Source organism: Dipodomys merriami, unplaced genomic scaffold, assembly GCF_024711535.1.
Source record: "Dipodomys merriami isolate MVZ:Mamm:240054 unplaced genomic scaffold, mDipMer1.0.p SCAF_3, whole genome shotgun sequence".
Lineage (NCBI taxonomy): Eukaryota > Metazoa > Chordata > Mammalia > Rodentia > Heteromyidae > Dipodomys > Dipodomys merriami.
Genome location: NW_027204492.1, coordinates 106,380,542 through 106,524,720, shown reverse-complemented (window position 1 = coordinate 106,524,720; position 144,179 = coordinate 106,380,542). Strand labels below are relative to the sequence as shown.

Sequence of the window (144,179 nt, the reverse complement as noted above, 5' to 3'; positions counted from 1 at the left end):
TGTAGAATGCTAGTCTTGAGCAAAATACCTCAGGGACAGCACCTAGGACATGAGTACAAACCCTAGGACGGACACACACACACACACACACACACACACACACACACACACACACACACACACTCACTCACACACACTCACACACACAATCACACACACAATCAGAGGATAATCACAGTGATCCTTGAACAGAGTGAGGGGTTTATGGATCAATAAAATGAAAATCACACACTTCCTATAGGAAATAAAATGCTTGTCCAGCCCAAGGAAAGAAAAACATATTTTATTCAACCTGGATAAGATCAAATTTCTGTGTAGCTCACTGTGTTAAAGTAAAGGTCCTTAGGGATGCTATAACAAATTATCACAAACTTGGTACATTAAAACAACCAAAACTAATCTAGAGAAATATTCGTTCTTTTTTCTTAGCTTCTACTGTCTCCTGATAATCCTTGGAGAAGCTTAAATGGTATCTGCATCATTCAAATCTCTGCCTTCACTGGATTTAGAATCCACCCTAATATAGTATTAATTAATCTGACAAAAAATAACCTAGCTGTAATTAGGGCCACATTGTGAGGTTCTCAATAGATGTGGGGTTTTGTGGGGAAAGATACTATTCCACCTACTCTAATGGCTATTCTTTATTTTTTTTATTGTAAAAATACCGTACAGAGGGGTTACAATTACATGGGCAAGGTAATGAGTACATTTCTTATCAAGCATTGTTGCCTCCTCCTTTGTTTCCCCTTCCCATCCCTTCCCATCTCCCCCCTTCTTCCCTGGCCAAAGTTGTAAAGTTCGTTTTTTGACAGAACGACTTGTACATCTCATTGTTGCAATGGGTCCACTTGTATCCCTATTTAAACGGTTTGTTTTTGCCCTTCCTCTAATGGGTATTCTTCATTTACCTTTGTGCCAAAGTGCCATAGCTCTTACCAGATTAAAATCCTATCAGGTGAGGGTAGGAAATGGCAGATTGTCTTCCCCTAAGAATCTAATGTAATTGGAGAGTCTATGAGCAATTCCCAATATAAAACTGTATAAAATATGGAATTTTTACCTTCTTTTATATGCCAAGACATTTTAAGAGCTCCAGACAAAAGTTAAAATTGACATAGGAAGCAGCAAAAAAAATGTTTTGGCCAAACATTAATTCACACATGCCAAAGAGGAAGGTGAGTTGAATGTTCACCCAAATTAATAACTTCAGAGTAGTGGTTTTCTGAGTAAAATCCCCTAAGCAACAGCATCAATGTCATCTGGGAACTCTTTGAAATGCTAAATCTCAGGGCATCAGGATCTTCATTCTCACTTTAGTCTCCAGATGATTCATATGGTCTGTTCTAAAAAATTTTATGCCAAAAGTAACAGAGAAGTTTAACCTTCCCATAAATTCCATATTTTCTGGCAGGAATGGGTATTTGTTTTGCTGAGGGTTGATAGGGAATGTTAAACACATCCACACTCACACATACTGGTCCATTGCCTTCCCACAGAGTGGCAGCAGCTTTCCAAATGAACAAGCTGTTTCCATGACACCAAACCCTTAATTTGAAGCAGATATACCAACCACCCAGAAGCGTGCTAGCACAATGCAGAAAATTTCATATTTATTTTATTTGGGTTCTTGGTCTGAAAGATGAAATCCTTGAGGGGGAAAACCCCTAATATTCAAAGCAACATTTTAATTGGTGAATGAGTCTATATTTTTTCTCCTCTAAACAGAGTACTCTGATTCTATGATAAATCTCTTGTCATGGTTAATCAATCTGGGATAATAGTATGAATGACTAGTAAATTAATTAGACCACTGTATGTATATGACCTATCCATCTAGTACATATTTTTTCTCTACTACAGTCCTAATCCATTTTATGCTTAATATATAATATATTGTCAAATATATTGATGTCTTCTTTGCTCTGAACATACATTTTTCTCTCCTTTTGCAGCAACAGTCAGACTCAGGAATGAGACTATAAGAAATTCATTTGCATAACAGCAGCCTGGAAAGACAGTGAATGAAGTTCTAACCTCTCCCTAAAAATCTTCAAATGTTTATCTCCATAGCTTTTCTAAATTAATTTACCCAGCCAACAAGGTTAAAAGCAAACAACAGAATGTTTAATGACAACCAGTTAAAAATAGTAAAATCTGTTCAGCAGGGAACAGATCAAATTCAAAAGTACAAAAAGGAACCCTGCATCACGAGGGTAATTAAATAAGCACATACTTCATACAGCTCACAGCCACAAAGCTATAGCCTCAGATGCAAATCAGCTTCAGTGTCAGAAGGTTTATAAAAGAACTGTTAGGAATTCTTGCCGGCATTTTCTAGCCCATGACACCAACCAGGCTCTCGCCCACCTGTTCACAAACCAAGTAAGAGTGACTTGAATGCATAATTTCCAAATGCTTAAGGCAACTTGAGGTTTGAATTTGAGGGGTTTAACTCATTCCTTGCTCCTGTGCTCCTAAGGTTCAACCCTAGATTCCAGAACTGCAAGGTATGAATCATTGCTGTAAATCACCTTGGATTTCTAAATATAAAAGGAGAGTTGGAGGGTGGGGGAGAAACAAGGTGACATTCTCTCCACAACCTTCAAGAGTTGGATGTGTGAGGAGAGCTAGTGCCAGGGCAACCCAGCCATTGGAGAAAAAGAAAAGAGGCAACTCAAAAAATCCCTTCCAGACAGATGGAGGGGTAACAGCAAACAAAATAAAGGAGTCAGGTGGGAAGCAGGAACTGACAAAACAGCTCAGCTTAGAGCTCAACCAGCTGCCTCTCTATCGTGTATATTTCTCGTGGAGGCACACGGGCTGCATTTGCTACACAAGTGTTACCACCACCCTCCATCTCACCTGTCCACGAAGATAGGATCTATGCTTGTACTTCCAGCATTGAAAACATTGATGGGTATGTAGTAGGGGCTCAATGTATATCTGTTAGTAGGATGAACTAATCAATCCATGTTTCTGAGGAAGCACCAAGAGTCCCAAGGGGGGGATGAAAGATGTGACATTGATCAAGATGCATTGTACTCATAAATTGACATGTTGAATTGAAACCCTTTGTATAACTACTTAAAGATGTAATTTTAAAAGAATCCCAGTGAAGTTAATAAAATACTGAATTAGGATAATTAGCATTATAATTAACATTATAAGATGATATTTGTGTTCTGAGAAGACACAGTTAAGGACCTTCTTCCATAGACAAAAAAAAATCACATTTTAAAACGGAAGATGAATTTTAAAGGAAATGATTGTGATTCCCTAACAAAATATTATGTGTAATATCTGTTCAAACACATATATATAAGCCAGGATTTTTTAACTTGTATCAATAATTTATCCTGCATTAATAGCATAGTTGAACAGAAAAGCCTCTGTGCTCCACAATAGCCTTCAACTTTCTCTGGTTCCTCAGGTTCTATGGAAGTTGATGGGCAGGGGGTGGTTAATGACTGAATTTCCCTAGGTAGATGGACCAAATAGGTTTATAAACCAACATGCAGCACCAATTAACAAGTATATGAAGGAAATACTAACCATAATATTTTAAAGAAGCTAAGAAAGAGGCATTTTTGTGCCTGTAGTAGGGCTTGAACTCTGGGCCTAGGCCCTATTTCTGAGCATTTTTTGCTCAGGACTAGAGCTCTACCATTTGAGATACAGTTCTACGTCTAGTTTTTGTGGTTATTTGGAAATAGGAGTCTGTAGTATTTTTCCTACCCATGTTGGCTTGAAACTGTGATCCTCACATCTCAGCCACCTGAGTAGCTAGGATTACAGGTGTGAGCCACAGCACCTAGTGTAACAGGCACTTTTCTTTAAAGCACAATAGAAATTTAAGAAGGAGTGAGTCTTGGCAATGGAAAAGGGTTGACTATTTCGCAGATGCTTTACTATATAAAAGCTCTTAATGGATCTTACACCACCCTAAAACTCTCAGCCCCATTCAAAGTCCATTAACAAAATAAATGAACCTAAAGAACTCACAGCAGATGGAGAAGCAGCAGCAGGACACTTGTATTCGTTCATTTTCTGTTGCCACATACACACAAAATAATCTAAGGTTGGTTACCCATAGGAAAGATGTTTTTTTAGCTCACAAATTTGGAGGCTTACATTCCAAGATCAGGCAGTCCCAGTGACTCAACTTTTGGCGAGGGCCCCTGGCTACATTACATCATGGTGGATGGCATAATGGTTCAAATATGTGAGGATGCAGGAAGCCGTAGAGCTATTTAGGAATCAAGATTGCATGGAAACAAAATAAATTCAGTCAGAGGGGAGCACCCTAACAAACCTAATTACTTCCTATTAGGCCCAGTTTTTAAAGATCCTCTCCTCTTAATCTCAACACTGGAGATTAAGCTTCAAACACATGCACCCTTGGGGGGAACACAATGAAACCAATCTAAGCCACAGCAACCCTGTACGAGGAAGGCTGATGTCTGACAGTATTTTCAGCTCTAAAATTCTTTTGGTCCTTAGACTGATCAGGCTACAATAGCTATTGGACAGAAAAAAAGTAGAGTAGAATAACATATTGTAGCTCTCTAATGCCTTCCCAAAGTTGAGATGTTTTTAGAAGATACCCTGCTTGGACTCAGTGCTTATCTTCTCGCTATTTTTCTATTACAGTCTCTGGAGAGCTCAGTCATGACTGACAGTAGAGGTCAGGTATTAGACCCTGCTGCCCACTGCAAATCAGACAAATGGATCATCTCCTCCCCTTGTCTGCATAGAGATAACTGTCAGAGATGCTGTCCAGATCTTACCAAATGTAATAGAATCCAGTACCTGTCTCCTATGGCCAGCACCTACAACTTTCCACCTGAAGGCTTCCTTTCAGTCCACATGTAGGGCAAGTGAGAAATGAGAGGCAGTTACTCTAGGATCTGTTCTCAGCCGGTAATAATGGCATTGAAAGATAAAAACCCCAGCTCCCTTGGCCCTTGGGTGGGATAACTTTTAGGCACGCTGCATATTTTCTCTCAGATACCCTTAGCCTCATTGAACTTCAGTTATCCATGTAGTCATATACCCAGATGATGTACTGATCTTTGTGTTTTGTAACACAGGCCTTACTTCCAACTAAGGAAGCACCCAATTTCTTTTGTTTCTATTAAGACAAGTACTGTGACATTGCAAAGTCCTATGAAGGGAGAAGTATGGCAAATATCTCAGATCACTGTTGTCTTATAAAAGCTGCAAGTAGCCAGGTACCAGTGGCTCATGCCTGTAATCCTAACTACTCGAAAGGCTGAGATCTGAGAATCACAGTTCAAAGCCAGGCTGGACAGGGAAGTCTATGAGACATTTATCTCTAATTAACCACCAAAAATCTGGTAGTAGAGCTGTGGTTCCAATGGTAGAGTGTTAGCCTTCAGCAAAAAAAGCTTAGGGACAGCACCCAGACCTTGAGTTCAAGCCACAGGCTTACAAAGAAAAAGCTGCAAGTAACAGTTGGTACATACTTAGAAAACATTACATCATGGCACCCATGCATTCTTTTCTTTCAAAGTGTAGTTTGATAAAATTGTCATAATATATTTTATTATTAAAAATAAGAGGTTCATTGTATATAATTCAAAAATGCTGAAAAATGGAAGAGAAAATAAAGGTCTCATCACTAGAAAAATACACCATTCAATTTTGATGCTTTTTTACCCCCATGTGTGCATATGCATGCATACAAAGAAAACTAGAATTATAATAACATTTTAAAATCTAAATTATAGTAACATTTTCAAATATAAACTATAATCAAATTTTAAAATAACTGAAGTGATAACTGTCAATTTGCTCAATGACCATTAGGATTTGAGGATGAATCCTATCAAATCAACAACTAATATCCCAAAAAGCATTTTCATTTTCTCTTTTCACTCCATCACTCTTTTTCTCTTTGAGGAAGCCATTTCACGTGAACTGATTTTTTTTAACCCAAGTATGCTGATTAAAATGTAACAACCTTTTCTTTCTCTGCCTTTCTTTCTAAAAACTGTTAATAAACAGAGAACTGGTCAATCAGCAGATGAGAGCAAAGAAAAGGGACAGGGGTAAAGTTGATGGAGATGATAACTAGCTGCAGATAATCAAGCTGCTTATGCATTCACTTTCCAGTGAACATCTAACGCTGTGAGGGGCAATTACCAACTGCATTAAGAGAAGCGGCTCTGTGTTGCTTCTTTTGTCAACTCTGATCTGTTGTGCTGTTAGAAGCCTCTTTCTGTAGTCACATACAGGGAAAAACACTCTCAACAGATGTGCTCTTGAATTTGGAGAAAGGTTGGACAATATCCCATCTGAAATAACAGTTTAATAAGAGCTAGCCTATAAAATAAAATGGAAAGGGCTAGAACATAAAAGAGTGGATGCCTCCCCAAGAGATAGCTCATCTAAAAGATACTTCTAAAGATATTGATTGCTGATAAAATAGAATACTTTTCTAAAGCTCACAAAGGAGCTTAAGTCCTTTCCTAAGTATTAGGTGCTTCCCAGACAAGCATAAGGTCCTGAATTCAAATAATGTAAAATAATAAGCTCAGTAATATAGAAAACTGACATTCTGGTACAAAGTTTAGAAATTTTTTAAAGCTATAAAATCTGAATACAGACTGGAAAGTTAGTTATGTTACGGAATAAGTCTTAAGTTCTATGCATGATGAGGATATTGTGAATACTTAGGAAACTATCTTTATTATAGATGTGATATGTCATGACAACTATTTTCAAATTATTCCCTAAAAAAGGAAAAAAATCAAAATATTAACCCCAATCACATCTAAATTATGGGTAAAGGTATTTATATTTTTCTCTTTTTTGCGGAGCAATTGAACTTCATAATACAAAGTGTTCCCACCCAAAGTGATGAAACCTTTCTTCTGGATGTCACTATGTCTGCATATGACTACACTTAACAAGACTGCCATACTGGAACCACCAGGAGAGTAAATATGCAAAGAAAAGCTCTCATACTGAATACAGAATAGCAGAAACATGGAAATCAGGATCTCTGGTGATACCGCTTGAACCAACTCTGAATATTCACTTCTTGACTTTTTTTTTTTTTTTTGGTCCGGTTGTGGGGCCTGAACTCTGGGCCTGGGCGCTGTCCCTCAGCTCTTCAGCTCAAGGCTAGCGCTCTACCACTTGAGCCACAGCACCACTTCTGGCTTTTTTTCTTTTTGCTTATGTGGTGCTGAGGAATCGAACCCAGGGCCTCACGCATGCAAGGCAAGCGCTCTACCACTGAGCCACCTTCCCAGCCCACTTCTTGACGCCTTAAAATATGAGGGAATATGTTTTTCTTATAATGTTCTGTTACTAATAGTCAAAATATCCTAAGTAATACAGTCATTTGAGATTGCAATTCAAAGGCAGTCCAGGCAGGAAAGTCCATGAGGCTCTTATCACCAATTTAATCACCAATTTAAAGCCAGAAGTGGAACTGTAGCTCAAGTGGTAGAGCACTAAACATGAGCAAAAGCAGCTCAGGGACAGTACTCAAACCTGAGTTCAAGCACAGGATCAGTACACACACACACGCACACGCACGCACGCGCGCGCGCACCAAGTGCTCTATTCCTATATTTCTAATGTTCTTCCCACAGACACTTGCTTTTTCACTTCCCACAGGTCCTTGCTCCAGTGCCACTTCCACCAAGAACCTTGTCTAACTACTTCGTATCAAACAGTAGTATGCCTTTAACCAGGGTAAACTGGTAAAATTGAGCTCCTCAGCAAGATTCTAGACTATTTCTCTTCAAGACTAGTTCAGAATCTATGTTGACCCCCAACCTTGTGCAAACACCTTCAGCCATCCAGGGGGCAAAACACTTTCCTCATTTCAATGTCCATAATCCTTCACCCATTTCTTTCAATATTTATCCTATTTTATTACATAGCAAAGGTATTTATAGGCACACTTATCTCTTCTGCTGAATTCCACACAGCAATGTGCTGAAGTTAGTTTGTACAAGTTCTTGCGAACCAAGTGAGAATCCCTTCTTAACTCTTCACTTGATATCATGTTGGGAGTTGGAAATGGTGCATAGTAGTGGGCATGGTCATATTAGGCAATAGGCAAATAGTACAAATGTGGGCTTTTTTATATCCTGAAGAGTTAGTGGCTAAATATTTACCAGCACCATGTCTTAGTCATTCTATGTTCCACAGATGACATGGCACAATGCCTTTTGTTCATTAATTCAATAATTATTTATTAAGGATTAACCATATGCTGGACAAATCACCCCAGATATGGAAATGTAACTAAAACAAAAAAAGGAAAACCCCTTACTTTCATTATTTCTATTCTAGGATAAGAGACAGGCAAAAACAAATAAGCACACATACATATAACCTGTATCTAGGTTTATATGGAGAGACTAGCGATCAAAACATACTAATGCAAGTATTAAAAATCATTTTCTAACTGCTTTATTCCTCTGATGCAAGTGTAGATACAGATATCTGATGCAAAAAAAATCCTCCAAAAAAATCAAATGCAAGACAAGATAAAGAGTTGTAGTTAGGCAGAGGGAGATCAAGATTTTATATAGAGTAAGAAAGCCACTTGAGACAGGATATGGGTACATACGACAAATACACACAAAACAAGAGTGAGGTTCCATGATTCTCTTCCCTTCCCCTATTCTCTTTTTTTTTAACTGTATTTTTTTCGATTTGGTACTGGGGATCGAACCCAGGATGTTGTACTTGCTAGGTAAGCGCTTTGCCACTGAGCTACATCCCAGCCCCCTTCCCCTATTCTCAACTCAAGCTATGCCATGTGTTGTCTAAGCCACCCAGAGGAATTGGCTGCAATCCTTCACTCTCTTTACTTTCCAGCAAAAAAGGGAATGTGAAGAATCAAACTTATTCAGATTATATCATATACATGTATGGAATTATCAAAATGAAATCCCTTTGTATTACTAATGTATGCTAATTTAAAATTAAAATAATTTTTAAAAGAAAATATTCACTTACACAAGAGCTTTTATCTAAATGTCATAAAAGTTAAAAGGCTAGTAACTAACTCCTAGTACATAAAGAGTAGAGTGGTTCTGTGGATATTGCTAAGAAATGGTTAGCTTTGGAAGATGCAACTCATTTATGGGTTGGAAGGAAAAATGTTAACAGGAAAAGAATCCAAAGGTTAAGCTAAGGAACTATGTGAATATTGGTGCCCTTTACTGAAACTGGAAATATTATGTGTAGATTGGTTTTAGACAGGTAAATCCAATTTCTCTTTTTGATATATTAAGGTTAAGAATCTCATTATATCACCAAGAGACAATACTAATACTACATTGGCATTTAAATACATTATGTCTGGATTTCAGAGAGTATGTCATTATCTACAGACATTTTGGAAACAAACTATAATACAAAACCAAGCAGTTCAATAAAAGAGATGTCTAACACATACTAGTTGAGTGACTATAATGTGTGCCAAGCACAATTTTGGTAACTTCATTATTTATTATATAAGGAGGAGTTCCAAATAAATAGAAACAATTTGCCTATTTTCTAAGTACATATCACTGAATTGAAGAAACACAAACACACACAATTTTTAAAGCTATCGCATAATGTAAAACATGACTAACAACTGGACCATATTCAACTTTCAGTAGTCTGTCTTATAATTTCAGATTTCAAAATCTCTATATAGAATTACCTTCTAGTATTTCCGAGTCCCTTTAGTTTAGTAATTCTCTATCTTGGCTGTATATAAAGAATCCCCTGGGAAGCTTTGAAATCTACCTAAGTCCATCCCCAGAGATTCTGATTTAATTTGTCTGCCTGTGGTTTTAGCATCAGAGTTGTAAAGACTCAATAGGTGGTCCAGATACACAGTTAGGAATGAAAACCACTGTTTGAATACAAAATGCCTTCAGTGAAAAAGCTTCTTATAACATGAATCTTTGACGCATATGTGGAGCAGCAATACAAACATGTTTGGCCAGGTGTGTGACTAAGCCTTTCATCAAATAAAAAGGAGAATTAGCCCAGGTACTGGTAGCTAATTAGGAGGCAAGGATTGAGAAGATAGCAATTGAAGCCAGCCCAAGCAGAAAAGTTGCTTAACACTAACCCTAAGCTGAACTAGGAGACTAAAACTAAATTTAACCCTAATAACATTCAAATTATGCAAGGAACACAAATACACTAGCTTTCTTTCATTCTGCCAGGAATCAAGTGATTTTTGTTAAAATATGTTCCACTTTTACCCAATATATTACCCTTTTCCTAACCCTAACCCTGAGGTTTGTACTTCTAAAATTTACTTTCAGTTTGATGCTACATTTCCCATTTTCCTAACCCTAGCCCTAACACTGGCTGGAAACCTAACCTTAATCTGGATCTTCATGGTAGTCCACTCCTAAATTTCACAAAAACATTACTGAGTTTGGATTTATCCTAACTAATACTATACTCCTACTTCTTGAAATCAGTTGCAGTTTGCCTAAAGTCCTACAGATTTCCTGACCATAACTCTTTTTTTATTGTGAAAATACCATACAGAGGGGTTACAATTACATGGGCAAGGTAATGAGTACATTTCTTATCAAGCATTGTTGCCTCCTAACTCTTAAGCTAACTTATTCTCTAAAATGAACCATTCCATCCATTGACCTACAATCCTGATACTATGAAAAAGACTTTCATTGATAACTATTCCTGGACTTCTAAACCCTAAAATAAGGTTTATTAACATCTAACACATTTGCTAACCCTAATCCTACCCCTAAACCTCACCGAGAATGTAACCCTAACAGACCCTGAATAGTAAAAGTCAGGAAAATATTGTACGTGTAGTTTACTTATGTTAGAAGAAAACTTGGTTTTACCCTAAAGCTTCAACTTCCAGAGCCTAACCCTAACCCGAACTAGAAAACTAACCCTAACCATAACACTAATGATACTCGAATGTTAAAAATTAACCCTTTCAATCCACAGCCAGCACACAGTGTCTTATACTTGTTATCCCAAGCTACTTGGGAGGCCCATGCTGGAAAGTCTCAGACTCCATCTCCACCAAGAGGGATGAGGTGTTATGCATACCTGTCATCCTAGGAACTACAAGGAAACCCTAGTCAGATGCAGTCTGAGCATATGCCAGTATGTTTAATAACATCTTATTCCAAAACTAATCAGTGAAAAACTTTGCTGGCACTCCCATTGGGCACTCCCATTTTTCAATGGGAGTGCCAGTCTAGAAAGTGCAAAATCCTGAGTTGAAACCCCAATGCCATTTTAAAAAAAAAGAAAAAGAAAAATTCAAACTGTAAAAGATTAAAGCAAACATATCTATAATCTTGCAGTCAATCTTTAACATAAAAATAGACAAAGACTGATGGAAGGATTTGTCATCTCTAATGACTGAAGAGGCAGGGTGTGTGGCTCAGTAGTAGAATACCTGCTCAATATGTACAATGCCCTAGGTTCAATCCCCAGAAACACTTAAAATAAATCACTCAAATTCAACTTATAAAAGACTATTGTTTTGGTGACTCACACCTATAATCCTAAGTACTCAGGAGACTGAGATCTGAGTGCTGAATTCAAAACTAGCCCAGGCATGAAAGTCCATGAGACTTTTTTTTTACTGTGAAAATACCGTACAGAGGGGTTACAATTACATGGGCAAGGTAATGAGTACATTTCTTACCAAGCATTGTTGCCTCCTCCTTTGTTTCCCCTTCCCATCCCTTCCCATCTCTCACCCACCCCAGGAGACTCTTATCTACAATTAAAGTACTAAAAAGCAGAAGGAGAGCTGTGACTCAAGTGATAGAGCATTATTCTTGAGCAAAAAAGCTCAGGGACAGTGCCCAGGCCCTGAGTTCAGGCCCAGGACGAGTACAGACAAAAAGATTATTATTTCAACAGCTCTATAAAATAACTAATGAGTACAAAGAAAGTAAAGGTAGTGGGTTAGAGGCCATTAATTTCAAACAATACAATTGAAGTTAGGACACCCAGACACAAACTCTTGCCATGATGTGAAATAGCTATATACTTATACAAAATAAATAAATTACTCATGAAATGAAAATATAAACATAGAAAGCAAAACAATAAAATAACTAGAAAAGAACTATTACTCTACTAAATGAGTATCCTTTTAGTCTTGGTGAAGGGAACGACTTTCAAGCAAGATGCAAACCCCTGAAGTCATAAAGTAAAATACTGAGAAATACTGGTATTTATTGATAAATATTACTATTGATATATGCTGATGCTAGATAAATTTGCCAAAAATATAAACTTTGTGATGACTAATACTATAATGAAAGAAAGCAAAATATAATCAATAAGAAAGGGGGAATCTTTTTGTTTTGTGTGCCTGCCCTGGGACTTGAACTCAGGGCATGGGTACTGTTGTCCCTGAGCTTTTTTGCTCAAAGCTAGTGCTTTACCACTTGAGCCATAGCTTCCACTTCCAGCTATTTTTGGTAGTTAACTACAGATGAACAGCAATCCTCAGATCTCAGCCTGTTGGGCAGCTAGGATTACAGGCATGAGCCACTCCCAGCTAAAGGGAGAATATTAATTAAATGACAGAAAATGGCCTTCTTTCACACTGTAAAATAACACTAAAAACATAGAAAAATAGGCCAAGACTATAAACAGAAAATTAAACAAAAATGATTGCTAGCCAGTGTTATACTAAGAGATTATTTTTGAAACATAAAGTACATTGCAAGATATAAATAAAACATCAATGCAAACAAATTTCAGATCAAATTTATAAGGTTCATAAAATTCAATAATATTCTTCTGGTTCAAGGATAAGATAGAGCAGATGTATTTTCCTAATTCTTCCCACTGAGCACAGCTAAACTCACCGAATGTTACATACAAAACAACCTTAAGACTTTGAAATAAAATGAGAAACAGACAGGACAGGACAGGTATCTCAGGATCAAAGAAATAGCATGGCAGTAAACTACCTATGTCTTCCTTTTGCATACTATATCCTGCATTCTGTCTGGAGAAGCTGATAACTGAGGAAAAACAGCTGCAAGAAAAAAAACCGTCAGCCTCTAGTAAAAGGACCAGGAAAAGGGCAGCCTAACAAGACAGAAATTACTTAGCCAATAATCACCACAACTGGAGCTAAATTCCACCTACTCAAAACTCCTATAGCCCCAATCACCACCTCTATCAGCACAGGCTTAAGAGGGATTCTACACCTCAGTGCTTACCTGGCAGTAATAATAGGCACTCTTTTCCCTCATCAGGGAAAAATCTATGTAAGGCGCTAGGGTTTCCATCCCTGCAGGATAATAATGAATTCATCCCACAATCTGTAGTGTCAGTGGAGGCCCCTGTGGGAAGCAGTGATGAAGCACCCTGTTCCTTCTCAGCTGGGTGTCCACAGAGACCTACTAGGAAGCCTGAACTTCTACTGCCACCTAGAAGTAATTAGATTCCCCTTCCACCCAAGAGGCCAATTTCTACTCTCACCTGGCATAAGAAGGTGCCATTCAATGAGGCTTTTTTCAAAAGCTTTTTCCAGCAACTAGCATCCTGAAGTACCATGATGCCAAGGAGATTTGTCGAAAGGTCTCTGACAAGTGCTGGTTTCTGACAACATTTAAGATGGTATCATTAGACTGGGTGAAAGATTCCAGAACTCTAATGAAGAAAAGGATGAGTTTAAGAAAGTCCTAAGCAAGATCCAGCAGCCCAAGAATTAATTACATAAGACTAAATGAACTGATGGAAAATAATTAGGGAATTTATGGGCCTTTTTAAATTGAAATGTTGCTGATTCTAAAAGAACAAATTAACAGCATCAAAATGCTTTTGTTTCCCAGACTTAAACTTTTTTCCTAAGCTGTCACTTATAGCAATTTCATCAAGTATACCTCTGTGAATAATCCCTCCAGAATTTACAAACCATTCATGAGCATTATTATTTTTATGGCAATATAGTCATTTGTATAAGTTCAATCGGAATCTGCTGTCTTTACAAAATGATACAATTGGAACTGCTGGCTGTACCCCAGTGGTTTGGACTAGGATGTCATTATTTAGGAATGCCCATAAGCTGGGTGCGTGGCTCATGCCTGTCATCCTAGCTACTCGGGAGACGGAGATCTGAGGATCAAAGCCAGCCCAAGTAGAAAAGCCCATGAAAGTCATCTCCAATAAACTGCTAAAAACAAACAAACAAACAAACAGAAGTGGAGTTGTGTGGCTCAAGTGGTAGAGCACTATCCTTGCTCAAGGACATTGCCTGGGCTCTAAGTTCAAGCCCCGGGATTGGCAAAAAAGAAAGAAAGAAAAGAAAGAAAGAAAGAAAGAAAGAAAGAAAGAAAGAAAGAAAGAAAGAAAGAAAGAAAGAAAGAAAGAAAGAAAGAAAGAAAGAAAGAAAGAAAGAAAGAAAGAAAGAAAGAAAGAAAGAAAGAAAGAAAGAAAGAAAGAAAGAAAGAAAGAAAGAAAGAAAGAAAGAAAGAAAAGAATGTCCTTAATATCCTGGATTCAAGTGTTCTCAGTTTCTAAATGTCTCCTCCAAAGCAATAGATACTGCAGCTGAAGCCTGAAGTCTTAGTTCATCTTCCTAACCAAGATAATTATTCTTCCTGATCTTAAAGTTTTCAATATTTCATTGTTCAGTACAATATTCGCTGTGTGCTTCTTGAACACAGCATTCATTATATGGAGATAAATCCCTTCCATACTTAATATGCTGAGAGATTTTAACATGAAAGGATATGAATTTGGTCCATTTTTAAAGATCTAATGAGATCACATGATTTTATCATTTATTTTATTAATATTTAATAATAATCATGCTTCTTTTATGTTTCATCCTATTTATGTGGTATAAGACATTTGTTGATTTGCATACGGCAAACCATCCTTAAATCACAGGAATAAATCCTACCTGACCATACTAAATAATCCTTTTAAAATACTGTTGAATTCAATTTGCTAGCATTTTATTGAGGATTTTACATTTATGTTTATCAGGTATACTGGCTTATTCTTTGTATTTTCCTTGAAGACACATATTTAAAAATAAAGGTACAAATCTGCTAAAATAAAGGGACATAAAAAAGGTATGCCAGCTGGGTGTCCATGGCTCATGCCTGATTTCCTAGCTACTCGGGAGGCAGAGATATGAGGATCATGGTTCAAAGCCAGCCCTGCCAGGAAAGTCCATGAGATTCTTGTCTCCAATGAACCACCATAAAACCAGAAGTGGCGCTGTGACTCAAGTGGTAGAGAGCTAGCCTTGAGCTGAAGAGCTGTAGGACAGCGCCCAGGCCCAGAGTTCAAGCCCGACAACAAACCAAAACAAAAAAAAGGTATGTCATTTTAAAAAAAATCTACCTGTATTAAACTCAAGACAAAATAGCTTTGGAGGCAAGAAGTTTTACTAACAATAAAGATCACTATTTCACATAATAAAGAAGAAAGTCATCAAGAAGACACAACTGTAAATCTCTATGCACCTAATAACTGAAGAGAGAAATAGATAAGCCAACATTCATAGCTAGCTATATCTTAACATGTTCTCCTTACCTGTCTCTGTGTGGCTCTCTCTGTCTCACTGAAAATAACTGACAGAACTAAAAAGTAAGTAAAGACATAGAAGAGGTAAAAAATACTACTCATTATCTTGACCTAATTTATACTGTGGGGGCCTACTATTATGGCAAATACCTGCAATCCCACCTACTGGGGAGGCAGAGGTAGGAGGAGCACAGTTGGAAACCAGCCCTAGCTAACTTCCCTTGAGTCCCTACTGGAAAACCGAATAAGTAATAGAGTACTTGTTCAATAATGAAAGGCCTTGAGTTCAATCCAGAGTACTGCTCGCTCACACGCGCGCGCGCGCGCACACACACACACACACACAATTTAAATTTAATTTATAGAACACTGAATTCAACAAATGAAGTCTATTTTTCAAATTTCTTATTCTGTGCACATGCAACATTTATCAAGATATGTTGGGCCATACTGCAAGCCTCACTACATTTCAAAAGACAGAAATATTACCTGACTACAACAGAATTTAGTTATCAATTAAAAAAAGATGTTGGTTTAATTTGTGGAGGAGAAGGGCAAAAACAAATCATTTAAATAGAGATACAGGTGGACCCATTACAACAATGAGATGTACAAGACGTTATGTGGAAAAACTTTACAACTTTGGCCAAGATGGGGGGTGGGGGGTGGGGGGTGGGAGGGAGGGAGGAGATGGGAAGGGATGGGAAGGGGAAACAAAGGAGGAGGCAAAAATGCTTGATAAGAAATGTACTCATTATCTTGCCCATGTAATTGTAACCCCTCTGTATGGTATTTTCACAACAACAAAAAAAATTTAAAAAGGGCTGGGAAGGTGGCTCAGTGGTAGAGCGCTTGCCTTGCATGCCTGAGGCCCTGGGTTCGATTCCTCAGCACCACATCAGCAAAAAGAAAAAAAGCCGGAAGTGTCGCTGTGGCTCAGGTGGTAGAGCGCTAGCCTTGAGCTGAAGAGCTGAGGAACAGCACCCAGGCCCAGAGTTCAGGCCCCACGACCGGACCCAAAAAAAAAATAAAAAAACAGGTAACTGGAAATCTACAAATATTTGCAAATTATCCATATTTTCTACGTGTACTATGAATCAAAGAAGAAATCATAAATTAGAAAAGCTTTTGAATTCATGATAATAAAAACATGGTATATAAAAATGTACAGGAATTTTTTTTTTTTTGGTCCGGTTGTGGGGCCTGAACTCTGGGCCTGGACACTGTCCCTCAGCTCTTCAGCTCAAGGCTAGCGTTCTATCACTTGAGCCACAGCACCACTTCCGGCTTTTTCTGCTTATGTGGTGCTGAGGAATCGAACCCAGGGCCTCATGCATGCAAGGCAAGCTCTCTACCATGGAGCCACCTTCCCAGCCCCAGGGGAATTCTTAAAAACAGCACTTAAAGGGGAAATCTGCAGCTTTTTACTGTTTACATCAGGAAGATAAAATGGCTCACACCTTAAGAATCTAGAATTTAAGAAGCAAACAAAACCTAAAATAAGATGAAGATGAAGACTAAGAAAAATAAAAATGATATTCACTAAGATAGAAAACAAAATCTTATTTTATTTATTATTATCTTTACTTGTACAGGATTTCAATTTAACATTTCTATTTATGTGTAGAGTATATCTTGATCAGAGCTTACCCCTCCCATCTACTGCACTCCCAGTCATCTTATCAAGTTTCCTGATTATATATATATATATATATACACATATACATATACATATACATATATGGGGGGGGATTCTGACTATATTCATCCACCATTCAAAAGAAAAGTTAAAAGCTGACTTTCTAAACAATAAAACTGATGAGCTTCTAGCTGTGATAATAAAGAAAAACCAAAAAATAAAATAAAATTACCAACATGGGGAATAAAAGTGAATAAATCACTATAGATATTAAAAAGCTAGCCGGGCACCAGTGGCTCAAGCCTGTAATCTTAACTACTGAGGTAGCTGAGACCTGAGGATTGAGGCTCAAAGCCAGCCCAGGCAAAAAAGTCCGTGAGACTCTTGTCTCCAGTTAACCACCAGAAAACCAGAAGTGGCGCTGTGGTTCAAGTGGTAGAGCACTCACCTTGAGCTGAAGAGTGTAGGGACAGCACCCAGGCCCAGAGTTCAAGCCCCATGACCGACAAAAATAAAGATAAGGGAATATGCAATAACAATATCTATATTCACAAAATGAAAGAGGTAAAGTGGAGTAATACTTGAAAACACAAGTTATAATTTCTAAATCTAATAAATTCAAAACCTGAATAGCCTTCTACATGTCAGATTATCAACTTTCCTACCAAAAGAACTGAAGGAAAAGTTCACTTCACTTGTGAACCCTATCAAATGCTTACAACAAATTAAAACATCTTACACAAAAACTTTTAGAAAACTTGGTGTGGTGACTCACACCAGTATTCAAGAGGCAGCATTCAAGAGGCAGAGGCAGGAGGATGAAAAGTCTGAGGCCAGCCTGGACTACATAGCGAAACTCTGCCTCCAAACAGTTCAGAAAATGTAAACTATTATCAATTCAATTCATGAGGCCAAAATAACCCTGGCACCTACACCTACCTGTGCATATATTTATTTCAGACAAGTACATGCCTATAAATTTCAGACCAATGCAAAGTTCATGAATACAATATAATTCTTCCAGTTCCAGATATCTATGCATTAAAAGTAAATCATAATAAGGCTGTTAGGATATTTGACTTACCAGAAAACTAGCAGAGAGAGCAACAATGACACCACTTCCTATAATTTAGTCATTATATTTTCTTAGTTTACTAGGTATGTGTGCTTTTAATAGTTCATCACTTGTAATACTTGATAATCAAGAGGAAATTAATGTATAAAGTACCTAAACAGTTTGGTAAGCTTGTGGAGAAGCTGACCAAGATACGCAAATTAGGAGATACAAGTATCCATCAACATTTTCTGTATTTCATTTTCTCATATTTATTATGGTTGTTTAATATACAATTTTGCATTTGTCATTGGGGAAGTCCTTTATTATAAAGATAAATCTCTGACGACACACAGTAGCCAGCCTCATGTTATTCAACATGGACCCCTATGTTCAATCAGTTCCATTTCTTCTTGAGATAGGTTTCCTTCTGTATTCCTAAGGTCATGTTTTTAATAGTGCTGCTGTACATGGTAGACCCCGATACGCCAGATCTGGTGATTTACTTCCCTTAGCAGGCTGGGAGACCAAAGAGTGAGTCAACCTCAAAGCTCTCGATGCACTGAGTTTGTGGTTGTTCAGTTAGGGGACCTTATTATTGGAGTTATGTGGCTTGATTACCTGAACGACCCTGCTGGCAAATGCCATCATGAGCCCAAGAAGGGGCAGCTTCCTGGTAGTCATTAAATTTGAAAGAAAATAATTCATACCCAACAGAACTACTAGAAAGCCTTGCCCATCCTATAATCCCAGATCTATGCATTAAAATGTTTTTACTTTTATAGAAATTATACTTAAGCATTAAAAAAGACTGATCCCAAAGGACCATTACATGCAAATCAAGCCAAAAAGTCAGCTAGACTTCAGAAATAAGTTACATGCATTCCCTATGTGTGTCTGCTGAATTGTACAGAAGAAATTCCAACTGCAATAAACTCCCCTTCCAAATAAATGACAGTGCTCAGTCCTTAGCAATAACTCCAGCTAAATGTAGCTACTTCATAAATATCAGAAACACCTCCCAAGTGGACACCTACTGTAGTATGGCATCCAATCTGTATTTATTGACCGTATAAACAAAACAGATTTCACAAAGGCTTGCTCTCTATATTAACAAGAGAGCCATGTTAGAGGAGGAAACTTTACAAATCGCATTGTACTATGTATGGTTAACCGATGTTTTGGGAAATATTAATGAAATGTGATTTCCTTTCTTTTTCCTCACTGAAATTGGAAGGATTACCATGGAAAAGACTTGCAGGTATTTGTCAAAGAAGCCAAAAGGTGTTTACTTCAGCAATTGCCCCTTTTAGGTTCTGAAAATGTTTTAAACTCAAAGACAAAGAATGACATTGCTTACAATTCTAGCCTTGGGATAATAGGTTCTCTGGCATTTTGTTACCAAAATACTTTTACAATATATATTTCAAGATAGCTAGCAGGAGAAATTCAGCAGGGCCTCATCATAAAGAAATGATTGTTGCTTGAGGTATTAGATATGCTAATTTATCCAATTTGATCATTGGATGTAAACATGTATCAAAGTGCATGCTTATATTATATTGTACCCCTGATATAATGTGAATGTTCCTCTAAAGTCCCCCGTGTGAAAGGCTTGGTAGCCACGATAGTGCTCTTGGAAGGAGCTATGAACCTTTACTGGCTGGGTCTCATAGGAAGCCTCATACCTCATGCTCCCTAAAGAGTATTTTGGAAATGTTGGAGTTCCTGGTTCATGATACAATCAGTTTTCTGATCACTCACCAGCCTTGCCATCTGGCACTCTCACAAGTGGTCCAAAGCATTGGGGCTACCTGATCTTAAACTAGAACCTCTGAAACTATGAGCTAATTAAACCTTTCCTCTTTACAAAGTAACTGCCTTGGGCAGTTAATCGTAGTAATACAAACCTGAGTAATAAAACCCCATACATAAGTACAATTATTATGTGTGAATTAAAGACTTTACATTTTAAAGTGCGTTTATCAGAAGTGTCTTGTGAAAACTTAGGTTGAAAGTAATAGAATCAATCTCAAATTTCAACTATAGGAATTATTGCAAGAAACTTTTCGGAGACACCAACATTCAGATTTAAAATACTTGATAGGATATTATTTAAAACAGAAGTTCATTAACAATTGCTTACATGGGCTAGGTGTATATATGGGTGTACAGTAAATGCTTAGTCAGCATGAGGCCCTGAGTTCAAACCCCACTGGGCAATAAAATCATAGCCTATATGGCCAAAATTAGAAAATAACTTAGAGTTGAGTACTTGAATTAAAAATATGCAGCCTTTGGGAGGTATGCTTCAAAATAACACACACACACACACACACACACGCACGCACGCACGCACGCACGCACGCATGGTATCTCCCAAAGACATGTTGACTCAGAACCTGTGATTGTGGCCCTATATGGAAGTCCAATCTCTGCAGCTGTAATCAAGTTAACATTAGGGCCTATTCTAATCCAATATGACCTCATCTAGTGGCTAATATCCTCATATGAAGGAACTTAGACATAAATATACAGAGAAAAGATACAAGCAAAGATAAAAGCAGATACTGTAATAATGCGTATGAGCCAAGAAGTACCGAGAATTATACTGGAAGCTTGCAGAGAAGCATGGAACAGGCTCTCCCTTAGAGCCTCCATAAGGAATAAGCAATTCCCAGTTTCTAGAGCTGTGAGAAGATAAATTTCTGTTGCTCTAAGCCATCCAGTGAATGGTCATTTGTTAAGGTAGACCTAGAAAACAGCTATCATGTATACCTGTGTATGTATTGTGATATACAGCTTAAAAATATACTACAAAAATACATGCACAAATGATCACGTTGTTAAAATGAGAATGCACACATATATGAAGATTAAACATCAATTGAAGTAGGTGCCTGATGCTACTCTATCCACATTCTGATCTTCCCAGTTCCATCTACAAATAGGGTAGGAAGAGAAACCATGTTAACCTGTACTCACATCTTCTGGCCATATATGAACTAGAATTTCCAAATGAATGGGAAAAGCTAAGCCAATGAATGTCTTCCTTAGGATTTTGGATTAGTAATAGATAATCATACATTTCCTAGTAACTGAAGTTGTACAACTATAGAAATATTTGTAGCAGGATTCTTTAGATATAGTCTGGAGAAAAACAAAAGAGGTAAGAGTTGAAGCAAAGCCCTTGTTGTTTCTGGAAGTTGTTCTAGGTCCAGCTCTATCATATCCTTCCATCATTCCTTCTTTGAAATCTATCAGGTAACAAGTATTTTTTTCAGTGAGTTGCCATTTATGAAGCATGTTCAAATTGGCTTTCTGTCCCTTTTACCCAAAAGTAGTCTAATACTCATAGAAAAAAAATACCAAAACTCTATGAGATAATCATTATTTCGTTTACCTCAAAATTTTACCAATGCTTCAAGAATTACACCAAAGACAAAAATCCTATTGAAAACAAAATTACTTATCTGACCATGTCCTTGATATAAAATTACTATTCTTCAACTAAGTATGAGGAAGCCATACAGATATAAAAAGGAAGACCGTGAAAAGGGGGAGAAATGTGCCTTTTCAAGAGAGTATGATATTTCTAAGGAGAAACTAGTTTTCACCCCACCCTACAAAAGGCGAAACCTGACACATTCCTGTCCTTAAAGCAAAAGGGGAAGGAGGATTCGACAGAAATACACAGTGAGAATGCATTTCTTCTTTTCACGGAGGCACATTCTAAAAGAAGGGGCTCCAAAGTTTTCAGAGATGGTGTCATTATATGAGCAGGTAGAAGTCAGTCAAGGACTGCTACCTTGAAGTCCCCAGGTCTCCAGAAATGTATAAAAATTAGATTGTCCTGGTGTCACCAGAGAGACAGAACAGACATAGGGCTTACTTGTTTCTGTGACCCAGTGCAACATGGGGGGAGGGGGGGCAGGAAAAGAGAGCCAGAGAAAAGAAGCAAGAGGTCACTAGTCAGAGATGTAGCTAGAATGCCCAGGAGACCAGCAAGGCCTAAGATTGATTCTTAGGACTCTGCCCCACCCCAGCAGAACTGTTAAGGTTGTCATAGATCAGTTGATGCCATGGACCTAACGGAGTGGTACACACCAAGAACACCTATTCTGCCCAGCACCAAAAGTATTGCTGCTGATGTAGAGAAAAAAAATACTCATTGGGGTTAGGAGTATGGCACAGTGGGTAAAGCACCAGCCAATGAGCCTAAAGCATCAGGTACGGAGTTTGAGTTCCTGTCTCACAATAACAACAATAACAAATGAAAAAGCATTTGTAGCCACAATAAGGAAGACAGCCAAGATGTCATAGCAATAACATAAGAAAGCATCTGTCAGGTGCTGGAGGCTTATGACTGCAATCCTAGATACTCAGGAGGCTGAGATATGAGGGTCGCAGTTCAAAGCCAGCATGGGCAGGAAAGTCCATGAGACTCTTATCTCCAATAAACTATAGTACTTAGAAAAAAGCCAGAAGTGGGGTTGTGGCTCAAGTGGTAGAACACTTAGTCTTGAGCACAGAAACTGAGGGAAAGCACCCAGTCCCTGAGCTCAAGCCTTACAACTGACAAAAAGCAAAAAAGAAAGGATCAGTTTTCCTTTTCCTCCTCCCAAACCCAGCATCAGAAATAAAGGCAGAAACACATATCTCTGCATCCATTATATACTTAGAAACTATTCTCTAAATGTAGTCACTACCTTACTTATGTAACTGTAACCCCTCTGTACATTACCTTGACAATAAAATTAAAACAAAAAAAGAAAGTGAGGCCATATATCCAAATACTCATCATTCCTAACAGCTTTCCTATTCGCCTGCTCATTCTTCTAAACTTCAGAGTACTCATTAGGGTAAACCAAAGGAATTATCTCTTTATGGTTTATGATCATTATGATTAAAATACTTTAGAATCAGGAATTCCATACTATAAATAATAAATGATACAGAGCAGGATGCAGAGGATGAATAAATGTGTAAAGGTCATCTCAATACATACAAATTTGATCAAATTCAGTGCCTATTCATGGTTTAGAGAGAAAAAAATACTCAGCAAACGAGGACTAGAAGTAAATGTCCTCGATCTCATAAAGGGCATGTACAAAAAAGCCTACAGCTCACATCATACTTAATTGTGAATGGCAGGCGCTCAGCTGAGCTCGGGAGAGCTAAGCTGTCAGGAGTCTGAAGTAGCCGATTAAAGCCACAAGCCAAAAATGAAAGTAATAATAAAGCTTTTAACCACTTATAGCAATAGTAAAAGTAAAAAGCTAAAATGCTGACTCCTCTCCTATTTTTTCCACTTGTGGAAGGTCAAGTAGATCAGCACCAATATTTAGGGAGAATTGTTATACTAGTGAGAAAACCCCAGACAAGAGTCTCTTGGCGTTGTATGGACCTGGTCCAGAGGGAGGAAGGATGGGAGTGGGAAAGTATTGAGTATTGAGAACTGAGTCAGAGTAGAGAAAAATGTCTTTGAGATTCACCACCACCACCCGTCAACAGGGAAGGCCTACAGTAGAGTGAGTGAGGAAAGCCTGAGCACAAATAATGTCCATGCTAGAAAAGCAAATACATTGAAGTGCCTGACTGGATAGAGGTATCTGAGTCCTTCACTCCAACTTCCTTCTGAGAATGCAATGCACTGGTTGTGTGGCAAATCTAGTCAGGAGAAGCCACCCATGCTCTGTGCAACCTGCCAAGGAAAGCCTTTGTATGTATTTATGACAAGGCCTGCTAAATCACACATAGTTATTTTGACCCAGAGCCAGACTCCTCAGTCAAAGACAAAATGTTTTTGCTTTAAGATCAGGAATAAGGCAAGCCTGTCCATTCTATTTCCTTTTTAAAAAAACAAAAAACAAAAAAACAACTTTCCTTCAGCTTGAATTCAGGGCCTGGGTACTGTCCCTGAGCTTTTGTGGGGTTCTAGCACTTTGAGCCACAGGGCCATTTCCATCTTTTTGGTGGTCATATTGGAGATAAAGGGTTATCCTGTCCAGGCTGGCTTTGAACTGCCATTGTCAGATCTCAGCCTTCTGGGTAGTTAGGATTACAGACGGGAGCTACAGATGCCCAGCGCACTCTATTTCTGTTTAATGTCATACTGGTGGACTTCCTAGCTAATGCAATCAAACACAAAAAGATAAATAAGGGATTGGGGGCATGACTCAAGTGGTAGAATGCCTACCCCAGTACTGCAAAAAGAAAGAAAGAGGGCACATAGGTTAGCAGAAGATACGATTGTCTACGTGGGAGTTATCAAGGAATCTATAAACTTTTCGAATAAACTAGTGATATGAGTAAGGTTGCAATACACAAACTCAAAATGCAAAAATCAATTGTAGCCAGGTACCAGTGGCTCACATCTGTAATATTTGCTACTCAGGAGACCGAGATCTGAAGAATTTTGGTTCAAAGCCAGCCAAAGCAGAAAAGTCTGTGAGACTCCATCTCCAAAATGACCAGCAAAATGCAGGACTGGAAGCATGCTTCAAGTTGTACAGCACCAGCAGACATCTATACCATAAGACACAAAGCAGCCTTGCAACCTCCACAATCACTATCCTTAGCTGACAAACACACACAGCTGCGCCCTCAATAGTACCATTTATAACAGAATCAAGTTCTAAAAGTACTTCAGTATAATCTAACAAAATAAGCAAATATAATTATGATAAAAATATCAACACTACACAAATGTAAAAACAATGGAGATAGTTTTAGTGAATTACAAAAAAAAAAAATCCCTGATTTTTAAGATAACAGTTTTCTCCCAAATTCATCAATAGACTCAACATCTCAATAAAAATCCCCATCAAATTTTTATAGAAATCAACAAGCCAACTTTAAAGTGTTTGAAAAAGAAACCTGACTAGTCAAAAAAATTCTGAAAAAGAACAGCTAAGTGGCTTGTTAAAAGTAAAGTTGAGCCGGGCACCAGTGGCTCACGCCTATAATCCTAGCTACTCAGGACACTGAGAATTGAGGATCACGGTTCAAAGCCAGCCCAGATAGGAAAGTCCATGAGACTCTTATCTGCATAAACTACCAGAAAACTGGAAGTTGCACTGTGGCTCAATTGGCAGAGCCCTCACCTAGAGCTGAAGAGCTGAAGGACAGCGCCCAGGCCCAGAGTTCAAGTACCACAGTCAATGAAAAAAAAGGAAAGTCATCAAGACAGTGTGCTACTAGCAACGGGACAGGCAGTCCAAAATAGATTCACACACATGCGGTCAATTGAGTTTCAATGAAAAGTGCAAATGAAATTCAATGAAGAAAGTCTATTCAACAAATGGTGCTAGAATATGGAACATTTGGATGCTCATATGCAAAAAAGCGAGAGAAATTCTTAGCTTGTACTTTATACCATACCAAAAAACTTAGCTCACAATGGACATAAACCTAAATTTAAAACTCTAAATCTAGAAGATTAGGAGAAAAACTTTAGTTAGCTACAAAAAATTCTAAAACCAAGACTTAGTTTTGGAGGGTAAGGGGGACACAGAGAAATGGAGGAAGAAAGGGTAAACAAACTATGTTGAAAATGAACTATACAACTTGTGGGTGGGGACAGAAGGGAAAAACTGGGAGAGAGCAAGGGAAGGGCTGACATTGGCCAAAAAGAAATGTACTCATGGGCTGAGAAGGTGGCTCAGTGGTAGAGCGCTTGCCTTGCATGCTCAAGGCCCTGGGTTTGATTCCTCAGCACCACATAAGCAAAAAGAAAAAAACCGGAAGTGGCACTGTGGCTCAAGTGGTAGAGCACTAGCCTTGTGCTGAAGAGCTGAAGAGCTGAGGGACAGCACCCAGGCCCAGAGTTCAGGCCCCACGACCGGACCCAAAAAAAAAAAAAAAAAGAAAAGAAATGTACTCATTACCTGACTTATATAAGTACAACCCCTCTGTACATCACCTTTACAATAACAAAAGAATTTTAAAAACAAGATTAATTATACTTCATCAAAATTTAAAACTTTGGATCTTCAAAAGACATTAAGATCACAAATCAATGAACCAAAGAAGAGAAAATTTGTTGTTGTTGTTGTTGTTGTGTGTGTGTGTGTGCACATACAAGTCCTGGGCTTGAAATCAGGGTCTGGATGCTTTTCCTGAGTTCTTTTCCTCAAGGCCAGTATTCTACCACTTGAGCCACAGCTCCACTTTTTTTTTTTTCTTTTTAAATTTTTTATTTTTTTTTTTTATTTGAGAACATACTGTACAGAGGGGCTACAATTACATGGGCAGGATAATGCATACATTTCTTACCAAGCATTGCAGCCTCCTCTTTGTTTACCCTTCACCTCCCTTCCCAGCCTCCCCCCTCCCCCCACCCAATTATACCCCCCTCCCCCCCCCCACCGACATTGTAAAGCTGGTTTTGACATGACATTTTGTACTTCTCATTGTTGCAACAGGTCCACCTGAATCCTTAAACGACTTGTTTGCCCCCATCTCCTCCACATGTTATACTGACATCAAATATAGTGAAAGCGGGGGTTACACTGTGGGGGAGGGACATACAAAGCAACAAAGAAATAATCTTATAAATGCGTTAGAAACACATGCATGAAAGAAACGAAAACATTAAAATACATATTTAAGGGTTCATTTTCCTGACATCACACTATCTGACCTTTTCCGCTTGACTCATACCTATACTAGATATTGCAAATAAGGGAAACCATGGGACCTATGCTTCTTTGGGCCTGGCTTAATTCACTTAATATAATTTTTTCCAAACCTTTCCATTTCCTAACAAATGGGGAAATGTCATTCTTTCTGATGGAGGCATAGAATTCCATTGTGTATATATACCACATTTTCTTGATCCATTCATCTACTGAGGGGCATCTGGGTTGGTTCCATATCTTAGCTATGGTAAACAATGCTGCAATAAACATAGTTGTGCTAGTAGCTTTGGTGTGGTCTTGTTTGTAAACATTTGGGTAAATGCCCAAAAGTGGGATTGCTGGATCATAGGGGAGCTCTATGTGAAGTCTTTTGAGGAACCTCCATACTGCTTTCCAAAGTGGTTGAACAAGTTTACATTCCCACCAACAATGAAGTAAGGTTCCTTTCTGTCCACATCCCCTGCAGCATCTGTTGTTGTTAGAGTTCTTGATTTTTGCTGTTCTAACTGGAGTGAGGTGATATCTCAATGTTGTTTTGATTTGCATTTCTTTTATGGCTAGGGATGTTGAACATTTCTTCATGTGTCTATTGGCCATCCTTCTTTCTTCTTCAGAGAAGCTTCTCTTTAAGTCTTTCGCCCACTTATTTATTGGGCAGTTGTTTCTTTGAGGATTTGTTGTTGGGTGGTTTAATTTTTTGAGTTCCAAGTATATTTTAGATATGAGACCCTTGTCCGTTGTAGGGCTAGTAAAGATCTTCTCCCAATCGGTGGGCTTTCTATTGATCTTGCTAGCTATGTCATTTGCCCTGCAGAAGCTCTGCAACCTTATGCAATCCCATTTGTCCAACCTTTCTTTGATTTGTTGTGCTTCCGGGTCTCTATTCAGAAAATTTCGGCCTGAGCCAAGGAGACCTAGGGTTTCTCCTATTCCATCCTGTAATATTTTACTTTAAAATCTTGAAAAAGGAAATCAACACAGAACTTAAAAAATGGCAAAACCTCCCATGCTCCTGGATTGGCAAGATTAACATCGTGAAAATGGCAATACTTCCCAAGGCTATCTACAAATTCAACGCGATACCTATCAAAATTCCACCCTCATTCTTCAAGGAAATAGAGGAGGCAATCCAAAAATTCATATGGAACAATAAAAGACCCCGAATAGCAAAAACGCTCCTCAACGGAAAGAACACTGCTGGAGGAATATCAATACCAAATTTCAAACTCTACTATAAAGCCATAGTAATCAAAACAGCTTGGTATTGGCATAAGAACAGACCTCAGGACCAATGGAATAGAATTGAAAACCCAGAAATGAACCTACAGACCTATAGCCATCTAATCTTCGATAAGGAAGCTAAAACAATAGAATGGAAGAAAGACAGCCTCTTCAGTAAATGGTGCTGGCAAAATTGGTTAACTACATGTAGAAAACTAAAGCTAGATCCTTATATATCACCCTACACCAGAATCAACTCCAAATGGATCAAAGACCTTGAACACAGCTCCACTTTTGGCTTTTTGGTGGCTAATTGGAGTCCAACAGACTTTCCTGTCCAGGCTGATCCTTAGATTTCTTTTTTTTTTTTTGGGGGGGGGGGTCTGGTCGTGGGGCCTGAACTCTGGGCCTGGGTGCTGTCCCTCAGCTCTTCAGCTCAAGGCTAGCGCTCTACCACTTTAGCCACAGCACCACTTCCAGCTTTTTTCTTTTTGCTCATGTGGTGCTGAGGAATTGAATCCAGGGCCTGAGCCACCTTCCCAGCCCTGATCCTTAGATTTCTGCCTCCTAAGTAGCTAGGATTATAGACATGAGCCACAGGTAACTGGCAAGAAAACATTTTTAAAGCATATATCTATTATATAGCAAACCACATCAATAAAAAACAAACAACTCAAGAAAAAATGGGTAAATGATCTGAAATGCACTTTACTAAAGAAGATACAGGTCTAATGAGCAGATTCAAGCAAAGACATTCATTAGGAGAATGCAAACTAACCACTGCAGTGAAATAACATTGCAAAAGTAAGGATGAAAATAAATCTACCAAGTGTTGAAATAGGCAGGGAGTACCTAGAGCTAGCAGACATTGCTGGTGGGACTCCACCGTTTGGAGCCTTCCAAAGTTGCCTTCTCTGGCTTAGCATAATGTGTGTGATATTCATTTCTGTTGTGTGCATCAAGAGTTAGTTTCTTTTTTATTGCTGAAGAAGTATTCTAGGTTACAGATGTAAGAGTTTATTTATGTTTAGCAAGCAAGGGATTTGAGTTGTTGTCATTTGGGGGGTGACTATGAGTCATGCTGTTGTGAAAATTCATATACAGGTTTTTATGTGATCCTAAGTTTTGTTTTCTATAGGGTAAATACTTAGGAATGTGCTTGCTGACTCATACCGTAAGTGTATATTTCACTTGAGAAGAAACTGCCAAACTCTTTTCCATAGTGGTTGTTCCAAAACTGCAAAACTAAGGAACAGGAGAAGACCAATAGTTGCCAAAAGGAACTAATATAATCAGCCAAAAGAAAATTATCTGCATGATGAAACTATTCTATAGCTTGATTGTAAGAACTGTTACACCACTTTATGCATTGTCAAAACTCACAGAACTAGCTGGGCATCCGTGGCTTACACCACCTGTAATTCTAGCTTCTCAGGAGGCAGATATCTGCAGATTGTGGTTCAAAGCTAGCCCCAGCAGAACAGCCAGTGAGGCTGTTATCTCCAATTACCCAGAAGTAGAGTTGATAATTCAAGTAAGTGATAAAGTGACAACCTTAAGTGAACTAAGTCCAGTGAGAGCGGAGGACACTGAAATCAACCCGAGTTAGTGGGCCCATACATGCATGCATACACACACACACACACACACACACACACACACACACACACACACACACACACACACACACACACACACACACACACACACACACACACACACACACACACACACACACACACACACACACACACACACACACACACACACACACACACAACAAAACATTACAGAACTATAAAAGATTACATTTCAGCCAGGCACCAGTGGCTCACACCAATAAGCCTAGCTACTCAGGAGTGTGAGATAGGAGGATCAAGGTTCGAAGCCAGCCCAGGCAGGAAAGTCTGTGAGATTCTTATCTCCAATTAACCTCCAGAAAACTGGAAGTAGCACTGTGACTCAAAGTGATAGAGCACTAGCCTTGAGTCAAGGAGCTCAGGGACAGTGCCTAAGCCCTGATTTCAAGCCCCAGGAATAACAAAAAAAAAAAAGAATAAAATTTCATGTGTAAATTATATCAGAATAAACCTAACTAAAAACCATTCATGTGGACAAAAAGTATAGAAACCATAGGCTATCTATGCTACCTTTAAACCAAAAATCAGTCCAGCACTGATTACTCTTGCCTATGATCCTTGCTACTCAGGAGGCTGAGATCTGAGGACTGGGGTTTGAAGCCAGCCCAAGCATGAAAATCCATGGTATTCTTATCTCCAATTAACCACCAAAAATCCAGAGGTAGAGCTGTAGTAAAGTGCTAGTCTTAAACCCAAAAGCTCAGGGACAGAGCCTAAGCCCAGGAATGCACAAAAAATAAAATTAATTAAAATAAATTGAACAAAATATCTGACACCACAAATGTTGACTCTGCCTTCAGAATAAAAATCTTAACTTCCTTAATGGATGGCACGGCTTTTAACCATCTACACCATCATCTACTAAGAGGAGACACACATTAGTTTGAGATTAGAAACTAGTCTCAAGAGTGACCATCCATGCTTGAATATTTCTATTGATCTGGGGGATGTTATGAGTATTCCTCATCCATTTCCATTGATTTCTCAAGCCCTGATCAAATTGCTTTAAACCTAGGTCCTTATGAGCCTTCTCACCCATCCTAAGTATACAACCTAGCGGGAAAAGCCCTTTAGCACCACCTGAGAACCTTCCCGAGCAGCTAAGGAAAGAACCCTCACATTCTCAGCCCTAACTTCAGAGAAATAAAAGCACACATGAAAAATAAGTATGTGCGTATGAGCACAAATTCCTTTACAACTTACTTTAATATTTCTGTGAAGTTCTTCAGAAATGACCTAACTACTTTTATCCTCCCCGGTAATCCATGTAGCCTAGCTTGACATCTCTGTTGGGAGAGAATTCAGTAAGTCTTATTAACAGTAGCAAAACCAGAAACAGGAGGGAGCCTGCCTGCAGCACTCTCAGGATCTCGTGTAGCAGTTTTTGCAAATTGGATTCACCAAATACTCGTCAGTGTTGATAGAAGGAACTTTCCTACCATATCTGTTTGGACTCTGAGTGGAAATATCACTCTAAGTAGTTGGATTATATTATTCCACTTTTAGAAAAGTAAATTTTAAATGATTATTTTTACCAGAGGGGGGAAATTTTTCAGACTAAAAGAAAAAAAAGATTAGGAAAATTCTGAAGAAAATTACTCTTTTGAACATGTTCAAAATACTTCTTACAGGTATTAAAAATAGGAAAAGTTGCTCAAGATAAAATGAAAATAAACCTATCACAGACATAAGGTGGGGGTTTTTTGGCTTTTGGGTTTTTGGTTTTCTTGCCAGTCATGGGTCTCTAACTCTAGGCTTTGGCGCTGTCCCTAAGCTCCTCTTTTGCTCAAGGCTAGTGCCCTACCACTTGAGCCACAATGCCACTTCCAGTTTTTTCTGTGATTAATTGGAAGAGTCCCATGGACTTTCCTGCCCAGGCTGGCTTTGAACCACAATCCTCAGATCTCAGCCTCCTGAGTAGCTAGTATTACAGGAGTGAGCCAACAACACCCAGTAATATAATGTTTTAAAAAGCAATTCAAGGCAGGCCAAGGTGGCTCATACCTGTCATCCTAGCTACTCAGGAAGTTGATATTTGAGAATCAAAGTTCTAAGCCAGCCTTGCTAGTAAAGCCCATGAGACTCTTATCTCCATCTTGTCATCAAAAAAAAAAAAAACAAAAGCAGAAGTGTGGCTCAAGTAGTAGGGCACTAGCCTTGAGCACAGAAAGCTCAGGGACAGTTCCTAGGCTCTGAGTTCGAGCCCCATGAACGACAAATACAAACACAAACACACACACACACTAAAGTAAAACAAATAAAAATGAAAAGCGGTCATATTAACCACTTCAAATACTTGGGTTCTTAATTATTGCTAACTTCAGAGCCATCTAGATTCTGCATGAGAATTAGGTCTCTATGAATTAGGCCTATATGAGAATTAGGCCTGAATGAGAATGAGGCCAGGAGTTCATGCCTGTAATCCAAGCTACCTGGGAGGCTGAGATCAGAAGATTGTGGTTCAAAGTCTGGGCAGGAAAGACTGTGAGACTCCTATCTCCAATTAACCACCAAAAAGCCGTAAGTAGATCTGTGGCTGAAATGGTAGGGTACCAGTCTTGAGTAAAAAGCTAAGAACAGTGCCCTGAGTTCAAGCCACTGTACTGGCTTGAACACACACACACACACACACACACACACATACACACACACACACACACACACACACACACACACACACACACACACACACACACACACACACACACACACACACACACACACACACACACACACACACACACACACACTTACTACATATGTTTTTAAATCTAAAACATCTTGTGTCTTTTAACTAACTTTAATTATGTATACTTTACATATAAAATACAGATATCCAAGTCTGTGAACTTGGACATATGCATATACCCATGAAACAATCACAACTTCACAATAATAAAAATACTTTTTTTTTTTTTTATAAATTTGGTTTTATTGTAGTCATCAGGGAAATGCCAAAGCTTCTCAGGAAGGTCACTATGCAAACCTGAGGATAAAATCTATATTATACAAGGCAGAGTGGAAAAATGAAGAAAAAAATGGGTATTTGATGACACAGGTATATTTATTATTAAAGCCAGTTTGGATTGTTTATTTTTTCCTCTTATATGTAATGATTTTTAGCGGATTTGACAATCAAAGTATATAAGGATGCATGCAATGCAGTTTTTCCTGATAACACAAATGTGTTAAAGATTGGATTCCAAGGAGCCACTTCTAAGGATCTTTAACCTTTCTAAGCGTTTTCTTATCATTGTTCCCTAACATCTACTACTTATTGTTCAATTTTTGAATAACTTCTGAAATTACTGTATATTTATGCCTGATTAATTTTCACATGAGATCGATTATACTTTCTTTTTTTTTTTTAATTGTATTTTATTTTATTTGAGAACATACTGTACAGAGGGGCTACAATTACATGGGCAGGATAATGCATACATTTCTTACCAAGCATTGCAGCCTCCTCCTTTGTTTACCCTTCACTTCCCTTCCCCGCCTCCCCCCTCCCCCCACCCAATTTTACCCCCCTCCCCCCACCCAATTATACCCCCCTCCCCCCCACACACCGACATTGTAAAGCTGGTTTTGACATAAACGACTTGTTTGTCCCCATCTCCTCCACATGTTATACTGACATCAAATATAGTGAAAGCGGGGGTTACACTGTGGGGGAGGGACATACAAAGCAACAAAGAAATAATCTTATAAATGCGTTAGAAACACATGCATGAAAGAAACGAAAACATTAAAATACATATTTAAGGGTTCATTTTCCTAACATCACATTATCTGACCTTTTCCACTTGACTCATACCTATACTAGATATTGTAAATAAGGGAAACCATGGGACCTATGCTTCTTTGGGCCTGGCTTACTTCACTTAATATAATTTTTTCCAAACCTTTCCATTTCCTAACAAATGGGGAAATGTCATTCTTTCTGATGGAGGCATAGAATTCCATTGTGTATATATACCACATTTTCTTGATCCATTCATCTACTGAGGGGCATCTGGGTTGGTTCCATATCTTAGCTATGGTAAATAATGCTGCAATAAACATAGTTGTGCTGGTAGCTTTAGTGTGGTCTTGTTTGTAAACATTTGGGTAAATGCCCAAAAGTGGGATTGCTGGATCATAGGGGAGCTCTATGTGAAGTCTTTTGAGGAACCTCCATACTGCTTTCCAAAGTGGTTGAACAAGTTTACATTCCCACCAACAATGAAGTAAGGTTCCTTTCTGTCCACATCCCCTGCAGCATCTGTTGTTGTTAGAGTTCTTGATTTTTGCTGTTCTAACTGGAGTGAGGTGATATCTCAATGTTGTTTTGATTTGCATTTCTTTTATGGCTAGGGATGTTGAACATTTCTTCATGTGTCTATTGGCCATCCTTCTTTCTTCTTCAGAGAAGCTTCTCTTTAAGTCTTTCGCCCACTTATTTATTGGGCAGTTGTTTCTTTGAGGATTTGTTGTTGGGTGGTTTAATTTTTTGAGTTCCAAGTATATTTTAGATATGAGACCCTTGTCCGTTGTATGGCTAGTAAAGATCTTCTCCCAATCGGTGGGCTTTCTATTGATCTTGCCAGCTATGTCATTTGCCCTGCAGAAGCTCTGCAATCTTATGCAATCCCATTTGTCCAACCTTTCTTTGATTTGTTGTGCTTCCGGGTCTCTATTCAGAAAATTTCCACCTGAGCCTAGGAGACCTAGGGTTTCTCCTATTCCATCCTGTAATGTTTTCAGAGTGTCTGCTTTGAGTTCAAGGTCTTTGATCCATTTGGAGTTGATTCTGGTGCAGGGTGATATATAAGGATCTAGCTTTAGTTTTCTACATGTAGTTAACCAATTTTGCCAGCACCATTTACTGAAGAGGCTGTCTTTCTTCCATTCTATTGTTTTAGCTTCCTTATCGAAGATTAGATGGCTATAGGTCTGTAGGTTCATTTCTGGGTTTTCAATTCTATTCCATTGGTCCTGAGGTCTGTTCTTATGCCAATACCAAGCTGTTTTGATTACTATGGCTTTATAGTAGAGTTTGAAATTTGGTATTGATATTCCTCCAGCAGTGTTCTTTTCATTGAGGAGCGTTTTTGCTATTCGGGGTCTTTTATTGTTCCATATGAATTTTTGGATTGCCTCCTCTATTTCCTTGAAGAATGAGGGTGGAATTTTGATAGGTATCGCGTTGAATTTGTAGATAGCCTTGGGAAGTATTGCCATTTTCACGATGTTAATCTTGCCAATCCAGGAGCATGGGAGGTTTTGCCATTTTTTAAGTTCTGTGTTGATTTCCTTTTTCAAGATTTTAAAGTTTTCATCATAGAGGTCCTTCACTTCTTTGGTTAAGTTAATTCCTAGGTATTTTATTTTTTGTGGGGCTAAATAATAAAAATACTTATAGCTTCTAAAAGTTTTTGCCATGCTTCTCTGTAATATGGATTGGTTTTTGTTTGTTTTGTTTTGTTTTGTTTTTGTTTTGGGTTTGTTTGGTTTTTTGTCAGTCACAGGGCTTGAACTCTGGGGCCTGGGCACTGTCCCTCAGCTCTTCAGCTCAAGGCTAGCACTCTACCACTTGAGCCACAGCTCCACTTCCGGTTTTCTGGTGGTTTATTGGAGATAAGAGTCTCACAAACTTTCCTGCCCAGGATGGTTTTGAACTGTGATCCTCAGATCTCAGCCTCCTGAGTAACTAGGATTACAGGCGTGAGCACCTGACTTTGTTGGTTTTTTGGGGGGGTTCTTTTGGGGTTTTTTTGGTAAGAACTCAACATGAGATCTATGCTCTAAGAAAACTATTTAAGCATACAACTCTGAATTAGCAACTATAGGCACAGTAATGTACTAAAGATCTCTAAAACTGATTCATGGAAGGTAACAAACTTTATGTACCTTGTGTAACTTCATTTTCTCTTCACCATCACCATTCTATTTTCTCTCGCTATGAATTTATTCTGCTGACTTCATGTAAGTACAATCATGCAGTATTTATCCGATAACTGGTATGCACTTAGTATAATGTCCTAAAGGTTCAGCCATGTTATTGAATATGGCAAAGTTTTCTTCCTCTTTTCCCCTTCTTTCTCCTTTGCTCCATCCTCCCTTTTCCTCTCCTCTCCTTTTTCATCCTTGTCCTCATCGTTCTTCACAATGAGCTTTGAAATCAGGCCCTTAAACTTTCTAAGCAAGCACCACTTAAGCCCCTCCTCCTGAAGATTTCCTTCCTTTTAAATTAGCATATATGTTATATAGCACATTTTTTTCTTCTGCATTCACCCACGGATGGTCAGTCAGCTTGTGAACAATGCTGCAATGAACATCATCTTCTATTCAACCTTTAAATTCTCTCCAATACTAACTCTTCTATGAAATTTCTCCAAAACAATCCCTTCTCCCAATTTAGACTCTTTCCTCTACATCACAAACCTAATGTCGCTATCATTTCTAAAAATAAATGACAATTTGTATACCTGTGCTACTTTTCTAAGGCTACAAACTCCATAGGGAAACCTTATCTAGTGTTCCTATCTGTATACTTAGCACTTGTTCCCAATGACCAGTTGGGGGAGCAGATGGCTGACTGAGATACAGAAGAAATCAAGGAAGTGAACCAGCAATGGTGATTTATTTTTCTAACCATTCAAACTAGATTTTCTAATGGTGGCCAGTGAAAAAGAATTCCTGGTAGTATTGATCATGTGAGTGTCTGAAAACTGCTACAGTGCCATCTGTTCTGACAATAACTGAAAACAAACACCTTGTTACATATCTGCTGCACTAAGTAGTAACCTTGAAAACAGGCCTTGAAATTTCCCCATTAAAAAAATCCCAGTGACGAGGTCTCTGGCACAGTAATGGAATTCTAGCAAACACCTAGAGTCATTGTTTAGGAAGAGAATGAGTTTGCAGACTCAAGTGGTAGAGTTTAAAGGAGAAATGGTCAATACAGCCAAGAAGAAAATCCCTGCCACATTAAAGACTAAAAATGTTATCCCCCTGGAATAGCCCACATGAAAACTCAAGATGCAATAGGTTTTGATATTTAAATAGGTGCAAATTAAGTGGGATCCCACAAAGAAAAACATGCTGCCATTCAACCTCATAAGACTCTTTTTATAGTAAACACTTGGGTCAACCGTCTTTATACCTTCATATATACATGTACAGACATTAAATGAACTGAGATGAGAAACAGTAAGGCTAGTCTGCTCATATAAAAGAGTGAGTCAAAGAGAAATACTGTTGTTTTTCAAAGTAAATTAGGTTTATTATTTCTGTTGTCTGTCATCATCAATTTCAATAAGGATAGAGACCAGCAATCTGGGAACAATTATTGAACAAGCTAGAAGTCTCTGCTGAGCTACATCTAAGTGGGACTCTTGTCTAACCCACAGTAACCAGAAGAAGTTTTCTGAACATTTCAAATTTTATAGAAGGAATGGAAATCCTAAGCCAAATTTGAGTCATTGTCCCAAAAGCATCAATAATGTCGAGCAATGTTGACATGAAGTTGGGATTGAGAGGAATTAAGTATTTGTCAAAATTGAACCTGTTCATTTGGCTCAAGTTCTCTTATTTTCTGGTTTATTAACTGTCAAATTTTTTTTAAACTGCGTATATTTATCATGTATAGCATGCTGTTTGGAAGTATGTGTACACTGTAAAATCGCCAAATCAAGCTAATGAACACATTCATTACAAGCTCAAGAGATCCCTTGTACGTGATGGCTATAGTTAGTATCAATATATTATATTCCTGAACATTTCTGAGAATTTTAAGTGCTCATACCATAAAAAGGAAAAAGTATCTACATAATGTTCATTTGTTTGGGTTTTTTTCTACAACCCAAGTACATTTTACCCAGTTAGATTTTCCAAATCAATGGTAACCATGTGTTCCTCACAGGGTACACTCAAAGTTGACTAAAATGAGGATTTAGTTCACAAAGGAACTCCTTTGAGGAGTGTAGATGCAGATACACAACAAATAATCTGGGGTTAATAGAAAAGCATCAATCAAATGCTAGACAAGAAATATAACTCATGGGGCTGGGAAGGTGGCTCAGTGGTAGAGCACTTGCCTTGCATGCATGAGGCCCTGGGTTCGATTCCTCAGCACACATAAGCAGAAAAAGAAAAAAGCCAGAAGTGGCACTGTGGCTCAAGTGGTAGAGTGCTAGCCTTGAGCTGAAGAGCTGAGGGACAGCGCCCAGGCCCAGAGGTTCAGGCCCTACGACTGGACCCCCACCCCAAAAATGTAACTCATTGCCTTACTCATGTAACTGTACAGCATCTTTACGGTAAAATAAAATTTAAAAAAAATATTGTTTCTCCCATTCTTTATCTCTATCTGTAGCAGGTCTACCACAGTCAGTATATAGTTCATTGTAAGAACATGATGGGAATAGGGGATAAATGAGGTTGAAGATAGAGGAAAGAATAATCACACTAAGGTAAGAAAATAATTTTCCTATAGAAAATTTCAATGGAAATATGTATTCATTTAATTAGCATATCTACACATAAGAATCTAACTCAGGGGTTGGGAAGGTGGCTCAGTGGTAGAGTGCTTGCTTTGCATGCATAAGGCCCTGGATTCGATTCCTCAGCACCACATAAGCAGAAAAAGCTGGAAGTGGTGCTGTGGCTCAAGTGGTAGAGCACTAGCCTTGAGCTGAAGAGCTGAGGGACAGTGCCCAGGCCCAGAGTTCAGGCCCCAGGACTGACAAAAAAAAAAAAATCTAACTCAGAGTGTGAGCCACAAAGCAGTAGTATCCAGGAGTTTGTTAGAAATGCAAATGTTTGGCTGGGAAGGTGGTTCAGTGGTAGAGTGCTCCCTAGGTTTGATTCCTCAGTATAAGCAGAAAAAGTCAGAAGTTCCCCTCTGTACAGTATTTTCACAATAAAAAAAAAGAAAAAAAATTAAACCAACCCACCTTAAAAAAAAAAAAAGAAAAAGTCAGAAGTGGTGCTGTGGCCCAAGTGGTAGAGCGCTACCCTTGAGCTGAAGAGTTGAGGGACAGCGCCCAGGCCCAGAGTTCAGGCCTCATGACTGACAAAAAAAAAAGAGAGAAAAGCAAATACTCTGGTCCCACTCCAGAACCACTAGCTTTAAATCTGTTTTTTAACCATTTTCCAATGCCTGTTATGCACACTAAACTTTAAGAAGTACTGCTCTAAGAACTCCCTAGACTTTCTGAGGTTGATATTAGAGGTTTGGGGTAATAAAAGCTAGAGAAATTAAACACTGAAAGTTCACTTAGTAAGATACTCAAATAACATGTTACAGAAAACATCATGTTTCTTTTTTTATTGTGAAAATACTGTACAGAGGGGTTACAATTACATGGGCAAGATAATGAGTACATTTCTTATCAAGCATTGTAGCCTCCTCCTTTGTTTCCCCTTCCCATCCCTTCCCATAACATCATGTTTCTTAAATTTCATCATAAAATCAAACAAAAGATATAATCAATAACTGAATATATAATATTCAACAATTTAATGATAAAAAACAAATAGCAACTATTGTTCCATTAATACAAAGTTTTTCCTTATGAGAAACTTATGCTATATAATCTAACAGTTCTTCAAAAGAAAAGAAAAATCCAGGCTGATTTAAACTGAAAAGCTGCTGCTTCTGTTATGTGCTTTTCTGTCTTTCTCTCCTTAATACTAATTTGTCTTCCATTTCAGGCCAAACTCTTGGCACTTCGATAAATACTTTTTGATTGATTGAAGCCCAAGTACTTTAAAACTGTGTGCTAAACTATATTTATAGATCAGCACCAAAACCTGGTTGTAATCTTTTGCTTAGAGAAGACCACCATCTAGTGTTTACTCTAGGAAGTGCAATTTCCTATCAAGTACATGTTTACCAACCCATATGAGCAAACTGTACTGTTAAACTAACTCACTCTTTGTACCCTTCTACAGTTCTAATGAAGTATTAAAATGATCTCTGCTTGCATTTACCATGAAGCTGTTTCTGTTTTGAAATAGCACTTTCATTTAGTATGGAAAGATCATCTCCCTGATCAAGGCACACCAGCCACATTCCCTTACCTCAGTCTTTAACAATTCTGCACATTATCTGATGTCCAACTTCAGAATCTATATGCCTGTACACAAGGATTCTCTCAAGCCACCAAAGCCTACCTTGTTGCTCACACAGCAGACCACCCCAGAGGCTACCAACCAATGATTAATGCAAAATGACAAATGACCATCCCAGCGTCTTTGCTCCTCAGGAGGGAGGCTCTCTTTTGCAGAATTTTCTCCTGAGATTAAGGAGACATCAGGGCTGGGATGTAGCTTAGTGGCAAAGCACTTGCCTAGCAAGTGCAATGTCCTGGGTTCGATCCCCAGTACCAAAAAATAGACAATGAAAACATTTTTTAAATACAGCTTTAAAAACAGAAAAATCATATTTGGATGAACTAAGTCAGGCTCAGAAAGACAAAGAGTGAATATTTTTCCTCATATGTGGATGTTAGACCTAAAATATAAATATATATGTAAGCATGCCAGGAGCCGAAGGATCATACCTGTAAACCTAGCTACTCAGGAGACTGAGATCTGAGGATCGTGGTTCAAAGCCAGCTGGGGCAGAAAGTCTATGATACTCTTATCTCCAATTAACCAGCACGAAGTCAAAAATGGAGCTATAGCTCAAATGCTACAGCAGCAGGCTTGAGCAACGAAAAGCTAAGGGATAACAACTAGAAACTAAGTTCTAGCCCCAAAGCCAGAAATTGTGTATCTATCTATCTATCTATATATATATATATGTTTATGTATACATATATGTATATATGTATATAGTCATATATATGGACATATATAGCATATATGCAGACATCAAAATCAAATCAATGCTTCTGAAATAGTGGGTAGAGTTTGGTACATAGCACTTGCTGACTCAGGAAAGGGATGGTAAGCATAAGTTTAGACAGAACAGAAGATAGATCAATAGCCACAAGGCAGAGGGAAATTGGTGAAAATGAATTGTAGACAAGTACCAGTTGTTTATATCTATAATCCTAGCTACCTGGGAGGCTGGCATCTAGAGGATCAAGGTTTGAGGCCAATCTTGGCAGAAGAACATCTCAGGACCCATTCTCAACCCTCAGTGTAGTGGCTCATACCTGTCATCCCAAGCTACATGGGAGGCTGAGATTTGGAGGATCACAGTATGAGACCAGCCTGTGTAGATGCAACAAGACTCCCTCTTCATGGAGGGAAACTGGAACGAGTGATGCATGCCCATGATCCCAAACAACTACAAGAAAGAAGCCTAAAGTAGGTGGATCTCCATCTGTGTGAGTGCTAGAAGGCAAGTAGAACCCTATTTCAAAAATAACCAGTAAAACCAGTTAACAGGGTCTCTTGCCTGTAAATCCAAGCTACTTGGGAGGCTGAGATTGTGATTCAAGGCCAGCTCTGCAGAAACGCTCATAAGACCTTTTCAATCCATAGCTAGGCACAAGTGGCACGTGCCCACACAGGAGGCTAAGATTGGAAAGACTGCATTATCAGGCCAGCCCAGGCAGAAAAGCACATAAGACTCTCCACAGAAGGCAACAGGATTCAGTGGCATGCGCCACTAGGATCCCAGCAATGACAGGAATCCTACAAGTGGGCTGATCACATCTTCCATTCAAGTCAAAGCAAGACCCTATCCTAAAAATAACTAAGGAAAAACAGGGCTGGAGGCTGAGCTAAGCCTAGAAAGTGCAAAAAACCTAAGATCAAATCCCAGTAGTGGCTGGGGGCAGGGGGGCGGGGGCAGGGGAGGAAGACAGAGAAGATTTGATGCTACATGAGACACGTCATAAGATACTACCAATTATACACTTCTCACCCCTATGATGGTAAAGGAACCTTAATTTTAAGCTGCACCCATAGTCTATAGGCATAAGTGGTAGACTGCCTGCCTAATAAGTTCAAGGCCCTGAGTCTAAACCCTAATGCCACCAAAAGGAAATACACCCTAAATATGGAGACAAAAATAATACACATGGGGGTTGGGAAGGTGGCTCAGTGGTAGAGTGCTTGCCTAGCGTGCATGAGGCTCTAGGTTCAATTCCTCAACACCACGTAAACAGAAAAAGCCGGAAGTGGCACTGTGGCTCAAGTGGTAGAGCGCTAACCTTGAGCTGAAGTGCTGAGGGGACAGTGCCCAGGCCTAGAGTTCAAGCCCCACGACAATAATAATAATAATCATAATAATACACATGGACATTAAGCCCATATTCATGGGTTTCTTAACATACTTTTCCAGTTATTTTCAACTTGTACTGTACATAACAGGTTGAATTAAAACTCCTTTGTACAACCACTTAAAGATAACAAAAGCCAGGTGCTGGTGGCTCACACCTGTAATCCTGGCTATTCAGGAGGCTGAGATCTGAGGATCATGGTTCAAAGCCAGCCCGGGCAGGAAAAGTCCATGAGACTCTTACCTCCAATAAACCACTGGAAAACAGGAAGTGGTGCTGTGGCTGAAGTGGTAGAGCACTAGCCTTGAGCTGAAGAGCTGAGGGACAGCGCCCAAGCCCAGAGTTCAAGCCCCATGACCAAAAAGAAAAAAAAAAATAACAGAAAAAAAACCAGGTGTGGATCACTCACATCTGTAATCCTAGCTATCAGGAGTCTGAGATCTGAAATAGTTTAAAGCCAGCCCAGGTAAAAAAAAAAAGTCTGTAAAACTCTTATCTCCAATTAACAACCTCCCCACCAACAAAAAAGCCAGAAATGGAGCTGTGGCTCAAGAGGCATAGCAAAAAAAAAAAAAAAAGGTTCAGAGACTATGCCCAGGTCCTGAGTTAAAAAAATACACATAACAATATTCCATTATTTATTATGTCTTTGAGGAAGAAATGATCAGCTGGAATGTTATTAATCATTTTAAATGTTCATAGCAGGCATGATGACATATACATGTAATCCCAGCACTCTGAGGGCTGAGACAGGAAGGCGATGGGTTAGAAGACAGCCTAGACTGAATAGTTTTAGGCCAGCCTACGCTACACAGAGACACCCTGTCTCAAAAAATAATTATTAGAGATACCATTAAGCCTTCCTTTAAATAAACAAATTTAACTTCTTTTCATCTAGCCTTCTTTGAATTTACCTGATCATGAAAACACGCTCCTACAGAGTGCCAATAAATATTCTTCATTCTGCCCAGCATATCTTGGGAAATGAAGACAGGCTAGAGGAAATGGTCCAGTACCTGGCACATTGTGGGTACTTTTTGCCTTTTATCACCCATAAAGGCTGAAGACTGGGTTCTTATGATATTAGACATAGTGCACTGGAATGAGAACAAGACAGCCTCTAATTAAGAACCTAAAGGAATAATGAATTTAAAGAGAAGTCAGACTAGAAATAACTGACAAATGGTACAATGTGTTATTTCCCAACACAGGAATGAGTCATCATAGGAAAAAAAGGAAGATGATGTCACCCCTTACTAATATAAGATGGTGATTTATACTAAACGCCATGTGTAATCAAATAAATGAAGTTCATGTGGGTGTAATGTGTTGATGAATCCTAATGCATGTCAAGATCCAGACAGATAAAAGCAAACAAATTTATGATTTTTTAATGTTTTAGCACAAGTCAAGGGTTCTCTATACAAAATGCAGCAAGACATACCTTGAAAGAATTGATCTTTTAACTTGTAAGTTGAACCATTCAACTCTGTAGATAATATTCAGCCATTAGCATGAAAGCTTCCCAGATAAAATGAAGAAATATCCCATAATAAAACCAACATTTCATGGGAGATACATAAAGCCTAAAGAAGAAATTTAAGCTTCTCACCATCGTTACTTTTTTAGTACAATTAACATTACGTAATGAATTGATAAGGTAAAAGGTGCCGTGCATAAAACTAAGGGTTAGACTTGCATGAATTAAATAATTCCGCAGAATCTTGAGTTTGAGGACATACTGGCTACTTAATGAAACCTGATCTCAAAAAAAACCCCAAAACATAGATTCTAGAAAGGTCAGGAAGTGGTAAACTGACTTAGTGGATATGAGAAGCTGAAAGAACCAAAGTTAAGCACCAACCTGATTTACACTGTGGATTCCTGGATATGCTAATCAATTGGAAGTATGATGGTATATTTCCTGTCATAAGACTGAAGGTGGAGCCTAAAGCAAAAGAACAGCTATGTCAGTCTTATATTAGGTGTCAAGGCCTTCCACTTCTTGTCGTAGACTACATGCTGGCTTAAAACAAGCATACATGCCTCAGGAATCTTAAAAAAAAAAAAAAAGAAAGAAAGAAACCAGAAATGAAAATGACTGAAGTAATATATTAGCCTAATGTATTAGCCTAAAATTTTAGGGAGGATAGGAACCCAAAGAGGTAAGTAAATCCTAGCTGCTGCATAGGTTCTGAAGGCAACTGCCCACCCTGTAAAAAGCATGAGCTTTTATTGGAGTAGCCTTGCTATTCAAGGGAAACATGAATCAGAGCCTGGATCCAAGCTTAGATTCCAGAGGGTACATACTCTGGCAGGAGGAAAGTAGGAAAACGCGCAATTCTAATCCCAGCTGGAAGGGAGGGCTAATCTGTCTCACAAGGCCAGCCACACAGAAGGCACCAGTGACAACAGACTGGCAGGCCAGGGGTATGCCAGTAACTACTTCTAAGGGGTAGAACCAGCACTGAAGAAATTTCCTCACAGTGTTCCTCCTATTCCAGGGTGCTATAGCCAGAGACCAGCTTGAAAATGAGTTACTCTGGGAAGCTGAAAACTAAGCATGAGTATTCCTTGTTTTTTCAGGGAGCCTGGGGTCACCCTGCTATATGCCTGAGTAAGAGATGGCCTTGAAAGGGGGGAGGGGGGACCTGCACAAGTGGACAATGAGCCACAGAGAAGTTGAAGCAGCAGGGGTCATAGGCTGTGGGCAGCATGGTAATCAGTGGGCCCCTGTCCCCTGTGTTGAAGTAAATGCCATCACCAGTGGATTACTGCAGAGATTGATGGTTGATGAGAGCTCAACCTCCAAAGCAGTCTCTGTGTGATATGTGATTTGCTGCCAAAGGAGGCTGGGGGATCTTACTGCTGGATAGGACTGAGCTCTAAGCACAGGTGCAGCGACCACTGACTGGGTTGCTTTAGACGCTGCTCATTAAACAAGGTGCTTCATGGCTTGGGGAGAGGTCTGAAGGCACTGAAACTGGCTAAATGCTAGGTTTTCTTGTGCTTCTCTCCCTCCAGTGCAGAGCCCCATGATGTTTGTTTCTTCCCACTCTCTGATACACATAAAGGACAGTCATCAGCTTAACTGGGTGACCTCTGGCAGGAGTGGGAAACCTTTCTTCTGCTAAAGGTCATTTGGGTAATGATAACATCATGCACACGCCATACAACAGTATCAATACAGGCAGACAGCCAGGTCAGCTGGATGAAAAGCAGCTGTCTCATCACATACAAAATTATTAAAGGGCCTTATATAGCCCATAGACTTCATATTCCCCACCTCTAAAAAGCCCATATGCTGCCAAGCTCATATGGACTTTCAAAGTGAATGCAGCCCTGATGATGACAATATGCCTTTGATGGGCCCAGCCCTCAGCCCCCTTGTAGTACCAACCTGTACAATGGGAACAGAAAGGAACTACAGTAGTCCCCACCAGACTCGTGTGTGTGTGTGTGTGTGTGTGTGTGTGTGTGTGTGTGTGTGTGTGTGTGTGTGTGTGTGTGTGTGTGTGTGTGTGTGTGTGTGTGTGTGTGTGTGTGTGTGTGTGTGTGTGTGTGTGTGTGTGTGTGTGTGTGTGTGTGTGTGTGTGTGTGTGTGTGTGTGTGTGTGTGTGTGTGATTTCCAGCTTCCTTTTTTTTTACTTCCTCTGCAGTCCTCACACTACAAGCCTCAGACTTCAGTCAACTGAGTAGCTAGGATTATAGGTATGAGCCACTAGTGCCTGGATGACTTGGTGGGTTCTAATACTGAAGGACATAGAAGATTCCCAACTGTTGTCTTTTCTTTTTAGCTATAACTAGTATTACTTTTACTTTATTTGTAGACAGTTTTTAATCTCTTGATCACATGCTTTTTCCTTTCTTTCATGCAATCTTGTTTCCTTGTTCTCTTTTACCCTTCCATGTTCCATGTTCCCTATTTTTTAATGAGTATGAAATAAGATTTACCTTAAAGACTGAGGTTGCTCTGAATAGAAACTAGTGTTGAAGAATCCAGTGTTGATTTAAGAAGTTTATGTTAAAGGGAATCTAATTTTAATCATCTTGTTCACTGAAACATATAGTAACATAAAAATTCAAGAGATGGGTATAATTATATAACTTTATCAGGTGGAAATAAACTTTTTTCAAAACTGTTTAACTCTATGGAAAGGAAGAGAATAAAGTAGAAGGGTCAAAGATAAAAGTTTTAGAAGGAAGGAAGGAAGGAAGGAAGGAAGGAAGGAAGGAAGGAAGGAAGGAAGGAAGGAAGGAAGGAAGGAAGGAAGGAAGGAAGGAAGGAAGGAAGGAAGGAAGGAAGGAAGGAAGGAAGGAAGGAAGGAAGGAAGGAAGGAAGGAAGGAAGGAAGGAAGGAAGGAAGGAAGGAAGGAAGGAAGGAAGGAAGGAAGGAAGGGAGTTTGTTCCTGAAGGTGGGCACTGGTACCTCACACCTGTAATCCTAGCTCAGGAGGATGAGAGCTGAGAATCATAGTTCAAAGCCAGCCTAAGCAAGAAAGTCTAGGAGACTTATGTCCAATTAATCACAAAAAGCTGCAAGTGTAGCTGTAGCTCAAGTGGTAGAGCACTAGCCTTGAGCCAAACAAGCTCAGAGACAGTACCCAGTCCCTGAGTTCAAGCCCCAGGACCAGTACATGCATGCATACAGAAAGAAGGAAAAAACTTCCTTAATCATGGTTAGCTTTATAAATTTCAGTTACATTATAGGAATAGAAAAATAACTATATAAAAATAATAAAATTCCAAGAAGAAAATGACCCTTAATATTCAAGAGAAAAATGTAACAAATTAACCAAACAATTATTGATTCTGTAGCACAATCACAAAGAGGAAGAATTACTTTAGGTGAATATAAATCATTTAAATTAAATTTTATGTCCCTGGTGGCATATCTCTTATGGACAAAAAAGGGATCAAATTAAATTTTCAGTAATCATATTTCTGAAGGTATAGAAGCCTTGGTATTGTTATGAAGCTATCTCATAGGAAAAAGGAAAATGATAAATCATTTTGGGCTCACTGCAATCCTAATTTTTTGAAATCGGAAAGAATATGTACAAATCATGCTTTCCTTAACCTGCATTTGAAAGATTAAGTAAAACTCTTTTTTATGATTAGGCAAAGGACAAAGAATAAGGAAAAATGTATCACTCTGAGAAATCAGAGACTGCTTCATCACAAAAATGCAAAGTAGGCAATAGAGATTGGCCAAAGCAGAGAATTTATGGAAAAGTGACATAAATGAAGTAACAGAGGACCCACACAGTGTGGGGAAAGCTTTCAGCATAAACACTGCCTTCTTCAACTTGTTTACATATACATTGTGATTTCTACGATTTTCTTTTTCTTTTTGCTGGTCCTGGAGCCAGCTTTTTGGTGTGTGGGTTTTTTTCATTTTTGGTTTTGGTCTTTTTGTTTTGTTTTGTTTTTGTGTTTTGAAGGTTGGAACATTGGAGTCTTTATTATACACTTAGAAGGCTCCAGGCAGCCTGTTGTTACAAAGGCCTGCAGCCCCCAAATATACTTAACACAGTTAGGAAACAGGCTAGAGAGAAAGGAAGAACAAAATTAATACTAACAAACCAATTCAGCTCCCATGGAGAGCTGAATTGGGACGCCATGATGACCGGAGATGAGCCAGGACACAGGACACGATCGCAGAGACACACATGGAATGCCGTAATGGCAGCTGGGCTGGGCTGGGCTGGGCCTAAATAGGGTCCAAACAAGAGGCATGTCCCTGGGTTGCTGGGGGTCTTTTTTTGGGGGGGGGGAGGTTAACACAAGACTCTCATGGACTTTCCAGCCCAAGATAGCTTTGGACTGAGATCCTAACATCTCAGCCTCCTGAGTAGTTAGGATTAGAGGTGTGAGGCACCGATGACCAGCTCAAAAATCATTTCTTGTCAGGTTCATGTTTAATTAAAATGTTTAGAAAGGTTTCATTATCAGAGTCACAGACTATATTAAGGATGCTCCCAGGTAACACTTTCTTGTAAACTGGACCCAATCATATAAAACACAAAAGATACTAATGAACCTATGGTCAGTAACTTATGTATAACCGGAGACTATAATTCCTGATTATGTACCTATACCCTTCCCTTCTCTACTTAACAAAAGGAATTAAACCACGCTTTCTGGAACTGAAAATTCTCCAAAATGTAAGACTTAATTAATACAACTATAATGACCAACATTTATTATGGAAGTATAAAAATATAAAACAGGGCTGGGAATGTGGCTTAGTGTAGAGTGCTTGCCTAGCATGCATGAAGCCCTGGATTCCATTCCTCAGTACCACATAAACAGAAAAAGCCGGAAGTGGCACTGTGGCTCAAGTGGTAGAGCTCAGGCCTTGAGCACAAAGAGGCTCAGGAACAGTGCCCAGACCCTGAGTTCAAGCCCCAGGATTGGCAATAATAATAATAAAATTAAAAACAATAAGGCTATAGTTGCACTTTAAAAGTACAACTACTTAATGATAGGTATCCACATATAAATTAATGTGCAAAAATTAAAACCTGATCCAGTATGGTAGAAGTGCAAATGATTTCTACTCTTTATTTTTGTTTTTTGGGGTTTTGGTTTTGGCCAGTTGTGGCGCCTGAACTCAGGGCCTGGACACTGTCTCAGAGCTCTTTTGCTCAAGGCTAGCTAGCGCTCTACCACTTTGAACCGCAGCACCACTTGCAGTTTTCTGGTGGTTAATTCGAAATGAGTCTGATGGACTTTCCTGCCTGGACTGGCTTCAAACTCTAATCCTCAGATTTCAGCCTCCTAACTAGGATTATAGGTGTGAGCCACAAGAGCCCAGCTTGTTTTTTTTGTTTTGTTTTGGTTTGGTTTTGTTTTTTTTGTGTGTTTCTTGTTGGTTTTTTTTGTTTGTTTTTTAAGGAAAACCTGGCCACTGGTAATTATTGCCTATAATCCTAATTATTCAGAAGGCTGAGATCTGAGGATCAAGGTTCAAAGGCAACCCAGGAAGACAAACCCAGGAGCCTTATCTCAATTAAATTACCAGCAAAAGGCTGGAAGTAAAGGCAAGGCAAGCCTAAGAGCACCAGCCATGAGGAGAATAGGCCCAGTGTTGATCCATGAGTTCAAGCCCCCAAAACAGCACAAAATCAAGAAAAGATTGGTAGAAAGCTGAACATAACTGCAAATAACAGGAACTTTAAAGAGAATGTGCTAAATTTTAAGGAACTCAAAATGAAAATAAAGTGTCTATGGAAATGCATCTGCTCTGAAGTTTGCCCTATCCCAACCTTGTTTAACACATGAAAAAAGTGTCCAACATCTCTGGCCATAAAAGCAAATGTAAATCAAAACAACACTGAGATTTCACCTTATCCAAGTTAGAATGGCCATATTAAGAAAAAAATAACAAATGATAGCAAGTTTGTGGCCAAAAGGGAACTCTAGTATACTGTCGGTGAGGATGTAAGCTTGTTTAACCACTCTGGAAAGCAGTATGGAGGTTCCTCATAAAATTAAACATAGAACTATCCTACCATCCAGCAGCCCCACTCATGGGCACTTATCCAATAGAACACAAGATTACAACAAAGTCATCATCACAACCATTTTCATTGCAGCACTCACTATTCACCATAGCCAACATATGGAATCAGCATAGATGTCCTTCAATAGGCAAATGTATCAAGAAAATGTGGTGTATATACACAATGGAATTTTACTCATCTGTTTGAAAGAATGATACTGTACCATTCATAAGGAAATGGAAAGATTGGAAAAATTATTAAGTGAAGAAGCCAGACCTAGAGAAACAAAGGTTGCATGCTTTCCCTTATTTTTGGTAGTTAGAATGTGCCTATAAATCTGTAACTAACCACTGGGTGGTATGCAAGTGGTTACAAATGAATTAACTGAAGTATAATAGAGTCTATGAACAGTCTATAAATAGTCTAAGAGTATAGTAGTATATAACCTTTTAGAAAAGAGTCTAAATCAGCCAGGTGCTGGTGGCTCACGCCTCTAAGTCTAGCTATTCAGGAGGCTGAGATCTGAGGATTGCAGTTCAAAGCCAGACCAGGCAGAGAAGTCCCCCTGAGACTCTTATCTCCAAGTAACCACTCAAAAACCAGAAGTGGTGCTGTGGCTCAAATGGTAGAGTGTTTGCCTTGAGCACAAAGAGGTTCAGGGACAGTGCCCAGGCCCTGAGTTCAAGCCCCGCAACTGACAAAAAAAAAAAAAAAAAAAAAAAAAAACTAGCTCAAAGCCCAACAAAATCAACACCAGGAAGTGGGTACATCCAGGAAGGGGATAGGGCCAAGGGGAAAGGGAAAGAAGAATGAAGAAGTATGGGGTAGGGGGAGAACATAGTTAAGAATTCATTATATATACCACGAGAGCTTTAAAAAAAGGCAAAGGATATGTTGAAGGGGTGACAATCAAGATGCATTGTATTCATAAACTGCTTTGTCATATGACACATTTTTACAACCAAAGGTAATTTTTTTAATAAATGAAAAAAATTGAGAGCCCTGCTGGGTGCCAGTGTCTCATGCCTGTAATCCTGGCTACTCAGGAGGCTGAGATCTGAGGATCAAGGTTCCAAGCCAGCCTGGGCAGAAGTGTCCATGAGACTCTCACCTCCAATTAACCACCAAAAAGCCAGAAATGGAGTTGTAGCTCAAGTGGTTGAACACTCACCCCGAGCAAAAACTTAGGAAAAGTATCCAGACCTTGAGTTCAAGCCATGGGATTGGCAGAAATTAAAGAGAGACATCAAGTTCTTAGTATCCCATATAAAATAAAGAATCAGAGACTATCTTTTCTATTTCTATTCTATTCAAATAATCTAACTGCAAGAATGAGTGTCAGAATAACGCAGGGACAAAGTTTTACCCTTTTACTCTTTAAAATAAATGCTATCTTGAATGACACTTGCTTTTTGTCAGTTCTGGGGCTTGAACTCAGGACCTGGATGCTGTCCCTGAGCTTTTTTGTACAAGCTAGTGTTCTATGCTTTGTGCCACAGGTCCATTTCTGGTTTTTCAGTGGTTGATTGGAGGAAAGTCTCACGGACTTTCCTGCATGGGCTAGCTTTAAAACACGATACTCAAATCTCAGCCTCCTGGGTACCTAGTATTACAGGCATAAGCCACTAGCATCTGGCTTTCAATGACACTAATAACGTCTAGGCCAGTACTAGATGTTATGGATCCAACAGAATATAATGCAAACCACAAATCTAGTTTGAAATACTCTCGTAGCCACAGTTCGCAAAATAAAAAGACACAGGTTAAATTTAGTAATATATTTAATCAAGCCAAATACATTCAAGGTATCAACTTAATATGAAACTAAATATTTAAAATGCTTAATAAGATCATCTGCATTATACTTTATACTGTCTTTGAAATCAATGTGCATTTAATATCTATTCTACATCTAAACTCAGAGTAGACATATTTCATGTACCCAACAGCCATGTATTTAGATACTATTCTCTATATTTATATCTAAATGATCAATTTACAGACAAAAGCGATTATCTACAAATGTATGTCAAAGTGTAGATTTAAATATAAGTGAATATTTTTGTCTTTTGAGACAGTTCTGTGTAGCCCATGGTGATCATAAACTCATTATACAGCCCAAGCTGGCCTCAAATTTATCATCCTCCTCCTGTACCTGCCCAGAGCGAGGAGTACAGGTATAAAGCACCACACAATAGCTAACTGATTTTGTTAGCCAAAGAATCTGTTTCTGGTAAAGTTAGAGAATATTTGGAAAATTTCAACTTAATTGTTGCAAAGCAGTGACGGTTTAATAACAGCAATGAAAATGAACCTCCAAGCTAGCAAAGACTATTATTATGACTGTGTGTTTGCAGCTTCAGTGGCTTTTTTGTGGGTTTTTGTTATGGTAGTGACAGTCGTGGTAAAACTACTCATTAATTATGTACTCTTTTTTTTCTATTATTTTGTTTAGTTAGTTTTTTATTCACATACCTTAAAAGCCTACTGAAGTGAAACTCTGTATTTTTGTCTGTTATTTATGCTCTACTTACCTAAGACTGACTGCATTTGAAAGGATTCTTGTTTTATTTTCATCACAGATAACAGACAATTTCAGTACTATTTTTAGGATAAGCATTTTTCATGTTGTGAGTTTTACTTTCATTATATCTTATTACTGATTCATTGAGTTAATAAATCTGTATTGAGCATCTACTCTATAGCCACTTTTGTAATGGAGAAGAAAGTCAAGTACACAACCCTTCTCTGGCATGTCCATTCTAGCAGGAACTACGCTGAAATGACTTCGAAAGATAGAAAGTAATAATAATTACGTGTTGTTCATTAACATTCAAACGGAGTTCTAAAATTAATCAAATACAGAAAACCTGGGGGCTGGGAATGTGGTAGAGTGCTTGCCTAGCATGCATGAAGCCCCGGGTCCCATTCCTCAGTGCCAAATAAACAGAAAAGGTTGGAAGCAGCGCTGTGGCAAGTGGTAGAGTGCTAGCCTTGAACAAAAGCAGCCCAGGGAGAGTGCCCAGGCCCTGAGTTCAAGCCCCAGCAAAAAAAAAAAAAAGATATAAAATCTGAACTGATAGAAAATCTGATTACATATCTGTAATCCTGGCAGGAGTATTATAAATTTAAAGCCAGGCTGAGCTATATAGAAAGACTTTGTTAGAAAGGGGGATGGGAGAAAGGGGAAGGAAAGAAAGGGGCAGAATAGAAGGGGAGAGAAGGAAGAAGCCCTAAAAAGAAAATAAAAGAGAAAAAATTGCTCATGTAATTGCAACCCCTCTGTATGGTATTTTCACAATATAAATAAATAAACAAATGAAAGAACGATGAGTAAAATCCCAAGAATAGGTGTATTCAATGATAAGTTCAACTAAGCATTTTTGTGCCATACTGAGGCTTAAACTCAGGCTCTTTTTTTGCATGTATGCTGGTAGTGGGGCTTGAACTCAGTGTCTATACATAATCCCTAGGTCCTGGCCATTGTTCCTTAGGTTATTTTGTTGTTGTTGTTCAAAGCTGGTGCTGTACTACTTGAGCCACATCTCCACTTCTAGGTTTTAGATGGTTAATTGGACACAGGCACCTCAGAGTTTCCTGCCAACTCTGGCTTCAAACTGAATTCCTCAAATCTCAGCCTCCTGAGTAGCTAAGATTGTACATGTGAGTCACCAGTGCCCAACATGAGCTCTTGCTCAGTTTTTTCTGTTTATGGCTAGTGTTCTACTACTTGAGCCATACCTCCATTCTAGCTTTTGGCTGATTAGCTGAAGATGGGGTTTCACAGAATTTTCTGCCCTCCTTGGCTTTGAACTATGGCCTCAGTCTCCTGAGTAATTAGGATTAAAGATGTGAACCACCAGCATCCAGCTTCTACCAAACATTTGAAGAACTACAGTAGTATAAATTCTTCTTAAATTGTTCAAAAACACTGAAGAGGAGGGAATTCTTCGCAAGCCATTTCACAAGGTCACTAATGCCCTCATCTGAGAGACAGACAAAAAAGGCTACCTACCAATATTCTTGATGAACACAGATGCAAAAGTCTTCAACAACATACCAGCAAACTGAATCCAAAAGCATGTTAAAAAATTATTCAAAACAGGTCAAACCGCTTGGCACCAGTGGCTCATGCCTGTGATCCTAGCTACTCAGGAGGCTGAGATCTGAGGATCACAGTTCAAAACTAGACCGAGCAAAAAAGCCCATGAGACTCTTATCTCCAATAAACCCAGCCCAGAATTCAAGCCCCAGGACTGGCACAAAAAATATCAAACCACTGGTGTATTTTGTGAAATTTGATAACTTCCATATTTATGTCTAAATATTTAATGAAAACATCCTAGATGTTGTCATGAACTTGGCCAAACTTGTGTAGCTATCGGATGGGTAATTTATCAGCATGAAGACTTGTTTTACAGCTTAACGAAAGCTTAATTGTCCCTGTGAACCCACAATCTCTGCCAGCAGAACTAATTTCCTACTGAATAGTACAGAGTGATGTGAACACAAAGCATTTTAAGGAGAACTCCTTATACAATAACTCCTTACAAGAAATCTGTCTGTTGAGAGGGAAGTTACAGACAAGCTTGGTAAAAGTTCGGGTGGGCGGGCAGGCGGGCGGGCGGGCGGGCGGGCAGGTGGGCAGGTAGGTAGGCAGGCAGGCAGGCAGGCAGGCAGAAGCTTGTGCCCTTGCAAAGGATTTATTTCATTTTGTAGAACATGGTACTACACACAAAATAATGGTTTAGAGAAATGTATTATTCATTCACAAAAGACTAAGCATGAATATGAAAGAAGTGGAAGAGAATAAGTAAACAGGATGTGTGTAGTGACAGAATGAGGGGAGTCTCCCTTGAGTAAAAATAAATCATCTCAAGTACTTACACTGCACAGATGTCTGTTTATCATGAACATGTAAATACATACATCAGTTTAATTAAAAGGCAGTTATAATTCTAATGCTTTGGAATTAAAATGTACTATATACAATTCTACTTAAGAATCTCTTAAACACACATAATATGTAATATGAAATATCAGGCTTGAGGAGTTTCATTTTATTTTGCAGAAAAGTACTTTCATAGTATCTTAAGATACACAGAATTATGCTACACCTTTCATACTAATAAGAATAAAGAATAGTGGAAAAGTATGGTTTGGTGTTATGGAGGAAAAACAGAGCTCTAGATATGAAAAAAATCCAGGTTTAAATTATAGTTCTACCACTTAATAAGGACTTCAATGTGCATCATTTTTCTTCTCTGTAAAATTGGAAAAAGTAATTTGGGAATTTTTTTGGGGGGAGGGACTGGTCCTGGGGTTTGAACTCAGGACCTGGGTGATCTCCCTGAGTTTTTGTGCTCAAAGGCTCTACCACTTGAGCCACAGCTCCACCTCTGGCTTTTTAAGGGTTAACTGGAGATAAAGAGTCTCATGGACTTTCCTGCCCAGGCTGGCTTTGAACTTTAATCCTCAGATCTCAGTCTCCTGAGTAGCTAGGATTACAAGGGTGAGCCACCAGTGCCAGGCTAGAGAAAATAATTTCTCTTGCCTGAGATGTCAAAATAATAGGTATCAGAAAACATGTAAAATCAGCCCTCTTCTCCATCCCTACCTGAATCCTCCCGTGTCACTTTTCAGATTTTCACTGTAAAACCAACCAACGACAACTCGGTATTCAATCTTACAAACACATTATTTCTTACACTTCTGTGAATTGTGTTGCAAGTTCTAAAGGTAAGCTTTGCTTGGGCTAGACAATCTCAAATGGCTTCAGTCACATACTTGGATATCGAACTAAAGTCAGGTGGGTTACTGGGGACAGCTTAGCCACATGATTCTCATCATAAAAACACCAAGAGGTCAAGCCCCAATATGCAATCACTGTTTAATTCTAGAGTTGTCAGGTCTCCACATTTACTATTTGTCCTATTGGCCAAAAGCAAGTCACATGGCTAAGCTCCTGTAAGTATTAATTTCCTCAGCAAGATAAGGGATACAAAAGGCAGTTTTAGAGCACAGTAATTGCTGCTAATCAGAGCTCAATAAATATATGTTGAATGAGTAAACAAATATATGAAGAAATTGAGAAGATTAACCAAAATAGGAGGATTAGGGAAAACAGTGAGTTTGAGATTCATGGAAGAGACTATATTCCATTTCAAAACAGAATCTTGAGTTATTCTTGGGACATTCAAGTAAAGATATCCAAATGGATACACACTACCTAATTGAGTCTGCTCTGTTATTTTCCTTAAAATTCTTTCATACTGATGTAGGCTTAAAGTATCAAATTTCTACAAATCTTCAAAGTATTTCTCCACATCTTATCAGTTCAAGTGGGATATGTGTTACATCCATGTTATACATAATAGCATTCCTTAAATTGAAGGAACTATGATAAACCATAGTAAACCCTTAGCCTACTGTGTTAGTAGAATTTAACCTGTTAGATGAGGTTATTCTCAGTCTTGACTCAAATTCATCTCAATGTTTTTGCCAAATCTATTCCCTGTTCAGTTACCCATCCCAGCAAAAGGCACCACAATTCAGCTGACTAACAACCTTCAAAACCTCACAGATACTCTGGATTTTTCCTTCTCCATCTATCATGTCTACTCCATTGCTATACTGACTTTGAAACCAGAACCCAGATTCATCTATTCTACTATGCCTCTGTATCAAATGTTCATGATCATGAGCCTGGTCTCCTTGCTGTTGCTCTGGCCTTCCTCCTATCTACTTGCTACATGGAAGTGAAAGGATGTTTTCTTTTTGTGTTTGTACCAGTTCCGGGCCTTGAACTCCAGGCCTGGGCACTGTCCCTGAGGGTTTGGATTTGGGGGGTTGTTTCTTCTTTTTATTTTATTTGCTCAAGACTAGTGGTCTACCACGTGAGCCCCTAAAATCATTTGAGGAAACATTTGGGAAATTTCTTCCAGTGTCTTGGAAATTAGTTTTTCTCCCCCACACTGGATTCCCAATTGTCACAGCAAGAAGGAGGTAGTGGCCTCCAAACTTGTCAAGGACTCACAACCATACCCAGCCTCTGCTCTATAAAATTATACAAATGTACAACTAAAACAGAGCGAGCTCCTTTCCTCCTCTTTTCTTACATAAGAATCTTGCTACACAGTCCCTGCTTGCCTCAGCCTCCTACATACTGGCACTACCGATATGCATCATTACACCAGTTTGTGTTCCTTTCGTGACTCCAAATTTGAAATAGAAAGATAGCAGCCAGGTAAAGGCGATGAATGCCTTTAATCCTAGCTACTCATGAGGCTGACATCTGAGAATCCAGATTTGAAGCTACACAGGGCAGGAAAAGTTGGTGTCCTTCAGTTTTTCTTGCTCAAGGCTAGTGCTCCTATCACTTGAGCCACAGCTCCACTTCCAGCTTTTCACTGGTTAACTGGAGGTAAGACAGTACCAGTACCCAGGCCCTGAGTTCAAGACCCAGTACCAGCCCCCCAAAAGCTAACTGACATCCCTCATAAGGCTTCTACATTCTTACTTGAATAAAGTATTGAACTATATCAAGTCACTCCTATTCACTGTGAATCCTTTTATCATAAAAACTGAATAGAATCTACCAATTGAAAGTCACAAATATGCGGTTCCTAGACCAACAACAAAGCATTATAACATAAACAGACATGTAAATATGCTCACAACTGTAGTTTTAGTACAATTCATTCACTTTACATACATACTGGAATACTTACAGTTAGGCAACATTTTCATTCTTATTCTGTCTTACATCTTTCTTCCCTACTCCGAATTCCCTCATGGAAGTAAACTGGACAATGTCTTTAGAGCTCCAGGCAAGACCACCACACTGGCTCTTACTCTCTGGCTCTGGGAGTGAAGGAACAGTGCAGAGCAGCAAGGGATTAACTCCAGAGGCTAATACTTTCACATCAGAAAATCAGTGAAAACAAACCCCTAAGTCATACCTCAATAGATCCTGAAAGCCATGCTATTGGCGTTTTCTTTGAAAGTCTACCCTTTTCCTGGAGTGGAGGACTATACTTTTTTTTTTGGCCAGGCTTGAACTCAGAGCCTGGGCACTGTCCCTGAGCTTCTTTTGCTCAAGGCTACTACTCTTTCACTTGAGCCACAGCACCACTTCCAACTTTTTCTGTTTATGTGGTACTGAGAAATCCAACCAGGGGCTTCATGCATGCCAGGCAAGCAGTCTACCAATTGAGCCACACTCCCTGCCACGACTATACTTTCTTGAGACAGCAGTATGTATATAGTCAGCATTTTGACTGGACAATTCAATCAGCCTTTAGTTTCATATTTCTAAAACCTTGTTCTCATTATTTTTTTTAACTGGTATTGAGTTCAGGGGACACAATTTCTAGTATCAAACTTGGTGCCCGATGTAGGGCACAATAGAAGTCATCACCCTGAACTCTCAGACAACGGGGGCAACAAAGGCTTGCTGGAAGCCCTTCCCCTTGGGCTAAACTCCGGGACAATCGTCTGTGAAGGTGCCATCATGCAAAAACAAGAAACCAGAGAACCATTGCAATAGCAGCCAGAGTTACCTCCGGGCTCATTTTCTCGCCTACAGATCGTACAAAGAGGACTTTTGCTGCTGGCAAATTTTGAGAGACAAGGAAAAAAGGATCTAAAAGAAATCATGACACCATGGCCAAGTTTGGATGAGTCCTTCAATGTGAACACAAAGCCCCCTTGACTGCACCCACTTACGGTGGTCCTTATATGGATTTTCTAAGCCCCACAAGGGACATTGTTTTGTCGTGCCATTTAAGGTGCAGGTTATGGGTAAACACAACTAGGGAACTGGAAAGATTCATTCTCATCTGTTGCCCTTGTCATTTATGAAAGGTTCCTGTTAGGCTAGGATTGGGGAAATTCTGTTTTGTTTGGATACTTTGTGTCTTGTTTTGTATGTTGTGGGGCTTCAGGGGATAGTACTAGGGAGGGTGAATTCAGGGCCTTTCACTGGTACACTTCCATGAGGCTATTGAGTCAGACCTCCAGCCCTTATTTCTCACTAGCTATTTTTAGGATATGGTCTCACTCCTGCCCAGTTGTACTCGGAGCCAGTCCATCTACTATAGGCTTCCTGTCCTATGATCACAAGCACATCCCACCATATCCAGCTTCCCTTCTTGCTTGCTAGCACTTTTCTGCCCAGGCTGGCCTGGCACATGATCCTCCTAATCCTAGTCTCCCCTATAGCTTGAGTATGGCAGGTCTGTACCACTGGGCCAAGTATGAGTTGAAAGGTTGGCCTCAAATTGTGATCTCCCATGCTCAGCTTCACAGTCAGCCAGGATCATCAGTGCAAACTACAGGCACGCAGCTTACCTTGCTGTTTCTAACGGGAGGCACTGTGTCTAGTCCCTATGAAAGCCCTTTGGGATGGATGTTGGCAGAGTATTCCACTTATAATCCTATCACAAAGAAAAAGATGCAATTGTATTGTAATATAGCCTGACCTATGTGTACTTTAGGAAATGAGGAGAGAGGGTCTTTGGTTTATCATATGATCTTGCAATTGGAGTCATTTTGTCAGAAAGCAGGTAAATGAGAGGAAATTCCTTACGTGTAGGCGTTTATGCAGTTGCATAAGGAACTGTCTGAACAGCCAGGAACTAAGTTGATGGTACAAACAACAATAAAGCCTCAGGCAAGCAAAGATATCCAGGTTCCAAAAGAAAGGTTTAAGAATTAATCTGAGTATAATTAATCCTTTTAACTTGTGTTAGGCAGAACGTCCAGCTACCTTGTTCCCTCCTCTGACTGCCCAGGGTGCCCCCCAGGGTAATGAGGGGAACAGAGGGAGCCATAAAGCATCTGACCTAGGAATTTCCCAATTGTGAGTCAGGAACAGGAATCATCTCAGGTCTAAGACCTAATAAGGTACACTATTTGATCAAAGAACTACTCCTGTTAAAATAGGACAATTCTCTTTGTGGCAGTACCCAATAAGAATAAATTCAGTTGGGCAGTGTTAAACTCAACATCCCTTCCCAACCTCTGACTTATTAAATGGAAAAACTCAACTCTGACATATATGAAAGATCCTCAGAAAATAGCTGAATTATTTATCACCATTTTAGCTACCCGCTGTCTTACCTGAACAGATGTAAAAACTTGTTTGAAAATATTGTTGATGGCCAATGAGTGCCAACTTATGACGGACCAGGCACAAGATGAGCTGCGCTGCCTCAGTGATGACAATGTCAGCTGAGTCTGTTTCCTTACCTGATGATGAAACACCAATGGTGGAGCCAGTCCGGGACACTAATACAGATGAAGGAAATGCCAAGGCAAAACAGCTGGAAGCAAATCCTTGTAGGACTTCAAATGAAAATACCCAAACAGAGGAACCTAAGTAAGATTCAAGAGCTGTAACAAAAGGCTAATGAGCACCCCTCAGTTTTTAGAATGAGTTTAGCAGGCTTACAGGAAATACATAGACTCTGCCCAAGAGGTCCCTGAGAGGATACATATTTTGAAATAACTCTTATTGAAGACAGTACTCCTAATCTCAGAAGGAAGCAAGGGTAGACTGAGGAAGAGTAAGGAAAGCAATTGGCATGCATCTCTCACAACTTGGCGACATTGCTTAGAAAACTGGATTTTTACATCCCAGACTCAAAGTCCAGGAATCTCACATTATGTCCAACCACTCATCCCCATATGCCAAATAAAAAGACACAGTGAAGGCCAGAGAAATGAGATTACATGCAGCTATGGGAAAACAGTACTTTGGTACATATTCAGTTATCTTTAGGGGTTATAGACACTGGCTTTAGGTTAATTAGGGAGAGATGGGGAGAGAGGATTTAAAAGGGGGAGGTACGGTGCTGGTGGCTCATGACTGTAATTCTAGCTAATCAAGAGGCTGAGATCTGGAGATCACATTTCCAAACCACCTTGGCAGGAAAGTCTGTCACAGACTCTTTTCTCCAATTAACCACCAGAAAACCGCAAGTAGAACTGTGGCTCAAAGTGGCAGAGTACTAGTCTCAAGCAGGAAAGCTCAGAGACAGCACCCAGGCCCTGAGTTCAAGTCCCATGTCTAAAGGGTATGCATAGATACAGCAGTCTCCAAGTCACAGGCATGGTCTGGTTGACCTTTAGCTTAGTCTTTGTTCTTGGACGAGTTCCCCAATAGTTGTTTTTGCTTTATCCCCTGGTCAGGCCCCCACGACAGAATAGGAACAAGTTGCCTGGCAGGTGGGCTCTTAAGCTTTTGGCTGTTTTCTTTAAGACAATTAATAAGATGGTATTACTTGTCTGATGAAGTCCAAGATGGTTGTAAAGTGACATCAAGGAATCACTCAGATCAAAAACCATAGATGTAAAATGAAGAGGGATAAAACTCTGTCAACTAACAAAAGTACAAGAGCGCAATGTCTTTATTCTCTAGGATGACTTCTTCCTCTGGGATTGCAGGCCTTGGGGCTCAGTATCTCAATCTACATTTTCTGCCACTTTTATCCACCTGCCTTTCATTCATTTGGCACATCACAGAAGGGGTCTCAGAACTGAGGCCCTGTTCAGTCACATCCCCTTTCCCACTCTGAAGTTCACCCTTGATCTATGAAACCTATTTCAGGAGTCTAGGTTATGGTCCTGAAAGGAGTTCCCATGCTGGGTCTTACAAGACTTCTTACCCTATTAGTAAGGGAAGTTTAGAAATCTGGGAAGCTTCCTTAATTAGCCAAAAGTAATGATCCTGGCAACTACTCTCCTGCCATTTTTCTCCAGGTAGCTAGATGTGAACTGTGTGCCATCAAAAGAAGTACCAGAAACACTGCCTCGGAACTGGTCGTTAAAGAGGAATTCCTGTGTTTTCTGTATTATTTAGTAGTCTTGCAAAGAAGCTGCCATTCCACTGAGGATATTATGATTAAAATATATCATAATCAGGGGCTGGGAAGGTGGCTCAGTGGTAGAGCACTTGCCTTGCATGCATGAGGCCCTGGGTTCGATTCCTCAGCACCACATAAGCAAAAAGAAAAAAGCCGGAAGTGGTGCTGTGGCTCAAGTGGTAGAGCGCTAGCCTTGAGCTGAAGAGCTGAGGGACAGCGCCCAGGCCCAGAGTTCAGGCCCCACGACCGGACCCCCCCAAAAAAATATATATCATAATCAGTATCACCCCTCTCAACTTCAGTGCTTTCTTTTCGAAGTCCTTAAGAAACTTAGGCAAGGTCACTATGAACTCAAGTGGCTGAAAGCCAGATAAACTCTTTCTGTCCATAGCTACCTGCCCATGATGGTTTTAGAACCGTGTGGGGGAAGAAGCTGCCCTGAAAAACAAGTTGGCACGCACTCAATTTGTCAAATTCCTCTTCCCAAACATCATAGTGTCCAGGTTATCCATACTTAGAAGCCAGTTCTTTCACTGGCTCTGGTGATTATAGCAAGGAAAATACTTTTTCAATGAGCCCTCACCAGGTGCCAGTGGCTCACACCTGTAATCCTAGCTACTCAGGAGGCTGAGATTTGAGGATCGAAGTTCAAAGCCAGCCCAGGCAGAAAAGCCCATGAGACTCATCTCCAATAAACCACTCAGAAAAGGCCAGAAATGGCACTGTGGCTCAAGTGGTATAGCACTAGCCTGAACACAAAGAGGCTCAGGGACAGCTCCCAGGCCATGAGTTTAAAACTAGGACCAATAGCCACCTAATCATTGATAAGGGAGCTAAAAAATAGAATGGAAGAACGACAGCCTCTTTAGTAAATGGTGCTGGAAAAATTGGTTAAATCACTTGTAGAAAACTTAAGCTAGATCCTTATATATCACCCTGCACCAGAATCAAGTCCAAATGGATCAAAGACCTCGGAGTCAAAGCAGACACTCTGAAAACATTACAGGATGGAATAGGAGAAACCCTAGGTCTCCTTGGCACAGGCCAAAATTTTCTTAATAGAAACCCAGAAACACAACAAATCAAAGAAAGGTTGGACAAATGGGATTGCATGAAACTACAGAGCTTTTGCATGGCAAAGGACATAGCTAGCACGATCAATAGAAAGCCCACAAACTGGGTGAAGATCTTCAGTAGCTATACAACAAAGACGTCATATATAAAATATACTTAGAACTCAAAAAATTAAATCCTCCAAATACAAATCCTCAAAGAAACAACAGCCCCACTGATAAGTGAGCTAAAGATTTAGAGCTCCCCTATGACCCAGCAATCCCACTTTTGGGCATTTACCCAAACGTTCACAAACAAGGCTGTACTAAAGCCACCCAGCACTAGTTAACTATGTTTATTGCAGCATTATTTATCATAGCTAAGATATGGACCAACCCAGAAGCCCCTCAGTAGATGAATGGATCAAGAAAATGTGGTATATAAATACAATGGAATTCTATGCCTCCATCAGAAAGAATGACATTGCCCCATTTGTTAGGAAATGTAAAGTCTTGGAAAAAATTATATTAAGTGAAGTAAGCCAGGCCCAAAGAAACATAGGTCCCATGGCTTCCCTTATTTGCAATATCTAGTATATGTCTAGGACAAGCAGAAAAGGTTAAAAGTTATGTACATATGACCATATAAGATGATGTTAAGCGAAATGAACCCCAAGATAGGGACACAAGTGGTTTTCTTCTTTCTTACTATTGTTTGTAACGTATTTATAATGTACCACGTGATTTTTTGTTTCTTTGGTATGTTCCTCCCCCACAGGTATAACCCCTCTCTTCACTGTATTTGATTCTGGTGCCCTGCATCTTGTACTAATTTGGGAGGGGAAGGGAAATAACAAAATGCTGAAATAAGCATAAAGGTTGACCCACTGTAACAATGAGATGTACAAGACACTATGTTGAAAAGGAACTTTACAATGTGGGGCGTGGGGAGGGAGGAGTTCAAGTGGTGGGGAGGGAATGGATGGCAGGAGAAAAACAAAGGAGGAGGTAACAATGCTTGATAGGAAATGTACTCATTACCTTGCTCATGTAACTGTAACCCCTCTGTACAGTATTTTTACAATAAAAATATATATTAAAAAAAAAAGACCTATGCTCAGAAAACAACAACAACCACGGAGGCCTATTGGCACCCACTTTCACTTGACTTGTCTGTCAGCTCCCTTCAACCTTGGATGGGAATACCTTGGACCTTCAAGAAAAAATCTATTTGCATGGTCAATACAATACATCCGTACATGCAAAGGGTCTGTGATGGTGGTTTTATCCACTCAAAGGAGGTTTAAATTGTATCTGAGTTTGCCCTAGCAAATGTAGGAGGGTTTTATAAAGCTTGTTGTAATAATAAGAGTTTAGGAGAAAAATGAGTAATTAGATAGAAGGATAGCAGACAAAATGGAAAGGTCAAGACCTGCCAGTCTATTCATCAGGGCTGGCAGCTAGAAAAGAATGAGAAGTGAGGAGGTCAAAAGAAGAGCAAGCGTAGCCAGTTTCCATGCCTCACCTGAGAAACAGGAGTGAGGCTCACACCAAGAGAAGGACACACTGGGGGACAAAACTCTTTGCGCTGGACCCACCCAGTGGCAGCTAGGTTCTCTTCAGCATGGAAGACACTCGTGTTCAGTATGTGGTTCCCCAGAAGTTAATACTAGGCCCCTTTGAACAAAAATCACAAAAGCTGGGTGCAGGTAGCTCACACTTGTTAATCCTAGCTACTCAGGAGGTTGAGATCTGAGCCAATACAGGCAGGAAAGTACATGATATTCTTATTCCCAATTAACTGCCAAAAATCAAAGAGTAGAGCAGTGGCTCAAGTGGTAGCACTCTAGCATTGAGTACAAAAACCTCAGAACAGCACTCAGGCCCTGCATTCAAGCCCCAGGACCCACACAGAAAACAAAACAAAACAAAAACAGCTAAAAGTATTGGCAAAGATTTGGGGAAATAAGAACCCTCATACACTGCTGAGGTTCAATGGTTAGGTTGTACAAAATACTTCAGTAGGCTTTCAAAAACTCAGACCTAGCTGAGTACAATGTGGCTCATGCCTGTAATTCTAGCTACTGAGGGGGTGGAGGTCCTGAAGGTTGTAATTCAGTCCAGCCTGGGCAAAAACTCCTACTAAAGACCCTTTCACAACCCAAAAAAACTAGCATTGTGATGTGGGCCTGTCAACCCAGCAACAAAGGAATCACAAATGGGATCATCATGGTATAGGCCAGCTCAGACATAAAAACAGGACCCTATGCAGAAAATAACAAAAGCAAAAAAAGGGAATGGGTACTGTCCAAGTGATAGGACTCCTGCTTAGAAAACACAAAGCCCTGAGTTCAAAGCCCAGAACCAACACCGCCCCCCCATCCCCCCCACCCCCGCCAAGACATACAAAGCTAGCCTAATGGTCCAGCAATTCTAGCATAAATACCAAAAAGGACTAAAACATATCCTCACATAGAAACTTATTCATATCAAGCATTATAGCAGTATTATTCTCAATATCAAAAATCAGAAATAATCCAAACATATGTCATCTGGTAAATGCACAAATAAAACTTGGAATGTCTTTTCAGCAGATTATTCACCTATAAAAAGAAAGAAGTATTAACATATGCTACAACACAGATCAAACTTGAAACATTTTGTTATATGAAAGAACTTACTCTCAAAAGACTATAGAAAATATTCACAATAGGCAAATACATAAAATCAAATAGGAAATTAGTGACTGTCAGGTGTATGGTAAGAGTACTGAGAGGGACTTAGTAGTATCTATCATTTGGGGTAATGGAAATGTTCCTAAATAAGATAGTGGTAATAATAACAGTGAAAATGCCAACAATTGCTAAACTACACACATTAAAATAGAAAAGTTTTTGTGTATGAATTACGTTCATAAAACCAATACTAAGCAATAATAAGCATTTATCAAGCTCACAGTTTTTGTGGGTCACAAATTCTGGCCCAGGGTCTCGAGGCTGGAATCAAGATATCACTTATGGCTGAAGACATTAGCATTAACTGGAACTGGTTTCTGCTTCCAAATTGGTGTGGTCACAAAGCTGAGAAGGTGAAGCTGGTAGTTCAAAGGCAGCTCAGTTTCTTCCTGAGTGGATGACTTCTAAAACGAAGGAAGGACAAATCTTGTTCCCCCACTGCCTCAGCAATAACAAAAGCTTCAAAAAGCTGAGCTATTTGAGTCGTTGGCAGAAAATTTTAGCACATGGTAACTGTCAGCTAGGCCCAGCCTATATTTCTAGTGATTTTTAAGTGCCCCTTTAAGTACAAAGGGAAAGAGTCCTGGAAAACCCTACTAAAGACCCCGGCTTGAACTTCATATTACAGGTGAACCTTTAAGAAAAACAAAGAGGCAACAAGCTCAAGAGAGAGTCGAAGGCAGTCACACAGACAGTGGGCTCTACATGCATCTGACACCTCAGACAAGGATGGAATGGAGGGATACTGGCTTTCTCTCCTCTCCTGCCCCTCACTTTGCAGTGTTCTCTGCTGACTTTCTTTGTTTTTCTTGATTTAGGCCTGTTTCCTTGGTTGTTTCCTGACCTTTTTTCCTCCTTTTTTCAACCATTGTTCCAAGAAATAGCTATGAGAAATACAGTGGTTCTCTGACTCAGGCTGGGGCCCCAATGATACAAAGACCACATTCCAGGGTGTGTGTGGGGGGAGGGGAAAGAACTGGTATTAGAGACTCCTACTGTCCTTCATTTCCACCATTTAATCTTCCTTATGTATGGGTCATACAAAACATATACCTGCAAATAACATGAGCCTTAAACAAGGACCTCCTACTTTTTCCTAATGACCAAGTTTTATTAACATCCTCAATAGTTATTAAGTATGATTGTACACTATGATTGTTACTAAAAATACTACTGTGAATCAAACAGATATGTTTAAATTAATTGCTTAATGGAATATCATTTAATCACACAAAGATATTACTTTGATATATACTATAAAGAAAAAAGATGTAAAAAAAGATTAAGCGTTCACACACAAAATTCCCATTCATTCTCAATCTAAAGACAGTGCATTACAAAAGGGATAGAATAGAGCCAGGCACTGCTGGCTTACTCCTGTAATCCTAGCTACTCAGGAGGCTGAGATCTGAGGATCACTGTTTAAAGCCAGCCCGGGCAGGAAAGTCCGTGAGACTCTTATCTCCTATAAGCCACCAGAAAACCTGAAGTAGCACTGGAGCTCAAGTGGTAGATCACTAGTCTTGAAGAGCTGAGGGACAACGCTCAGACCCAGAGTTCAAGCCCAATGACTGAAAAAAAAGGGGGGTGGATAGAATACTGGACCAACAAGTAATCTGGTCACTGAACATCTGAACTCTAAGCCAGGCTCTTTGAATTTCTAACTCAATACCCTTTCCTAGGCTCAAGTTTCTTCCTAAGAGAAATATTCACTTCATAAAGCCCCTGAATTTCATCTAAGTGATCCTGGGGGTTAATTTAACCCTGCAATTGTCAAGATTTCCATCTGTCCTGGAGCTTGAACTCTGAGCCTAGGCACTGTCCCTGAGCTTTTGTGTTCAAGGCTAGTGCTCTACCACTTGAGCCACAGCTCTACTACTTCTGGTTTTTTGAAGGTTAATTGGAAAAAAAAAGAATCTCACAGGGACTTTCCTGCCTGTGCTGGCTTTGAACTGCAATCTTCTGCTCTCAGCCTCCTGAGTAGCTAGGACTACAGGCATGAGCCACTGGCACCCAGCTCCATCTTAATTTTTTTCTGGACATCTAAGATGTTCGTCTTCTGCCTTTAAACAATTCTACTCAAGACATCTCTTCACTTAATTACACCAATATCTTTAAAGGTCTCAAGTGTCACTTCCTGTACCATCAGACTAATGCCCACATTCTACTCTATAGCCCCTCAAAAGCCTGCAAGCTTCCTTCATTTCACTTATCAATTTCCATTTAAACATCTGTATGACCACTGATTTCCTATCTGTAGTTCCAGTAGAATTTGAAGCACTAAAACTGCTGAGATGTAATCCTAGTTACTGAGATCTAAGGATCACATTTTGAAGCCAGTCCAGGAAGAAAAGCCTGTGAGACTGTCTCATCTCCAATTAACCAGAAAAAGCCAGAAGTGGAGCTGTGGCTCAAGTGGTAGAGTGCATGCCTTGAGCACAAAGGCTCAAGGACAATACCCAGGCCCAGAGTGCAAGTCACAGAACAGATTGTTTAAAGAAACTGAAAACATACAAATGGATTACATCTACAAGTTGCCTCCTGGAGGGAGCTCAGAAATTTGGCTGGAACATTGGGGTGGGGGTGTGAAGGGGGTGCTGGATATCAAAATGTCAAAACTTACCTGCTGAATTAAGAAGCATTTTTATTACAGATTCTCACCACTGCTCCTGTTTGCCTCCTATGCCCTTTTTTCTTATCCTTTTTCTCCTATCCCCCAGTGCATGACATTTAAGGCCGCATATAGCCCCAGCTGATGCCAATAAGAAAAGAAATCAAGAAAAAGATTGCTGGGAATTGTTGTTGTATGGTAGATCCAGTCATGAGAACAGAGAAGCTGCCACTTAAAAGGATGAATTTGGAGTCTTTATTGAAGCACTAGCAGGTAGTAGAGAGACTCCTGCCCTGAATACAACACATGGCTTATGTAGCCCCAAAACCACACAAGGTGCATGGAATTAATCTTAAAGTAGAAAGCAAATCAGATGTGAACACAAAGTAAATAAAAAAATCAGTGAACACTTAAAGCTAACAAAGATGTTAAATATAAGCCAAAACAAATCAAATGTGGATACAATCAAGGGAAATCAAGAACCAACCATCTAAGGAGAGAAAGACTTTTCTGGAATTTACCAACTCAAAACACATTTGTAGACTAAAGAATGTCCTCCATTATCAAGGCCTTTTGCTTAGACCCAGTCTCCTTACTTCAATGCCAGTTTTATTACTGCTGCCTCCCAACAACAGTGATTGGCACTTAGAAATGCTTCCAAAGAATTTTTTTTGGTCAGTAGTGGGTCTTGAACTCTGGGTCTGGACACTGTCCCTCAGCTCTTCAGCTCAAGGCTAGAGGTCTACCGCCACTTGAGCCACAGTACCACTTCTGGTTTTCTGGTGGTTTATTGGAGATAAGAATCTCATAGACTTGGGCTGGGAAGGTGGCTCAGTGGTAGAGTGCTTGCCTTGCATGCATGAGGCCCTGGGTTCGATTCCTCAGCACCACAAAAGAAAAAAGCCGGAAGTGGTGCTGTGGCTCAAGTGGTAGAGCGCTAGCCTTGAGCTGAAGAGCTGAGGGACAGCGCCCAGGCCCAGAGTTCAGGCCCCACGACCGGACCCCTCCCCCCCAAAACAAAGAGTCTCATGGACTTTCCTGCCCAGGCTGGCTTTGAACTGTGATCCTCAGATCTCAGCCTCCTTAGTAGCTAGGATTACAGGAGTGAGCCACCTGCACCCAGAGCAAAGAATTCTTAAAATGAAGTAATTTAGGGTCAATTTTAGAAGTTCTATCTCTATGAATATGGGCAGACATACTAGGAAAGGATGAAGTGTCAATCCAAGAATTAGGTGGTTCTCAGCCCCATTTATTCTTGGACTGAGGGAATTAACAGGCCATTCAGAACCCATGGCATCACATCTCCCCAATGTCTATATAACAATGCCTAAGAGAAAGCTATACTAATTAGTAAGTTTTTGTAAAATTTAAGTTCCTTAACAATTTCTTTAAAAATCACTGTAATAAAGAAAAAAAAAAAAAAACAAGCCCGGTGCCGGTGGCTTGTAATCCTAGCTACTCAGGAGGCTGAGATCTGAGGATCTCGGTTCAAAGCCAGCCTGGGCAGGAAAGTCCCTGAGACTCATCTCCAATAAACCACTAGAAAACCGGAAATGGTGCTGTGGTTCAAGTGGTAGAGTGCTCGCCTTCAACTGAAGAGTGCACAGACAGCATCCCAGTGCAGAGTTCAAGCCCCACGACCAACAAAAAAAAAAAAATATGATCCTGGCTTGTAAGATATGCTTAAGAAAACCTCTGGTCAAAAATCTAAGAAATGTAAATTAAGGTGAAAATTACATTTAAAATTTATTCTCCTATTCTCTCCCACTACCAAACTGCTTACACATACAATGATGAAGCACCAAAACTTGTCTATCTAAGGACTACTTTCAACGTTCCAAAACAGTAGGGCAATGAGCATGGTTCTCTGCTTGGAGTATTTGCTGAGCATCCCATTCCTCAGTTTTTGAACTCTGGCTTCATTTGTGATGGTCCCGGGGCTTTAATTCAGTGCCTGCGTGCGGTCCCCAAGCTTTTGTGTTCAAGAGTAGGACTCTAGCACTTGAGCCACAGCTCTACTTCCAGCTTTTGGGAAGTTTATTGGCGTTAAGAGTCTCAGAAATTTCCTGCTCCAACTGGCTTCAAACTGCAACCCTCAAATCTCAGGGTCATGAGTAGCTAGGATTATAGGCATGAGCTACTGGTGCCCAGCCTGAACTCCTACTTTTTAAGCTAATTTTGATATAATCTAATATGAATAACATTTTGAGGCATTACTTAGTCTAAATCAGTAATATATATTAAACTCACTACTGTGTATGCAGGAGTCTCAGGAAGCTGCAGTCAAGATGCCAATCACAGCTAAAGTTATCAGAGCTAGAAGCTCTGCTTCCACGGTGATACAATCACAAGGCTAGCAAGGGGGAACTGGTTGTTCAGAGATCTCAGTTTCTTCCCACATCAGCCTCTCAAAAAACTATCTTAGTGTCCTCATGACTTGGTGGATGATTTCCCCTAGAATGAGACAGGTATAAATGTTGCTTACCCATTACTTCAATAGCTTGACAAAAAAAAAAAAGACTTATAAAGCTTAAGTTTCAAATCTCCTAGATGTTAAAGATTGCTTAACTTATAGTGTCTGACTCACAAGTAAAAATCTGAAGACTGGGAATGGAGCTATAAACTGAACTACCAGCAAATGCTAAAAAATCTGTTTCCAAAAAACAAACGTGGATTATGTAAAATAAGTCACCTCAGATGGCCCTAAAAGGAAAAGAGCTACAATTTCTTCTAGTATGCTACCAAGACAGCTGAAAAGACCCCAACACAGGTTTGAACCACAAAGCCCTAGGACTGAGGAACTCTAAGTGACCAGTCACAGGAAAGACACTGAATATAAGCAGGGCCTGCACTCTGAGGTCCTAACGGAATATACTGTCCCCATTACAATATCAGATACAGATTTCCATCATAACCAAACCCCAGGATTTGCCAACCATGATTGTACCAACCACACAACTATGTGCCTTTCTCCCACAACATCAGAACTCTCAGCCCACATCAAAATTCAGAAATAGTGTATGAGCAAGTTAACATTACACATAGACACATATGTAACCATTGGCTAGTATTAGTGAGCATCACTGGAATTTTATTTTATGATATCAGGATCACATTTGTTTTGCTACTACTACTTCCAATCACAGTTTCTGGCATGTAATATGTGCTCAGAAAGTATTTTTTTGGTTGGTCTTAGGGCTTGAACTCTGGGCCTCAGCTCTTCAGCTCCAGACTAGCACTCTGACAGCTTTTCCTGCCCAGGCTGGCTTTAAACCACAATCCTCAGATCTCAGCCTCCTGAGAAGCTAGGATTACAGGGGTGAGCCACCAGCACCCAGCACTATTCTTGATCCTTATTTCACACCATATACAAAAATTAACTCCAAGTGGAGGCAAATATAAATGCTGTAACCATAAAACCCTTGGAAGGAAATATAGGTGTATATGACTTTGAATTAAGCAATGGTTTCTTAAATATGACACCAAAAGTACAAGCAACAAATAGAGACAAATAGGACTTCATCAAATTGAATATTTTACATTAAAAGGAGATAATGATGTTAAAAGGCTACCTGCTGAATGAGAGAAAATATTTACAATTCACACATCTAATAAGGGTTTAATATTCATAAAGAAAACTAAGGCTGTGTATGTGGTTCAAGTGGTAGATCACTTGCCTGGCATGCTCGTTTCCCTGAATTCAAACCCGGTATCATAAAAGGAAAAATATTTACAACAAAACAACAAAAGAAAACAAACCCAATTAGTAAACTAGTGACACAATGAAGTAGATACTTCTCCAAAGACAATATACAACTGGCTAATGAATGGTTATGAAGGTTGATGAACACTATTAGTCATTTAGAGAATGCAAGTCAAAAAGCATAATGAGATATAAGCTCACACCCATAAGATGACTACAATCAACAAATGAACAATAAATAATAAGTGTTGATGAGGTATGGAGAAATCGAAACATTCATACATTGCTGGCACGAATGACAAATGATACAGCTTCTATGAAAAACACTTTTCACAGGTTCTCAAACAGTTGCATAGTTATAGGACTACCATAGGGCCTATTATACTCTGAGTATACACTCAACAGAATTGAAAACACTTTTACAATGAACACTTATATATTCATATAATTATTCAAAATACACTAACTGTAACCCAAATGTGCATCAATTTATAAATGAATAAGCAAAATTACCATATTCAACACTAGATTATCCAGTCATAAAAAGAAATAAAGTACCATTCATACCACATAGATAAATCTTGAAAGTAGTAAGCTCAAGTTAAAGAAGCCAGACACCAAAGGACAAATATTGCAGGATCCTACTTAAATATGATAGCTACTCAAATTCATGGGAACAGAAAGTAGATCTTCTAGGGCCTGGGAGAAAGTAATAAGGAATGATTGCTTGCTGGGTTCAATTTCACTCTAAGAAGATGAAAACATTCTGTAGGACAGTGGTTATGGGTGCATAATATTGCAAATGTACTTAATGACACTAAACTACACATCCAAAAATTATCAAATAGCTGGTGCCAGTGGCTCACACCTGTAATCTTCACTACTCAGCAGGCTAAAACCTGAACAGGTTCAAGGTTAACCTGGGCCTAAAAGTTCTAAAAACTCCATCTCCAAAATAATCAGAAAAAAAAGCTGGGCTGGAAGTGTGGTTCAAGGCAAGCCAAGTAAGCACAGGGCCCTAGGTTGGAGGGTAGAAGAGGGACAGTACTGAAAAAAATGTAAATTGTATTTTTGTTTTTTACTATACTAAAAGGAATAAAATATCAATACATCATTCAACATGGACAACCCTTGAAAAAACTGCTTAAAAGAAATTAGACACAAAAAGCTAAATATTGTATGATTCCATTTACATGAGATATCCAAAAGAAACAGAGAGGAGGAGAAGGAGAGGGAGAGAGGGAGACAGGGAGACAGGGGGAGAGGGGGGAGAGGGGAAAGAGAGGGGTGAAAAGAGGGGAAAGAGAGGGGGAAAGACAGGGGGGAAGAGAGAGGGGAGAGGGGGGAAGAGGGTGGGAAGAGAGGGGGAAGAGGGGGGGAAGAGAGGGGGAAGAGAGGGGGGAAGATGGGGGAAGGGGGGGAAGAGGGGGAGAAGAGGGGGGGAAGAGTGGAGAAGGGGGAGGCTGACAGAGACAGACAAATGGACCAGCAAACCAACCGACTAAGAGCAAAGGAGAGAGGAGGGAAAGGGAGGCACAGTAGGTATAGGAGATAAAGAGAAGGAAATAGAGATTAGTTGATGCCAGGGGATGGAGAAAGGGAGGAATTGGGAACAACTGACTGACTAGGTATATGCTTTGTTCTGGGGGTGATAGAAACAGTCTGGAATCAGATACCGAATTTCAAGTACACCATTATGATTATACTAATAACCACTAATTGACATACTCTGAAAAAAGAAAAACTATGTTTTGTGAATTTTATCACAATAAAAATTTTGACAAGGGGCTGGGAAGGTGGCTCAGTGGTAGAGCGCTTGCCTTGCATGCTTGAGGCCCTGGGTTCGATTCCTCAGCACCACATAAGCAAAACAAAAAAAGCCGGAAGTGGCACTGTGGCTCAAGTGGTAGAGCGCTAGCCTTGAGCTGAAGAGCTGAGGGACAGCGCCTAGGCCCAGAGTTCAGGTCCACGACCAGACCCCCCCCAAAAAAAAAAAATTCGACAAGCCAGGAACCAGTGGCCCACAATTAGAATCCTAGCTACGCAGTAGGCTGAGATCTAAGGATCATGGTTCATAGCCAGCCTACACAGGAAAGTCCATGAGATTCTTATCTCTAACTACCTTTCAACCAAAAAAGCTGAAGTGGAGCTGTGGCTCAAAATGGTAGAGTGCCATCCTTGAGCAAAATAAGCTCCAGGACAGCACCCAGGTCCTGAGTTCAAGCCCCAAGACTGGCAATAAATAAATAAGACAAAATCTTCTGTCCAGAATAATTCAAGCACAAGAAAGACAAAAACTATCCTAATCACCTTGCCGCAGAGGCCACAAAACATCACTTTTGTTACGCTTATTAGAATTGAATCCCTAAAATCTGACCCACGTTCAAAGTTGAGCTTTACATTTATCCTATCTCCATTTTACAACATGTGGAAAATATTACAGCTTTCTATGTGTGCAAGCAAAAAACTGAGGCTCAGAGAGGTTAACTTTTTCTTAACTTCAAGAACTATACACACCAAGAGCTCAGATCTGAACCTGGAAAGGCTCACTCCTCAACCTTTTTTTTTGTCTGTTTTTTTGTTGGCCATGAGGCTTGAACTCAGGGTCTGGGCACTGTCCCTGAGCTCTTTTACTGAGCTAGCCCTCTCCACTTTGAGCCACAGCACTACTTCCAATTTTTTGGTGGTTCATTGGAGATACAAGTCTCTGGGTTTGTAGTTCCCTGCACTACTGCTCCATGTGCTTGTAAAGTATGCCCTGGGTTTATTGCCACCTCTCTGAATCTGATGGTTTTGTATTATTAACAAGTAACTGGCTCCGACTGGATGGTAAGTGCCTTGAGGGTAGGGCCTCAAGCTTCCTGGTGAATCTCATTGTGACAGCACAATGCATGCAGATATGACACTCAGAATGTCAGCTATCAAGGGGTGTCTGTGAACTGAGGGGCACAGAGTGCCTGCAAGCTGGCCAACTGCTCACTTGCCCCAGTGGGCAGGGGCTTTACTAGAGCCCACTTGTTGGGCAGTCCAGGCTACCAAATGGGACATCCTAGCTCAGTTTAGGGCGAAGAGGTATAGGGACAAAAACACTCCCCACCACCTTCCTTACCCAGGTCCAAACTTAAGAGAGCCAGCTCAGGGCCTACCATTCGAGACTTGTGGCTGTTTGTTCAACAGTCACCATGGATCACCGAAGCCGATCACGGGGTATAGGCCTGAACCGAATCCCTGTGAATCAGCTCAGAACCCCCAGGACTCCCGTCCCCTTACATGTGGAGCAAGAGGCCGGAGAAGGGGAAGAGTGGGAGAGAGAACAAACTCTTCCTCGCCATCGGGCTCTTAACGCTGAACCTCCAGACAATGAAGAGCTGCAGGAAAGCGTGACGGGTAAGAACATACTCTTCCTGCCTCAGCCTTCTTTTGTCCAGAGAAGCTAAGGTTCAGGAGGTAGAAAGAGAGCATATAATGGGCAGAAACAGGGTGAGGGATGAATTTAGAAAAGGCAGATTTTACATCTGTCCCAAGGAGTTGTCACAAGGAGTCAAATTATACTATAGGAACGCAATCTGAAACTAAAACAGACTACCTGGAATATTGTTACTTACCAAACTGAAGTGCTTCTTTGGAAAACAAAGACCAATTATGTGATTTCAATCTCAGAGAGATGACAATCTGTAATAAAGACAAACGGTTAGGATGGCTTCTGGGGGAATCAGAAAGGTAAGAAGTCTCCAAAAGAAGGAAGAGTGAGGGATATGAAGACTACTGATTACTCCCACGTTTCTAGTGTGTAGTGTGTATTTTCTCTGAGCCATTCCCACCCAACAGGGTAATTGTCAGAAGATGAAAAATGGCTAGGTTGCAGGGGCACATGCCTGTAATCCTAGCTACTCAGGAGGCCAAGATCTAAGGATCATGGTTTGAAGCCAACCCAAACAGGAAAATCTGTCGTACTCTAATCTCCCAATTAATCACCAAAAAGCTAAAAATGGAGCTGTGGCCCAAGTGGTAGAGTACTTACCTTAAACAAAGCAGCTCAAAGACAGAACCCAGGCTCTGAGTTCAAGCCCTAGCACCCACACAAAATAAATGACTGATAAAAGATATAATATAAAAATAAATTTTAAAAGAAAACCACTGAGACAGGTGCTGGTGGCTCATGACTATAATTCTAGCTACTCAGGAGGCTGAGATCTGAAGATTATGGTTTGAAACCAGCCCAGGCAGGAAAGTTCATGAGATTCTTATCTCCAATTAACCACCAGAAAGCCAGGATGTGATACTGGCTCAATGGTAGATCATTAGCCTTGAGCACAGACAAGCTTAGAGAAAATGTCCAGAACAAGTTTAAAAAAAAAAAAAAGACAATCTTGAGAAAAGCTAATGGATAGTGCCCAGCCCTGAGTTCAAGCACCAGTACCTGCACAAAAATAAATGAATAAATATAAAAATAAATTGATTTTAAAAATGCAGGAGGTGGAGCTATGGCTCATGTGATATACCACCAGCAACCTTGAGCAGAAAAAGCTAGGGGACAGGATCCAGGGTTTGAGTACAAGACCCATTGCTGCCACAAAGTGAATTTTGGACGAAGTTTTAGGATGGCTTTTTTTTTTTGCGGGGGGGGGGGGACTTTTAGTTTTTTGAAATAGCGTTTGGTAAAACAGTGCTGGTTGCCTCAATCTGATACTATTGGTATGGGGTGCCACACCTGGCTACAATTTCATGTGTTTGTTTAAAAAACAATAATGGACACCTGTGGCCTGGGAGGGTATGATAAGAGTGTCTGCCTACCACGCTCAGAGCCCTGAGTTCAAACCCTAGTACTAGCAAGAATTAAAACGTACCTGAGCTGGGTGCTGGTGGCTCACGCCTGTTATTCTAACTACTCGAGAGGCTGAGATCTGAAGACCACGGTTCAAAGCCAGCCCGGGCAGGAAGGTCCGTGAGACTCTTATCTCCAATTAAACACCTAAAAATCAGAAGTGGCGCAGTGGCTCCAAGTGGTAAAACGCTCGCCTTGGGCAAAACAGGCTCAAGTCCAGCACCCTGAGTTCAAGCCCCATGACCGAAGCCCCCACCCCGCAAAAATACACACCGGAGACGCCTCAGTGACCGAACTGCTTGTTTGTCCTGTATTTTTCCTTCCAAAAGGGAAGAAATGGGCCCTTCAGCTAGGATTTTTTCCCCAGTTTTCCCCACAGCAACGTCTAGAAAGGGGGGGGGGTGCTGGTCCGTTTCCATACGAGCATCACTTCCAAAAACATGCCTATTAGAGTCATAAAGGGTATTTGGAAGCATAGCGCCCACAAACTGGGGTAGAATGGCGGCCATCACGGAGCCTTAAAGGAGAACAAGCAGGTCTCACTCACTCCTCAAGGGCAAATGATGCTCTCTTAAAGGGCGGAGGCGATGCTGGGAAAGAGAAAGACCTGGAACAACGGGTGGGGCTTAAAGCTCTGAGGGCTGAAAGCGAATCCCAAGCTCTATGGGAAATGATTGGTCTACAGCAGTGTTGAGGGCGGGGCAAGTGAGAGGGAGCGGAAATGTGAAACGGAGAGGGAGGAAGTGTGAGAAGGGAAGAAGGCGGAAGTGCGGTCAGGTGGGGCGGGGCAGAAGACTAGTAAAGGCACAAAGGCAGAATCTTCGAGAAGCTGCACCGACGCAAACGCAAACGTCACTGGAGGGTGGGGCATGCAACTGAACGTCGTGGGTGGGCGGGACAATCGTGTGGCGTAGGCTAAGATTGTCAGCGAGGGGGCAGGCAGCCTCAAGCAGGGAAGGGGTTGGGGTAGGAGTTTTTAGTGATTTTCAAAAGTAGAACAACTCTAGAGGTTAGGCTACGGTATTTTCTGGAAACAACTTGACAATTTAGAGAGAGAAATATTCTTTTTTTTTTCTCTTTTTTTCTTTTTTTGGTCAGTCGTGGGACTTGAACCAACAGCTCAGAATGGCCTGGGTGCTGCCCGCGAGCTCTCAGCTCAAGGCTAGCGCTCTACCACTCGAGCCACAGCGCCACTTCGTTTTCTGGTGCTTTACTGCCTGGGCTGGCTGATCTCACACTCCTGAGTAGCTAGGATGATAGGTGTGAGCCTCCCCACTCCCCTTGACCTGGCAAACACAGATTTGAATGACTTAATCCTTTCACAGGCTACTCAGGAGGCTGAGATCTGAGGATCGAGGTTCATAAGCCAGCCCGGGCAGGAAAGTCCATGAGACTCTTGTCTCTAATAAACCACCAGAAAACCAGAAGTGGTGCAGTGGCTCAAGCGGTAGAGCACTCTCCTTGAGCTGAAAAGTTGAGGGACAGCGCCCAGGCCCAGAGTTCAAACCCCTCGACCAACAAACCCACACACAAACATGTGTCATCTGGATACAGATAGACATGTCTTTAGTCTTCCCGGGACTTAAAAGGGTTGGAATCACTGAGTTATAACTGTTCATATAAATCACTTAAAAGTAAATGTGCGTTAGGTTCTTGCTATCCAAAACTTGGCTTTCACCAACAATTCTTATGCTGTCAAAACTCCTTCTCCCCTCCCTCCTCACATAAGCCTCTGGTAACATAACAGGTAATTCAGAAATAATATGTACTTGAATTTTTCAAAAATCTCTCCAAGCCAGATGTTAGAAAAAGCCAAAGTAGTGCTGTGGTTCAAGTGGTTGAGCAGTAGCCTTGACCACAAAGAGGCTCAAGGATAGTGCACAGGACCTGAGTTCAAGCCCCAGCCAAAAATTAAAACACACACACACACACACACACACACACACACACAACCTCACAAAAGAGGAAAAAGAGGTGTGGGATAGATTCATTTACCCATTCCCGTTGTATCACATGTATACAATTAAGGTTTGCCAATTGAATGTGTGTGTGTGTGTGTGTGTGTGTGTGTGTGTGTGTGTGTGTGTGTGTGTGTGTGTGTGTGTGTGTGTGTGTGTGTGTTGGTCCCAGGGCTTGAACTCAGGGCCTGGGCGATGTCTGGCAGTGTTTTCTACCTTTTTCTGCTCAGAGGAGAGTTGCTCTACCACTTGAGCCACAGCTCCACTTCTGGCTTTTGCGTTTGGTGGTTAATTTGAGATAAGAATCCTATGGATTTTGTAGCCTACGCTGGCTTCACGGCAAGACCATCAGAATATTGAATAGAATTGTAGAAATGAGGCAGCAGCTCTATTAGTCCCATTTCTAAAGTGTATAGTAAGTATAAAATCCAAGCTATTCCTAAGCATGTAGGAGAGTTTCAGCCTTCTTTAATTTTTTTCTGTCATGGGGCTTGAACTCAGGGCCAGAACTCTATCCCTGGGCATCTTTGTGCTCAGGGAGAGCGCTCTACCACTTTGAGCCACCGTGCAGTCCATGGACTTTCCTGCCTAGGCTGGCTTTGAACCGTGTTCCTCAGATCCCAGCCTCTTGAGTAGGTAGTACTACAGGCGAGAGGCTTATGCGCAGTAGTGAGACTTTGGGGAAGAAGCGGGCGTGGACTAAAACAAAGGCTTAACTCAAAGCTCCCGAGGCCAGCCAGAAGCCACGCCCCAAAGCGGCCGGCTCAGGGAAAGACAACGCTCCATCCAGGCCCATCCCCAAGGCGCAGGCGCAAATGCCCTCTGGGGAAAGGAGGAGGCAGCACCCACGTGGCGGAGGGGCGGGGCTGAGTGGGCGGGACGAGGCGGAGCCGGCCTCTTGAGGCCGCGCCCTTGTTCTCGCGGGCGTCGTGCACGAGGTCGTAGCTTCCCGGCGGCGGGAGAAAGCGGGCTCGCACGTAGGGACGTGTTTTTGTGCTCGCGTGGTCATGGAGGCGTCCTCGGCTAGCTTCGCCGCGACAACTCCGGCCCCTCGCTGGAGCCAAAAACTACTGCTGCTCTTGCTGCTGCTCTTGCTGCCTACCAGAACTCTGCAGAGCTTGGACATTGAGGAGAGGCCCTGGACCCGCGAAGATAAGTGCCACTTTTACGCGGGTGGACAAGTGTACCCCGGAGAGGCGTCCCGAGTGTCTGCCTCAGACCACTCTGTGCACCTAAGCAAAGCCAAGAGTAGGTGATACCCTCCCAGGGTGTGGATGGGGATGTGTGTGGAGAACCCCGGGACTTGCATACCCTGCTTTCGGATGCTACCGAGGCGGATGGGGGTGGGGGGTGGGGGCCGGGGGGGGGGGCGGACGCTGCAGTTGGGCGGAATCCCCCAGGCTGCCTCCGGGCCTTGAGTCAGCCTGGCTTTTTCCTTGGTGGGGAGAAGAACGAGGGTTCTAATTGTACAAAAAAAAAAAAAAAGCTAGTTTCCAGTGATCAGATTTTTGGAAGACGTAGTGGTAACCCCAAAAAGCCACAGATGAGGGAAAGTGGGTGAGTCCAGTCCCGTTGCGGGCATTGAGGATGTTGAGCAAATACTTCCTTAAGTATCAGAAAGTGCCTGAGGCACTACCGTTTCTTTGCCCGCAGTTTTTCAGGGAAGAAAGTACATTGATAGGTTGAATAATGATTCACAGAAAGTTTGATTAAACAAAAAAAAAGTGACTAAACAAAATGTTGGGGGGGAGTTCAAAAGTTTCACCTTCTTTGGTAGCATCTTAATAGACTAAAATCCATCTTCCCTAAAAGTTGTATATTTAACAGCTATTCTTTGTGATTCACAGAAAACTGTACTTTGGCAGGAAATAGAAAAAAAACGAGGTTGAAAGGAACAGTTTGGGTCGGTGGTAAATAGTGACAAAGTTGTGCCCTGCCCATTTGGCTTTTGATTATTTGCGTTCCCTGTTCAGTGTGCAAAATTCCTGTCCAGTGTACAAAGCTAATAGCCACTCTCGGGAAGGACACGTCAGAGTACGTAGATACTGTGAACGTTGTAACCAATTGCATCTGGTTAAAATTAGTGAAAAAACAGTGACCAGAGGTTACAGATAAAGACTATCTCTTACCTGCTATCCGTAGGAATCGTGTGACATTCTGTACGGCTGTATTTGGCTTCTGTAGTTGTTAGAGCACACTCTGTGCTAATATTCAATGGCAAAGGTAATCCTTCACAGTTATGAATCCCCAGAAATAAATGGGATGTTGTTACGGCTTATGATGGGGTGGAAGTGATACATGAGGAAAACTATTTTGCCTTCTTAATTTGTCTTTTCATACTGAAAAGTACTTAGGTTTGTTGTTGTTTTGGTGAGAAGTACTGGTCCAGGGACTTGAACTCAGCGCCTTGCACTCTCCATTTGCTTTTCCAATTCCCACCTGCTGTTCTACCACTTGAGCCACATCTACAGTTCCAGTTATGTTTTGTTGCTTTGCTGATTATTTGGGGGGATAAAAGCCTCTAGAGTTGATCTGCCTTGGCTGGCAGGAGTCTCAGTTCTGTTTCCTGAGTAGCTAGGATTATAGAAGCCACCAAAGCCCACCTACTTTGGATTTTTCGCTTTTACTATGCCAGTCTTAATTTTTTTTAAATCATCTTAGTTTTCAGGCTCCATTGTTTTTAATTACCTGGTAAGATGTGTTGAAATATGGCAGCCAGTTAGGTGTTTATGGGCATTATATGTTTGCTCTGGGGGGGAAAAAAACCTTCAAAATTGCTTTTGGAAGTTAAAATGATAGAAATATTTCCCTTTGGCAACTAACTTTTTCAAATCGTTATTTGCTACATTTTTTATATCATATTGGATTTATCTAGCGATCCACAAATTTTTATCCAACAGATGGGATATCATGGAGCCATTAAAACATGTTTCACGTTGATCAAGATGCATTGTTCTTATAACCTGACATGGAATTGTAACCTCTTTGTACCACTAGTTTTAAAAGGAGTAAAATGTTAAAAACATACTTTTTTATTTTTTTATTGTGAAAATACTGTACAGAGGGGTTACAATTACATGGGCAAGATAATGAGTACATTTCTTATCAAGCATTATAGCCTCCTCCTTTGTTTCCCCTTCCCATCCCTTCCCATGGGAAAAACAAGTCGTTTAAATAAGGATACAGGTGGACCCGTTGCAACAATGAGAAGTACAAGTTGTTATGTCGAAAACATATTTTTTAAAAACATGTTTGCAAATCATTTTTAATAACATGAAAAACTGGTCCTAATTACCTTTTCCTTTAAAAAAAATGGGAAAAGTATGGTGCTGGTGGCTCACACCTGTAATCCTGGCTACTCAGGAGGCTGAGATCTGAGGATCCCAGTTTGAAGCCAGCCTGGGCAGGAAAGTCCATGAGACTGTTATCTCCAATAAACCACCAGAAAACCAGAAGTGGCGCTGTGGATCAAGTAGTAGAGTGCTAGCCTTGAGCTGAAGAGCTGAGGGCCCAGAGTTCAAGCCCCACTACCGACCAAAAAAAGAAAAGGAAAATAATGGAAGTGCAACATGATCCAAATTAGTAAAAAGGAAAAAAAGACTGGAAGATAATACACTAAAGTGTTAACAGTAGTTAACGGAGGTTATAAAGGAAAGTGAAAGAGCCATTATACTTCTCTGCGTTTTCCAGAAGAATCTTTATGTTAATCATAAAATTTATACTTAGGACATTTTGTTTTTGAATCCATATAAAGGACTGTTTGGGGAACTTGGGAGAACTCTATAGATCTTAGCAAAGTAACTAGTTAAATCAAGAACCAGTGTTTCTAAAACTAGTTTTCAGGACAAAATTTATTTTTCCCACATGCTTTGCCATATATGCTAAAATCCTTCTTGTATAACAGGTCATTAGAATTATTATAACCTCTTGCCAAAGTAATGTTTTAAGTAATATATATGAATTATATATATAACACGCATGTGTGTGTGTGTGTGTGTGTGTGTGTGTATATATATATACACACACACACACACACATATCAATATATCAGTACCCCTTGCCTTTTCCTAATCACATCAGGATTATTTATATGTTTCTGGCTCCAGGTAAGTAATTACATTATATGTTAACTTCACAGAGAAGTTCATCATCAGTCTCTTCGTAAAGCAACCATACTGGCTGTTATATAAAACCATTACCCATACTTTCTAGGACCCCTAGTCAAACTTGGGAGCAGACACTGACCTCAATGTATGTATATAATGCTTCTGAAAGTGTAAAGTGACATCCAAATGTGTTAACAGCATAAAAGAACATTGTGCTGGCTAGAGTTACTGTATGTCTTTGCAAGAGAGCAGCACTATTTAGTTCCCATCAGGTCACTTAAAACCTATTCAAGAGAGTCTCCTTTTACAGGCCTTTTAGAAAAACTGTCCCATAGCTGGATGTCAGTGGCTCATGCCCGTAATCCTAGCTACTCAGAAGGTTGAGATATGAGGATCACAGTTCGAAGCCAGCCTCAGCAGGAAAGACCATGAGACTCAGCTCCAATGAACCACAGAAGAGGCCAGACTGATGCTGTTATCTCAAGTGGTAGAATGCTAGCCTTGAGCAAAAGGAGTTGAAGGAGTCTAGAGTTCAAGGCGCAGTACTGGCAACAACAAAACAGTACCACGATCTGGAACCATTCCCTTCTTCCCTTAAGTATTTTCACACCTCCTCCTCCTCCAATGCAGCTAAATCCTCCCTGTGTATGTGAGAAGCTGGAAAATGTTAGTACATTTGGAGGACTGCCTGTAGAGAGATGAACATCTAATTATTTGAAATGCACGAAGTTGATACAGAGGGGCTGGAGTGAAGTGTCCAGTAGGGGGCAGCCGGGCACCAGTAGCTTCTGCCTATACTCCTTTCTACTCTGGAGGCTGAGATTCGAGGATTGCAGTTCAAAGTCAGCTGGGGCAGAAAATTCCCCTATGAGACTCCTATCTCCAATTAAGCACCAGAAAACCAGAAGTGGCACTGTGGCTCAAGTGGTAGAGTACTCACCTTGAGCTGAAGAGCTCAGGGACAGTGCCCAGGCCCAGAGTTCAAGCCTCATGACTGACCAAAAAAAAACAAACACAGAAGTGGTGCTGTGGCTCAAAATGGAAGCGCACTAGTTTCTCCCTCCCCCCCCCCCCCCCCGGTCGTGGGGCCTGAACTCTGGGCCTGGGCACTGTCCCTCAGCTCTTCAGCTCAAGGCTAGCGCTCTACCACTTGAGCCACAGAGCCACTTGCGGCTTTTTTCTTTTTGCTTATGTGGTGCTAAGGAATCAAACCCAGGGCCTCAGGCATGCAAGGCAAGCGCTCTACCACTGAGCTACCTTCCCAGCCCTAGAGCACTAGTCTTAAGCAAAAAGAACTCAGGGACATCACTAGGTACTGAGTTCAAGCCCCATGATGGACAAAAAAAAAAAATCACCAAACTGCAGAGGGGGGTTTAAGAGCCTGGAATGGAAAAATAAGTCTTCCTAATGTGTTACCCAATTAATATATGGTATACAATATAATACCAATAATAAAATTTATATTCCAAAAAACCTTTATTGGAGGGAAAAACTGAGTGAAAGAGAGAGGAAGGGAAGGGGTGACATTGTCCAAAAAAATACACACTTTGACTTATGTAACTGTAACTCCTCTGTATATCACCTTTATAACTGTATATCACCTTTATAACAATTTTTTAAAATTAAGTAGATATTAAAGCCAGTCTATCTCTGCTTCAGAAAAAAAAAAAAAACTTTAATTTTCTCTAATCTCCAGCTGAAATGTAGCCTTTCCAGTTCTGGCCATCAGCAGTACTTGCCTGTACTCATTGCGAGTGGAGTCTTTCTTCATTCGTACTATGTCAGTGGCTGTTGCAGTTACTCTGAAATAGCGTGTGCACTCATTGTCCTCTTTGATAGCTACAGTCACGAACAGATCTTGCGGCTTTAAAGTGTTAATAAAAGGGCACATTTTACTCTATAAACAGTTTTTTTGAATACTTTGATGCTGGGTTTTCATTATAGTTGGTTTTCTTTGTAATTCCATGTATTTTATGCGTTCAATAGCACTATGTTTTAAGAGGTCTGTATCGCCAGACTGCCAAGGGAGATCCAAAGGTTTAGAAGCCCTAATTTCTAGTGACGTTTCTAAAGATGTCCTTGTCATCCCACCTGTTTTCTCAGTATTACAAACACCATGTCATTTTCTTTTAGTTTCCAAGCCAGCACCTTATTGGGAAGGAACTGCTGTGATCGATGGAGAATTCAAGGAGCTGAAATTGACTGATTACCGCGGGAAATATTTGGTGTTTTTCTTCTACCCACTTGATTTGTAAGTAGTACATGTAAATAGCAACCTATAAAACCTCAATCTTTATCACTCACTATTAAGAATATCAAATGACAGGAAAAAAAGGGCATTACTGAGGTTTGAACTGGACTTCACACATGCTAGACAGGGCTGAGCCACACCTCCAGCCCTGATCTGATCCTTGCTGGTTATTTTTGAGGTAGAGTCTGGCTTCCTGCATAGGTGCATGGGTGTGATCCACATGTTAGACTTCCTTATAACCAGAACAACAGGAACACACCACCATGTCCAGCTCTTCATTGAGACGGAGTCTCAAAAATGTGTTTACTCAGAGTGACCTCAAAACACAATCTCAAGAATTTCAGTCTTCCACGTAGCTGGGAATACTGGCATCCAATGAAATATGATTAGGGTTTTTGCTGTTGTTTTTGTTTTGCCAGTCTTGTGGCTTGAACTCTGGACCTGGGCACTGTCCCTGAGCTCTTCAGCTCAAGGTTAGCGCTCTACCACTTGAGCCACAGCACCACTTCCAGATTTCTGGTGGTTAATTGGAGATGAGTCTCATGGACTTTTCTACCAGGGCTGGCTTTGAACCGTGATCCTCAGATCTCAGCCTCCTGAGTAGCTAGGATTACAGGTGTGAGCCAGTGGTGCCCAGCTTGTTTGATGTAATTTTTTGTTTGGCTTTGTGTTGCTCTCCTGATATTTGAACATTTTCCTGAAAATAAAATGCCTACTAGTATGGTTATTGTGGGTTTTTTTCTTTAAAACTAACAATGACCATGTTTATAGAGGGTTAGAAAGTTGACTCAAAATAAATTGTAGCTCTATGCACATCAAGGACTTTATCATGGTTCAAAGCCAGCCCGGGCAGGAAAGTCCATGAAACTCTTATCTCCAATAAACCACCAGAAAACCGGAAGTGGCACTGTGGCTCAAGTGGTAGAGAGGTATCCTTGAGCAAAAAGAGCTCAGGGACAGCACCCAGGTCCCAAGTTCAATCCTCCTAACTGACAAAAAATATCAGAAAGTTAATACATGTGTTAAATATATGACACTCCATGTTTTCAAAGTTGGTATAAAGTAGAAAGAAAACATTTCCCCAGTGTTATTTAAAAACTAATTCCATAATAGGTAAGGCACACTGAAACTAATCCAAGTTATCTTTCAGATCAACTTGGATAAATGTGTCTCTAGGTAGCATTTCTTGAGTAGTCCGAGGAAAGGCAGAAACTATTGCTATTTTTAAAAATGAAATCTTTTTAAAAATGAAATATAGCACCAAATCCTAGAATACAACTCTGCTTGAATGTAGCAGTGCTGTCCCTGAACACCTGAATATATTGGACTCTGGTAGGACCCTCTATGAATTTCGTAATTATTTTGCCATAACCCACAGTAGGAAATATATTTTTCATTGCCACCCAATACACATATACACACATATATAGGGCAGCACACATGGCTATGTGCCCAAGCACAGCCATGCTCTTTGTTAAAAAGGTTTCCATACTAGTAATTGTGGTAATGGACACTTTCCCAGCTTCCTTCCCAAGTGGTCCCTTTCAGCATACTCTAGAGCAAAAACCAGCTTCAAGTAAAGGTGATCAAATATTTTGACTCTCACTACTAGACACAAACATGCACTTGTATGCAATTATATTTGGCTAGCTCACTCCATGTACACTGTATTTTCGTAGTTTCTGTTTCACTTGCTGAAATGTTTAGAACATACTAGATTCACTTAAGGCATTCCTATCATGGTTTGAAAAATATCTCTCAGTAATACTCTCTCAACATGCCCTTCTGACAATGGGTAGATATTGAGGTTTTAAAACTGATGGCTGCACAGGACGGAAACACGTTGGAAGAGGACCTACATAGAAAGGATGGAGGGGGGGGGGGATAGAGGTGGGATGGAGAATATTGCCTCAACTCCAAAATACACTTTGATCCATCTAGCTTAAGGAGTTGGTCTAGCAGTGTAAAAAATGAAATGGCCCAGTGCCGATGACTCACTCCTGTAATCCTACTCAGGAAGCTGAGATCCAAGGTTGGGGTTCAAAGCCAGCCTGGGCAGGAACGTCTATGAGACTTCTCCAGTTAACCACCAGAAAACCAGAAGTGGCTCTGTGGCTCTAACTGGTAGAGCACTAGCCTTAAGCAAAAAAAGAGCTCATGGAGAGTACCCAGGCCCTGTGATTAACAAAAAAAGATACAATTGAGATAACAATTTTCTTCATTGAATATTCGATCAAATGACAGCCGTTTATAGACTATTTCATCTTGAGAAGGCCCATCTATAACATTCTTTATTGTTTTGTTGTCACTCATGGGGCTTTAACTCAAGGCCTGGGCATATCTCTGAGATTTTTCTCTCAAAGCTAAGGCTTTACCACTTTGAGCCATAGCGCCACTTTAGGTTTACTGGTGGTTAATTGGAGGTAAGAGTCTCACAGACTTTTCTGCCCAGGCTGGCTTTGAACTGCAATCCTCAGATCTCAGCCTCCTGAGTAGCTAGGATTACAGATGTGGACTACCAGAGCCCAGTTTTATAATATTATAAAGCTGTCTGTAAAATTAAGTCATTTGATACTTTAGTATATGCTTATTATGAGAATACTGACTTTTCTTTTAACTTTCAGTACATTTGTGTGTCCAACTGAAATTAACGCTTTCGGTGACCGAATTGAAGAATTCAAATCCATAAATACTGAAGTGGTGGCATGCTCTGTCGATTCACAGTTTACCCACCTTGCCTGGTCAGTATTTCACATTTAACTTTATAGAAAAAAAAAGAATGTCTTTACTCTTAGAGTATGGGCCAGATAACTCTTAAGATGTCAATATTATGATGATCAACTGAATCACATTAGCCGGGAGAAAAAAAAGTCTTCAAAATACACCATTTTTGTGTTACACAGTTCTCTGGTGTGGTAGAAAAAATTTGTAGTACCTTTTATAATTTCAGAAAGAAATAAATGCAAGGTGTGGCTCAAGTGGTAGAGCATCAGCCATGAGCAAGAAAGCCAAGCCATAGTACAGGGCCCTTAATTCAAGCCCTAACTACTAGCATACACACAACAGAAAGAAACAATAAAGTTGTCACTTTAGCAACACATATGCTAAAAATTCAAGAGGCAATTTGTTTTTTTGGTGGTCGTGGGACTTGAACTCTGGACTTGGGCGCTGTCCCTGGGCTCTTCAGCTCAAGGCAAGCGCTCTACTGCTTGAACCACAGCTCCACTTCCAGTTTTCTAGTGGTTTACTGGCAGTGAGTCTCACAGACTTTCTTGCCTGGGGTGGCTTTGAACCGTGATCCTCAGATCTCAGCCACCTAAATAGCTAGGATTACAGGCGTGAGCCACCGGTGCACAGCAAGAAGCAATTTTTAACTTTATTAAGAATGTATTCATCATGCCAGATGTCAGTGGTTCATGCCTATAACCTTAGCTACTTCAGTGGCTGAGATCTGAGGATCACAGTTTGAAGCCAGCCTGCACAAAAAAAAAAATCTGAGAAACTATCTCCAACTAAGCAATAAAAACCCAGTAATCGGGGCTGGGAAGGTGGCTCAGTGGTAGAGCGCTTGCCTTGCATGCATGAGGCCCTGGGTTCGATTCCTCAGCACCACATAAGCAAAAAGAAAAAAGCCGGAAGTGGCGCTGTGGCTCAAGTGGTAGAGTGCTAGCCTTGAGCTGAAGAGCTGAGGGACAGCGTCCAGGCCCAGAGTTCAGGCCGACCGGACCCAAAAAAAAAAAAATTTAAAAAAAAAAAAACCAGTAATCCACCAGCCTTGAGCTAGAAAACTAAGCAAGCACATGAGGCCTTGAGTTCGAGCCTCTACAGGCACAGAAATAATTTTTCATCCAGAAAAGATGTTCTAATTAGTTGTAATATGAATTAAAGATGAAAATGTCACCCTGCACAATATGAGGATATAGTCTCATCTGGCTAAGTTTCCTACCAAAGTGGACCATTCAGCTTAGTGTCCGAACTGGGGCAGGAGACCTGTGCAACAGTATTTCTCTGCTTGCTGCTAGGGCAGGCAGTTCCCTCCTATAGAGAACTGGTCCACAATCTCTGTGGTTTCAAGTTACAGAAAACTTAAGTCTGAGGACTGATGTATCTGGTTTATAACTTCCTTCACTAATTCATGTGGACTTTGTATTTTTTGTCTCCTCAAATAGTAAAAGGTCCTCCAGTTGAGTTCTGCCTATCTCTCAGGCTTTGTTTTATAATCAGTCTCTATGTATATGTTTATCTGTATGCCAGTACTGGAACTTGAACTCCAGGCCTTGTACTCTTGCTCAGCTTATTTGCTCACAGCTGGAGCTCTACCACTTCAGCCACACCTTCAGTGTGGCTTTTTGCTAGAGATTAAATCTCATGGACTTTTCTACCCAAGCTGGATTTGAACTGTAATCTTCCCAGTCTCAGCCTCCAGAGGAACTAGGGGTAATAGGCATGAGCTACAGGGTACAGCTTTTGTGTTCAGTTCTAAGATTGTGTTTGTAGTTGTGTACATTCTTTGATTGTAGAAATTAACAAGTATACAAAGATGAGACTACAAGGATATTTCCAGCTGTGTTTCTAAAAGAAAAATGCAGTTTTAACAACTATTGTAGAGACTGGTATAGTATGTCTGTACACTAGACATGTGTTTTATATATCAAGTTTAATAAAGCTTAAGAATTCATTGATGAGAAAATGCAAGAAAACGGCATACTAGATGTTTTAAAATATGTGTTCAAATGTGCACATATGCATATACAGGGAATGAATGCTAACTGCTTTAATATTGCTATTTGCTTAGCTCTGAGAAGTGTTCTGTTTGTTACAGGATTAATACCCCTCGTAAACAAGGAGGACTGGGGTCCATAAAGATCCCACTTCTTTCAGACCTGACCCATCAGATCTCAAAGGACTATGGTGTTTATCTCGAGGAAGCAGGCCATACTCTTAGGTACCTTACAATGGTTTACATTTTGAAAAATAGAAGTACATTTATAATTCTCTTAGAAGTAGACATTATGAGTTTGAAGATACAAGTTTTAGTCAAGAAATATTATGTTGCTCTGTTTACAGAAATGCTAGGCACTCTTTAATAAAAATAACTAGTGAGTGCCCTACTTAAACTGTGTTACTGACAAATACTGTTAGAGCGGGAAGGTTAATTTAGAGGTTTTAGGCCAATCCTGTTTTTTCACAGATAAAAGAGACTGATTCAGAATTCTGTGAACTTCGCTAATTATATAATTAATGACAGAGAACAGACTTTTTACCTTTTTTTCCCCAGAATGAATCCACTAATTGGTTTTCTAAATGCAAATACAATATTTAACAAACCTGTGTCTTTGGAGTGGGTAAACTAAGGTAGTGTCTTACATGGCAATTGTTACTGCTAGTTGCATTCTTTGACCAAAAAAAAGGCAATTTTGGCATAAAAAGGTTGTGGAACAGTGACCATGTAATATCATCTAATAGTGTATGAGCTACTTTATTTAATTCAGTATTTTCTTTTATATTTTCAAAGTATTGTATACGGGAAGCAGAGCTGTGGCTCAAGTGGAAGAGTGCTCAGGGACAGCACCCGGGCTCTGAGTTCAAGCCCCAGTCCTGGCACAAAAAAAAAGAAAAAAAAAGTAGTATCTGCAAATTATCAGATTATCTTAAGCAGCTATAAATACTACAGTAGATTTCATAGTTAATTGCAGATTTTGTTCAGAGCTATCCTTTTAACAGTGACAATCCCAAATTATATTATAGTTGAAGGGAGGAGTGAATGTATGTATGCATGTGTGTGTACCAGCAGAGTGGGTGACCAGGTGGGTAATGTTTGTTTTTGATAACATCCTTCTGTGTAGATGGCAAGGGAATTCACATTATCCAGTACAGTACTCATGGTAACTAAGACCATTCTTGTGTTTCACAGAGGTCTCTTTATTATTGATGACAAAGGGTTCCTAAGACAGATTACTCTGAATGATCTTCCAGTGGGGAGATCAGTGGATGAGACACTGCGTTTGGTTCAAGCATTTCAATACACCGACAAGCATGGAGAAGGTACATTGCCCATTAAAAACTTTTGGTTTTCTCTATGTGAGAGACGAGAGTTTGGTTTCTTACCCTAACAATAATTTGTATGGTTTCTAAAGTCTTTTACTTCCTTTAGCAGACCAAATTATTATTTACCTAGGAGAGTTTTTGGTTTTTGTCAGCCATGGGGCTTGAACTTAGGGCCTGAGCACCATCCCTGAGCTCTTTTTGCTCAAGGCTAGTGCTCTACCACTTTGAGCCACAGTTCTACTTTCAGTTTTGGGGTAGTTAATCGAAGATCAGAGTTTCCTTCCCCAGCTGTCTTTGCAACATGATCCTAAGATCTCAGCCTCTTGAGTATCTAAGATTGCAGGTGCAAGCCACCATCACCCAGCTTATTTACAGGGTTTTAAACAAAATATCACTAGTATATTCTACTTACTTAGTAAGGTGCAAAAATAATCATTTGCATAGTGTTTTTGGATAAATGCAGTTTCTGTTGGTACAATTTTTCAAATTATATTTCTGCACACTTGAAATGTGCCATATGGCAATATTTTAATAATGTAGACTATGCTTATATGTTTATAGTTTTAAATTTAGCTTTTTTTAATAATGTAATACTCTGGATGATCCAATACTACATTGGTAATCGTATCAGTTCATCCTTTCCAAGTTTTAACAGTAATGGAGCTAAAAATAGAACATGTTATATGTTCCTTTAAAAATGTAATTCAGAGTCAGGCATTGGTGGCTCACGCCTATAATCCTAGCTGCTGAGGAGGCTGAGATCTGAGGATTTCAGTTCAAAGCCAGCCGGGGCAAGAAAGTCCACGAGAGTCTTATCTCCAATAAACCACCAGAAAACCAGAAGTGGTGCTGTGGCTCAAGTGTTAGAGTGCTAGTCTTGAGCTGAAGAGCTGAGAAACAGCACCTAGGCCCAGAGTTCAAGACCCACAACCGCCCCCCCCCCCAATGCAATTCAGGCCAAGCACTGGTGGCTCATGCCTGTAATTCTAACTGCTCTGGAGGCTGAGATCTAAGGATCATGGTTCAAAGCCAGTCAGTCAGGAAAGGTCATGAGACTCTTTTTCTCTAATTAACCACCCAAAAACCAGAAATGGAGCTGTGGCTTAGAGTTGGTAGAGTACTAACCCTGAGCCAAAAAACTCAGGGACAGCCAGTGCCCAGGCCTGAGTTCAAGCCCAACAATCACCAACAACAAACATAATTCAGTCCTTGAGTCAAGGAACTTCCTAAAGTCCTCTTACAAACAACAAATCATGACATTAGTACAAAACACTACAGGATAGAAGACTGATAAGCTTAGTGGAAGTTTTCTTAAATTCAGAGGAACTTTTGCCAGACCTCCAAAGTTCCAACTATCTTAGAGTCACATTCAATAACTAAACATAGTAAAAATGAAACTAGAAGCAAGAAAAGAGATGGCATTGTCCAAAAAGAAAATATACTCTTTATCTGACTTATGTAATCGTAACCCCTCTGCATGTCACCTTTATAATAATGAAAAAATTTCAGTGAAAACCAAGGAGCTGCCTTTTAGTAAACTGCCTGACAAATCCCCTAGTCTGAGCAGGCAAACAGAGAAGTCAGGAGTTTATTCCTCTCAACATATTCTTGTTAACATATTCTATTTCATTTTCATATGGAAACAAGTGTAGGAGTTGCTAAAGAAAGCTAAACTTTTTAAACTGTCCTTTGCCTATTTTGTTTCCTTTAGTGTGCCCTGCTGGATGGAAACCTGGTAGTGAGACCGTAAGTCATCTTGATGTTCTTGTTAAAGGCATGGCTGGGTCCAAAACATATGCTAACCTTAGGATAGTCTGTCCTGTCCTTCTATAAACTGCCCCGATTCCCTAAAGGAAGTAAACACTGCTGAGCACAAATTATAGAATACAGACATTTTGAACTTTAGGAAGTGTAGCTAAAACCAGAGAAAGCAAAATGTAGGCTTAAGTATCTAGAGGAATGCACTATTTAAAAAGAAAAACTCAGTGTTATAATTTCTTCTGAGTCTGAAAGTCTAAGAACCAAGGGAACCAAATGATGTAAATTTTGCTTTTTGGCTCAAGGCTAGCACTCTGCCACTTTGAGCCACAACTCCACTTTCAGTTTTTAGGTAGTTAATTGGAGAGAAGAATCTCACGGCTTTTCCTGCTCGGGCTGGCTTTAAACTGAGATCCTCAGATTTCAGTCTTCTGGTAGCTAGGATGACAGTTGTGAGCCGACAGCGCCCAACATGAAGGAGCACTTGGTGTTTGGTTTTGGTCATAGGCTTGAACTCAGGTCCTCTGGGCACTATCTCTGAGCTCCTTTGCACAAGGCTAGTGTTCTACTACTTTGAGCCACAGCTCTACTTCCAGTTTTCTGGTGGTTAATTGGAGATAAAGAATCTCAGGGGATTTCCTGCCTGGACTGGCTTGGAACTGTGATGCTCAGATCTCAGCCTCCTGAGTAGCTAGGATTGCAGGCATGAGCCACCAGCACCCAGCTAGGAGCACTTTTAATTTCAGAGTATTCATTAAGTTTATTGAAGGTAATACTTGATTTTTTTTAAAATTGGAAGCTTTAAATTAAAATATTGCTTCTTAGAACCCTCCCCCCCCAAATTCACTTAATAAATCCTTATTCAACACACTATGCCCTGTTCAGGTTATGGTGCCATACCATCATTTAATCAGCAAAGGATTTTAAAATACATTAACATCTGTAGCCTTGCTACCAATGTGTTTATTTAACTAGATCAAACCTGAAGATGCCATGAAAGCCTGGTGGCCAAGAGAAGAGCTGTAAGTAAATCTTGGATTGCTGGAGTACAGATGTTAATTTATTAAAAAATAAATTTTTTTCCCTTCAGAATAGCCAAGATTAGGGAGAAAGCTGAGTCAGGAAAAATCTAGGTTTTCCTCAGTACATATAATTTGGTATCAAAAAAAAAAATCACCCTTTTTAGCTAAGAACACAAAACTAGTGTCAACTAATATCAAATTACCCATACGTTGGATTTAAATGAATAATTTTGTTTTTCTTGTTTTTAACAGATAATCCCAGATCCAGCTGGAAAACTGAAGTATTTTGATAAACAAAACTGAAAAATACTTCATTGGGTTTTCATGCTTGAAAGTTCTCAATAAAGAGTACCACATTGCTATGTAGTAGCAATTTCTTGAATATGTAAATGCATGTCATAATCCAAAGATGTTTAATACTCAAGATATGTCAATAAACAAGCAACTACAAAAAAAAAGCTGTTACTTGGGAGTTAAGAACAGGATTACTGTTGGTGCCACACACATCCACCTGTCATCAAAGCAATGATGGCAGGCCTAAAATAGATGGATTGTAGGTCAGGTACACACCCAGGAGTGAGGCAAGACCCTTCTGAGCTGTTAACTCGGCACTGTGGCTCACCCCTCCCAACCTCTGAGGGTAGCAGTAAAGAACAAGTAACCAAAGTCCCTTTCCATAGTTCTTTGCAGTGTCACACTATCTAGCCCATTTCAACTTGTACCAAATTGATAAATAGCAGGTTATATGTTTAATTTTTTTTGCCAGTCCTGGGATTTGAACTCAGGGCCTAAGGGCTGTCCCAGGATAGCAATATACCAGTTGGGCCACAGCTCTACTTTTGGCTGCTTCTGTGTTTAGATTTTCCTGCTTGGGCTGTCTTTGAATCACAATCCATAGATCTCAACCTCCTGAGTTGGATTACTGGTGCAAAGCTACTGGCGCCTGACATGAGCATGGATTGGGGCTTGAAGTCAGAGTCTCACACCATTGCTTAGCTTTGTGTGATTATAGCGGTACTAGGATTTGAACTTGGGTCCTTGAGCTTTCTCTTAGCTTTTTTCTAAAGGTTGTTGCTCTTCCACTTGAGCCACAGCTCACAGCTTTTTACTGGTTAAAAAGATTCATGAGTCCTGCAGTGGCTCCCAAATGTAATCCTAGCTACTCAGCAAGCTGAGATCTGAGGATCAGGGTTCAGAGCCAGTCCGGGCAGAAAAGTCTGTGAGAGGCTTATCTCCAATAACCACCAGAAAACCAGAAGTGGAGCTGTGGCTCAAAGTGGTAGAGCTCTAGCCTTGAGCAAACAAGTTTGGGGACGGTGCCCCAGCCAAGTCCTAAATTCAAGCCCTAGGACCTAAAAAAAAAGTATCCCAGATTTGTCTGCCCAAGCTAGTTTCAAGCAACAATCGGACCTGAGCCACATGAGCAGCTGTGATAATAAGCATGAGCCACTAGTGCCCAACAGCATCCTCCATTCATGGACAAGAAAACAAGATAAAATACTAATCCTCTACCCAACTCTCAGGACTACCTCATTACAGACAAGGTGAGACCTCAGGTATGGAGAAGCAGCACTGCTTCTCAAATATACTGCGTGTCCAGAAAAGAGCATGCTGAACTAAATTACCCCCAAGTTTGCTTCAGATACTGCACAGATCAAAATCATTTCATGACAGTAATTTCATCTAGAAGCAACTGTGGTTACTAAAGGACAGATTTCCCCAAATTTTGCGGGAGGTATTTGGGTTTTGTTTTCTATCTATCCTGGGGCTTGAACTCAGGAGTTGGATGCAGTCCCTGAGCATTTGCTGAAAGCAAGCACTACCACTTGAGCCAAAATTCCACTTCTGGCTTTATATAGTTAATTGGATATAAGAGTCTCATGGGACTTTCCTGCCCAGGCTGGCTTCAGGCTATGATCTTCAGATTTCAGCCTCTTGAGAAGCTGGGAGTATAGGCATGAGCAACTGGTGCTGCCAGACTATGTGTTTTAAGACAGGGTCTCCTGTAGCTCAAGGAGGCCTTGAACTCTCCACTGTACTGTCACTAGGATTACAGATGAGCGTCCCTGCACACATTTTTGCTCTATTTTTAGAAAGGCTCTAGCTTTTGCCTGGAGCTCCCACCAACCTTGTTTATAACTGTGTACTAACATACTTGTTTGCTGAGACAACTTGGTTAACGGTTTGTTTGAGCAACCTTTATAATGGAGCCTTATCCATCTCAGCATAATAAGCGGGAATCAATTAGGCCTGAGCAAATGCCTGGCCATGAGTAATAAGACACTGGCTTTATATCCCTTAAAATTAAAATTTACATAACGGCTGCCCGTGCCTCATGGTTGCAAAGTTTGCACTCAGAAGGCTGGGATGGGAATATCAAAATCTGAAACCAGCTTGAGAAAAAGTGTGAGGCTCATCTCAATGGCAAAAGGTCAGAAGTGGAGTTCTATCTCAAGTGGTAGAGCTCTGACCCTGAGCAAAACAGGACAGTTCTTGAGTTCAAGTGACAGTAACCTCACACACAAAAATGAACCTATGTGTTGGTAATAAAAATACTATTTTGAGCCCAAGTTACTCAATTCAAAAATTTTAACAACTGTTTTGGGGGCTGGGAAGGTGGCTCAGCGGTAGAGTGCTTGCCTTGCATGAGGCCCTGAGTTTGATTCTTCAGCACCACATAAGCAGAAAAAGCTAGAAATGGGCACTGTGGCTCAAGTGGTAGAGTGCTAGCCTATGAGCTGAAGAGCTGAGGGACAGTGCCCAGGCCCAGAGTTCAGGCCCCATGACGGGCAAAAAAAACCAGTTTTAACTTTCCTCCCAAATCACAGGTATAAATGCCAGCAAAGAAAGGAGGTGGAGTGCATGCAGGGAGTGAAGGAAATTCTGGAATGTTAAGACGCCCCGAGTCTGGGGTCAAAAGGGCAACACTACACCCCACAGAACGTGCCCTTGAGCCCGCATCCCGGCTTCCATCATGCCGGCTTCCATCGTCTACCTGCGCCACAGAGGGGCCCTGACCCTGCCTCGACCACCCAGCTCTGACCCTGAGCAAAACCTAAGAAACAGTTCTTGAGTTCAAACACCCGTAACTTCCCCCACACACCAAGGAACCCACGCGTTGCTAATACTAAAAAACATTACTCTGAGCCCAGGTTCCTCCATTAGATTTTATTTTTGCCAGTCCTGGGGCTTGAACTCAAGCGTGTCAACACTGTCCTGAGCTTCTTAGCGCTCTACCACTTGAGCCACAGCGCCACTTCCGGCTCTTTCTGCTTATGTGTTTGCTGAGGAATCGAACCCAGGGCCTCATGCATGCAAGGCAAGCGCTCTACCACTGAGCCACCTTCCCAGCCCCTCAATTCAAAATCCACTTTCCTCCACAAGCCCAGGTCTAACTGCTCAGCCAAGGGGCGGGGAGGGGGCGAACGGAAGTGAAGAGCAACCAGGAGTGTCTGGCCACAGAATGTCTGGGGGTCACCTGACACCCCACCGGAAGTGCACGTGAGCCTGCTTCTCGCGCTCCTTTTCTGTGGTAGGCAGCGCCTCAGCTGCAGCACAGCAGCGCCTCAGCCGGCGCAGGGCCTCACTGGGCCTCGACCTCCCCCTTGGCAGGGCCTCAGCCTGACCAGCGTCCCCCCCCCCCAACGACGGGACTCGACATGGCACAATGTCATGGGGTGACCCCGTCCCTGGCGGACTTCCAGTGCCACATCTGCCTGGAGATCCTGGTGGAGCCCGTGACGCTGCCGTGCCGGCACACGCTGTGCAAGCCGTGCTTCCAGGCGTCGGTGGAGAAGGCGAGCTTGAGGTGTCCCTTCTGCCGCGCCTGGATCTCCTCGTGGGCGCGACACCACAGGCGCCGCGGCGCGCTGGTCAACGCGGAGCTGTGGGAGGAGATCCAGGCGCGCTACCCGCGCGAGTGCCGCGCCAGGCTGGCGGGCCACGTCAGCACGGACGACGCCGCGGGCGCCGCGGCCCACAGTCAGCCCGTGCGCGTGATCAGCGCGCCCGGGGAGCTGCGGCGGGAGTACGAGCAGGAGGTGCGCAAGATGGAGGCCGAGCTGCGGGCCAGGCAGGAGGAGGAGAGCCGGGCGAGCCTCGACTACATCCACAAGCTGCTGGCGCGCGAGCGGGAGGAGGAGGCGGCGGCGCGCGGCGACCAGCTGCGGCGGGACATGCGGCAAAAACTGAGGCAGCCCCGCCCTGTGGGAGCCGCTTCCACCTCCGAGGAACATTCTAGAAAGGTGGGGCCCGGGGCCAAGAAACACAAGACCAAAGTAAAGCACGTGGAAAAGCCGCCCAAGGAGGCGCTGCCTCCCTCGCTGCTGCTCGAGCCCAGCCCGCGGCCGCCTCCACCCGGCCCCCAGGGGCAAGCCGCCTCGAGGCGGGAACCGAACTCGCCGCCGCCGCCGACTCCAGACCTCCAACCCGAGCTGCAAAAACCAAGGCCACAGCCACCTGGGGCAGGGGCTCCCGCAGGCCCGGCGCCATGGGGCCCTCAAGGCCGAGGTCAAGGCGCACCAAATGCCTTGCGTAAACAATTACGTGTCCTGTTGACTAGACTCGAACCCCAGGTTCTCGGCTCTGGCCTAGAGGCCACTGTGCGTCCTGGGGCGCCAAAAGCTGCCAGCGCCACAGCTGAGTGCCAGTGTGACCCGCACTGAGCGTGAGTGCGACCCCCGCGCAAGCGCAATGAGGCGTCCATGCCCAGCGGCCAGCTGGGAAGTGACATCACTCCCCAAACTGCACCAGGTCCACAGGTAACCATCACCTTCCCCACGGTCACGCCAAAGCAGCCAGCTTCAGAACAGAAACAGCAACCACAGCAACAGCGACCCACAGGGACAGCGAGGACCGGACGGGGTGTTCGCCTTGCAACTTCACAAGCAGCTGGATCGTGAAAAGTTACTACAAATGGTCAGGGATGAGTACCTGCTGCCAGCCAAGTTCTCTCCTCCCGACGGTGAGAGACTGGTGCTGAGAAAGGCCAACAGGGCAACCTTTTAAGACATAAACTAGTAGCATTTGAGAAGCGAACACCATCAACACGCAACTCAGATCCAGTGGAAGCCTCCATAGACAATTAATATCCCCAAAATGCCCCTTTGGTACAGCTTCCTAGTTCATACAAGAGTATTTGCCAAGTGTTCCAGAGGATCGCAAAGGGATGCATGGCTAATGTGTGCTTTACAACCCAGTGGTGAAGCTGTCTGTTCAATTTGAGACAAATCTTTAAACATGCGTCCTTAAATGTTTAGAAAATTGCCATGTCCGGTAGACATACTTATCTATTTTGGAGCTGTTGCTGGGGTTTGTTGAGGAGGATGGTTTGGGCGGTTTTGGAGTGTGAATGTGTTGAACCTGAGGCTTCCACCCAGGCTCTAAGCTCTGTCTCTAAGCTTTTTGGCTCAAGGCCACTGCCTACTAGTTGAGCCCTTACTCCACTTTCATCATTTTGATGGCAAGAGAGAAGACTGTCATGGAACTTCCAACCCTGGCTACCTACAATCCTGGATTCTTACATCTGAGACTCCTGCGCAGCTAGGACTACAGGCATGAGCCATTGTTGCCAAGCCTTTGTGTATGGGAGGGGCAGAGTTGGGGGGCTTTGGCCTTGTAAGACCAGGCCTCCTTATGTAACACAATCTGCATGGTTCATCCTCCAGTGTCACCCTCTGCAGTGCTGACATGTCTGCAGGCTGCTCCACCACACAGAGCTAAACTTAATCGTCTTTAAAGGGCAGTATGAGTCCACAAAAGAATATATGTGTGTTCCTTTCTAATATTAACGGTTGTTTTGGCTGTTCTGGGAGTAGCTGGGTTGAATGAACTAAGTCTGACAGTTGAAATAAATTGAAAAATGTATTGGAGAACTTCTTAAGGGGTCTCCCGCTCCCTAGGTCATGAATTATTTGTTCATGTCTTAAGTGGACGTGCATGCACCAAGCTGTATGTTAGATACCTGTCGCCACTAATAATATTTTCAAAGCACAATATACTATAGGAGAGTTATGTCACATTATCTTATATTAAGGAACCCAAAACAACCACATTTACTTCATTGTAGTATTTATATTGGCAATGACTTCTGTATATAGACAAATATACGGGAACTGGGCTTGATGGTACATGCCTGTAATCCTAGAGGCAGAGGCAAAAGGAGTCGAGTCCCAAGCCAGTCCAGACTACACAGTGAGACCCTGTCTCAAGGGATGAAAGACAGAGAGATGCGTATATAGATAGATGACCCTTAGATGACAGACAGATGATAAAAATGGTAGAAATGATAAGACATAAAATACATTTACAGGATAGATGCATAGATGATAGATTATAGAAATGATAGAAAACATACATAGATTAGAAAAATACATAGATACATAGACACATAGACAGAGAGGCAGACAGACTTTGGTTTTTCCCTGTCTTGCCTGGAAAGTGAAATTACAAGGCAGTGTCTTATTTTGTGAAACTTAATTTTAAAAAATAAAAGGTCCTGGATCTAATTGTAGCTTGCATTTGTCAAAGTTTTAGTGTCATTACGGCTTTTTTGCTTGAATTTTGCCACTGAAATTGTTCATCATTGTGAACATAATGGCAGACAATGCTGATGCTACATATTCAGTGGAGCAAAGATCCAAACCCAGAGCTTCTGCATATGCTCGGCAAGCCTTCCCGCTCTGATGCTAAGTCAAATTTTGGTTTGCCCTTTCTCGATAAAGGTTAATTGCCCTCTCATTAATAACTGGGGAGATATGAAGTCTAAGCACAAACTTATCAAACAAAAAGAACTGTCTTATTTTTCTAATTTCACTTTATGTTTTAGGATTAATATTGCAGTAAGTCCTTAAATTAAAAGCTGTCTAAGTAAACATTCACGAAGATAAAAACAGCTTATACTGCAGTATATATAGAATTTATTTAACTGGGGAGACTTCCTGACTAAAACTGTTTTTTTTTTTTATGGAATGCTTCACAAATTTGCGTGTCATCCTTTCGCATTGCCTATGTAATCTTCTCTGTATCATTCCAATTTTTAGTACATGTGCTGCCGAAGAGAGCACTAAAATTGGTTTTAACATTTTTTTCTTTTTCTGGTTTTTTTTTTTTTTTGGTGGTGGTGGTCAGGCTTGAGCTCAGGACCTGGATGCTGTCCCTGAACTTTTTCACTCAAAGCTAGTTCTCTATGCCTTTAAGCCACAGAGCCACTTCTGTTGTTCTGGTGGTTAACTGGAGATAACAGTCTCACAGACGTTCCTGCCTGGGCTGGCTTCAAAGTGCCATCCTCAGATCTTAGCCTGCTGAGTAGCTAGGATTACAGGTGTGAGACTGGCACCCAGCAAGATAAATAGATGCCTTTCTGTTAGAAACTATCAAGTTTTATGTTCACTATCAGAGTATACTGCTACTTTGTTTTCTTATTTTGGTAATAAAGGATGAAAATGTTCATTTTTAGAGACTACAGAAGCTGTACAGAGGTGGAGAATCTGAAATTAAAATCATTAAAAACAATAGAGTTCTCATCTATTCTTTAATGGAAAGGGACAGAATACTAATACTCCAGAAGCCAATTGTACATTATTGTGCTATTTCATCATCTTAAATTGTTTAAAAAATATTAAAAATTAAAACCACACCCGGATGCTAGTAGCTCACACCTCTAATCCTATCTACTTGGGAGACTGATATGTGGAGAATCAGTCAGTGGTCCAAGAACCCTTTTCAACTAATACTTGGGTGTGGTGGTATGTGCCTATATCATTCTAGCTACATGGGAAGCTGATATGAACAGTTCCAGGCCAGCCAAGGCAGAAAATCCGTGAGACATCTCAGTAGAAGGAGCTGGGTGTGGTGGTTTGTACCTGTCATTCCACCTATGGCTGGAAGCCTAAAATAGATACAACATGTTGTAGGTGTGCATCATCAGAGAGCTGGGTGCTGGTGGTTCATCCTGTAATCCCAATTACTCAGGAGGCAGAGGCAAGATGTTCTAAAATCTGAGGGCTGGCCAGGGAAAGTTAGCTACTTATGACTCAACACCAAAGAATCAAAAAGGGGGTTCTGGGAGGCATAACCTAAATGTTTACAAGGCCCTCAGTTCAATCCCCAGAACTACAAAAAAGGCAACCAAATGCCCTGACCAAAAACTCTGTGTACTGACATCTGCAAAATAAGACAAAAATATGTGTGTATGAAGAGCCGTTCCCCCTCATTTCTTAGCAGATGTAGTGGGGGGGGGGGAGTCAACACAGGAGGTTCACAATTAATCTAGTTTGGAAGTTATTTATTTCTTAATTGCTCATGCACACCTCAGCCCATCCAGTCACTCTCTTTTCTGCCTTTCTGGTCATCCTACCCACTGACACCTTCTCCTCTATGGAGGATGCTAAAAGCAACACAACTTGCTCAGGCCTTCAGCAGGCATTAGAGGTCATTGCCAATGGAGGGCTGGTGTGTAACAGGTGAGGTGTTCCTAGGGCTCCACGAGGTAGTCCTTTTTCACTGGGGCACTCATGGAGAGGAAATGCCGCTGCCCATCTAAATACAACATGGACTCTGAAACACAAGAAAGACAACCCTAGAGACAATGGAAGCACCTTAGATAATCATTCAAACTAAGTAACTATTTAGGACCCCTGGGGCAGCAATGAACATGAAAACCCAGCAATGGGAACACAGGGCTGGGCTGGGGGCCTTGCGGAGCAAGCAAGCCTGGATTCCCATCCTTTTCCTTCAGCAGGCCTAGTCCTCCACCACCCCTGGTTGCTTGGAGCTGGAGCCTTTTCTGCCACAGCTGGCTGAGCAGAGCAGCGACAGTCAACTGAGGCCACAGGACCTCATGAGCCTTCAAGGCTGCAATAGTGCGAAAGCAAATCTAAATTCATGCTCTAAAATGGATGCACTTGCTATAACAATTTAAAAGAGGGTTGGGTATATAGCTCAGTGATAGAGTGTATGTCTAAGTATGCATGAGGCACTGGGTCCCATCATGCATACTACAAAAAAAAAATGTCTTTACATTAGGGAGAAGCAATAGCCACTGCTTACCTCCATATGTTCTGGGGAAAACCAAGGGCACCTCATTTTGTGATATGAATGTAAAGTGAAAGACGTTGGTGGTCATGTGTTCTTTATTGTGAAGAGAGGCCACTTCACTATGCACTCGGACTTGAATATAATTGTTCTGAGTAAAGCAGACCTAATAGATTGCAGTAAGGAAGGGAAAAAGAGCTATAAGTCAAAATAGTGGCTTTAGAACACAAACAGCTTCCTTCTAAGCCCAAAGGAGAAGCAAATGCCATTTCTCAGCACACACTCACCTGAGAGGAAAGAAAGAGCAGCGAGCCCACTTCCACAGGTTTCTGGAACATGATGTCATCTACTGTCACCACAAATGGTCTGGAACCTCTGTTGGAGAAGGAAAAATTTTAACTGGTGCAAAATTCAGATAATCTCAAACTTTTCTCCCTAACAAACAGCTTAAGCAAAATAAAATGACACCCCCCCAAAAAAAAAGAAATTAGTGAAGGAAGAAATGACAGGGTGCCAAGGGCCCACGCATGTAATCCTAGATACCCGGGCGGCTGAGATCTTAGGATCCTGGCTCAAAGCCAGCCTGAGCAGATAAATCCAAGAGATCGTTAGCTCCACTTAGTCAGTAAAAAGCTCCAAGTACAGGTGTGGCTTTAGTCGGTAGTGTCAGCCTTGAGCAGAAAAGCTAATAGTGTCAAGGCCCTGAGTTCAAGCCCCAGGACACGAGGGGGGGTAGGGAGAGAGAGGGAGAGAGACAGGGGGGAGAGAGGAGAGAGGGGATGGGAGGGAGGGAGGATCATATCAGGAGCTGGGAATGTGGCTTAGTGGTAGAGTGCTTGCCTAGCATGCATGAAGCCCTGGGTTCCATTCCTCAGTACCACATACACACAAAAAGCCAGAAGTGGCGCTGCGGCTCAAGTGGTAGAGTGCTAGTCTCGAGCAGAAGAAGCTCAAAGACAGTGCCCAGGCCCTGAGTTCAAGCCCCAGGACTGGCAAAAATCAAAGGATCACATCAGTGACAATTAAGCAATGCTGCTGTGACCACATAAGGCCCTGAATCACTCTCTCTTCCCTTTATATATAGTATCAGCGATTTCTCTCAGGTTTTTCTTTTTTTTTGGGGGGGGGGGGTCCGGTCATGGGGCCTGAACTCTGGGCCTGGGCACTGTCCCTCAGCTCTTCAGCTCAAGGCTAGTGCTCTACCACTTGAGCCACAGCGCCACTTCCAGCTTTTTTCTTTTTTTGCTTATGTGGTGCTGGGAATCGAACCCAGAGCCTCAGGCATGCAAGGCAAGCACTCTACCACTGAGCCACCTTCCCAGCCCTTCAGTAGGTTTTTCTGAAGGAGGGGGTGCACTGGGCTTTAGACTCAGAGCCTTGTGCATTCTAGGCAAGTGTGCTCTTACTTTATCCGCATATCAGCCCCCCCCCTCTTTTTTCACTTCAGTTACTCTGGATAGAGTCTTGTACTTTCTGCCTGGTGCCAGCCTTAGAGTGTGATCCTTCTCTGTCTTCCAGCAACTGGGACCACAGCATGTGCAACATGCCCACTTGTAGGTTGCACTGTTGGGGGAGGTGGGCCACACTACCTTTATGCCTGGGCTGGCCTTGGAATCATATCATCCAATCTCTACTCCCAAGTATCTGGGATTATAGGTATGTGCCACCATGCTAAGACCTCAGTAGGTCTTTAGTGTACTAACTTATAAAGTCAGGGCAACAGTAGTCAAGAATGAAAGTCAAGCCCAACTTGTATGAGTATGTCACTTACTTAAAAAATAATATATTCCTAGAGTGGAGATGTAGCTCAGAGGTAGAGGGCTACCTAAAATGCATAAGGCCCCTAGATGGATAAGTGAATGGGTTAGATGAATGGGATGGATGGGATGGATGAAACAAAGATAGATATAGACACAGAAATCCATAGTTACACAGATAACATTATTTCTAAACACAACAAAGCACAAAGCTGGCTCCAAATATCAGTGGAATGATATAAATTGCCTTAAATCTCACTCACCCAAAGCTACAAGCAGTAGCCCATGCCAGCTCATATGCTTTCCTCATAATAAAACCACCAAAGATCCGATTGAAAATGTTCCGCTCCTACAGATATAAAAAGTATTAATATATACCAACTTGCAACTGCTATGGAATACAAAATAAAGGAATTAATGATACCATAGAAAAAAGGTTAGTTGGTGCAGTGCATTGAGACAAATATGAATGTGAGCTGGCCTACTCAAAAAATTCCCCACCAATTCCTAATTACCTGAGGGTGACAGATGTCCAAGCTCTTCAATTTTGTATCCTCCATCCACACTGCATTAGGGGGCAAAATGCGACTCTGAAAGCTTATAGTCCTGTACAATGGAGGTGAATTAAACGCTGTTAACAGTATATTTTCTGCATTGAGAAGGAAAACATTTGCAAACAACTCCCAATATACTCAGGCAGGGGGGCATGCCAATCCTCTTCCAACTGTCCATCCTCACCATCCTCACTTACTTGGGATCCAGCGTGCTGAGAAACATGTCGTGGATGGTGTTCCGCTCATCAGCGTCAGGAGCCATTTTCAGTAAAGAAATGGAGCTCATGGAGATCCTTCTCCCCTTGTTCACTGGCCCATGAGAGAATGAGAAATGAGGATCCCGAAAGCCACAAGCCACAATCCCCCACAGGGCCTGACCTGCAGTGCTTTACAACCTACACAACTCAGTATTTCTGAATTTTAACACCCTCTAAGAGAAGGCTGCAAAAGCCACATTAAATTTCAAATTCAAGACCGATGGTAGCTCAGTCCAGGAGTCTGGCAAGCTCCAGACCCTGAGTTCAAGCCTTTCTCCACTGAGTTTCTTTTTTCAGGTGGAAATTATTCAGTTTAGTGTGTGAACACTGGCTTTTATCCTGATCTAAGAGCCCTGACCAACAGCCTAACCATTCAGATTCATTTCCCATTTCACTAAAAACAAGAAAACAGCCCAGTGCCTGTGGCTCACTCCTGTACTTTCGCTACTCAGGAGGCTGAGATTTAAGGATTAAGGTTCGAATCCAGTCCCAGCAGAAAAGTCTGTGAAACTTTTTTTGTTGTTGTTGGTTGTGGGGCCTGAACTCTGGGCCTGGGTGCTGTCCCTCAGCTCTTCAGCTCAAGGCTAGCGCTCTACCACTTGAGCCACAGTGTCACTTAAGGCTTTTTCTGCTTATATGGTGCTGATGAATCGAACCCAGGGCCTCATGCATACAAGGCAAGCACTCTACCACTGAGCCACCTCCCCAGCCCATAATCTGTGAAACTCTTATCTCCAATTAACTACCAAAAAAAAAAGAAGTGGATTTGTGGCATAAGTGGTAAAGCACTAGCCTTGAGCTAGTCTAGTGCTAGTGCTTAACGACACAACCTAGGCCTAAATCCAAGCCTCAGGATTAGCACACACCTATGCACACACCTATGCACACACCTATGCACACACACACACACACACACACACACACACACACACACACTCAAAAGATAAAACAAGCTGTGTGCTGGTGGGTCTTACTTGTAAACTTAGCTACTCAGGAGGCTGAGATCTGAGGATCAATGATCAAAGCCAGCCCAGGCAGCAAAGTCGTAGAGACCCTTTCCTACAACTAGCCACCAAAAAACTAGAACCGGAAGTATGGCTGGTTTTTTTTTTTTTTCTCAATTTCGAGAAAGAAAACTGAGGGAAGGCCCAAAACCTTAGTTCTAGCCTCAGTATTGGTACAAAAAAAAAAAGAGAAACTACTTCATGTAATGAATGAATGCTGTCTGATCAATGAAGTCATTCAAAATATATACTCCAAGGTTCTAAAAATACAGTATTTTTTAATTTCAATAAATTCTTAGCATAAGACACTTGACATAAAGTCTACATAAAATCTTAAATGATCTCTTCTACAGTATAAATATATGCCTGGTCAATTTAATTAATATAAACAAGTTAATATACATTCTCCTTGTTTAAAGATCTCTTCCTCTTCTGGGTTATCAAGGATGAGTGGATTCACAAATGCCGGTCTAAAAAAAAAAGAAAAGAAAAAGAAAACAATTCAGCTTAAGACATATCATCTAAACACGGCGTGATGAGACACAAATGTCATCTCAGCAATAGGGACACTAAGGCAGCCAGCGCCCAAGCTCAAGGCTTGCCAGGGCTACACATTGAGTTCCAGGCCACCCTCACCTATACAGTGACCTTCTTCACCAAAAAATGCTTTGAAAGCAAGTGCCAGTGGCTCACACCTGTAATCCTAGTACTCAAGAGGCTGAGATCTGAGGATCATAGTTCAAAGTTAGCTCAGGCAGGAAAGTCTGTGAGACTCTTATTTCCAATTAACCACCAGAAAATTGAAGTGGTGCTGTGGCTCTAAGAGGTAGAGTGTAAGCCTTGAGCAGAAAGAGTTCAGGGACAGCACCCAGGCCCTGAGTTCAAGCCCCATGAACAACAACAAAAAATGCTAACTACCTACTAGTTTTTTTGGTGGGGGGGTTGTTTTTGCAGTCATGGAGCTGGAAGTCAGGGCCTCACAGGGACTCTTCTGTCCAGGCTGCCTTCAAACCATGATCCTCAGATCTCAGCCTCCTTAGTAGCTAGGATTACAGGCGTGAGCCACCAGCACCCTGCTGCCCACCAGTTTTGCTATTTATTTTAGGTAAAGCTAACTGATTACATATGAACACTGAAATAATTAAGGAAGCCTTCTTGCAATAGAACACTAGAAAGTGCACATTATAAAAAGGATCCTGGCATTTGCCCAGTATTTTAACTTGATTCTCATTATAGGAAACAGTCAGATATGGGCTATGGAATATTTTGAAGGAGTCCTCAAAAATGTCAGTGTCTGAGGAGGCTGAGATCTGAGGATGTTGGTTCCAAGACACCCTGGTCAGGAAAGTCCGTAAACTCTTATCTCCCAAAATGCTAGCTCTGAGCAGAAAATGCTCAGAGTACAGTACCTAGGCCTTGAGTTCAAGCACCAAGACAAACATACAAAAATAGATCAATGTTGCTGGGCACAGTGCTTCAAACCTGTAACTTCAACTACTTGGAGGCAGAGATCAAGTGATCCCAATATAAGGCAGGCCTGAACATAAAAGTTCCACAAAGACTCTGCATTAACCAATGCCTGGGTGCGGTGGTACATACCTGCCATTCCAAGACAGCCTGGGTATAAATCGAGAAGCTAGCTTGAAAATTACCAATGCAAAAAGGGACTGCGAGTGGCTTCAGTGGTAGGGGACTTGGTTAGCAAGCACAGTTCCTGACTTCAAACTGCAAATACCACCAAAAGGAAATGCCAATGTCTTAAAAGACAGAAAATGGTCCAGGCATCGGTGACTAACATCTATAATCCTCTGGGAATCATGGTGCAAACCCAGCCTGAGCAGACAAATCCAAGAAATTCCATTTCCAATTATGTAGCAAAAAAACTGGAAGTAGAGGTGTGACTCAAATGTTAGAGCACCAGCCTTAAATCAAAAAATTAGAACCAAAGGCCTTGAGTTCAGTCCCCATTACCAGCGCCGGAAAAAGAAAATGGTGGGGGCCTTCCCTAAATCAACACAGTAATCAAATGCAATATATGATTATTCATCAGATCCGAAATCTAGAGAAAACGGTATAAAAGATATTTTAGGAACAAGTTGAGAAATCTGAATATGGATGATATAATAGATCATGGCTTTACCATTAAGTTTCTTTTTCCTTTTTGTTTTTTTTGCCAGTCCTAGGGCTTGAACTCGGGGCCTGAGAACTGTCCCTGAGCTTTATTGCTCAAAGCTAATGCTCCACCACTTTGAGCCACAGCTTCATTTCCAGTTTTTAGGTGGTTAATTGGAGATGGGTCCCTGCCTGGGCTGTCTTCAAACCGCGATCCCCAGATCTCAGCCTCCTGAGTAGCCAGAATTAAGGTGATAAGCCACCAGTGCCTAGCTACATTTCTTAGATATAATATAAAGACATGAAGGTTATATAGGAGAGTTGTCTATTCTTAGGAGATACAGGCTAAACCACTGACAGGTAAAACCATCCCAGATTTCCATTCAGAAAATTCAAAAACAAAAACAAAAAACATAACAAGCACAGGAACCAGTGGCTCATACCTATCCTAGCTACTCAGGAGGCTGAGATCTGAGAATCATGGTTCAAAGCCAGCCTAGGCAGGAGAAGTCTGAGAGATTCTTATCTCCAATTAACCAGCAAAAAGCCTGAAATGGAGTTGTGGCTCAAGTGACAGAGCACCAACCTTGAATGAAAAGTGCCTAGGCCTGACTTCAAGCCCATATTTACAGAATGCCAAAGAGTAAGGTAAATGTGGTTTCCTGCTAACTGTGAATTTAGGTGCAGGCCATATAGGAGTTTGTTGCATTCTTCCTACTCTCCAAAATAAAAACTTAGGAAAACAGCTAGTTTCTTCGCTGTGATAGAATCCACTAACTTATAGAAGCACAAGTGGGTAGGAAAGGATTGAAATAGAGTTTAGAAAGTTAGAAGGCATTCTCTGAGAGCAACTTGAAGCAATAACATCAGTGTTTGAAAAGCAGCTTACTGGCTGGGAATGTGGCTTAGTGGTAGAGTGCTTACCTAGTATGGATGAAGCCCTGGATTTGATTCCTCAATACCACATACACAGAGAAAGTCGGAAGTGGCACTGTAGCTCAACTGGTAGAGTGGCTAGCCTTGAGCAAAAGCCCAGGGACAATGTTCAGGCCCTGAGTTCAAGCCCCAGGACTGGCAAAAAGAAAAAAGGAAGAAAGAAAAGCAGCTTCTAGGAGCAGCAGGAATAGCTGGGCATTAGTCCTTCCTCAGATCCAAATTAGTCAAGATATTTTCCTCCTGTTCTTTTTGAAACTCGGGGCAGGAACAGTATTGGCATTTGAACTCATAGCCTCGTGCTTGCTAAGCATGCACTCTACTGCTGAACCACACTGCCAATCATTATTTGCTCTGCTTACTTTTGAGATAGAATGGCAATTCCTTCCCTGTGCCTTCATTTGGATCATGACCAATCTAGTTTCGGCTTCCATCAGGCCCAACTTCTTCCCAGGCATTTCTTTCCCAGGCTGGAACCACAACCCTGCTGACATTAACCTCACACATGGCTAGGATGACAGGCATGTGCTACTGGTGCTGGCTTAAATGTTTCTTTTTTCTTCCTGTGAGATAGGGTCTCATTATGTAACCCAGACTGGTCTCAAGCTGGAAATGCTCTTGCCTAAGCCTCCTTAGTGCCACACCATGTGTGACATTAGGGAACTGAAGATTTTTACATAAAAAAATTCCTCATTGATGATTCCTAAATCAAGCTTCTAGGACACATAAGACTTTCCATGGGCTGCCAGACTGTCCCACACAAAGAACAATCGAGTAACATCCCCTCCTACACCAAGTACACACTTTTCTCAGGTTGGATGCCTTTGGGCATAAATGTTGCTGGAACCAAGAATTTATTGCTTGAGTGCTTGCTTTGGCAGCACAGATACTAAAATTGCTTTGACGATTAGCACGGCCCCTGAGCAAGGATGACACACCAATGTGAAGTGGTCCATATTTTTTTGAGAAAAGGGAAGGGAAGGGGAAGTTGGGAGGGAGGAGTAGGAATGTTTAAAGAGGCAACACTGACCAAAACACATTGTTTTCATAAGCTGCTTTTGTTGAATGGCAACTCTTTTGTACAACTACTTGATTTTTTTAAAAAACAATAATAGCTACTCTGGAGGCTGAGATCTGAGGATCACTGTTCAAAGCCAGCCCGGGCAGGAAAGTCCATGAGACTCTTATCTCCAATAAACCACTAGGAAACCAGAAGTGGCACTGTGGCTGAAGGAATAGAACACTTGCCTTGAGCTGAAGAGCTGAGGGATAACGTCCAAGCCCAGGGTTCAAGCCCCATGAGTGACAAAAAAAATAATAATTCATTGTTTGAATAGGCACATGGATCATAGCATCACCACAGAGACAAAATGTGCGCCCTGAAATGCACCTGATACAGCATGAGGAACACAGTGACCCTGTGCCGAATCAGCCCTGTGCTTAATCAAGCCCACACAGGCTGGAGATCCAACTGCCATCAGCATTTATTCACTATTAGGGAGAGCGGGCCATCCAAGAACAAAAGGCAAAGCCAGCTGCCAGTGGCTCATACCTATAACCTACCTACTGCGGAGGCGAAGATCTGAGGGTTGAAGCTCAAAGCCAACCCAGGCAAGAAAGTCTATGAAAAAGAAAAAAGGAAAAGAAAGAAGGGAGGAGGAGGAGGAGGAGATGAGGGGGGATGAGAGGGGAGGAGGGGGTAGTAGAGGGAAGGAGGGAGAAGAAGGTGATGATAGAGCTGTGGTTCAAGTGGTAGAGCAGTAGCCTTCAACCAAAGAGCTCAGGGACAGTGCCCGGGGGGGGGGGAGAGAGAGAGAGAGAGAGAGAGAGAGAGAGAGAGACAGAGACAGAGAGAGAGAGAGAGACAGAGAGACAGAGAGAGAGAGAGAGAGAGAGAGAGAGAGAGAGAGAGAGAGAGAGAGAGAGAGAGAGAGAGAAAGTACCATGAATGAGTTGGAACTTGTAATGGAACAATGCAACCTGAAACAAGTTGGTGATACGAAGTCTAAGAGGGTAGTGGGGACACACAATGATGCTGGATTACAACACATTAGACAGATTGTACGGCTCTGTGAACACATGAACACTAAGATTGTACTTTTTCACACTGTACATTTTCAATGACTCAACTGTGTGACATATAAATGGTGTCTTTATTAAAACTGTTACAGAAGAAAACGAAGTGGAACCATGGCTCAAGTGCTAGAGCACCAGTTTTGAGCAACGAAGCCAAGCAAAAGCATGAGGTCCTGAATTCAAGTTCCAGTACCCCCACACACATACACAGAAGACATAAAATCAAGCATAATTTGTATACTTGAAGCTAGATGCCTGTAGCTCACTGCTGTAATCATAGCTACCTAAGAGGTCCAGATCAGGAAGATCAAGTTAGAGGCCAGCCAGGCTGAAAAGTTCACAAGATAACTTTTTTTTGTCAGTCATGGGGCTTGAACTCTAGGCCTGGGCACTGTCCCTGAGCTCTTCAGCTCAAGGCTAGCGCTCTACCACTTGAGCTACAGTGCCATTTCCGGTTTTCTGAGTGGTTGATTGGAGATAAGTCTCATGGACTTTCCTGCCCGGGCTGGCTTTGAACCTCGGATCTCACACCCTCTTACAGGCATGAGCCACAGGTGCTCAGCACAAGATACTATCTTAATCACTAGCTGAATGCAGAAGAATTGACGCTCCAGGACAGCCCAGACCAAAAATTCTGCATGACTCCATCTCAGTAAAAGAAACTTGGTGTGGTACCATGTTCCTCTCATCCAACTATGATGGGAAGCCTACAATAGGTTGCATTGTGGTCCAAAAGCATACCTGGGCAAGAAGCAAAATTCTATCTCAAAAATAGGGCTGGGAAGGTGGCTCAGTGGTAGAGTGCTTGCCTCGCATGCATGAAGCTGTGGGTTCAATTCTTCAGCACCACATAAGCAGAAAAAAGCTGGAAGTGGCGCTGTGGCTCAAGTGGTAGGGTGCTGGCCTTGAGCTGAAGAGCTGAGGGACTGTACCCAGGCTTAGGACAGCACTCAGCCCCCACAACCGACAACAACAACAAAAAAGGCAGAGCAGCTAAGTGCCAGTGGTTCATGCCTATAATCCTAGCTACACAAGGGGCTGAGATCTGATGACTGCAGTTCATAGCCAGCCCAGGACAAATACAGGAGACTCATCTCCAATTAAAACTGCAAAAATCTGGAGTAGAGCTGCAGCTCAAGTTGCAAAGTGCCAGTTATAAACAAAAAAGGGAAAAATGAATACTAGGCCCTGAGTTCAAGCCTCAGAACTGACACACGAAAGCCTCAGAACTGATACACACATACATGCATATACACGCATGCGTGCACGCACACACACACACACACACACACACACACACACACACACACACACACACACACACACACACACACACACACACACACACACACACACACACACACACACACACACACACACACACACACACACACACACACACACACACACAGAAATACAATCAAGTGCAGTAAAATGGATAGAACTAGAGGGGCATTACACTAAGTGAAATAAGCCAAACACAGAAATAGAGCTTCCATATATGATTTTTTTTTAAGTTGACCTGAGCCAGGCACCGGTGGCTCATGCTTGTAATCCTAGCTACTCAGGAGGCTGAGATCTGAGGATCACGGTTCAAAGCCAGCCTGGGCAGGAAAGTCCATGAGACTCTTATCTCCAATAAACCACTCAGAAAACCAGAAGTGGTGCTGAGGCTCAAGCGGTAGAGCGCTAGCCTTGACTGAAGATCTCAGGGACAGCAATCAGGCCCAGAGTTCAGGCCCCAGGAACAACAACAACCAATAAAGTTGACCTGAAGGTAAAATGGCTATTACTAGAGGCTGCCAATGTGTTGATGGATTTGATGCATGCTGCTGTGTAACTGTGTGGAAACACTACAATGAACCCCATAAATATGAATGTGCTAACACATAAATGAAATAGCTCCTTTTTAAAAGGTTGCCTATGGGGCTGGGAAGGTAGCTCAGTGGTAGAGCGCTTGCCTTGCATGCCTGAGGCCCTGGGTTCGATTCCTCAGCACCACATAAGCAAAAAGAAAAAAGCCGGAAGTGGCGCTGTGGCTCAACTGGTAGAGCGCTAGCCTTGAGCTGAAGAGCTGAGGGACAGCGCCCAGGCCCAGAGTTCAGGCCCCACGACTGGACCCCCAAAAAAAAAATTAAAAAAAAAATAATAAAATAAAAGGTTGCCTACATTATGTGGAAGTAAAATACTGTACCTGAGATTTGTTTTAAAATATTATACAGCAAGGCGCCAGTGGCTCACGCCTGTAATCCTAGCTACTCAGGAGGTTGAGATCTGAGGAATGTGGTTCAAAGCCAGCCTAGGCTAGAAAGACCGTGAGACTATTTTTTTGGTCTGTCATGGGGCCTGAACTCTGGGCCTTGGCACTGTCCCTCAGCTTTTCAGCTCAAGGCTAGCGCTCTACCACTAAAGCCACAACGCCACTTCCGCTTTTTCTGCTCATGTGGTGCTGAGGAATTGAACCCAGGGCTTCATGCATACAAGGCAAGCACTCTACCACTGAGCCACCTTCCCAGCCCCATGGTTTGTTTTGTGTGCGTGCGTGCGTGTGTGCGTGCATGTGTGTGCGTGTGTGTGTCTGTGTGTCTGTGTCCATGTCTGAGTTGTTCGTAGGGCTTGAACTCTGGGCCTGGGCACTGTCCCTGAGCTCTTCAGCTCAAGGATATAGTTCTGTGAGACTCTTATCTCCAAAAAAAACACCAGAAAACTGGAAGTGGCGCTATAGCTCAAGGGGTAGAGCTCTCGCCTTGAGCTGAAGAACTGAGGGACAGCGCCCAGGCCCAGAGTTCAAGCCCCATGATGGACAAAAAAATTATACATTTTCTTTTTGAGGGAAAGCAGTACTGGAGGATTGAACTCAGGGCTTCACACTTTTTGTTTATAGCAGGCACTCTATCACTTGAGCCATACCTCCCATTCTAGCTTTTTGCTGGTTAACTTGAGATAAGAATCTCCTGGAGGGGCTGGTAAGGTGGCTCAGTGGTAGAGCGCTTGCCTTGCATGCCTGAGGCCCTGGGTTCGATTCCTCAGCACCACATCAGCAAAAAGCTGGAAGTGATGCTGTGGCTCAAGTGGTAGAGCGCTAGCCTTGAGCTGAAGAGCTGAGGGACAGTGCCCAGGCCCAGAGTTCAGGCCCCACAACTGGACCCAAAAAAAAATATAGAATCTCCTGGATTTGTCTGCCTCTGCTGGCTTCCAACTGCAATCCTCAGATTTTAGCCTGAGTAGCCATAATTATAGGTGTGAATTACCAGTGCTTGATTTATGTGTTTTCGTTGAAGAAAAACAGATAAATTTGCCAAACAATTGCAATTAAAGCTACTGACGTCCAAGAAATGGGTATATGGAAATTCACTGTAGTCTTTTCTTTGAAATTCTTGAAAATAAAGAACTATGAAAAATAAAATCAGCAATTACCCTTTATTTTCACAATCACGAGCCACCATTACAAACGTTGCATCCAAAACAGGACAAAATGCACCATCTTGCAACTAAAGAATAAAGGAAAGAAAACAGAGATATAAGAACTGCATTCTTGTGGAATACCTATTACACCTCTGAGAGCATGCTTGCTTTGAGAGAGCATGAAAATGAAAAAAAAAAAAAAAGAGCAGTGCATTCGTTCACCGCCATTCACACAGGGTCTGCCTTAAGCCAGGACAGCATAAGGATTAGAGAATGGCAAGATAACCATGGAGCCTTTCAGCCCTCGAAAGAGAAAGGCTGCTCACGACCCAAGCACAACACCGTGTGACAAGTGGTAGGAGGGGCTATAGGACCCACAGGCTCTCCAGAAGCGTCAGCTCTGAACTTACCCCCATCACATGGAATCTGAGCTTCCTCAGGGCCCCTGATGGCACATGCACCAGCTGGACCTCCCACCACAATCACAGAATCTAACACTGTCAGATGGTGCGCATGCCCACTGTAAACCCACAGCCATGCCACTTTGCCCAGCACAGGAGCTCCCAAGAAAGGGTGGTCCAGTGATGAGTCTATGGATTAAGTTAAATATTGGCTTGGAGGTTCTGGGGTGTTTAGCTCTAGAAGCCTGTACTTCCAGGAGAGGCATATCATAAAAATAAAATAGTGAGCCAGGTACCTTAAGTGTATGCCTACAATCTGAGCGACTCAGGAGGCTGAGATCTGAGGATCCTGGTTCAAAGCCAGCCCAGGCAGGAAAGTCCATGAGACTTTTATCCCCCAATTAACCACCAGAAAACCGGAAGTGGTGCTGTGGCTCAAGTGGAAGAACACTAGCCTTGAGCTGAAGAGCTGAGGGACAGCGCCCAGGCCCAGAGTTCAGGCTCCACAACCAACCAAAAAAAAAAAAAAAGGTGCAAAGCCATGTGCAAGCCTCAGTTGAGGCACACATGTGCATGCACATACACACATGCGCACACACAGAGACACAAGGTAAGGAAGAAGCTATTTAAAACCCAAATATGTGTTCGGTTCCCTCCCCAGCAGATGATACCAGCCCCCACACTACTCCATGTTCAGGCCCTTTCTGCCTTCCCCCCACCTTTTTTTTTTGTTGGTCATGGGGCTTGAACTCTGGGCCTGAGCACTGTCCCTCAGCTCTTCAGCTCAAGGCTAGCGCTCTACCACTTGAGATACAGCGCCACTTCCGGTTCTCTGGTGGTTTATTGGAGGTAAGAGTTTCACAGACTTTCCTGCCCAGGCTGGCTTTGAACTGCGATCCTCAGATCTCAGCCTTCTGGTAGCTAGGGTTACAGGCGTGAGCCACCGGCGCCCGGCATGCCTTCCCCTTTGACTGTGGAAGTCTCGCCTATCTCAGCATGCCTCTGCCCTCCCTAATCAGAGCTTCCACTAGCGCCTCATTGCTTCTAGCACCTGGGCTGCCAGACTCCAAAACAGTGCAAGATTGCTTGCATGCTGTTTGCCTTCACACCTCCTCGCTCCTGCTAGCTGGGGCTAGTAAGAGTGGCTGGGACGTGAGGCTGTAGAACCGCTCTCAGCCATGCCCTCTCTGCCTGGCGCCCTTTCACTGGGCACTTCCAGACACACTACTACCCACCTCTACTCCATGCCTGGTCCCCAGGCCCAGTTCATCAGAGCTCACCAAGTCTACCCTTCACAGTGCTTCGCCATGGGACAGAGGTAGAATCTCTCCATGTGGGAGGCATCCAGGTATGTGTAGAGGTAGGTGGGGCCCTACAGGCGGAATCAGAAAGCTAAACATCTCATAATGTAGAGGAGAAGCCTTCAGGACAGAATTTTCCTGTACAAAGGGCCAAGTGTTCTTGGCCAAGAAATGATGGTAATAATAAAACTATTTTTTGTGGGCTGGTTCTGAGGCTTGAACTCAGAGCCTCAATCTTGCTTAGCTTCTTTTTTTCTTTTTTCCTCTCAAGGCTGGTGCTCTACCACTTAAGCCACAGCTCTACTTCTCACCATTTGGTAATTAACTGGAAATAAAGAGTCTCCCAGGGCCAGGTGCCGGTGGCTCATGCCTGTCATCCTAGCTACTCAGGAGGCTGAGAATCTGAGGATCACAGTTCAAAGCCAGCCTGGGCAGGAAAGTCCATGAGACTTTCATCCCCCAATTAACCACCAGAAAACCGGAATTGGCACTGTGGCTCAAGTGTTAGAACACTCGTCTTGAGCTGAAGAACTCAGGGATAGTGCCCAGGCCCAGAGTGCAAGCCCCACGACCAACAAAAAAAAAAAAAAAAAAGAGAGAGAGAGAGAGAGAAGAGAGTCTCACAGACTTTCCTGCCCAGACTGGCTTTGAGCCGCAACGCTCAGATCTCAGCCTCCTAAGCAACTAAGATTACAAGTGTGAGTCATAGGCACCTGGCTTATTACAACCACTGATTTGTAAGGCTAGCTATCTTGCTCTGTATGGTGATCTTCTTGTGGTCAGACTACTTGTCTTCACTCACCACAAAGACTGGCAGACAACATACGCCTCAGCACAGACTAGGTGCTCAGTAAATTGCCAAATGAATGGGTGCCAGAAATGGGCTAGGTAACTTAAATTTGGATCCTGGTATTAAGGAGTCTATTGGCTAGTGGAAGAGAAATGATGTGCTTGTAACCTGTTCTGTGGGAAGGGGTCCAGCATGAAGCATAGTAAGAATGCACAAAGCACAGAGCCAGGGCTCAGGGAAACTCAGGCAGAAGAAAAAGCATAAGCAACAAGACTCATTCACTCACTACTTAAATTGTGCCTTGCTTTTTAAATTATTTTTCTCTATATTGTAGGGCTTGAACTCAGAGCCTGGGCACCGTCCCTGCGCTCTTTTTGCTCAGGCTAGCACTCTTCTACTTTGAGCCACAGTGCTACTTCTAGTTTTCTGGTGGTTAATTGGAGATACAAGTCTCACGGACTTTCCTGCTTGGTTGGCTTTGAACTGCAATCCTCAGATCCTCCTGAGTAGCTAGGCATAAGCAACCAGTACCTGGCTTAAATTATGCTTTATTGTCATGAACTTGCTAAAACCAAGCACTGGGAATGCAAACATATATAACTCACTCTCTATTCTTAGGCTACTCAGCAACCAGAGGTGAATATTAAGAAGATACCTAAGCCGGGCGCCGGTGGCTCACGCCTGTAATCCTAGCTACTCAGGAGGCTGAGATCTGAGGATCACGGTTCAAAGCCAGCCCGGCAGAAATGTCTGTGAGACTCTTATCTCCAATAAACCACTAGAAAACCAGAGTAGCGCTGTGGCTCAAGCAGTAGAGCGCTTGCCTTGAGCTGAAGAGCTGAGGGACAGCGCCCAAGCCCAGACAGAGTTCAAGCTCCATGACTGACCAAAAAAAAAAAAAAGATACCTAAATGGTAAGGAGGGGGTATAGCTGGAAAAGTAGATTAGAGCTAGTTTATGGAGCTAGTTTATGGCACTCCCTCATCAAAGGGTTTAGCCTGCATCCATAGATGATGGTAATGGAGGGTTTTTGAGAAGGAAAGCGATGGGATTCAAGATCAGCTTGGAAGCTAGTAGCTCATGCCTGTAATCCTAGCTTCTCAGGAGGCTTAGACCTGTGCATAGAGGTTCAAAGCCAGCCTGAAGACAACCCTGACAGACTCTCATCCCTAAATAATGGGCAAAAAGCCAAAAGCAGAGCTGTGGCCCAAGTGGTGGGATGCTAGCCTTGGGCAAAAAAACTAAGTGACAGAGCTCAAGCCCTGAGTTCCAGCCCCAGCAGTAGCATGCGCGCATGCACGCACACACATATGTATACATATACATATACACACCCACGCGCGCGCGTGCGGGAATTCTAACTTCAGACCTACAAGAGTCACTTTCTTTGGAAATAGGGTCACTACAGACATAGTTAAGGTGAGGTTATGCTAGAATAAGTTAGGCCCCTCATCCAATATGATTAGTGTCCTAATAAGAGACATATTGAGAGGAGACAGCATTTTGATGACAGAGACAGAGAACCACCAGAATCAAAGAAAAGGCAAAGAAAGATCTCTCCTATAGGTCACAAAGCGAGCATGGCCCCACTGACATCTTCATTTTGGACTTACAGTTTCCAAACCATGAGACAATAAATTTTTAGGAGGAGTTGTTTTGTTTGATGACACTAAGGTTTGAACTCAGGGCCTTATACCTGCTAGACAGGCACTCTACTACTTGAGCCATGCCCCTAGTCTTTTTTTTTGCTTTATTTTTCAGGTAAGGTCTCATATTTTGGCCTGGGCCACAGCTAAAATTCCAGTTTAATTGCCATCATGGCCTAGCCTGCTTGTTGAGATAAGGACTTTACTTTTTGCCCAGCCTGGCCTCAAAACTCAATCCTCCCAACTTCCACCTGCTTAGTGCCTAGAATTAGAGGTATATCTACTAAAATACCCAGCAATCTCTGGGATTTGTATATATGTGTGCCAGTTATGGGGCTTGAACTCCAAGCCTAGGCACTGTCCCTGAGCTCTTTGTACAGAAGACTAGCCCTGTATACTGCTTGAGCCACAGCTCCACTTCCAAGTTTTTGGTGGCTAACTGGAAATAAGAGTCTCACAGGCTTTCCTGCCTGGGCTGGCTTCAAACTGCAATCCACAGATCTTTGCCCCCTGAGTAGATTACAGGTGTACGCCCCCTGTGCCTGGCAATTTCTGGGATTTTTTAAGCCACCAGTTTGTAGTACTTTGTGGTACAGCAGCCCTAGGAAAAATAATATAGTGATCAAATATATTCACATCTAACATAACTCAGACTTGTGAAATCCTCCTTGGTTAAAAACAGAAACACGCACTTTGACTTGACATTATATCAGATTACAAAGTAATAAATATTAAATATAAACATCAAAGAATGTATCCATCTTTGTCCAAGAGGAAGATATTAACCCACCATGTGTATCTCGTGGACTGTCAGAAGTTTATCTAGCTCTTATGAGCTACACACCAGCATATAGATAGATACTTTCTCTGCCACTGAGATTAGCTGATTGTATTTAAACAGGGGGCAATCCTCAGGTGTATACAGACCTGGAACATTTTCATCTTCACTTCCATGGACGTCTTCCCAACCCAGCTCACATGGCCACTGAACTTAATGTCCTGCTCTGGGCTTAAGCTCTGCTTACACATATCTGAAAAACAGAACGTGAATTGGCATGTAAACCCTACTGACATTTTTTTCTGTACTATAAACAAATCACTGGAAAAATTGGCAAATTCTAGTAAATTTATTTCTGGTCTTCAAAACTAATTTTAGGACACATAAAATAATTTTGTGTGACTTTTGAAAACTGGACACAATGTAAAGAATATAAAAAGTAAAAAACTGGAATCTTGCAAAACCCTTATACCTAATTCTATAAATACCTTGTTATCATGTATTCAAAATATTTTCATATTTATATATGTATATTCAAGTTCCCCCAAAGAATACTTCCTCTTATCTCAAAACTATCTTCTAATTACTAAAAGTTATAAGCATGCTTAGAAATCAATACTGCTTACCAATTTTGTCAACCAGGGCTGTGACTATGGATATAGGAGACATCTTAACAGAATGATTTTTGGTGTGCATGTAGGAAATAAGAACTGTAGGAAAAATAGGAGAATATCAAGTAAGACAAAACACTAACATCTTTCTCCCTGAAATCCAGAAAAAGTGTCATTACTAAACAAAGTCTTACCATGTGTTGAAAACTAATATTCCACTAATTACCTTAGCACCAGGATTACATGTGTCTACCACCAAGCCTGGCATCAAAGATTCTATAAAGCTGAAGAGATCTGGAGATACTCCAGTATGCCCCCTCAATTTCAGAATCAGTGAGGAAACCAAAGCCCAAGACCACCAAGTGGCTTGTTACCATTCAAGAAACATAATGCCTAAAGCACAGTAAGAACCTAGTATAAGCCAGAAGCTGGTAGCTAACACCTGTAATCCTACCTACTCAGGAGGCTGAGCTCTGAGGATTCAAATTCCAAACCAGCCAGGGCAGAAAAGTTGGTGAGACTCTTATCTCCAATTAATCACCAAAAAAAAACAGAAGTTGAGCTGTGGCTCAGGAGTTAGAGCACAAGCCTTGGAAAAGCCAATGGACAGCTCAAAGCCCTGGGTTCAAGTCCTAGTACCAACACAGAGAGACAGAGAGAGTAAGAGAAAACCCAGCATACATCTGAAAGTATAAAACGAACAGCTTCACAAAGACTCAGCTATCTGTTTACATCTTGACTCTTGCCTAATCATGAAAAAATTATTTTACCCAGGTCCCTTGCCCCCACCATACCCTCAACTCTCACTGTTTTCTGTATACTTCCAAATCTTAACAAGCATACAATTGTGCCAAGCATGGCTGTATGCACCTTACAAATATCAATACATTTAAAGATGAGTATAATTATGTGTTTACTGGCCTGTTTCCCCCCCACACCCCTTGACCTGTTCAGATGTGTATCACCCATCTTCACGACAGAACGTATACTTTTTTAAACACTTGTTGAATGATTATATGCACCTGCTAAAGAATGCAATGAAGCATGAGCAGCTAAAGGCAAGAAACCCTATTTAAAGGCATTTCTGGTTCCTAGAAATCCTGTGGGTCTGACCTATGGTGACAGTAGAAGAAAAGATCCAGGGGCTTTTAAGTTAGAATTGATGAGAATTTTAAGAAACCCAAGTTTGTGAATACAAGTGAATACAAGAAGGGCAAAAATGTGGGCTGGGAAGTTGGCTCAGTGGTAGAGCACTCGCCTTGTATGCGTAAGGCCCTGGGTTCGATTCCTCAGCACCACATAAGCAAAAAGAAAAAAGCCGGAACTGGTGCTATGGCTCAAGTGGTAGAGTGCTAGCCTTGAGCTGAAGAGCTGAGGGACAGCGCCCAGGCCCAGAGTTCAGGCCCCACAACCGGACCAAAAAAAAAAAATTAAAAAAAAAAAGAAGAGCAAAAATGTACCATTTCCAATTAGTTGCCATATTTCTGTAGTGTTAAGAGCACTGTATAGCTAAGCACCTTATGACTTAGCTAAAACCCTCACCCAGCATGCTGAGTATGAGAAGCGGAAAAGCATGTCCACATTAAGATACCAATGCAGGAAGACAAATTGGCTGGAACTCAGAACAGAGGACTTAAGTATTCAGCATATCAGGTGCAACTGAAGCATTAAGATTCAATGAGATAGCCAAGAGGCAGGTGGCTCACGCCTGTAATCCTAGTTACTCAGGAAGTTGAGCTCTAAGGATTGAGATTCAAAGCCAGCCCAGGCAAGAAAGTCTGTGAGACTCTTATCTCCAATGAACCACCAGAACAGCAGAAGCGGTGTTGTGGCTCAAAGTGGTAGAGCACTAGCCTTGAGTGGAAAAAGCTCAGGGACAGCACCCAGTCCCTGAGTTCAAGCCTCAGGAAAAAAAAATAGTTTCGATCAGATGATTTACAGAGAATGTGCAGCAGAGGCCAGGGGTGTGCTGGGACAGTGTTAGAAGCTACAAAGGGGTCACAAAGCCATGGAAATGAGATTTTGCAGTAAGGACTAATAGTGAGCTTGGCAGGTGTAGTTTTGATGGCACAGAAGAGCAGAATCCACAACACAGGAAGCCAACAAATAACAAGTGGGGACACAGCGCGACAGCAAATGGCTTCCAGTTCTTTCTAGAAAGTTAGCAAAGACACTTTGAGAGTGTTGTGAAGGAAGAGCGTTTTACCGATTTGTTCATTTTAAAATAGATTACCTTAGCCAGGTGCTGGTGGCTCATACCTGTAATCCCAACTACTCAGGAGACTGAGATCTGGGCATCAGTTTGAAACCAGCCCCAGCAGGAAAGTCCATGAAAGTTTTCTCCAATTAACCACCAGAAAACTGGAAGTGGAGTTGTAGAAGAGTGGAAAAGTGGAAGAGTGCTAGGCTTGAGTACAAAAGCTCAGGGAGAGTACCCAGGCCCCGAGTTCAAGCCCCATGACTGACAAAAAAAAAGAGAGAACTTCGTTGTGTTTATAACTTGAGGGAAAAATAAAGTTGGGGAAAGGCTTATGACGTAAGCGGAAGTGATTGGACAAGTTCTTCAACGAAATGGAAGAAACAGAATTAAGTGACAGATGAAAAGGACTGATCAGTTGGAGGTAATGGGAACAAAAGAGGCAAGAGCAGAGGAATTCCTGCATATAGTCAACTAAGTAGACCAAAGACAGATAAGCAAGTATGAATGTTTATATTGTAAAGACCAACGTAAATTTGTTACTAGGTAACCTAGGTACAAGCATGACAATGGGTATTTCCAGTGTCATGAAGGGTTCTTTCAAAGCCCTTTCCAGCAGTGCAGTCCAAAAATCATCGTGTGGGAACAAGCAAAGTAGCATGGAGCAGGGAGTTGTAGCCCAAGTAGGATGGGGGGGGGGGGTGCCTAGATGGGGTATTGGATAAAAACCTACTGAGATTCCCATGTCAACCAATAAAAAGCTGGCTGTGATGGTATGTGCCTGTCATCCAGCTACTCACATAGCATATCATGGAGGATGGTGGTCCAGGACAGCCTAGGCTAAAACTTTGGACCCTATTCAAAAAAGAAAAAACGAAAACCAAAAGGACTGGGGTCATGACTCAAGTAGTAGAGTACCTCTCTAGCAAGCAGTCTACCCTAAATTCAAACACCAAAAAAAGGGGAACAAAATGAATCACCGACAAAAGAACTGGCCTGTAATCTGAGGAAATAGTCCAACAACTACTACTAAATGCAAGGTGGGATTCGGTACCGCATCTTTATTCACCAATATCAATGTCCAGGCACCAGTGGTTCACACCTATGATCCTAGCTACTTAGGAGGCTGAGATCAAGAGGATCATAGTTCAAAGTCAGCCTGGGGAGGAAAATCCACAAGACTTTAGCTACAAAATAACTAGCAAAAAGCAGAACTGATGGTGTGGTAGAACACCATCTGTGAGCAAGCAAGCTAAGCCAAGGTTCAAACCCCAGTACTGCCAAAAGAAAGGAAAAGAACCATTGGTTTGTTTGAATGAGATCAGAGGATAGACAATATAAAAATTTCTTGATTTTGATGGTTGTAACTGTAGTTATGTGGGAGATTACTTTTTAGGGGGATTGGTCATAAAGCTTGAACTTTGGCACTGTCCCTGAGCTTTTTTGCTCAAGGCTAGCATTCTACCACTTCTGGTTTTCTGATGTTTAATTGGAGATAAGAGTCTTAATGGACTTTCCTGTCCGGCTGGCTTTGAACCACAATCCTCAGATCTCAGCCTCCTGAGTAGCTAGGATTACAGGCATGAGCCACCAGCACCTAGTGAGATTACACTTCTTTATAGCAAACAAACCTTGAAATATTTGGGGTAATATGACAACTTATTCTCACAATTCAGGAAAAAACAATTCTTTAGCTGGGGCTATAGCTTAGTGCTAGAGCTTGTTCTTACCAGTGCTGAGGCCTTGAGTTTAATCCTTGACAACCAAAACAAATTTTAAAACAAAAATTACAAATTATTAGGAAGAAGACTTACTCCAATTACAACCCATTAAATAGAAATCTTTATTTACAGGGGAAAATTATGACAATTTAAAGGTAATAGATAACCTTCCTTTTGGTACTTTTAGAATGTGCAAGTTGTATAAAAAGGCCATTTCAAGTCATCTTATTTAATGTATAACTTTGTATTAAAAATATTAATACCAGTACCTCCCAAGCTGTCAAGATCCTCAAGAATCCTGCCAAATCTATGAAATAAAGCAAAATAAAGGTGATGAATATCAGAATAATCTCTCTTTAAAAATAAGTTGTGCACTCTGTGGCTATGAAAGAATTCTAAGATTGAAGCAGTGATGATCACACAACTCTCTAAATACATTAACGATCACAGGGCTGTCCACTTTAAATAGATGAATTATAATACTGCATATGCAAATAAATTGCTTAGTTGGAAATAAAAACACAAATAAAGACATTGCCATGTTACCTTACTGTGTTCTGAACAGTCAAGTATTTTTCTCGTAATTCAGGCTCACTGCCCAAAGGCAAGAAAACTTCAATAAAGCTGTCCTTCATTTTTCTAGGAGGTAGTGCTTCCTGTGACTTAGCCAAAAAACTATGGAGTAACTTCCTTTCCTCCATTGCTCTCACGTGGTCTCTGAGAAGAAAAGGCGATATTCATAAAGCAAGAGCCATCACTATCCCTGTGACTCAAGGCCTGTCAACACTATGACTCAAGGCCTGTCAACACTAGCAAAGGTGAATGTGAACCTACTTCTTCTTCTTCCTTTCCCACCCACCACTGGGAGTAACTGGACACTGCTTGTGCTTGTAGATAAGGAAAACATACCTAGAAAGTATATAGATATATTCAAATGAAACATGTATTCACTTTGATGGAAATGGTTATTCAGAGAATAAGATCTCAGAGCTAGGAATGTGGCTTTGTGGCAGAGTGCTGGCCTAGCATGCATGTAGCCGAGTTCGATTCCTCGGTTCCACATACACAGAAAAAGCCAGAAGTGGCACTGTGACTCAAGTGGTAGAGTGCTAGCCTTGAGCAAAAGAAGCTCAGGGACAGTGCCCAGGCACTGAGTTCAAGCACCAGGACTGGCAAAAAAAGAAGTTGAGCCAAGTGCCAGTGGCTCACACCTGTAATCCTAGCTACTCAGGAGGCTGAGATAAAAGGATGGTAGTTTGAAATCAGTCATAGCAGGAAAGTCTGTGAGACCCTTATCTCTAATTAACCACCAGAAAACTGGAAGGATAGCTGTGACTCAAAGTGGTAAAGCACTAGCCTTGAGTGAAAAAGCTCAGGGACATTGCTCAGGCCCTGAATTGAAGCCTCATAACTGACAAAAAACAATGTTGGTAACACACCTCTTAATGCATCTCTAAACAAGGATCTGCATCCCACTAACACAGCCTTCTACAGAGCTATAAGATCACTGAACAAAATACCTCGAGCTGAAACACAAAAGCTCTTACCTCCAGTTTGTGGATGCTCCCACTATCTCTCGCAACTTATCCCGAACTGCAACGAAAATAAAGAGGTCACTCTACGAAACAGACACATGAGAACTGGATTATGGCAATGAGTTCAAGAATTATGAAAAGTGATTTATGCACTGAAAAGCCTTCAAAGCCTCCTGAATTCCCATGTAGTGCAGCAGCTCCCTGAAAATCCCAAAACAACGATACTATCTTCTTAGTGCAGGTATGAATACCTGTGTGCCAATCGCTTGGGCGTTTTTAGAAACCAAAGGAATAATCTTAAAGTATTCATCTCATGAGGCTTTTTTAGTGTCAGGAGTTCAGTCCATTTATTCATTCATTCACGTATTTATTATGCCATTCCTGGGTCTTGAATTCAGAGCCTGAACACTATCCCCCTGAGCTTTTGCGCTCAAGGCGCTTGAGTCAGTTTTACTTTTGGCTTTTTTTGTGGTTAACTGGAGATAAAAGTTTCATGGACTTTTCTGACTGGGCTAGCTTCAAACCACAATCCTCAGATCTCAGCCTCCTGAGTACCTAAGACTCCAGATATGAGCCATCAGCTCCCAGCTTCGGGATCTCCACCCATCTTATAGGCAGTAGTACATTAAAAAAAAAAAAAAAAACCTTAGTTCAGGAACTAATACTTATATCTAAATCTGAGTCTAGTTATAATTGATTTATCATGTATTTCTACTATCCAAATTGCTACAACTTAAGCCAGAAAAGGAAAAAAAAGCAAGGTAAGGCCAAGAATGCAGGTGAATTTTAGTTCATGCTCGCATGCAAGACAAAATTAGCTTAAGACAGAAGAAAAACGTTGAACAGAAAAGTTGCTAATTACCACACACCATCATTCACATGTAGAGATGAACGTGCTATATGGATAAAGGGAAAATTAATTAGATATCATCAATATCAAAACAAGGAAACAAACCTATAGTCTTCCAAATAATGTTTTTCTCACTTCAAAACAGATATTCTAGGCACGGGAAATTAACAACAGCTATCCTTAGTCCTGCAGTAACTATATAATACAAACCAAATATGGTTGCATTAACAAGCTTTATGCAACAAGGTTGATTTTCTATCAGACAATTGTGTTCACACAGAAAATTCAGTGTATTTGGTGTAGCTAGAATTACATCATAAAGAACTGAAAAAAAAGCAAGGTAATGTTAAATTAGTCTGATAAGTTAGTCTTACTAGTGTTTGTGTTTTTAGCTAATTTCGCCTTCTTTCTTGAATAAAAGGATAGTAAAAATATACAGACAATTGATGTTCACTGCCACAAAATGACTGTTTCTTTGCTTGCTCGCTTGTTTTGCCTGTTATAGGGCTTGAACTCACAGTCTGTGCACTGTCCTTTAGCTATTTCCACTCAAGGCTGGTGCTCCATCACTTGAACCACACCTCTGCATCCGGTTTTTGTTGGTTAGTTGGAGATACACATCTCGTGGCCTTTCCTGCCCAAACTAGCTTCAAACTATCACCCTCAGATATCAGCCTCCTGAGTAGCTTGAATTACAGGCATGAAGCACTGGTGCCCAGCTTTATTACTCCGTTAGGCAGTATGAAGTGAGGCAAACGTTAAGAATCGAGAAGAAGCAGAATTTTTTTTCTTATTTACATATATGTTCATACATTTTTATGTGGACTCTTAAAGAGATACATGAATAATCCTACATTAAGGAAATCCACACATTTTACATTAATAAATGAAACAAACTTCAATCCAGCCTGGATTAACAGGATCATCCTAAAAAAAAACTATGGATTAGGAATGTTTAGTTGGTACATCTTTTTTTTTTTGTCAGTCATGGGGCTTGAACTTGGGGCTTGGATGCTGTCTCTGATGTCTTTTTCTCAAGGCTAGCACTCACTCACTGTACCACAGCACCACTTCCAATTTTTGAGTGGTTAATTGGAGATGAGAGTCTAATGAGGACTTTTCTGCCTGAGCTGGCTTTGAACCACAATCCTCAGATCTCAGCCTCCTGAATAGCTAGGATTTCAGGCGTGAGCCACTAGCTCCTGGCAAGGTACATACATCTCTTTTCCATGTCTCTTCCATGCTTTCAGTACCCACACCCAGGGTCCCAGAAATGTCAAAGATTATGAAGGTCATTTCTACCCAAAGTTATTATTCAACTAGTCTAAGACATTGTATCAATGAAACTTTTACATTTAATACATAGGTTTCACTAGCCCAAAACGATGACTCTAGACACCTCTCAAATAAAAAAAAAAAACAGTTTTTTCTACCACATTGGCACAAAAAGTCAACATCCACACTTACCTTCATGCATGTAGATTCTCGGCTTGTTGGCATCCCAGGATTCGTGGGTCAGTCCTCTGCCAGGAATAAAGAGCCCCTTGCTCAGGGCACAAAGTCTGTAAAACAAGATAAAACACAATGAAATGAGGGCCCACAGCCCAGCACCAGTAGCTCAACACGCCTGAAACTCTAGCTACTCATGAAGCTGAGATCTGAGGATTGCAGTTCAAAGTAAATTTAGGCAACAAAGTCTGTGGGACTCATCTCCAAATAACCACCAAAAAGCCAGAACTGGAGCTGGGGGTCAAGTGCTATGTAGAGTGCTAACCTTGAGCAAAAATGTTCAGGGACAGTGTCCAAGCCCCTGATTTCAAGTCCTAAAACCAGCATACAAAGAGAGACGGGGAGGGGGGTGGAATGTTCCAGGGCTTCTTCCCTGGCAACCTCAAAGGCCTACCTTGTTTTCAGAATATCTAGCCATGCCACCTCCTTAGTGTATACTGTGAGGCTAATTCATAAGTATGTGTTACAGCTGCAAATAAGGAACTCCACAAATCATCTCTCCCCACCAAATATTGCTTGGGAGTAAAAGACAAGTATGTAATTATCTCCAAAACTATACAAAAATATATGAACTAAATTTCATGGTTAGGTTTTTTTTTTTTGCCAGTCCTGGGGCTTGGACTCAGCTCAGGGCCTGGGCACTGTCCATTAGCTTCTTTTTGCTCAGGGCTAGCACTCTACCACTTGAGCCACAGCACCACCTCTGTTTTTTCCTCTTTATGTGGTACTGAGGAATCAAACCCAGGGCTTCATGCATGCTAGGCATGCATTCTACCACTAAGCCACATTCCCAGCCCCAATTTCATGGTGTTAATCTTGCTTTTTCTACTTCACTGGCTTCAGTACCCCAGGACTGATCTGACCAATCATTGAGCAAACTAACACTTGGTTTGTTCCTTACTATCAAACCACACTGAGTAAGATAACTCCTACTATTAATCACTTTTGAACTTTGAATTTGCCCTCTGCAGACTCTAAGGATGTACTAGATTTCTGCAGAAATGTCCTAGATTCCTAATGGAATAAAAGTGATGCACCCAAATGACTTACCCTATCCTCTTAATGGGAGGTTGGTTATATTTGATTTCTATTTGCTCAGCATGGCTTAAATGTCAGCTGCTAACCACACACTTTCCTACCAGAGGTAACATCTAGTTATCAGGGAAGAACAAATTCAGAACACAGTTGAAAGCACAGATAAAGCCAAGAATCCTAGACACTGTTCCCTCTTCTAGTCAAGTTACTAGAAATTCTGTGTGTGTGTGTGTGTGTGTGCACGCCAGTCCTAAGGACTTTGTCCCTGAGTTGTTAGGGGTTTTTTTTTGCCAGTCCTGGGGCTTGAACTATCGACTTAAGTGCTATCCCTGAGTTGCTTTGCTCAAGGCGAATGCTTTAACACTTGAGTCACAGTACCACTTCCAGCTTTTTCTTTAGTAGTTTTATAGTCTCACAGACTCTCCTGCCTGGGCTGGCTTTGAACCAAGATCCTAAGAAGTCAGCCTCCTAAGTAGCTAGAATTAGAAGTTGAGCCACCCTTGCCTGACCCTCCCTCTGAGCTTTTTCTTCAAGGTTATGCTCTACTATTTGAGCCCCAGCCCCAGCTCTGGCTTGTGTGCAGTTAACCGGAGGTAAGTCTCAGGGACTTTACTGCTTGGGCTGGATTCAAACATAATTCTCACATCTCAGCCTCTTGAATAGCTAGGATTACAGGCATGAGCCACTGGTAGTCTGTAGGTAAATTCTTTGTTAACTAATGTGGGGATGACTAACCATAATAAAGACTGAAGTATAGTTTTACTTGTAAGAGCCAAAGCTACTGTAAGTTCCTCTCCTGAATTATGGCATTCAGAGAAAGTCAGTGAAAAATATTTTTGTAATACCTACATGTAGTTTTGACACATGTGTGCTATGAGAACAAATTTTTTTTGGGGGGGGTTCAGTTGTGGGGCTTGAACTCTGGGCTTGGGCGCTGTCCCTGCGCTCTTTAGCTCAAGACGAGGGCTCTACCGCTTAAGCCACAGTGCCACTTCTGGTTTTCTAGTGGTTTATTGAAGATAAGAGTCTTATGGACTTTGCTGCCCAGGCTGGCTTTGAACCGCGATCCTCAGATCTCAGCCTCCTGAGTAGCTAGGATTACAGGCGTGAGCCACCGGCGCCCGACTGAGAACAAATTCTTGACCTTCCACCAAGCCAACTAATCTAACTACAAAAAACACATAAATATGAGCACTTGCTCATGGGCTAACCTTGCCTACCTCATTTGGTTGTCACATAATCCCTGATGGGCCATGAAGACCCCAAAGTTTAATAAAGGGCTATCAATTTGGGTTTTATGTGTATGTGTGAATGCACGCATATACATGCACACGCCAATACTGCAGCTTGAACTCAAAACCTGGGCAATGTCCCTTAGCTTTTTTGCTAAAGGCTGGTGCTCTACAACCTGACCCACACCTCCTCTTCCAATTCTTTTTTTGTTGATTAATTGGAGACAAAGGTGTCATGGGTTTTCTTGCCCAGGCTGGTTTTGAGTCACAATCCTCAGACCTCAGCTTCCTAAGTAGCTAGGATTACAGGTGTAAGCCACCAGAGCCTGGCCCCATTCTTCAATCATATTACTAACAAACCTCTATCTGATTTATTTACTTTGGCTTTATCTTTCACAAATTTTCCATTTCTGTATTTGCACACATTTAATCTTCCTGATCTCAACATTGTAATTTTCATTTCCGAGTACATAATTTGAATTCTCTAACACTTTTTTTTTTTTACCATTTCACTTTATGCATTTTCTACAGGTTCATATCTTCTGAAGGAAATGGGTTATGTATTTCCTAAGAAAATCACCCAGAAACTGACAGCCTGTTTTTTTTTTTTTTTTTTTGGTCCGGTAGTGGGGCCCGAACTCTGGATCTGGGCGCTGTCCCTCAGCTCTTCAGCTCAAGGCTAGCGCTCTACCACTTGAGCCATAGTGCCACTTCCAGCTTTTTCTGCTTATGTGATGCTGAGGAATTGAACCCAGGGCCTGAGGCATGCAAGGCAAGCGCTCTACCACTGAGCCACCTTCCCAGCCCGACAGCCTGTTTTTAACACATATAATTTTAAAGAAAACATAAGGGCAAAGTGAATCTTCTCCATTGCTACCATTACCTGAAAGAGAAAATCAAGCCAAACCGAACATAAGTTAACAATTATAATAGATACAGTAAGTACATCCAATGTAAGAAATGGACTCTTGACTTTGAATGGCTAAATACTTTGAATTTGAGGTTGGAGGTATCACTCTGGTAATAAGGTATCCGCCAATGAGCAAAAGACTCAGATACCGTTGGAGGGGGACAACAAATACTTGGAATTCTTACCACAAACTAACAAGTGCAATTGCCCATATTGGGCCAAGTGCAGATATGCAAAAGGATTTTTGTCCTGTCATTCTAATGAGCAGCGTGATCTGGACAGCAATGAGCACTCTCCCGGCCTGAGAGAGGCCACGTGGTAAAGGGGCTAAGGACGTGCCTATGTTGCTTATTAAGTGAGTGGCAGCGGGCACATTCTCTAACCACCTTGAGCCTGTTTCTTCATCTATAAAAGACGTTAATAATGGTTCCTATCCCACAGCACAATCCTAGGAAGCAAGAAGGTAACTCATATTAAACTCTTAGGGTCATGCAGTTCATTTCCAAATCCCCAAAAAGCTTTCAACATTATTATTTGAGAAATTCATTTTTTAAAAGCCATTCTTGCTCAAAGTCTCCTCTAAAGACCAAAAGAACAAGCCAGGCACCAGTGGCTCATGCCTGTAATCCTAGCTACTCAGGAGGTTGAGATCTGAGGATCACGATTAAAAGCCAGTCTAGGCAGCAAAGTCTGTGAGACTCTTATCTCCAATTAACCACCAGAAAACTGGAAGTGGTGCTGTGGCTCAAGTGGTAGAGCGCTAGCCTTGAGCCAAAAGCAGCTCAGGAACAGTGGCCAGACCCTGAGTTCAAGCACCACAACCGACAAAAAAAAATTTATAAAAGACCAAAAGAACAGTGCTGAGGATGTAGATCAGTGGTGCTTACCTAATATGCACAAGGTCCTAGGTTTGATCTCCAGCACAGAATCCAAAAAAAAAAAAGAACCAGAAATGTAAAAAGTAAGCCACATTGGCTAGGAATGTGGCTTAGTTGGTAGGGTGCTTGCCTAGCATGCATAAAGCCCTGGGTTTTGATTCCTCAGTACCCCATAAAGAGAAAAAGCTGGAAGTGGCACTGTGGCTCAAGTGGTAGAGGTGCTAACCTTGAACAAAAGCAGCTCAGGGACAGTGCCCAGGCCCTGAGTTCAAACCCCAGGAATGACAAAACAAGTAAGCCAGACACCATAATAGAACACTTCTTAATGCAAATCAAATGGAAATATTAAAGCAGGGAGTTGAGGAATACTGAGAAACATTTGGGCCAATTCATGTGGAAAATGATGGCACTGAAGCCCTATTTTTTGCACAATTCCAGGCACTATGACCCTCTAGGCAAGCCATGGAGAGAGAAACTGGAAAATATACTCCTGTGGCACAAGGAAGATGTAATTTGAAATCATTTTTTAAAAATCAAACATATGCTGATTATAATAAATTTCTAAATACTGTAAACTTAACATTCAAGTAGTAGTAGCTTTTCACAACAATTTGGTATCCCATCTACTGATAATCTGAATAAAAACTACAGAGTCCCAAGGCCAGGGTTACAGGAATACATTTCCACTACACATTAAAATGGTATATACTATTTCAAGAAGTCCATAGACCGTCCGCTTTCAGTAATCTCATGGGCCCTTATATTTTGTGTGTGTGTGCCAGTGCTGGGGCTTGAACTCAGGGCCTGCACATTGTCCTTCAGCTTTTTCATTCAAAATTAGCATTCTACCACTTGAGCCACAGCCTTCACTTCTAGCTTTTTGGTAGTTAATTGGTGATAAAGAGTTTCACAGACTTTCCTGCCTGGGCTGGCTTTGAGCTGCAATCCTTAGATATCAACCTCCTGAGTAGCTAGTACCCACTGGTGCTGGCTTTTTTTTTTTTTTTTTTTTTGCCTATCCTAGGGCTTGAACTAAAGGGCCTGAACCACTGTACCCAAGCTTTTTTTGCTCCAGGCTAATGCTCCACCTCCTGAGTAATTAGGGATTATAGGCAGGAGCCACCAGTGCTTAGCTTTTATTTAAAACCTAGTTGAAGAAACTGAGGTTTTTAGAACCAGAAGCATTGCTCAACCAAGCAAGCGCAAGACCCTGAGTTCTATCTCCAATACCAGAAGAAAGAAAAGAAAAAACATCTAAAAAGAAAGAAAGAAAGAAAGAAAGAAAAACACCTAACCTTTAATTTCAGATGATTTTCCCCCAGTACTAATGAACTAGCACTCTGGCTCATTGTAGAGGTGGAGGGGGTGGGAACATGGTTTAATCAACACCCTCAGTTTTTCAGGGTTACTCAATCCCCGAGAAAACCAAAAGAACCTCACAACAAAACTCCTAAGCGGCCTGGGATGGTGGCTCCGTGGTAGAGTGCTTGCCTTGCATGCGTGAGGCCCTGGGTTTGATTCCTCAGCACCACATAAGCAGAAAAAAGTCAGAAGTGGTGCTGTGGCTCAAGTGGTAGAACACTAGCCTTGAGCTGAAGAGCTCAGGGACAGTGCAGGCCCCACGACCACCACCACCGCCAACAACAACAAATAAAAACCTCCTAAGCATTTAGAAGAATCTGCATGAGCCCTTGAACGTTTCCCACTAAAGAAGACCAAAAAGCCCTCTCCCCCCCCCATTGCTGGCCTAGGGAGTCAGAGTACCCGGAATTGTGAATAGAAATGGCATGGTTCCATCTTGGGTCCCAGGCTTAATGGGTGGCAAGGAAGCCTTTATGGGTGTAACAATAAGAAATGTTACTCGTAAATCCTCCACTCTGAGGAAATCCCTCAATCTACAGACTAAACAAAGTCAGGTGACGCTTATGAGTTTGAAACAAAAGCTTTATAGCTTTATAGGATGCACATGAGTCAAACAAGCTAGTCATCTCAGTCTTTGTCTCCTTAGACACTGACGGGACACCTGTGCAAGCTTCCAGAGGCCTCACAAGAAAAGGTGCAAACCATTATGGAAGTTCAATGCAAAGGAGAACTTCTAAATGGAGGGTGAAGGACACAAGGTCTCGTGGCAAACCACGGCTTTTCACAGAGCCTGTGCTCTTATTGTACTTTCAACCTGTCTTCAAACAGAGTAATAAAGTTAGGTGTTGTGCCTCAGGTTGTTAATCCTAACTGCCCAGAAGGCAGATATTAGGAAGATCAAAGTTGAAGGGCAGCCTAGACAAACCTGATCTCCCATCTCAACAAGGAAGCTGGGCCTGGTGGCACACCAGTGATTTCAGCCATCCAGGATGCCATATCTAGAAGTCAGTCTAGTCTTAGGCGAAGACCCTATCTGAAAGATAACTAGAGGGAAAAAAAGGGATGGAGATGAAGATCAAGTGATAGAGCACCTGCCTACCAAGCTCAAGGGCCCAAGTTCAAATCCATTATTACAAAAGAAAAGTACAACACTCAAGGTACTATGAGGAATCGAATTAAGCCATCTAACTGATTGTAACGTTCCCAGGACCTGTGAGCAGTCCAGGACTACCAAAAGACTGCTGACATCATTTAAACATCTGTCAGAACCTCTCTGGGCAGCACCAGAGTGATAGGCACAGAGGTGGAATCGAACACTAAAACCCAAAGCAGCAGAAAGAATTTGGAAAAGTGCGTTGGGGACAGACAACACTCAGAAGTCTAAAAGCCTCAGTTCAACCCCAGCACAGATGGCTCATACTTGTTATACTAGCTACTCAAGAGCCTAAGATCTCAGGATCATGGTTCAAAGCCAGCTCGGGCAGAAAAGTCTGTGAGACTGTCATCTCCAATTAACCACCAAAAAGCCAGAAGTAGAGTGATAGCTCAAGTGGTAGAGCACCAGACATGGGGATGGGGGGGGGGAGAGCACCAGAAAATAAAACCATCAGTCTTTAACAGTACCAGCTGGTACCAAAAGCCATTTTTAGCCAAGTGGGTCCAATTCAAACACCTCCCCTACAAGGGTCTCGCTGCTCTTTAAGGTGAAGTTCCAGCTATGAGTGGTGCCGTTGCCAGGGTTGAGAATTCAAGGCCAGCCTTGCATAGTGATGCTGTCTCAAAAAAATAAAAAGAAAAAAGAAAAGAAAGAAAAAGGACAGAAGAAGGAAGGAAGGAAGGAAGGAAGGAAGGAAGGAAGGAAGGAAGGAAGGAAGGAAGGAAGGAAGGAAAAACAAGTTGCAGTAAGTGCCAAGGCTCTAGTTACACAATAGTAAATCTGCTGAGGGCCAAAGTTACCCTGAAATCTTTGCCCATGTGCTAACACTTAAGTCAGATTCCAAGTGTGTCACGCACTTAACCCTAAAAATGTTCTTCATGAAGAGTAACGGTTGGCAAGGTCAGGTAGAACTCCAAATACTAGCTTTTTGACAAGTGGCTACCCCAAAATAGTTGCCACCCACACCCTCGATGAGCAACAAGAAAGGAATTTCAGGGGGAACACCCAACTTCCTCCCTTACAAGTACTGCTTTGCCTTTAATATCAGACTCCATACTACATATCGCTGTAGTGAGCCAGCGTGCCCCCAATCGAGGTGGATGGGCCCAAGTCCATAAAGGTTCGTGGTGAACCGGCACAACTTTATCTTCAAGCCCTAAGGCCCAACCTGTTGGCTTAGCCCGCCAAGATCTGCTTCTTCCGCCCAGCCGCCTCCCAGCTGGTACCGAGGGCGTGAGTACTCAGGGACATCGTGTGGCCAGGCCCTCCCACGCCCTGCCACCTACCTCTGTGTTGCTCGTCTCATCCTGCTCCCGGCTGCAGAACAGCCGTGTGCTGCTCAGCGAAGGGAAACAGACCAGAGAAAAGCGCCAGTAGCAGCTCGGGCGCCGGGCGCGAGCTGGGGACCCTGGATCAGGTTCCCCGGACCGCGCCCTTGCAGAAGACTGCCCCGGGGGCGGGGCCTCGCGGTGAGCAGGCGGAGCCTCTGAAGAGGGCGGGACCACGCTGCTCAGGGGGCGGGACTACCACGCTGCGCCAGGCAGCCTCTGATCGTTCATTGGCGGAGGGCTGGAGCCTGGGTCTGTGAAACTTCCCACTCAATCAGTTACGTGAGGCACGTTGCTAACCAAATGACTAGCCTCTTCGCGCCATTGTTGAGTAATTGGAACACGCCACACCTCCGCGGCGTGATGTAGAGGCAAGGCAGGGCTCCGCCCAGTTGAACTCCCCTCATCCTCAACCCCCACCCACTTTGAAACCTCCGGAGCAGTTTTCCGAAATAGTGATGTCTGGGACTCATCCTCTGAAGATTTTGATTTGGTCATGGGTGCAACCTGGATTTTGGCACTTAAATCGGCGCACCTATGATGCCAATGTAAACCAAAGCTAAAAAACACTGACCTAATGTGAAAAAAAAATGGTTCCTCTTCTAATCTTGGCCTGCCCCCTAGTGTTTGACGGTTGCACATCTTGGCTGACCCTCACTTTCAAGGCCAGTTTTAAAACGGGTTCACCCTGACCTTATTTTCCATGACATCCAATTAATTTTTACTGAGCTGTTGCCTTCTGCCAGTAACTGGAGATACCAAAAAAAGGAAACCTAAGAAAAAATTAAAAAGAAAAGAAAATCGAGGTACAATGCCATGTGCCTATCACCCCATCAACACAGAAAATATAAATATGAGGATCATGGTCAAGGCAAAAAGTAAGACCCTATCTGAAAAATATCTAAAGCAAAAAGTGTTGGGGGCATGGATCAAGTGGTAGAGCACCTATGTCTAACAATCAGGAAGTCCTGAGTCACACACACAGTTACAGGGCTCACTTTGGATTATAGCTAATAAAAAAGCAAAGTGCATACAACATTTACAACAATTTTTAAAACAATCATGTTTTGTCATCCCAACAATAGACACAAGAGTCCATGGCAAATAGAGGCTCTAATTATAAATACTATAAATTTTTGTAAGTGAGGGAAGGGCTGGGAATGTGGCTCAGTGGTAGAGTGCTTACCTAGCATGCATGAAGCCATGAGTTTGATTTCTCAGTACCACAGGAACAGAAAAAGCCAGAAGTGGTGCTGTGGCTCAAGTGGTAGAGTGCTAGCCTTGAGCAAACGAAGCTCAGGGACAGTGCCCAGGCCCTGAGTTCAAACCCCAGCCTCAGGACTGGCAAAAAAAAAAAAAGTGAAGGAAGCAGTAGGTTAGGAGGGATTGGTGAAAATGTCAAGATGACATTGAACAAAATGCATTGTATACATAAACTGCTTTGTTAAATGGCAACTCCTTTGTAAAACTACTTTTTCTTTTCCTTTTTTTTTGGTTTTTTTGTCCGTCATGGGGCCTGAACTAGGGGGGTGGGCACTGTCCCTCAGCTCTTAAGCTCAAGGCTAGCGCTCTACCACTTGAGCCACAGCACCACTTCCAGCTTTTTCTGCTTATGTAGTGCTGAGGAATCGAACCCAGGGCCTCAGGCATGCAAGGCAAGCACTCTACCACTAAGCCACCTTCCCAGCCCCTTGTACAACTACTTAAAGATAGTTAAAAATAATAATAATAAGTACTATAGATTAAGTCCACTGAAAGTCAAGGTCATTTAAAAATCTTGAAAAAATGTTCTTGCTAATCTTCAAATGGTGTTTGTTATTGGTTAACACTTAATGTTAAACACTTTCACTACTTATCTTTTTTAATGCCTTCTCTTTTTTGACCATTCCCAACTATTCTTTTTGTAGTGATGTTTCTGCTGTTAAGTATTTTAGTAGAAATGGATACAGATTTGCTTTTTAGTGTTACTAAAGTCTGAACTGCTAAGAATGCATGCTAAGTAGGCATTCTACCACGTTGCATTGCAGTGTGTGTGTGTGTGTGTGTGTGTGTGTGTGTGTGTGTGTGTGTGTGTGTGTGTGTGTACCAGTTCTAGGGTTGAACTCCAAGTCCTAGATGCTGTCCCTGAGCTTTTTTGCTCAATGCTAGTGCTCTATCACTTGAGCTACAGCTCTGCTTCTGGCTTTTTTTTTTTTTTTTTTGGAATCTGGTCGTGGGGCTTGAACTCTGGGCCTGGGCGCTGTCCCTCAGCTCTTCAGCTCAAGGCTAGCGCTCTACCACTTGAGCCACAGCGCCACTTCTGGCTTTTTTCTTTTTGCTTATGTGGTGCTGAGGAATCGAACCCAGGGCCTCATGCATGCAAGGCAAGCGCTCTACCACTGAGCCACCTTCCCAGCCCCTGCTTCTGGCTTTTTTTGAGTAGTTTATTGGAGATAAGAGTCTCATGGACTTTACAGCCTGCGTGGCTTTGAACCACAATCCTCAGATCTCAGCCTCCTGAGTAGCTAGGATTACAGTTATGATCCATCAATGTCCGGCTCGATACAAATTTGAAGTTGCCCGTTCCTCTGGCTACAAATGTCATAGAAAAGAATGAAGTAAAATCTCCCCACCTCGTGACCTAGTGAACCAAGTGAAGTGATTCTCATATCAAACAAAGGAAACACACCTCAAAAAGATGTGAATCTACTAGAGGCAGAGAAAAATATGAGCCCACACCTTGGCTTCTGCTTCCTTGAAGACCCTTTTCAGTACCCCACCCCCAATCACCAAATTCATCTTCAAAGCAGTTGGATGCCAATGGCTCACACCCATCACAGGAGGCTGAGATCTGAGGATGGTGGTTGGAAGCCAACCCAGGCAGAAAAGTCCCCATGAGATTATTATCTCCAATTAACCCCTCAAAAACTGGAAGTAGTGCTGTAGATCAAGTGGTAGAGCACTAGCCTTGAGCACAAAGAGGTTCAGGGATAGTGCCCAGGTCCCGAGTTCAAACCCCACAACTGAAAAAACAAAAGTTGGATAAAAACAGGTCCCTTCTACTAAAAATAACTCCTTGAACATATGATCTGGGTTCCAGAATCTGAAACCAAACTCAAATAAACTGTCAAAAGGCCTTCTGCCTCTTCCTCTATCACTGAATTCTTTGCCATGGCTGTCATCACTATACCATTTTTTATCATCTGCTAACACCTCATATGCTTCACCAATTCACTCAGCTTTTCTCTCTGCTTCTTTTGTATTCTCAGGATTCTTATCAATCAAGATGCCACTTTAGTGGCACTTTCTGATGTCTGCCTGCCCACCCACCCTTCCTTCCTCCCTTCCTTCCTTCCTTCCTTCCTTCCTTCCTTCCTTCCTTCCTTCCTCCCTTCCTCCCTTCCTTCCTTCCTCCCTTCCTCCCTTCCTCCCTTCCTCTCTTCCTCTCTTTCTCTCTTTCTCTCCTTCTCTCTTTCTTTCTTTTTTTCGATGCCGGCCCTGGGCCTTGAACTCAGTGCCTGGGCAGTGTCTCTGAGCAATTTTGCTTAAAGTTAGCACTCTACCCTTAGAGCCACAGCACCACTTCCATCTTCTTTTTTTTTGTTGTTGTTGTTGGTGGTTGTGGGGCTTGAACTCTGGGCCTGGGCGCTGTCCCTGAGCTCTTCAGCTCAAGGCGAGCGCTCTACCACTTGAGCTACAGCACCACTTCCGGTTTTCTGGTGGTTTATTGGAGATAGGAGTCTCTCGGTCTCTCCTGCCCGGGCTGGCTTTGAACCGCGATCCTCAGATCTCAGCCTCCTGAGTAGCTAGGATTACAGGCGTGAGCCACCAGCGCCCGGCACCACTTCCACCTTCTTTGGTGTCAAATTTGAGATAAGAGTCTCATAGACTTTCTTGCGTAGGCTGGCTTCAAACCACGATCCTCAGATCTCAGCCTTCTGAGTAGCTAGGATTACAGGCATAGAGCCATGAGTACTGGGCTCTGACATTTCTTTCTGGGTTTTTTTCTTTCTTTCTTCCTTTTTTTTTTTTTGGTCGGTCGTGGGGCCTGAACTCTGGGCCTGGGCGTTGTCCCTCAGCTCTTCAGCTCAAGGCTAGCACTCTACCACTCGTGCCATAGCGCCACTTCCTGACATATCTTTCTGATATCCTCAGATGAACTATTTCTCTCCACACCTACAACTTCATAATAACGCATTATATTTTAACAGGCTGTTGGAACAAGTCCAAGGACACATGAGGCTGGCAAGAAGGAAAGAGGCAGGTGGGAATTCTCCTTAAAGCTCCAGCATGGTTGGGCTGGTGGCAGCAGCCTCCTTTGTGCGGTCTTTTTTAATCTGTGTAGTCTGGCATATCCCCAACGAGGTGATGCTGGGGTTTAACTCAAGATTCAAGAGGGGAAATAGGGCAGATTTTAAGGGAAGAGGGTTGTTTCTTGTAAGGGCTAGGCCCCATTGAGTTCCCATCCAGGGAAAGGACTAGCTCCTAGCAGGAATGTGTGTTGGTACATGCCTATAATCTCAGCTACTCAGGAGGCGGAGAGAGAAAGATCAAAATTTCAAAGCCACCCCATGGCAAAGTTAGTGAGACCCGTATATTGCAACCGAAATACAAACAAAAAGGCTGAGGGCATGGCTCCAGTGATGGAGTTCACCTGCCTGAGTTCTATCCCCAATGGGAGAAAGGGGTTTCTCTTAATAGGAAAGGGTGCACCACGTCAGTGGGCTTCGAAGAATCAGAGGGTTTACAAAGTTAAATTTTCCAGAAGCAACTGGGCATTGGTAGCTCACTCCTGTAATCCTAGCTACTCAAGAGGCTGAGATCTGAGGTTCATGGTTCAAAGCCAGTCTGGGCAGGAGAGTCCAAGAGAATCTCTTCTCTAATTAACCACCGAAAAAGCCAGAAGTAGAGCTATGGCTCAAGCACTAGCCTTGAGCACAAAAGCTCAGGGACAGCAGCACTCAGACCCTACGTTCAAGCTGCAGGACAGGTACAAAAAAATTCCAGCAGCATCTACTCTAATGTTCTTATCTCACATTTAGGATCTCAGGTTTTCCCAACTAGAGACCTCACCTTAGCATTACACACCGGTCTGTACCGAGCATTCAACCATCATTAAAGTTTGATGACCCAATAGTCAGACCCTGAGTTTGCTCTACATATTCCTGAGTTTGCTCCCCAGTAGGTTTGCTCTCCCACTGTAGGAAAGAAGGGCTGGGGAAGCTACCAAAGAGCCCCTCTGATTCTCACACCTAGTGTTTAACTGTCTGTTAACTACCCTCCGTTTCTCCTTGTAGTGGTTTATAAACACACTCACAAATTCTTTGATACTCCTCTTTCGAAAAGGAAGAGCTTAATTTCCCTCTTCCTGCCTATGAACTGGACTGAGTGACTCACTTCTAACACAGAGAATATGGTAGGCATGATAGTCGGTGGTTTCCAAGACTGTCATAAAAGGCACTGCAGCTTCCTCCTTTTTGCCTCTCTTGGATTGCTCACTAAATCTTAAGGAAGACAGTTTCTATGCCACTTGAATGTTCACTCAGCCCTGCAGAGAAGCCCATGTCACAAAGATGTGAAGCCTCCTGCTAGCAGTTAGGTGAGTGAAACATCTTAGAAGTGGGTTCAAAAGCCCTCCTGAGCTGGGCCCCAGTGGCTCACGCCTGTAATCCTAGCTACTCAGGAGGCTGAGATCTGAGGATCACAGTTTGAAGCCAGAACAGGCAGGAAAGTCTGAAACTCATCATTAACCACCCAAAAAGCCAGACATGGAGCTATGGCTCAAGTGGTAGAGGGCTAGCCTGGAGCAGACAAAGTTTGGGGACAGTGTCCAGGCCCTGAGTTCAAGACTCAGGACTGAAACAAACAAAAAAAAGTTCTTCTGAAATGTATTTATCACATTTCCTCTCTCTTTTTTTCCAATCCTGGGCCTTGAACTCAGGGCCTGGGCACTGACCCTGAGCTTCTTTTTGCACAAGGCTAGCACTCTACCACTTGAGCCACAGCACCACTTCTGGTGTAGATGGTATTGAGGAGTCGAACCCAGGGCTTCATATATGCTAGGCAAGCACTCTACCACTAAGCCATAGTCTAAGCCCTCCTGTTCTCTTAAAAGCAACTAAATTAACATGTCACCAACATACGCACACATACACATCATTCAGTATTCTGAATCATTATTTTATACACACACATATAGATATTGGTACTGGGGTTTGAACTCAGGACCTTGTACTTGCTAAGGAAGTGCTCCACTACTTAAGCCACACCCCCAGACCCCAGATTATGATTTAAAGAAACAAAAAAATGTAGATGTTTCTCTGTAGAAAAACCAATTTTTTGAAGAACTGTGACTGATGCAGTAGGCCATGAGTTACCCATATATATCCCTTCCCTACTCTTTTAAACAAAAGAGATGCCATGTAGTCCATTTAGGCTGATCACATACAAGCCAGAGTTCCTCACATATGCAGCAATCAGTCTTTGAAGTTCATAGCCTGGAGCTCTGAACGTCCCTAAAGTTTAATTGAAAACACATGTATACCTGCACTGCCAGAGGTAACGATAGCCATGTGCTGGGACCAATCTCAAGAATAACACACCAACAACTAGTTCAGAAATAGAGCTAGACGCCAGTGGCTCACACATGTAAGCCTAGCTACTCAGGAGGCTGACATCTGAGGATCACTGTTCAAAGCCAGCCCAGGCAGGAAACTCCATGAGACACTTATCTCCAATAAACCACTAGAAAACCAGAAGTGGTGCTGTGGCTCAAGTGGTAGAGTGCTAGCCTTGAGCTGAAGAGCTGAGGGACAGTGCCCAGGCCTAGAGCTCAAGTCCCAGGACCAACAAAAACAAACAAAAAACAAAAACCAGAAACAGAATAGAAAGTAAACAACTAAATAAACACACACTGGATGAACAATCTGAAATTAAAAATTGTTCCAGAAATAGTTTCTCCCAGTAGCTCAAGAGACTATTTTCCAGTCCATTTCAATGCAGTTCACTGAGATTTCAAGTTGTGATACCTGATTGTCTGACTGCTATTTTCCCACCATCGTTGGATACTGCCCACCATCATTGGACTGGAGGTAGAGGTGGGAAGGAAGGAGGATTAAGATATGAACCAGCTCTGCTTGACTCAGCTCAACAATGATACCATATTAAATCTCAGATCTGTAAGCAACCTGGGAAACCACCCTATCCCTTTGTCTCTTCTCTTCATATTTATATTTATATGATATATTTCTATTTCTTTTCTTTTTTGGGGGGGGATCCGGTCTTGGGGCCTGAACACTGGGCCTGGGCGCTGTCCCTCAGCTCTTCAGCTCAAGGCTAGCGCTCTACCACTTGAGCCACAGCGCCACTTCTGGCTTTTTTCTTTTTGCTTATGTGGTGCTGAGGAATCGAACCCAGGGCCTCGAGCATGCAAGGCAAGCGCTCTACCACTGAGCCACCTTCCCAGCCCCTGATATATTTCTATTTCTATATAAGATAAAAATGTTTACAAAAAATGACTTTAATAAGTTAAAAGACTTGCCTAAGCCAACAGTGGCAAGGCCGAAACTATAGTCCAAGACTTCTAAGAAATAAACAAGGCATTTTTTTTTTCAGCTTTCTGCTACCTCTCAAGGACTGATAGTATGCAAGACAGAAATCTGCATGGCTAAGCACCTGCTATGGGGAAAGATGACACATTTTTCAATTAGTAAATCAAGGTGTGATCTTTTAGAAAATAAATACATAATACAAAATGAGGGAAATGTAGTCAAACTCCTCATAGTTATCATTTCAACAAAATTTTGTTTATGTTTTGGGGCAGAGACAAATGGAATGATTCTATCCTCTCTCTCTCTCTCTCTCTCTCTCTCTCTCTCTCTCTCTCTCTCTCTCTCTCTCTCTCTCTCTCTCTCTCTCTCTCTCTCTCTCTCTCTCCTCTGATTCTGAGTGCTGATCTTGATAGACATGACTTGAGACATTGATGGCATATACAAAAAACCAACCTAGGAAGAAAAAACAAAATCTTGGAGCTGGCAAAGATTCTAAAAAACAGGACATTCAGGAGGTTGAGACTTGGAGGATCACATTTCAAAGCCAACCAGAAGAGAAAAGTCCAAGAGACTCCATCTGAGCTGGACCAGGGCTCATGTTTGTCTTCCCTAGCTACTCAGGAGACTGAGATCTAAGGGTCTCAGTTTGAAGCAAGCCTGGGCAGATAATTAGAAGAGACTCTTATCTCCAATCAACTAGTAAAAGGCTTCAAATGGAGGTACAGCTCAAGCGGTAGAGCACCAGCATTGTAGGAGGGTTAAGCAAGACTTCATGGCCATAGTTCAAGCCCCAGGGGCGCTCTCTCTCTCTCTCTCTCTCTCTCTCTCTCTCTCTCTCTCTCTCTCTCTCTCTCTCTCTC

General features: G+C 41.8%; 2 protein-coding genes, 1 non-coding gene and 1 pseudogene across 6 annotated transcripts; 2 read left to right on the top strand and 2 right to left on the bottom strand.

The window, feature by feature from the left end:
• The first annotated feature begins 74,463 nt into the window (after positions 1-74,463).
• On the top strand, positions 74,464-93,781 carry Prdx4 (peroxiredoxin 4). Of its 3 annotated transcripts, none has more exons than XM_070040715.1 (7): positions 74,464-74,838; positions 84,474-84,591; positions 87,216-87,332; positions 89,414-89,536; positions 90,506-90,636; positions 92,351-92,385; positions 93,672-93,781. In XM_070040715.1, exons 1-7 carry the CDS (start codon positions 74,634-74,636, stop codon positions 93,720-93,722), a joined length of 780 nt encoding a protein of 259 aa, XP_069896816.1. In that variant the 5' UTR covers positions 74,464-74,633; the 3' UTR covers positions 93,723-93,781. The 3 variants fall into 3 exon arrangements, with proteins under 3 accessions (XP_069896816.1, XP_069896817.1, XP_069896814.1); XM_070040716.1 differs by lacking the exon at positions 74,464-74,838 and adding an exon at positions 79,151-79,482; XM_070040713.1 differs by lacking the exons at positions 74,464-74,838; positions 93,672-93,781 and adding exons at positions 79,154-79,482; positions 93,373-93,618.
• A 6,595-nt stretch (positions 93,782-100,376) lies between these two features.
• Positions 100,377-100,483, bottom strand: LOC138840528 (U6 spliceosomal RNA). Its single transcript, XR_011376102.1, has one exon. It is a non-coding gene; the product is annotated as a U6 spliceosomal RNA (small nuclear RNA).
• A 1,203-nt stretch (positions 100,484-101,686) lies between these two features.
• Acot9 (acyl-CoA thioesterase 9) lies at positions 101,687-135,909 on the bottom strand. 2 transcript variants are annotated; one of them, XM_070040711.1, is made up of 16 exons: positions 135,749-135,909; positions 127,848-127,942; positions 126,400-126,426; positions 125,543-125,588; positions 124,542-124,712; positions 124,265-124,302; positions 120,093-120,176; positions 119,616-119,719; positions 114,563-114,636; positions 106,427-106,494; positions 104,961-105,072; positions 104,725-104,815; positions 104,473-104,558; positions 102,740-102,827; positions 102,468-102,618; positions 101,687-101,975 (listed from the first exon to the last, which is right to left on the bottom strand). In XM_070040711.1, the coding sequence occupies exons 1-16, from the start codon at positions 135,766-135,768 to the stop codon at positions 101,893-101,895; spliced, it is 1,338 nt and encodes a 445-aa protein (XP_069896812.1). In that variant the 5' UTR covers positions 135,769-135,909; the 3' UTR covers positions 101,687-101,892. The 2 variants fall into 2 exon arrangements, with proteins under 2 accessions (XP_069896812.1, XP_069896813.1); XM_070040712.1 differs by lacking the exon at positions 126,400-126,426.
• On the top strand, positions 109,935-110,031 carry LOC138840537 (U6 spliceosomal RNA; annotated as a pseudogene).
• Positions 135,910-144,179: the final 8,270 nt, after the last annotated feature.

What these genes read in the sequence shown, in the direction of transcription:
- Prdx4 (XM_070040716.1), top strand. Translation starts at nt 79,242, where the DNA reads ATGGAGGCGTCCTCGGCTAGCTTCGCCGCGACAACTCCGGCCCCTCGC. An exon ending in TTCTTCTACCCACTTGATTT is followed by an intron (nt 84,592 to 87,215) that starts GTAAGTAGTACA and finishes TTTAACTTTCAG; the next exon opens with TACATTTGTGTGTCCAACTG. An exon ending in CAGTTTACCCACCTTGCCTG is followed by an intron (nt 87,333 to 89,413) that starts GTCAGTATTTCA and finishes TGTTTGTTACAG; the next exon opens with GATTAATACCCCTCGTAAAC.
- Acot9 (XM_070040711.1), bottom strand. Translation starts at nt 135,768, where the DNA reads ATGAGACGAGCAACACAGAG. An exon ending in CGTGATTGTGAAAATAAAGG is followed by an intron (nt 106,495 to 114,562) that starts GTAATTGCTGAT and finishes TTTTTTTTTTAG; the next exon opens with ACCGGCATTTGTGAATCCAC. An exon ending in GATCTTTAAACAAGGAGAAT is followed by an intron (nt 105,073 to 106,426) that starts GTATATTAACTT and finishes CTCATGGGCCAG; the next exon opens with TGAACAAGGGGAGAAGGATC.